This window comes from Miniopterus natalensis, chromosome 8 (assembly GCF_054644295.1).
Source record: "Miniopterus natalensis isolate mMinNat1 chromosome 8, mMinNat1.hap1, whole genome shotgun sequence".
Classification (NCBI taxonomy): Eukaryota; Metazoa; Chordata; class Mammalia; order Chiroptera; family Miniopteridae; genus Miniopterus; species Miniopterus natalensis.
The window spans coordinates 46056652-46200830 of NC_142088.1; the positions used below are offsets into that span (position 1 = coordinate 46056652).

General features: G+C 38.2%; 1 protein-coding gene across 1 annotated transcript; it reads left to right on the forward strand.

Moving 5' to 3' along the window:
- Positions 1–16548: 16548 nt before the first annotated feature.
- On the forward strand, positions 16549–69944 carry SLC38A11 (solute carrier family 38 member 11). Its single transcript, XM_087819425.1, has 12 exons — positions 16549–16625; positions 17100–17217; positions 18972–19046; positions 24611–24745; positions 25695–25760; positions 29933–30039; positions 36186–36265; positions 54852–54922; positions 55595–55756; positions 58693–58805; positions 61606–61737; positions 68847–69944. The coding sequence occupies exons 1-12, from the start codon at positions 16587–16589 to the stop codon at positions 69138–69140; spliced, it is 1392 nt and encodes a 463-aa protein (XP_087675551.1). The 5' UTR covers positions 16549–16586; the 3' UTR covers positions 69141–69944.
- Positions 69945–144179: the final 74235 nt, after the last annotated feature.

A 144179-nucleotide genomic window follows, 5' to 3' on the forward strand; every position in this document is an offset into this window, starting at 1 on the left:
GTGTACAAAATATTCATCCTCTCAGGCACCCCTACCTACACTGCATATATCCAGGTTCTTATTTTAAATAAAATCATTCCAGTGGTAGATAATACTTAATTCCAAGTGGTACAGATTGAAGTTTGATTTACCAAACCTTCAGATAATAAAAGACAAGCAACAGAGTCCTAAAAAGCATAGCTGGTGATCACTTGCCCACCTGGTGTTTATATTTACTCACCTCACTGACCAGCCATCTGCCTTTTGTCTAGTGAATCTCAGTCCCATTAATCCACCTAGCAGCAAATATGATCCCAGCCAGCAGTGATCAAAAGGTGCTCCAACGTTAACAAGGCGGTTTAAAATTGTGTAGAGCAGTCTAAGTCCAGACTGGTGCTTTTTATGCCACTACACTGTACTGACTCGATGAAACATAAAAACACTTTTGAAATATAATTTATATTATCAGCAATATATTAATATTAATTACAATTAGTATAGTAAAAAGATTTGAGAGTCACTAAACTTATGTAAGGAGAAAACTCTGAAATCATTAAGATTAGTTTCATAAGAGTGAAAATGAGTGTGTCGAATTTAGAAAGTCAGTAGTAACAATAAACATTAAATTGAATCCTTTATAAGGGGGGGGTGGAGTAACATAAAATAAATGTGAGAAATTCTTACAGAACTAAAAGAAAAAAAAACTGTAGTTGAAGATAATAAAGAAGTTGAGATTTGCTAAACAAACTGTGGTACATCCAAATTTTGGAATACCACTCAGCAATAAAAAGGAATCAACTATTGACACCTGCAACAGCTTACATGGATCTCAAGAGCATTATGATGAGCAAAATAAGCCAATTTCAAAGAATCACACACTATTTGATCCTACTTATATATCAGTCTCAAATGGCAAAATTATAACAGTTGAGAGCAGATAAGCATTTGCCAGGGGCTAGGGATGGTAAGGGAGGTGATGATAAGGGGGGAAGATCTTCATGTAGATGGAATCGTTTTAGATCCTATTGGTGGTGGTGATTGCACAAATCTATGCATGTGATAAAATGGCACAGAAACACACACACACACACACACACACACACTGTCAAATTCCCGGTTTACTACTGCAATACAATTATGTGAGATATAACCACTGAAAGAATATGAATGAAACATACAAAAGATTTTTCTGTACTATTTTAGCAATATACTATGAATCTACATTATTTCAAAGTAAAAGTTGTATGTTTTTTAAAAAAAAACATGCTCATTAAATCAAAGAGTTCCAATACACATACAGAGAGGGAAGAGGTTGAGGAAAGTAAAAATCAAGAAAACTATATTCAGCCAAAGAAATACTTGAGTTTCTATTTTCAAAGGGAGAATCAGGCAAAAGTCAATGTAATGTAACTCATAGCTACAAATATTTTTGAAATGTGTGGTTTTCAAAAGTAAGAAACAGTCTTATAGGCAGAACCTACAAATAACATACAAAAAAAAAAAAAAAATTCAGGTTGACGTTACACATTGTGGCCTCCAGAATTGTGAGGGAATAAACTCGTGTTGTTTTGAGCCACCAAGTGTGTGTTTTAAGCCACCTGCCACAGGAAACAAATACACTGATATTCTCAGCGGGTATCTACCCATTCCTCTCAGGAAATCTCATTATTTTCCTTGTCACCAATCACCAAGAATTTCCCCCTTTCTTACATCTATATCCAAACTGGGGAAGGTGGAGGGAACAGACTGCAAGTTTATCCCATCTCCCTTTTTAGTGAACAAATTAAATAAAAGAATGTATTCACAAGAGCGGTATACTATATCCCACTTTACAGTAAAATCGCCTCAGTCTGACTCTTGTCCTCTCCTGGTGAAACTGCTAGACATGAATTAAGTATCTTAGCAACCTAAAGGCAACAGAGGTAAAAGAAATGTAAGAAAAGCACCACTGCCTAAACCAAATCTTTAAAAAAAAAAAGCTTCCTGCATCTCTCTCTTTTACCAAAACTTCACATTTCTAATTCATTTATCACTATAATTTTATTTTAACTTAATACTGTTGGTGGAGAAGTGACACAGCTCAGAGATGGAGAGGCTATAATAAAGCTGTTTGTTCTAAGAGTCAAGAAGCACACAGGTCAACGCAATTCTTCCCTGAAGATTTCTCCCACCTTGATTTACATGGGCCTTAACTTTCAAGAGATTCAACTTGGCACCTTCGGTAAAAAAGTGCACCCTGTATTTCTTTCAATATTTGAAAAGAACATTAAACAAACACTCCTTTGGATGCCAATGCCCATTGTGAGAATTAGTTTGCACCAGCTCAGTGGATGCATCCATGCTTATGTTTTCCTTCCTCAGTTGTTCAAAGCACCTCTGTAGCTCCGCAGTACAGCGGAAGCAAGCACTGTGGGTTAGTCACATCCAACCAGCAAAACAGAACCCTCTCCAGTGTTCACAGTGGAAGGAAAGGAAAGCCCGGGGAGGGGGGGCCTGTGGAGAATGTAAAAACTGAGAGTTAAGCAAAAGGCTGTAAAATAATCCTGCACTTCGACAATAGCAGGAAATCTTTACCATCCTTAAGCTGGAGGGACAATGGGAAACGTGCAATGACTGGAACCAAGAGGCCAGGATGACCGTATGCAAACTGGAAACTGTGGTGGGTCTGGATGCAGTGGAGGCTGGAGTCCCAGAGGAGGTAAGAGAGAAGTCCTCCTAAAATGAAAGGAAAGGAGTGTCTTGACTTCACCTTCTTCCAAATCCACTCCTCACCCTGCCCTTCCATCTCCCACCATTGACTCGTTCCTGCCAGAAGTCAACTAACAAGGCAGCCTGGAAAAGCCAACTGCAAGGGATCATCTGCAGCTCCACAGTGCAGAGCAGAGCAGAGCAGAGCAGCGCAGCGGAGAGTGATCTGAGGGCAGCTGGGCCCAGGACTAGCACACCCTCTGATTAAATGATGTGATAGTGTTAGATAATGTAAAATATCGTTTAATTCAACCCTTCCACTTTACAGAGACGATTGAAACCATTAATGCACACACCCAGCAAGCTTTTAGGCTCCAGCACACAGCGTGCTTTTATTAAGATCTCCTATTTATTGTGCTCTGTTTAATTTAAGCCACATTATGAAATGCTTGGTAGCTGGGCCTATCTCATGTTCATCCCCAGTATCTGATTCAGCACCTGTTGCCTAGAAAACACTCAAGAAAATATTTACTGAGCTAATTGAAAGAGAAAACATAGCCCATCAACTGATTTAAGGTAGCTTTAAATAATTTCCAGTCGAATATGAGTTACTGAGCAACTTCAACAAAGGAGGCTGCCCAAATAAGTCCCTTCAGTGTTTTAAAAGGAAGCACATTGACCTGTGATGGTTTAAGGTCTCTGCCATTCCAAACATGGACAAACATATAATCCTCTTTTAACTATCAGACTGATCTTTCACTTGAAATAATAAACAAGAATGTTAGAAAGAAAAAGAACTGAATAGGTTGTATAGAATGGAGATATTCACATTAAAAACTCATAAATATTTATGTGGTCCTGTGTGGGAGGCGTTGCCTGGAGTGTTTCCTCCACAGTCATGACTATGGAGCAGAAAAGGAAACTTGGGAAAAACTATGTCCAAAGAGGGATATTTAAATAGCTTGGTGGGCAGCCGGGGGAGTGATGACTAATATTGCTGCTGGTAGTGGTTTAGAAACAAAAGAGACCTGTTAGAGATCTGTTTCCTTCCGTTGCCACTCTTCTTTAAAGCTGATGCTGGAGAGGAAGGGGGAGGGGAGGGGAGGGGAGGGGAGGGGAGGGGAGGGGAGGGGAGGGGAGGGGAGGGGAGGGGAGGGGAGGGGAGGGGAGGGGAGGGGAGGGGAGGGGAGGGGAGGGGAGGGGAGGGGAGGGGAGGGCAGAGACCAAGGAGGGGTAGACACTAGAGAGAATGCAAACTGAAAACCCGTTTCCCGCCTCTGATCAAAAACTACTACATGTGTTTAAAGACTCCTTTGTTGGCAAACCCAGCTGAAGTGGGATTAATGAAGCCCCACCATCATTTGGACATTATTAGATTCACTTTCTTTATCCATAAAAACTTAACATGCATTGAATTAATGTACTGACACCTGAGAGAACTCAAAAAACTGTAGTTCAAAATTTAGAGGAAAAGTATCATTTAAGTTGAAGTGAAGAGAATGTGAAAGACAAAGAGAAAATGGCTAAATAAATCGGGTTTCCTTCGAAATTACAATTATTGGGGGCATTTTTTTTTCCCAGGAAGCTTCTTAAGGATCAGGAGAGCAGCTCCGACCCTCTGACCCAACCACTGGCTGCTGCTGCTAATTCAGGGGGGAGTGGAAAAGAGATCACATGGGTAAGAAAGGAGAAGAAAGGGAGAGACAGGGAAAAGGAACGGGAGGAGGAGGAGCTCTTTTGTTTCAACAAGACTGTGCAAGGAAAAATTCCGTTAAAACTTTCCATGAGAAGTCACACTGCGGACGGATGTGAGCTATGACAGTAGGTACTAACCTTCTATGAAGAGTCTAAGAAGAACATTTTTTTCCCTTCAAAATTTAGAATTACTTTTCTAGGTGGCTGAAATAAAATGTTGAGTAGTTTATAGGTTAAATAAGTTTGTTTTCAATAATTTATGTGAGTGGACTTATGTCAGGACAATATACATAATGGAATTAGGCCAAAAAAAATTAATGTTAGGCCTCAAAGTAAATATAGTATAGGAGATGAGTAACTTGGGCAATTTCAGCTACATCAGGGTTTTCCTGCTCTTTTCTTATGAAGGATATAATTTTATTACCCATTATACAGGTAAACAAACCAGAAAAAAAAGTCAGGCAAGGAAATTAAAAACTTGCATAAAATAGGATAAATTCAATTGAAAAAGGCATTTCATATTTCATTTGAGTGCTGGCTAAAAGATAAATTCCATTTCTTAGAAGAAAGGCAGTATCAAAATTTAAAAATTTTTAAGTGTGAATTAGAAAGACACATCACCTATGTAGCATTCTTGCCAAAAATATTTTGTCTAAATATAACATGAAGAAATTACCAGAAAAGCCCAAATTAAGACCATCTGTGAAAGGAATCACCTGGACTCTTTGTTAATATAAAAACATAAAATAAAATAAATTAAAAAAGCAGAGAAACTCTTGCATCCAAATGTTAGAACTGCCCTTCCTGACCCTGTTGTGATGGGTGGTTTGGGGTGACTAGCCCTAGCCAATAAGCAATGAGTAGAAATGACAAGCCACCAACCCACTTCTACACTGGAGTATTTAAATGAGAAATCCACCACAGTTCTCTTTCTCTTTTTTATTTTTAACCCTCACCTGGGGATATTTTTTCCATTGCTTTTCAGAGAGAGTGGAAGAGGGAGAGAAAGAAAGAAAAAAAAAAATTCAATGTGAAAGAGACACTTATTGGTTGCCTCCCACATGACCACCAGGAGCAGAGGTCTCCTACCTACCCCTGACGGGTGGTGTGAGCAAGTGTGAACCATCTAATATGAGAAACAAAAAGACACTTGTTGTTTAAGCACTGAAATTTAGGAATGGTTTGCAGCCAGGGAAGAGCCTAGCCTATCCTGACTGATAAATTAATGAAATTTAGGAGCATACTTATGAAAGGCATGTGGCCCAACAGTCTGGCTCATCCATCGTACAGCAAGGGGATGGCTTCGGTATAGTAGTACTTACAGAGATGTACACTGAGTTGCATAATGAACACTGACTACAAAACAAACTGATTACCACATATCTTATGTGGTGTTTTCAGAGGCCATGTCTCGTTGTGCACTATAATTCAATGAAAAAATAGCATACACAAAACAAGTACTTAAGAATAAGAAAAATTTGGACTTTAAAGAGCTGTTGATGGGATGTGCCACATTAGAGATGAATAGAAATTAAAATGTGCCTCGAGGACTAAATATGGCTTCCCCCCCCCCTTTTTTTCTGTTAAAGAATAGTACAAAGGAGTAGGTGGTGTGCTTTTTTTTTTGTTAAAACAATTCAATTAAAATGGCGAAATCAATGATGCTTACAGGAGTTTCCTGTTCTGGATATCTGAGCCTTATTATAATGTTCTATTTCTTGTATTTCCTTGCCTAAATAGAACCTTGCTTCAGGCAACTTTTTATCTGAACTTGTGTGTGTAGAAACCAGGGACTCTTATTGAATTGTTTCTCACCGACCACTTGATCTTAACGAGGCACTGGAAATAGCACCGATGCCCGAGTTGTGCAATCGAGTGTCCCGGCCTATCAGTTAACTGTACACAGGACCTGTTCGGCTCATCTGAGTCAGGGCTAAATGCAATTACAGGACTCAGAGCTAATATACAGAGCATTTCTTTTTTAGCCAATCTACCTCTGAATGACTTATAAAATAGTTGCTTAAAAATAATAAGGTAGAAAACAAAGATAATACCCAATAAGTAAGTCTCCCAAAATAAATACTGATTTAAAGGTTCATTTTTTTAGGTAATCGGGAATTTGGAATACATTTTCATGAAGGAAATATATTTTGAGTGACAACAAGGTTTTTATTGTCAAGCTAAAGTTTGTGATGATGAACAGGAAGAAATTACTGCTGAAACGGTAATTGAATAGAAACATAAATTCGATAAAATGGTATAGAAAAATCAATATTTTAAATCTGTCCCGATTTAAATATAAAAAGAAGAATAAGAAAATGTGGTTTCTCAAAATAAATGAACAAACAAATCAGACTCATAGATATAGAGAACGAACTGATGGTTGCCATAGGGAAGGGGGGCAGGGGAGCTGGGTGGAAAGGGTGAAGGGATTAAGAAGTAGAAAGTGGTAATTACAAAATAGTCACGGGCATGTAAAATACAGCATAGAAATACAGTCAATAATATTGTAATAACTATGCATGGTGCCTGGTGGGTACTGGAAATATCTGGGGGGAATCACTTTGTAAAGTATATGATTGTCGAACCACTATACGGTACACCTGAAACTAATATAAAATAATATGGCCTTTAGGGGATGAGGGTTGAGTGGAAATGGACAAAGGGGGAAAATGGGGGACATCTCTAATAGTGTCAACAATAAATAATAATAATAATAATAATAATATGGAATTTCAACTGTAAGTGAAAAATAAAATTAAAAAAAAAGAAAATGTGGTTTCTAATCTTTTTTCTGCTGCTAACTACCTACGCGACCTTGGGCAAATGACCTGGAGACCATATTTGGAACATAGAAGGGAATGGACAATTTCTTTTAAATTCTTGAGAATTAGCTTTAGCTCTCTCCTTTGGTAACTTGCTCAGTAAGTCATAAACACCAAGGAATGATTTAAAACTTAACTCAAATCCATTGGCGAGATGTATTTTCTGTATTCAGTTTATATAAGTTCAACAAATACTTATTGAGGGTCTTTTGTATCCTGGGTACCATGTTTAGACAAAATATTTTAAAAGTTACTTCATAAAAGAAGACGTATGAAGCCCAAGTCATAAGTCAGCAGTAAAATGCAAATTAAAATTAAAATGCGATATCACTATGTATTGACTAGATGGTCCAATATTTTTAAGCTGCCAACATCACACGTAGAAAGGATGTGGAACTGGAACACTCGTACATTGCTGATGGAAGTGTAAAGTGGTGCCGCACTTTATGAAACTAAGCATCCATTTACCATATTACCCCAAAATACCGTTGAGCATTCACTAAGAGAAAACATTTGTCCATACAAAGACTTGTATGTGAATACTCACAGTAGCTTTATTCATAATAGCTGAAAACTGGAAACAACTCAAATATACAAGTAAACTGGTAAAAACAAATTGTGCTGTATCAGTTTCAATGGAATGCTGTTCAACAGCAAAAATGAATGAAATGACATGGGTGAATCTCAAAATTGTTACCCTAATTTAATGACCAGACACAAATGAAAACATATGATTTTATTTCACTGGCGTTTTATAGCAAGAAAATCTAATCAATAATGCCAGAAAGCAGACTGGTGGTGGCTTGGGCTCGGGGTGGGAGGACTGACTGTGAAGGGAACTTTATTGGGGAGCTGGGAGTATTCGATATCTTGCTTGGCAAGATCATTACAAGGATGTGTATCTTTTTCAAAACTTAGAGAGCATACACTTAAAATGTGGACCACCAGATTCCCGGGAGCTTTGAGGGCTTAAACAACTTTTGGGGTAAAATGACAGTAACTTGAACTGATACCATCGGTGATGTCCGAGTTTTCAGAACCCATGAAATCAACTCACAAGAGGAGAACAAAGCTTCATTTTTTTTTAAGCCCAGAAAGCAGAAGCTTGTTTACAATGACACCAGTCATGCATAGTGAAAAGTAAGTCTTCATAGAAGCCTTTCCCAGACTCTCAAATGCCAGAAATACCAAATTCTGAGTTTGACAAAATGAGGGAAAGGGGGTGAAGGAAGAGAGAAGCCAACCAGTCCTCCCACTGCCTCCCAAACCACAGGCGCCCACCTGCTTCCCTGGAAAACTCGAGTTACTAAATCGAGCCCCTCAGACTCTTTGAACTGTTACGGGAGCTGTTGGAAATACCATTCAGTAACAAAGGAACGCTTTCTCACTGATAAATTTTAAGAGAAGTGAGAAACAAAAGTAATGTTGGGTTTTAATTACAGTGTTTGCTGTGTCCATCAAGCCTGAGACAGCCCAAGTAGCACCACCAACCATCCCGGCCCCCCACCCCCACCGCCGGTCCCAGTCAGGGTGCCTAGAAAACCTTGAAGGTTCCACCACTTCGGTCGATGGATTTTGACTAGGAAGTCATTTTGTTAAAATGCAAATGCGGGCGCTCCTTTATTTGAAATGTGTGTAGGACTAGGGGTAGATATTAGTAATTAGAATGGTGAAGAGAGTCTTAGAGCAGATGGAAGCTGAGCGCGAGTTAGGCCGCAGGGAGCAGTTAACGTCCTGGGTGACATGAGCCTTTTCTCGTTCCACTCTGCACGGAAACAGAAGACTTACCGTCACTACATCCAGAATGGAATCTAGTCTCTGGGAAGGGCGAGAAAGGAAGAATAGACTGAGGAGACTGGGGAGGTAAAAAGTAAAAAATAAAAGAGAGAGAGAGAGAAGAGCAAAAACAAAAGGGTTTAGCAGGTCTGAGGTGGACTCTGTCTGGACTGGCTGGTGACATGGTGAGAGAAGTTTTTAATGTTCCACCATCCTCTAGGCCCAAATGCAACTCTCTAGACACTATGTAGCCAAACTGACTACAGGGAAGTCTAGATCTGAGCTCTCCGCAACACTGCTCCCAGGACCTGAATGCCAACTTCTTTGAGGGCTATAGCACTAGATCTTGCAAAATAAATTATGAATCATTTAACTACTAAAAACCATGTTTCTCTGACTGTGAATATTTTTATCATCACTGAAATCACTGAAAGAGTTAAGTTGCCTCCCTTGAGACACATCACACACACAAAAAACGTCAGTTAGTAGCTTACCTCAAAGTGACTGGAGATCATGTGGACTAACACAGTAACCATTACAAGTGGATTATGCGATAATAATTTCAGATTTTGTTGTGTTTTCCATTTCATTTTTCAACCTTACTTTTAATCCTATCTTTTCCCATAAATATTGGAGAATAGATAACAAAAGATACATAATACAAGTATGTATAGTCATATGATACTTAGATTATTGCAAAAGGAATTTCTAAAAGAGAAATATTTCTTCTAACTAGAGTAAATAAAAATGTATTTTAAAATGTAGTTGTTTTCCCTCTAACTAGAGTTACAGCGCCCTGATAGCAACTGGCTATTTATTTAAGTTAAAGGGAAAGACTGTGTATATGATTTATTTTCATTACCCCTTCCCCCCATTTAGTTTGGTGTGTGTGGAGGGGGTTGGGATAAGGTATACATTAAACTTATTAGGTTACTCTTATTTTTCCCCCAAGGGGAAATTTTACAGGGTTTTTAGTAGGCCATACTACACACTAAAGGTTCTCTGATTTTTACAATTAAACTTTAAAGCACACACACACACACACACACAGTCTTCTTATGGTTTACTTACTCTGGTAGTTGCTACTATTCTCTAAATCCAATCTCTAAATCCACGGTTCCTTCTCTTTAGATAATTTACATTTTACTTGCAGTATGTTTTATATTATTTAGTTACCATTTTTTCTGCCTTTGTAGTGGGGATATTTAAGGCCAGGCCAACATGAGGGCTTTGCTGTCCCGTGCTTCCCACCACTTAGGGTCAGGTCCCTATGAAGCAAGGTCGTGAGAACGCAGCTGCTCGCCTGCACTGCTCCAGCTCCAACCCTTAGGGAGGCCCTTTTGGACGTTACATTGAAGAAGGTATAAGTATTTAGAACAAACGGACATGAATTATTAGTCTTGCCCATACTCATTTAAAACTGCTTCTTATAAGTAAGCTGAGTTCTTTACTGCCTATTTGGCAAGAGGCCACTTTGTTTACACTGACAATTTCCTAGAAAACTTCTTAGATATAGAGTCTCATGTTGAGCAAATAGGTTGGAATAGCTGTGAGAAAGGAACACAGCTGAGAAAGGGGAAATTACAGCAAAAAGAACCGAAACTAAAACCAAATGGCTTTTTTTAAAAAAAAAAAGATTTTAAAAAAAGGTGCCTTGCTTCTTCATTCTTGCTTTTATTTTCCCTCATGGCTTTCTATATGGAGAAATCAGTCAATAATAAGAATAAAGCCACTTATGACAACATATTATTTTTAACTTCATGAAATTCTAATAATGTTTCATATTTTCAAATAAACATTTCACATCTTTGCAAATCAAGAACTTTTTTTTTTTTTTGGTCGAATATACCCATGATATCTCTCCAGCTCAGAGGAGGAAAGTATGTAGTAAAAGGCAATTACAAAATGAAAAAATAATGAGAAATAATAATAAAACTACCTAGAAGCTACCTTTATCAATTTTCAATACCCTTTTTCTTATTTTATTTACCCCAATAATACATGGTCTGCTTTATTTCCCAGGTTAGAAACTGCCATAACCTCTTATCTTACTTTCAACGATCAAAGTCCAACTCAGACCCTACCTAGCATCATTAGGGAATTACAAATTCCAGAGGAAACTTAAAACTACATAGTGTTCCCATTTATATGGGTCATGGTTCAAGTCACTGTCCAAGCCCACCCTGCATTCAAACTGTTTTCCTCAGTCCTATTCGCCAGTGCTTGGCAGGTAAACCACAGCAGCTGGTCCAATGGCCTGACCATTGACTGGATGAGGGACTGGAAGCTAACCCAAGGAAAGCTCATTCCTAGGCTGGCAGCCACCCAAGAGGAGATGTGGTTCAAAAGGCTGTGCTCAACAGAGGTGATGGTATTTCATTCCTAGGCTGGCAGCCACCCAAGAGGAGATGTGGTTCAAAAGGTTGTGCTCAACAGAGGTGATGGTATTTAGCTGAGCACGTCAAACTCACTTTCTCTGGAATTCACCTAGGAGAAATGAGTGGCTAGCTGGTCAGCTGAAAGAACTCACTGATCTACAGAGAGAAGCCAAAATTCTGCAAGGTAAAGATCAGCTGGCCGTGACAGACAGAGAGCGCAAACATCCAGGGCTATCAGGAGTCCTGCCAAGTTTTCTAGTCCTAGATCCAGTACATAAATACTTCTAACAACTCCTCCTCCTCATTTCTAAGGAGCTCAAGTAAGTTTCTCTTATTTGCAAGCAAAGTACACCCAGTCCCTTTCCTATCCTTCATCATCCCCAAGAAGACTAAATACAACGTCCCTGCCCAGTGGTCATGCCTATGTTTAAATATTTCCAGTACGAATTTACCACTCAAGTTACCCCAGTATAGCTCTAGGTAGATTACAAAGCTGTTTCTTATACTGAATAAACCCTTAACTGCCTGACTCTTATATCCTCCAGCTATTTAAAGATTCAGGAGACCTTTCATTATTCTGATCCCTCTCTTCTGAAAATGTCCCAGTTTATCTGCAAATTTTCAAAATTGTGGCTTCCATAGCTGAAAATAATAATCTATGCATGTGTGGTATAACCAACACAGATGGCCTGGATTACCACTTTCCTTGTTCGGTGTAATATATTTCAAGTACTGTTGCCTAAGGCTGTAGTAGACTTTTTTCAATGACTCTGTTGAATCATTTTAAACTCATTGTTAATTAAAAACACCAAATTGTTTTGAAATGAGTTTTAGATAACCCATATACTCCTATCTTGTACCTATATAGTTCGTGTTTTAGATTCAAGGTTAAGATGTTAAGTTTACAAATTAAATTTGTAAATTTGTAACTTACTCAAGTTATTCATCATTTAATAAAGGTTGGTTCCCAAGTACAGAGCTAATATATCTTGTTTTCAGAAACAATAGAGTGCTATACACAAAAACTTTATTTATAACTAGTAATGTTAAAAAAAAAAAAAGTGAGCATACCCAGTGGATCATACACTATTTTTCTAGTTAGCACCTATGAGCTTCCAGATATGTGACTGGTGTGGGGCTGTGCAATGGAGCCTAGGATATTTTTCCCCTTCCTTATAGAGGATGAGTGGATAATCCTCTTGAAACGTGAGTGGATAATCTTTACCTTCAATTGGTAGTATTTTGGGCATCTTTTAAAATATATGTCTACTAAACATTTGTAAGATAGGCAGTGCCTGTCACAGGTGGTTGAAATGGTCATTTGGCTTGAGACTTTAATGCTTAATGAGTCGCAGATTTAGACCTTAAGTCTAAATTAAGTTATACATACAGTTACAGACATATATTGAAAAGATTAAATTTTGTCCCCCATAATCAATTTTAAACATTAAAACACCATCCCACTGTTATGCATTATGATTAAATATATTTTAATATATCCTATAATTATCATGTGAATATTTTGGGAATTAAAAGCAGAGCATTAATTTGTTAAACAAAAACATTTAAAACTGCGTCACAACTGTTTGTCACTTTTCTATAATTTCCTTAGTTTTTTCAATATTCGGGTTGCATTAATAAATGGAGATGAGCCAGGCCTTTCTCAGTTTCTCAGATACCCAAGAGGGAAATGAGAGTCATAATCTCATTACTGAAATGTTCTCCTGATGGCCCTTATTTCTGGCCACATTAAACTCATTCTTTCTTAACAACAAGACTTTTTACTAACTGATTTCTCTTGAGATTGTTTCTTCTACTTGGTACATTTTTAATGAGCAGCAGTAATTATATGGGTCACTATGCTAAGTTCAGAGAAGAAATAAAATCATCATCACCAACAAGAACAATATAAGTATGATCGTTTTCATTCCCATAGACAGTCCACAATTATACAGAGCACAGAGTGAAGGGCTGGGTGTTATAGTTTAGAATCCTTTTGACTATTAGAACCACAGTCTTGGTACCCATAGGAGTTGTTAATAAGGGTTAGATTTGTCTGTAAATGACAGAAAATCCCAAATAACAGTAGTTTAAATGAGATGAAAGTTTATTTTCCTTCTCACATTACCTGAACAATCCAGATCTAGCATATCCATCAGGGACCCAGGCACCTTCTGTCTTGTTACTCAGCTATCTTCAATATGAAGTTCCCAACAGGTGGTTGGTTGATCCAGGATAAAGCTTCAGCTAGTAGTAAGAAGCAAAAGAGAAGTAAAGGTATTAACCTTCTCTTTAAGGATATACATTCTACCTACAGTCTCTTGGTCAGAACTTAACCACAACCAGCAGCAAGTGAAGATGTGAATTTCATTCATCCTTTTAGGTGGCTGTGGTCCAGATAAAAATCAGAGGCTCTATCATCGTGGAAGAAAGAAGAACAGCTATTTAGACCCAAATAGTAGACTGTAGCCAAAACTCCCTCTACATTATACAATTCTGGCCTAACAAAGTACTTTTCTGTTTGGATATAGCAGCGGCAAACATTTACTGAGAACTTACTATGTCCCAAGCAATTAGCTGAATTCTTTTTATTTTTTTAAATATATCTTTATTGATTTCAGAGAGAGGAAAGGAGAGGGAGAAAGACAGATAGAAGCATTAATGATGAGAGAGTCATTGATCGGCTGCCTCCTGCACACCCCCGACTGGGGATCAAGCCCGCAACCCAGGCATGTGCCCTGACCAGGAATTGAACCCCGGTTGCCTGGATCCTAGGTCGACGCTCAACAGTTGAGCCATGCCCGGCTGGGCTAGCTGAATTCTTTTTAAATAGTGTTACAGATTGAATCGTGTGCCTAAAATGAGATATGTGGACGTTCTAACCCCAGTACCTCAGCATGTGACTTTATTTAGAAATTGGGTCTTTGCAGATGTTGTCAACATGAGGTCATTAGAATGGGCCCAATTCCAATATAATTAGTGTCCTTATAAAAAGGGAAAGTTGGACACAAACACAGACATGCATAGAGGGAAGAGCATGTGAGAAAAAAAAAAACAGAGAAAATGGCATGTGGAGATGGAATATTCAAGTGATGGATCTACAAGCCAAGAAACATCAAAGATTGTTGGCAATCTACCAAGAAGCTAGGAAAAAGCAGGAAAAGTTTCTCCCTATAGATTTCAGGAAGAGCATGGCTCTGATGATACCTTGATTTCAGACTTCTGGCCTCCAGAACTGTGAGAGTAAATGTCTGCTGTTTTAAGTCACCAAGTTTATGGTAGTTTGTTACAGCAGCTATAGGAAACTAATACAAATAGGTTATCACCTTTAATTCCCACAGCTACTGCTATGAAAGAGGTACTGTTATTCTTTCCTTTCTACAAATAAAGAAATCAAGACTCAAAAAGTTAAACAATTTGCCAAGATCCCTTAAGCTTTGAATAAAACATAGGTGTTTGTGTGTGTGTTTTTAATTCCTAAGTTGAAACGTCTTACCTACTATATCAACTCAAAAATTAATAAAAAATCCATGTTTTTAGATCTTCCTCTTCTTCTCAGCTTGGACTCCACTAGAGAAAACTGTGAAGTGCTAGGCAGTTATCAGATGGCACTATTATCCCCCATGTGCCTTTGCTGCATAATATTGTAACTGATCATTCAAACTAGGACATTTTTGAGAATACAAAAGATGCTAGTCATAATTACACTGGGACAAAAAGCCTAAACCAGGACTGTCTTGGACAAACCAGGGCTTATAGTCACACTAATTTAAACTCATTCCTCAGTGCCCCATTCCCCCTGACTTCTAACCAGAAATGGTATTATAATGGCTTTACATAATGCTAATAATTGCAGTTAGAAAATAACAAAAATACCTAAACTATGAAATAATAACAACATGGTACCATATGAATAAGATATCCCTTGATAATGAGTAAGATATAGATCACAGAAGATAGTTACAAGAATGATTTTGTAAGATGATTAATGCAAAAAAAAGAAAGAATACATTTTGATTATTGAGCCCAAAGTATCTGAGCCCTTCCAGACCTCTAAAGACTGAAGACCTCTGCCTCTGGAAAGTTAAAAAAAGAGAGCGGCAGAAAGGTCTATCTTCTTTGAGACACTGCATACTAAGGCTCTACTTGTTACAGCAGCTAAACCAACAACCTAATATTATAGAGAATATCAAGCATCCATTTTATACCAAAAAAACAAAATTATACCCCTCTTCAGACGCCTTTCCAAGGCTGAGGAAAAAGTAATTTCCCTAGGGATGTGGACTGAAAGTTTTCCTCTCTCTACTCAGCCAAACTTGAATCTTAACAATGTCACAAAGGAGTCAGGTTGGCCATCGGGAAGAGCTTGATAAATTCAGACTCCTGCCAAGAGAGATCCCTCTCTGGTTATTTCTAAGAGAGCTAGATGCTCTTAGAGGTCAACGTAGCCTGGACTGTAACCAAATAATGAAGAAAAGTAACAATCCTCCATGAGCCTAATATGCTATCTACGTAATTGCACAACACGGTAAAAAGTTTCAGGCCCTCTGCGTTCCTGCAGGTCTGGCTCCATGACCTTTACCTGGGGCTAAGACAAACCCAATAAAACCGCTTATGTGCAGTTTTAATACGCATTTGTCCTCTGCCTCAAACACTGTAACATCTGAGTACACTCCAGGCTGCAGGTCGTTACCTGTGTTGACCTGCCCGGGTTCCGCGCGTCCCGCTGCCCGCCATGGAGGAGGTGCGGGGAGGACCCGACGCTCCGGGGAGGACCCGACGCTCCGGGGGGAGGGGCGGCCCCCCCAGGGAGCAGCTAACCTGGGGATGGGCTAAAGTGAGGCCACCCTACAGCCTGGGCGGGCACCGTGGGCACAACAAACTGTACTGCGCGGCGGGGGCGGGGGCGGGGAGGGGATGGGCGGGGGGGGAGGGGGGCTACAAGCATCCGTAGCATCTCCGCCTGGGAGGAAGGGGTATTTGCCTTGGCTGGTCCCGGAGGAAACCGCCCTGGGCCCCGGCAGCCCAGTGAGCTGCGAGGCGCGGCCCGCGGCGGAGGAGGCGGAGGCGGCGGCGGTGCGGGGGGTGCGGGGGTGGGGCCCGAGGCTGCGGAGGAACCGCCGGGCTGGCGGAGCTTTCCCGCCCCGCGGAGCCCGGATGCGAGAGGTCGCGGAGGACGCCGGGCGGGCGAGAGTGGGGTACCCCGGTCGCCGCCCTTCCACCTGCGACGGACCCAGGCGCTGCCATGGGCTACCAGGGGCAGCAGCCCGTCATCCCGCCGCAGGTAGAGCTGGAGGCGGGGGCGGCTCCCCAGGTCGGCTTACCTTCCCGCGGGGCCCGCTTTAGCACCCCCGAAAGTTCTCGGGCAGAAAAAGTTTTGCCTTGATCTGACTTTTTTTTTCTTCCCCCCCCCCTTGGCAGGCACTTTTAACGTAACCCCTTAACTTTCACAAAAATCACATCGTTGGCTCCCTAACAGACCCTTTGCTCCGGGATCCCGCGCAGCCCGGGAGCCCGGGGCGCCGGGAGCGGGCGCCCGGGGATGGAGCTGGTTGCAAAGCTCTGTTGAGCTGCCAGCTGTTATTGTTACTCTGTTACCTCGTCATTGTTTTCTTCTCGGGATTGACGTTGCTTAGTACCATTCCTGATTCCCTCTTAGGCGACTCCATTGCATATTTGTTTGACAGTTTTCTGGTTTTCGAGCTAGTAAGTATTTGTCTAATTTTATCTATCATTGTCCATTTTATATATTTAACAGAGCGATCTAGATGACAAAGAAATCCTCGTTTCTGAACACGAGCATAAAGGGAAAACTTGTCGTCAGTCTGCTGCTGTTTTCAATGTTGTCAACTCTATTATAGGATCTGGTGTCATAGGTGCGTGTTGCTTTGTTGTCGTCTTTTTAATTTTAAATGAAAAGGCCAAATTTAAGACTCTTTTTATGTTGTTAGTGTTTACTGTAAATTTTTTACAGGAAAGATCTTAAATGATAAGTTGGTAATTTTCTTCCATAAAAGCTTTCCATTTTCTCCAGTGTAACAGTGGGCATCATATCAGTCCCTTTTTTCTCCTGAAGATTGGGTTTGACCCACGCTCCTTCTACAGCTGAGAGCATCCTTCACATGTTAGGTTAGGTGTCGCTTCCTATGAGAGGTGCTGAAAGGGTTTTTATCATAGGCTGCCTGGTCAGTTGATAATGTTATCTAATTTATTTTTTGCCTCTTCCTGAAGTCACCATCATTACTTAAATCACTTTTTTATGACCTTCTAGAGGTGTAAAACCTCCAGATATTTGCAAGTATTAGAGGTACAAAAATTTAATGTGAAAACATAACAACCTTGTGAAAAATTAAATCCATATAATGTTTCCTACCTGTCTATATAGTGTTAAATTTAAAGTACAAACTTATTAATTTATATCAATTTTAAATATCATTTAATCAATAAATAAAAATTGGTTAAATAAAAGTGCATATGATTTTTTTTAACAAAGGAGCCAAATCATAATTGAAAGAAATGAGCAGCTCATATTTTCTCACTTTGAAGCAAGGGGAAAATTATGACAAAATTAAGTGCATTGCGTTATAGTAAGAAAGGTAGTTTTTTTTCCATCCTTACTATTCTTTTTGTTATTTGAAAACACCCAATTTAAGAAAAAGTAGGGACAAAACAGAATCCTCCTCTACTCATTGAGAATATTATTTTTTTTCTTGTGAGGTTTTGACATTTTAGTCACAGTCATCATTGAATATTTTTCTGGAGTGAGTTACTTTTCTTACCTTTAACAAGTTGATGTGTTTTTTATTTTACTTGTTTCCACATATAGATATTTTTCTTTTTAAATGGTACAGCAACTGGAGGAAGCTGAGGCAAAGTAACAGCAAAAAGGGTCCAAGACTTGTTTGAAATCTTGCCTCTGTGTATCACAGAGGTGTGGGCAGCTATAGTTGGCAGAATTCCAGAATTAATTCCTGATGTGAACACTTGAAGCTGATCCCTGTCAGCAGCATTTAAAGTACCTCTTAATCTGCTCAGAAGATTTTTTTAAAGGGAAACTTTCTCAGAGAGTAAAAATTCTGGGTGGAAATATTTTATTTAAAATATTTTATTGTCCATAATCTAAAATTGTTCATTTTCCAAAATATTCGTAAGAAAACATTTCATATTACTCCCTTCAGCTTAATAAAAATACTTTCCCCCTCCTTTTCTGACACGGTTGCCCATTTTGACTCCTCCTGTCCCATTACCCTCCTGTGCTCTTTTTACCCTCTCTGCTTTCCCAGTAGCATGTGAAGAAAGCTTAGGGTCCTTACTCTCCACATTCTAGGTCACATGGTCCCCTCACCCTGAGGGGAACATGTGTGAACTGGCATCTCTTTTTCACTGGCTTCTTTCTTATTCTTATGTATTGCCTCATAAACTTGCTCTCTTGGCATGTCCTTAACTTACAACATTTTATTCTAAAATACGTGTTAATATATTGACGTTTAAGTTTTGTAGTCATATGCACTGTTCACGATTATGTCATACAAACATGTCAATTTACTTAGCCTGCTCTATGTAGGGATTGGGAACCCCCTTCTGTATTTCTGTTTCATTAACGTGCCGGGGGGGCATTCATGTTTTTCAGGACTGCCGTATTCAATGAAGCAAGCTGGCTTTCCTCTGGGAATATTGCTTTTATTCTGGGTTTCATATGTTACAGGTAAAATACTACGTAACTGCCCATTCCTGTAACTTAAATTGCACAAGGACTATTTTACACACACACACACACACACACACACACACACACACCCTGTAATTGAATTTACTAATTTTACAGGATCAAAGAAGCCTAAAGAATTTATACTTACGTCTGAGGAGATTTACTTTTCTTGCCAATCCTCTGAACAGATTAGCAAAGCATTATGTATTACCAAGCCTAAATCCTTCTCATGTGCCTTTGACTTGATGCAGAAAGTGGTAGGTGGGAAAGTCAGCTTAAAGGCGGGTTCAAGCTCAGACAGCTGTGCTGGGGACGTCTTCCCCACAGCGACGGGGGCAGGCGCACATCAGCGAGCGGCCCTGTCCAGCTGGGGCCGCAGGTGCACTGAGAGCCCTGGCGCCGCCTGGCCTGCGCCTGCCCGGCTCCCGCCGGCCGCTGTCTTTCAGCCGGCGATAAGGACCTTCCGTACTGCTGCTTTCCCGCCTCCTCTTTTCGTGTCACATGCTCATTCACACCACGTTCTGCCGCTCCCTGTCGGAGTGCAGACTGTGCAACTCATAATCAGCTCTTCTTCCTGTTGTCCTTGTCATCCCACCAATTTCGAGTCACGACAAACACAAGGGCTTTCCTCTACCACAGGATCACTGTGAAAAGACGCCACCTCCCGCGGTTGCTGCTACGGTGGCTGCTGGGTGTAGTCACCTAGATGCCTTTTTACCAGGGAATGCAAAACACCTCCGCTGCCCCCTTCCCCATAGTGTTGACCTGGGCCTCAGTGCCACCCCTTCCTGCGAGGCTGTGACCCCCAGATGCCTCTTCCCCACGGCCTTCAGCCAATGACCGACTGAGGTAGGAACCTTGGCTCCAGGAGGGATCCCAGGGTGGTGCAGTTAGAGCTCCAGAGTGACACCCCCGCAGGGCTAGGCAGCAGCTGGCCTCCACCTGGGACCTCGCCCTTGCTGGGCTCTCCCCCCCATCCTCTCACTCCCCTTCTCCGGGGAGCGCTCCCCCAGATCCCTTGCCCGGGAATCTCTCTCAGCTGTTTCTGGAGACCAAGACGCTGTCTCTCATAAACCCTCAGGCTCCACGCCCAGCCTGGAACTGCTGTTTGCCTCAGACCGAGGAAGAGAGCGGAAAGCGTGCAGTAGACCCCAAAGTCAGAGCTCTGCAGGCACTGGGCTCCCTTCCTCCTGCCTTCTCACCACCCAAAACCTAAGCTGCTTTTAGCTTCCACAGCCCTTCATTTGTAGCTTAATTTGTAACGCAGTAATGTGGGATCCATAACTTGGTGCTCATTCATAGTTGCTGGTGTTTAAAAATTGCATTCTGTTTGTAAGAGCATTTATCACACTACAAAATCCCATTCAAGGATTTACCCCTGTAATTTCTAATTTCCTGCTTCCCAGTCAATCAGCACTGACAAATAATTAATTTCCACCCAGGCATAATAACCGTGCCTTATTTAAGTGCTTTGTAAATGTTTACGCACGTTAAATAAATCAAAATATATAGATCACCTAGAAGAATTCAAAACTTGAGGAGAATGAACAGTTTACTAAAGGTAGATCCTATTATAAACAAATAAGTTATACTGTGAATAACTTTTTCAACTAATACTATATATAAACCTACAGCAATCACTATGAGTAGTCTTTGCAAAGTCATACATTGCAAAGTTAACTGCTAGAAATTAGTTACCTCTTAATTTAGTTATATGATCAAAATCCTTAAATAATTTTGATGAATAAAGGATAACCACACAAAAGCAAAGAAATTGTAGAGACGATGATTCAGTTTGTTTTTTAATTAGGCTTTTAAGAGCAAAATTTACAAGTGGGATATAATATTAAATTTTTCTTTATTTGCAACAAATAATTTTATTTTAAATTGCTCTAAGATTTTGTTATTTGTCAATTAGAGTAAAATAGTTTTTATTGACCAAGCATACAAAATGATTTAAAATAAAATTTTTGTGTTGAATAACAGACTGATTCGTGGATTACCTAAAATTTATATATCATATATTTAAAATGAGATCAAAATGTTATAGTGATTGATATCTGAGATTCCCAGAACTTTTAAGATAATATATTTATAGCCTGTATTTTACAAGGAGATGAAATCATTTACATTTTTCATTGACTTAGTTCTTAGCAAGTTGTTAACTTCAAGCAATACGTTTTGAACTTTTATGAACCTTGGCATTCTCACTCCAAGCATGCAATTCTTCCCCAATAATTAACAACATCTGTGAAATTGGTTACTTCCTCTCTGTCACTCAGGTTATCATTGATTGTCTTCTTTGGCCAATAAGTTGCTGTTTTGCTGCCTTTAGCATCTGTCTGCTTTCTGATCAGTCCTCTGTATTGCTGCAAGAGTTATCGTTATAAAACCTTGACCTGATCACTGTTACCCACTCATCCCCAAAGCAAAGCGTTCCAAGACTCCATAATGACAGCAACAACAACAAAAATACTGCATTCAGATTCCTTCATAGTGTAGTCACAGCCCTTAATTACTCAAACCTCTCTTTCACCCCGTCACCAATACGCCAGGTGTGGACCTTAAATTTTAGCTCTTCTGGATTATTTCCTTCCTCACATACAGAATATGCTTTCATGGGTAGTCCCCCAGCTTGACATTCTTTTCTTTCTCTACTCGGTGAAATCCTATTCATCCTTGAAGGCACTACTCAACTCTTCTGTGAAGCTCTTCCTAGATTTTCTAGCCCATAATATTTACTGACACTGCTGCCGTTGTAGCAATGAAGAGCATTATCCCGGCGTGTATGAAGCTCACTGTGTAGTGTGTCAGGCAGACAAAAGTACATAGTTGCAATAATTCATCTAAAATACCGTAATAAAATATGTGCATGGTTATGGGGCCATTGGCATTTAACACAGCCTCAAAGGAGTGGGCGTGTTTGGGAGAGGACAAGATGCCTCCACTAAGTGTTTATGAAAATGTATGAGTGAGCAAAGAAAATGGAAGGTTACTCTAAGCAGATGGAAATGTGGAAATACAAAAGAGAACTGTGTAAATATGCAGTCTGGCTGAAGTGTAGGGTTGATGTTTGTAAGTGGAGGGAGACGCTGGTAGAGTTTGCAGTGCCATATGAAGGCTCTCATGAATGGCTTCAGCACCTGAGGACTGGCTAGATGCTGAGCATAAAGCTACCACTATACTTAATCCTTCTGACTCCGTGAAGCATGTATTCACATTCTAATTTTATGGAGGAGGGAATCAGAATTTTAACGGTTAAAATGACTTGCCCAAGATCTATAGTTGCATGCATCAGAGCTGAGATTTTGATTAAGTACATGGATTTGGGGGCCAGGCTGCCAGGACCTGAATCCCAGTTGCTCCATTGCTAGCTCTGTGAAGTTTGGCAATTTACCTAACCTTCTGTGCCTGACTTTTCTCATTTATTAAATGGAGCTAATAATGGCACCTACCTAGGATTGTTATAAAGATTAAACAAGTTAATATATGTAAAGCGTTTAGAAAAAGGCCTGGCACACAGGAAATATTGTGTAAGCATTTGCTAGCATTTTTGTGATTGTAATATAATAATAATTCAGAAAAGTCAAGTTATTCACCCAAGGTCACACAGCTAATAAACAACTTTTTCTGCCTTATGAAAAGAAGTTGATTTTTATTCAAAGGCATTAGAGGATCCCTTGGAGTATTTTCAGCAGAAGACATGATCAGATTTATGATATGGTCAGACTCATCTAAGGGAGAATGTTGAGAAGGTCTTAGCAGATGTCAAAAATGTTTTGGGCCCGGCCGGGCGTGGCTCAGCGGTTGAGCGTCAACCTGGGATCCAGGTGATCAGGGTTCGATTTCCAGTCAGGGCACATGCCCGGGTTGTGGGCTGCAGCCAATCAGTGACTCTCTCATCATTGATGTTTCTATCTCTCTCTCTCCCTCTCCTTTCCTCTCTCTGAAATCAATAAAGATATATTTAAAAAAAAAAAAAAATGTTTTGGTAGGGGGTGAGATTGGTGGATGAGAAAACTATTTGGAGGTTATTGCAGTAATCCAGATTACATATGATAAAGGCCTAAGCCCTAAAATAAAGCAGATTAAAGATTAGAAATGAAGAGATACAGTTCAATAATTTATGATGCAGTAATGGACTCGGTGACCAAAGGAACATAGAAGATGATGGATAATGAGAAGTCAGGGTGATTCTCAAGTTTTTCTTTATACTATTCACAGGTTGGAAAAATATGAATGAAAAAGCAGGTTCCGGAACAAAAGTATAAATTAGAACTTGGATATTTTAAAACTGAGATGTCTATGAGATCTCCAATGTAGAGTGTTTACTAGGCAGCTAGCTGTAGAAATCTGGAGTTTTGGAATCTGGGCTAGAGATACAAATTTGGGGGTTACTGACATCTGTGGGAAATTTGAAACCATGGACATGAATAAGATCATAGTACTACATCTTAAAGATTGAGAAAAATGTCCAAGAATTCAGAATAAAAGAAAACGGGTGAAAAACTGAATATAAGTGGCCAAAAAGGTAGAAGGAAATCCAAGAAAAAGTGATGCCATAAAGGCCAAGGAAGGATGGTTGAAAAAGAGGGGAATGGTAAACAGGAAAAAAAATGTTACTGAAAAAGCAAATAAGATTAAGATTTAGGGCATGTTAATTGGATTTATTAATTTGGAGCTTTTTGAAGAATTTGAAAGAAGTTTCAGTGATGTGGGAAGGAATTAGGGTGGAAGCCACACTATAATTATTTGTATTTTCATCTTTGTCTTTTAATGAATTTCCAAATTATTTAAAGGACTAAAAGAAATCACCTGTGGTGGAAACATGAGCAAGAGAAAAGAGCAAGAATCACACCCTGTGCATTGCTCTGTACCCAATACAACTGCATTGTTGTTCCCTAGGTTAAATGTCATTCACTAGGTTCACTGAGTTAAATAGGGGGAAAAGAGATATTAACTTTTAATTATATAATATCTATATATTTATGCCTTCAATTTCAACTCTAAAATTGAAACTTAAATCTCTAAATTGTAAATTTCAAACAAAAGTCTCAGAGTACTCTCTTAACTATAATAACCACAAAATAGAGTTACTAGTTTATAACTGTAGCTATAAAACAAATGATCTGAGTCTCATAAATCTATTTTTATGCATGATTACAGCATTTTTCATTCTCAGTCTTCAGATTTTGAATGTCTATGAAATAATTGATTACTTACATTCTGTTTCATGGCTGGTGGAGCCACATCCTATTATTAGCCTTTGCATTGGTTAGTTAGGAAGTAAAATGAAAATCTGATGCTCGATTCTAGTCTGTGGACCTTCTTCTGTCCAGTTCATTGCATGGATATATCAAGTATACTTGCATTTCAATGAAAAGTAATGTTTTATGGAAAGGAAGTAAGGCTTGCCATGCTAATTTACTATAGCTTTAAATCAAACTCTTTAAAAAAGAATACCCTTTTATTTTAGTCAAATAAAACTTTTTATTTAAGTCATGAAAAACCTTTGTATTAAATGTAATCTAACATTTGTTTAATTTTTATTTTTGCCACAGACTTTTCCCTTGTTCTGTTGATAAAAGGAGGGGCTCTCTCTGGAACAGACACTTACCAGTCTTTGGTCAATAAAACCTTTGGCTTTCCAGGGTATCTCCTCCTCTCTGTTCTACAGTTTTTGTATCCGTTTATAGGTAAGATGAATGTGAAGATGCATATTACAATTATTTGCATAAACATACTGCCACTTCTGAATAAAATAGTTTTAATAGTCATTGCATAATCGTTAAAGAGTACTAGTAGTGGAAATATATCCCAAATTAAGTGTTTACTTCTTTAGGCATTTCCCCCTTATTTCCTAGTCCTTTTGTTTGGTTTTCTGAGTATTTTATTGAAATAAAATGAGAGTGATTTGCAGTAGGTTAATGCTTGTGCTTCCATAGTTTGGTGAAAAGTGGAATGACCTGGGATTAAAAGTGAGTGAGAGAAACAATAGATTTCTTCTAGGGCTGAAATACTATTTTTGAAAACCTAAGGATTTGTGGAAGCCACATACAAAGGCCAACATACTACTTAAAGTTTGTACCGTAATAGTGAAAATGTCACTTAGCATTTCTTAAATAAATAAAATGTTAACATTCAACAATGGCCACATTGACTTCAGTTTTTAAACCAGTAATACAGAAGCTGTTTGCTTAAACCACTAGTTTCTTATGTCTCCACCAAAGACTAAGAATATATTTCCCCAAAATATTACTTTTTAAACAAGGAGATATTTTGGGGCCTTTACAATTTTCTGTTATTATTTCTCACTTTGAACAATCCATGCATTCCTGAAAAAAACATTTGGAAACTGAATTTTAATGACAAGTAAATCACATTTAAATGACTACCAAACTTCACTATTATTTAAAGATGCTTGGAAAAAATCAATTTGTAAAGTGAAAATCTTTTTTTAATGCAATTAATATTCTCCCATAAATTTGTTATCTAGTTACTTATAAAGTTGTACATATTGGCAATCAAAATATATATTTGAAAGTAGTAAGATTATGCCAGTATTTGGGAAGTAGTAACTGATTATTTTGAAGATATTCAAGATGAAAATTGTTAATGACTGTATTATTTTAATTATGTATTTAGCTATGATAAGTTACAACATAGTAACTGGAGACACTTTGAGCAAAGTTTTCCAAAGAATACAAGGAGGTAAGTAAATATATTTATTTTACATATTTTTTTATAGTTAATGTGGTTCATAGTAATTTATAAGTCAAATATTTGCAAGTTGAATCAAATATGAGCGTTTAGCCTGGCCAGGCGTGGCTCAGAGGTTGAGCATCGACCTAGGATCCAGGCGATCAAGGTTCGATTCCCGGTCAGGGCACATGCCCAGGTTGCGGGCTTGATCAATGACTCGTTCATCATTGATGTTTCTCTCTCTCTCTCTCTCTCCCTCTCCTTTCCTCTAAAAAAAAAAAAAAAAAAAAAAAGATCAAATATGAGCGTTTATTCCATTTTTGCCAGCAAATGGAAAAGCAATGGGATTTGTCCGCATAAAATCTGCCCTGCCCTTCCCTTATTACCTGGCTGGTTATATAGGGCTGCGTGCAAGAGAAAGAAGGTGGAGGGTGGGGGGTGGGAGAATGGCTGCAGGGTCTGTGGTCCCTGTGTCTCCTTCCAGGATCTTAAAGTCAGATAACAAGGTAGTTAATTTTCAATGGTGTTTAAACCCAGTTCCCAGGTCCTAGGACCTGTGAATGGTCAGCATTTCTGAGGTAAACTCCCCGAGGGGGTTCAGGCTCCAGGCACAGCAACCAAATCAAACTGTCCTTTGTCCGTTCTCCAATGCATTTTCTTTTCTGAGCAATAGACCCATCCAGGCCCCAAGGTGCTTCAACTTTTATAGCTCTGTTTATCTTCTTTCAGCACATCTTCCAGTTTCCTAGGGCCTGTAGGAAAACTCCTTATCTTTAGTTAGTAAGGCGAATAATCACTAAACAACTATGGTCCTATTCCCATTAGGTGCCCTCCCCCCTTTCACAGTCAACATCTCTGCCCCCAACAGGCTTACCCCGCATTGTTGGCTATTATTGTTGTAACCCTGAATTAGTTGCAGCTTCTGTCTTAGTCTTCAACCTCCAAATCATAATTTCATGAACTTGGATCATGTGAGTGGAGAAAATGCTAAGTAATAATAGGAAAATATAATACCATATATACAATATGATCTAAATAATATAAATTTTCCATTTGCATAAATAAATAAGGGAAACTTTTAAAAAAATACATTCAGTGTAAATTGTGGTTATCTTTCATTGTGGGGCCCATAAGATTTTTTTGTTTGTTTCCTTTGTTATTTTCCAACGGTCTTCAAAGGAACATGTATTAATTTTTTTTTATTATTACTTTATTTTCTCATTTAATAAGTAATACATATTTATTAGGAAAATATTAGAAAGTACAGATAAGCAAAATGGAAAAGGTAAAACATACTCATAATCACTTCCTCCTGGGAAAACCAAGTAGGGACGATCCTTCCAACATTCCTTCCCTTCTTCCCTCCCTCCTCCCTTCCTTTCCCTTTTTAATGCATACTTTCAGAGCTTTAAGAATGTATGTAATTTCAGATAGTCATATGAATAAGATAGCACTGTACAGCTTGTTCTATAATACGCTGCTTTCTTTTAGCAGTGTATTAGGGACACAGAGTCATATTCATTTAATTGGCAGTTTAGTATTCTCCTGTACCATATGTACTGTACAGTTGGATAGACCATAATTACTTTTAATTCTTCCTGATAGATACATTTTGATTATTAATTTTTATTGATTTTTTAATTTTACAAATAACATAAATATAGGGGTGGGCAAAAGTAGGTTTATAGTTGTGAGTATGCAAAACACAGAGTTTATTCTTGTATTATTATTTATTTATTGTTTCATTATTTTCCATACAAACAACTGTAAACCTACTTTTGCCCCACCCTGTATATGCTCTTCATAAAAAATAAAACATCATAGATAAGGCTAAATTCCCTTTGAAACCTCCTTCCTGGCTATTAATCTTATAATCATCAAAAACGACTTTTGCCTGCCAGGGCATGGCTCAGCGGTTGAGCATCAACCTAGGATCCAGGCGATCAGGGTTCGAGTCCTGGTCAGGGCACATGCCCGGGTTGTGGGCTCGATCCCAGTCGGAGGCCTGCAGGAGGTAGCCGATCAATGACTCTCATCATTGATGTTTCTATCTCTCTATCCCTCTCCCTTCCTATCTCTGAAATCAATAAAGATATGTTAAAAAAAAAAAAAAAAAAAAGACTTTTAAAATATAGGTCACATAGCAGAGAACACCCTTTTAGTCATCACAATTTCTTTACATTGTTGAATGTGATATTTTGTACTGTATGACTGTATGTCTTACAAAGATTAATATGATGCCAAAGTGTTTTTAGAAGTAGATAAAATCCTCATTAAACCTGATTTTTTTTTCTCCTGAAATATATCACCAATGTCTTGTGGGCAGTTGTGTATACTTTTTCCAAATAACCAAAGTCTTGATTCATGATACAAGTCAAACTAATAAGAAACATTGGTGTACGAAGTAATATGTTTAGATGATTTTGGTATTTTTGAAATATTACAATGTTCAATTTTCCCTACTATTGTTTAAAAATTTAGAATGCTTATTTGGGTGCATTTCTGTTAAAAAGTCAGTATAGGTAATAGACCTCATTATGGATCATTAGTGAGAAATGTCCTGTACACGAATGGAGACCCGCAGGTAGCGGCTCCTACATGCTATTCATAGCAGTCAGTTTTCATGTTTTTCCAGGCCTTAGAATTTCCCCAGTGAAGAAAACATATTTTCTATCAAGTATATCAGAGAGAGTGGTTTGAAGGGGTAAATGGATATAGAGATAATTTAATGCAAATTATATTCACCAGAAATACGCAAATAGTTGCATTTAGGATTTGGGGAGTTAAAACTTTTATTGTTTTAATTCACAACTTTATGATGATTGTTTAGTTATGGTTGAGTTAAATACTCATGATTAGTTATTCCATTCGTGTGTGTGTGTGTGTGTAAATTTTATGCCATTTTGAAATTCCTATCTTGGAACTTTCTTTTTAATTAGTTTGTTAGCCATGTAAGAAAATTAGTCTCACTTTTCAGATTAATAGCTTTTATTTAAAATCACACTCACTTATTTGACTTGGCCTCTACAGACTTTAAACTTCACAGAATTAAATACACAAAGGCTTGGTACCACTAAAGATATTTCAAAAATATAACTACATGATCTCTGAAGGAATTCAATGTGGGATAAAACATTTAAACAATGGTATCTTCACTGGAATAGATATAGAGCTCCTGATGCAAATACTGTGATTAGCACAGCTTTAAAATATATATAAATCCTTGTAAGTATATTTCAATTTATGTTTAAAATTTTTTTATTTAATGGTAGACACACACACACACACACATACACATTCTCTCTCCCTCCCTCCCTCTCTCTCTCTCTCATTTACTGGTTATGATAGCCAAGACTCTAAGACGCTGTATACCAGCTTCCTTCTGACTTCTCTATCCACAAGTTGCTTCTCTCTACATTTCCTTCAGGGAAAAAGACTTCATTCTCAACAAAAGGATAGAAATTTAGTGAATATTTGTATCTTAATCTTTATTTTTGAAATTTTGTTAAAGTTTTACTGTTCAAGTTTCTTTGAAATACAGAATTAAAAACAAAAAAGGTTCAGAAAAACCCTGGCTCAACTGGTTGGTGCATTGTCCTGGGTTCCATTCCCTTTCAGGGCACATACGAAGATTTTGAGTTCTATCCCTGGTCGGGGTGCATACCAGAGGCAACCGATCAATGGATCTTTCTCTCTCTTTCTCTCCAAAAGTCAGTAAATATATCCTTGGGTGAGGATTTAAAAAAAAAAAGCCTCAGAGAATGCCCTGTCCCTGTGTAACTTACTGAACGAACACTTTTGCCAGTAGAGGGTTTGGACAAGGAGTGACATAATATTTTTTTGCTTTTGGAAAGGATCTCTGTAGTTTCTAAGTTAAAAATTATTCTGTACTCTAAGGAGACAAAGAAAGGTAAAAATAAGGAAACTGATAAGGCGGCTATTCTAATCATTTAAATATAAAATATTTTAACATTATTTGAACTATAGGTTTATCCTTAAGTTACTTTGAATTTATATTTTTGTGTATTATTTCTAGTTTTACATGGTTTCACAGTGCATGTTTACTCTTAAAACATTGTCTTTTAGATTTTATTTAATATTAAAGTCATTTTGGTAATTCATTATTTGCTGTGTCACTGTGTCATACCTATAAACACTTTATAACATTTATTGTGTTTTAGCTGATCCTGAAAACTTGCTTATTGGTCGTCACTTCATTATTGTGCTTTCCACAGTAGTCTTTATTTTGCCTTTGTCCTTGTACCGAGACATATCGAAGCTTGGAAAGGTAATTTTTACATTTTAAGTAGGCGTAGAAATGTACTTCCTTATCTGCATTAATTTTGTCCAACTACTGTCTATATGACCAAGTTCTTAATCACAGCATTTATCTTTAGTTTCTTTTAGTTTAATTATAATTATGCTAGAGTAAACTGTGGTTGAATCTTTAGCTTATTTGGGGGAACAGATGGTTAAATAGTTGATGAGTATGAACTAAATGTGTCCTTTTTTAAAAAAATATGCTGTTATTGATTATCTTTTTTTATTTTTAGAGAAAGAGGAAGGGAGAAGGAGAGAGAGACAGAAACATTGATGAGAGAGAGACATCAAATAGCTGCCTCCTGCACAGCCCACACTGGGGATCGAGCCCCTGACCTGGGTGTGTGCCCTGACTTGCAATGGAACTGGCAACCTCTTGGTGCATGGGTCCACGCTCAACCACTGAGGAACAACAGCCGGGCTCTTTTTCTTTTTTGAGGTAGATACTATAACCAGTGTCAGACAGCCACTTTACATTTAGAAAATATAAATAACTATATTTAAACCAAGTTTAATGTACTAAAAAATGTTTTTATAGAGAGTAGGTTAAACAATATTGTTGTTATTGTTATTAATTCTCACCTGAGGATATTTTTTCATTGGTTTGGGGGTTTTTTTAGAGAGAGTGGAAGGGAGGGAGAGAGAGAGAAACATCGATGTGTGAGGGACACACATTAATTGGTTGCCGCCCACACGCACATATGCCCACATTGGGGAGCAAACCTGCAAGCCAGGCATGTGCCCTTGACCTAGAATTGAACCTGAAACCCTTTGGTGCTTGGGCCGATGCTCTAACCACTGAGCCAAACTGACCAGAGCTGAGTAGGTTAAACAATTTAAAAGTAAACCAGCTTTAGAAATAGAGATGAATCACTTTATTTGCTTAAAATTTTCTTTGTAAATTACAATGTCTGTTGTGCCTATTTTTCATCCATTGCATTCAAATGTCAATGTGTTAATTGATTAATTGTTGAGAATTTGGACAATATTTATGATTTGTATTGCTAAAAATACATGCTGATTTCTTTCTAATGAAAGCAACCAAATAATTATTCAACTCACTACATATGCTCATCAACATAGAGTAGCCTTTATCTGGTTATATTTTATTTCCTTACTATGAAGGAATATTTGTATTTTACCCAAAATGTTATTGGTGCTGTACCTACATGATGCCAAGCATTCTGATGAAAACATTTTAATAAGAATTATACATATTATATTTCTATATTCTGTTTTTAAAAATCTAACAGTTGATTGAACTTTAATTTTTACTGTGATGTTTGATGTGTGTCCACAGTTAAGAAGTCCCTCTTTTCAGGTAGAGTTGAGAATGGAGATGATATTCCAGAGTATTCTGACTATTCTGCCTTGCTTCCCTAACAGTCATCCAGAAATAAACAAGAGTGTATCAAAAGGGACTTTTTATGGTAAAATATCTGAAGTGGCTGAACTGTTTTCCATTCACATATTAAATGTAAACATAAATGTTACCTTCACAGAGCAGAAGGCAAGGAATTCATGAAATGAAAGCTGCTAATGTTCTACTATATTCTTACCTGACTACTCCCTAAATGTCCCTTTAAAGCATCATATTGAAATATCTAAAATATCGTAATGAGCAAAGTAGGATAGTTAGGAGTCCTTATCTGGAGTCAAGATACTTACATCTGTGTTCCTCCTTTCCCACTTTCTTGCTGGGTGACCTTGGAAATGTTACTTAATATTTCTGCTCCTCAGTAGATCAGAGGACTCGTAATAGAACTTTCTTTGTAGTTAAAAATGAACAACACAGAAAACAAGGTTAACAACCATTAAGTAAAATAAACTTTGTATTATATTTATTTTATCAGAGGAAAAAAGTCTAAAATGTTTATCCATTAAAAATTAAGAGATGAAACACAGATCTAATGTAATGAGTGCATAGAACACATACACACATAGACCAGTTTATATTTGAACCAGTTGAAATAATGAAGGGAGAGAGGGGAAGAAGCAAAGAAGACTTAAAAACACAGATCAAATGGCAAGATCACAAAGGGGGGGGGGGGAACTAAAGGAAAAGAGAGCTAGAGAACAAAAAGGAAAGATCAGAGGTGCTCCAAAAATGTGGGAGGAGGTTGTTGGGTTGGAAGGGTGGGGGTAAGACAAAGGCAAGATAAAGACAGAAGCAGAAGGAGCAATTACAGGTAGGAAAGGAACATACTAAATTAGGGCCTAAAGAAAAATAAACATAATTTTACCTTTAACTTCATAAAAGAAAATCACTGGGAAGCTACTAAAAACATGGAAAGCCGTGCTGCAAGATTACAATAGTCGCACATGATACTTGCTCTCCTATTTAGTGGAAAAAAAACTAAGACTATGATCGCTAAAAAGTTACATACTTGAGATTAACAACCCAATCTAGAAGAATAAAATACTAAATCATTGTATTTGGAACTGCACATATGTTTACTCAACTAAAAAGTAAAACACCTAACATTTGCAATAAAATAATATCTATACCAGCGATTTTCAACCTTAATCATTTCATGGCATGCATGAACTAATTACTAAAATTCTGCAGCACACCAAAAAATATATATCTTTATATACTTATATTTAAATATATACTTATATTCATATCTTTATATTTTATATATATTTATATATATAACTTCTAATAGACTCTTTAACCCTACAACTTAAAAACTTAGAGAACAACAAGAAAAGCCCAGAGTAAGTAGAGGGAAAGAAATAATAAAGATTAGAGCAGAAATAAATGATATAGAGACTAAAAAAAACAATACAAAAGATGAATGAAACCAAGAGCTGTTTCTTTGAAAGGATAAACAAGATTGATGAACCTTTAGCCAGACTCATCAAGAAACAAAGAGAGAGGACCCAAATAAACAAAATCAGAGATGAAAGAGGTGAAATAATAACTGACCCAACAGAAATACAAAGGATTGTAAGAGAATACTATGAACAGCTATATGCCACCAAGCTGGACAACCTGGATGAAATGAATGAATTCCTAGAAAAATACAACCTTTCAAAACTCAATCAGGAAGAGTCAGAAGGTCTAAATAGGCCGATAACTGCTGATGAAGTTGAAGCAGTAATCAAAGGGCTCCAAGTGTACAAAAGCCCTGAGCCAGATGGCTTCACAGGGGAGTTTTATCAAACATTCAAAGAATTAACACCTTTCCTTCTCAAACTATTTCAAAAAATCCAAGAGGAAGGAATACTTCTAAACTCTTTTTACAAGGCCAGCATTAGCCAAATTCCAAAACCAGATAAAGACACTATAAAGAAAGAGAATTACAGGCCAATATCCCTGATGAACATAGATGCTAAAATCCTCAACAAAATATTAGCAAATGGGATCCAGCAATATATTAAAAAGGTCATACACCATGACCAAGTGGGATTTATTCCAGGGATGCAAGGCTGGTACAGTATTCCCAAATCAGTAAACGTGATACATCACATAAACAAAAGACAAAAATCACATGATCCTATCAATACATACAGAAAAAGCATTCAATAAAATCCAACACCCATTTTTTATAAAAACTCTCAGCAAAGTGGGAATAGGATCATACCTCAACATAATAACATGTATGACAAACCTACTGCCAACATCATACTCAATGGGCAAAAACTAAAACCATTTCCCCTAAGAAAAGGAACAAGACAGGGGTGTCCACTTTCACCACTCTTATTCAACATAGTACTGGAAGTCCTAGCCACAGCCATCAAACAGAAAGAAAACATAAAAGGCATCCAAATTGGAAAGGAGGAAACAAAACTCTCATTATTTGCAGATGACATGATATTGTACATAGAGAATCCTAAAGACTCCACCAAAAACTACTGGATTTAATAAATGAATTCAGCAAGGTAGGATACAAAATTAACACCCAGAAATTGATGGCATTTTTATACACCAATAATGAACACTCAGAAACAGAAACTAAAAAACAATCCCATTTACCATTGCAGCTAAAAAAAAAGACACCTAGGAATAAACTTAACCAAAGATGTAAAAGACCTTTACTCAGAAAACTACAGGATACTGAAAAAGGAAATAGAGGAAGATATAAACAAATGGGAAAATATACCATGTTCATGGATTGGAAGAATTAACACCATTAAAATGTCTATATTACCCAAAGCAATCTATAAATTCAATGCAATCCCTATTAAAATACCAACAGCATATTTCACAGATCTAGAACAAACACTTCAAAAATTTATATGGAACCAAAAAACACCCTGAATAGCCATGGCAATCCTGAGAAAGAAAAAAAAGTTGGAGGGATCACAATACCAGATATCAAGTTATACTACAAAACCAGTGTAATCAAAACAGCCTGGTACTGGCACAAGAACAGACATATCGATCAGTGGAACAGAACAGAGGACCCAGAAATTGATCCATGCCATTATGGTCAATTAATATTTGATAAAGGAGGCAAGAACATACAATGGAGGAAAGACAGTCTTTTCAATAAATGGTATTGGAAAAGTTGGACAGATACATGCAAAAAAAATGAAACTAGACCACCAATTTACACCATACACAAAAGTAAATTCAAAATGGATAAAAGACTAAAATGTAAGACATGAAACCATAAAAATCCTAGAGGAAAACAGGCAGTAAAATCTCAGACATCTCTCATAGCAATATGTTTGCTGATACATCTCCTAGGGCAAGAGAAACTAAGGAGAAAATAACAAATAGGACTGCATCAAAATAAAAAGCTTCTGCACAGCAAAAGAAACCATTAACAAAATGAAAAGGGAGCCCACTGTATGGGAGAACATATTTGCCAACAACACATCTGATAAAGGGTTAATATCCAAAATATATGAGCAACTTATACAACTTAACAAAAGGAAGACAAACAATCCAATTAAAAAATGGGCGAAGGACCTAAATAGACACTTCTGCAAAGAGGACATACAAATGGCTAAGAGACATGTGAAAAAATGCTCAACATCGCTAATCATCAGAGAGATGCAAATTAAAACCACAGTGAGGTATCACTTCACACCTGTCAGAATGGCTGCCATCAAAAGTCAACGAACTACAAGTGCTGGCGAGGGTGTGGAGAAAGGGGAACCCTAGGACATTGCTGGTGGGAATGCAGACTGGTGCAGCCACTATGAAAGCAGTATGGAGTTTCCTCAAAAGATTAAAAATTGGCCTGCCATTTCACCCAGTGATCCCACTTCTAAGAATATATACTAAGGAACCCCAAACACCAATCACAAAGAACTTATGCACCCCTATGTTCATAGCAGCGCAATTCACAATAGTCAAGATCCGGAAACAGCCCAAGTGCCCATCAGTAGATGAGTGGATAAAAAAGCTGTGGCACATTTACACCATGGAATACTATGCAGCTGTGAAGAGGAAGGACCTTTTAGCCTTTGGCACAGCATAGAGGGAACTAGAAAGTGTTATGCTAAGTGAAATAAGCCAGTCAGAGAAAGACAGGTACCACATGATCTCACTTATATGTGGAATATAATAAACAAATTAAACTGATGAACAAAATGGATCCAGAGACATAGAAGCATTGAACAAACTGAGGGATCTCAGAGGGAAGGTGGGGAGGGGGTGCGGGTGGGGAGAGATTAATCAAAGAACTTATGTTTATAAGCATAACTCATGGACACAGACATTGGTGTGGAGAAGGCCTGTGGGTGGGATGGATGTGGGGTGGAGGGGATCAGTGAGGTTAAAAAGGGGACATCTGTAATAGTCTCAACAATAAAGATAAAGAAACATTAAAAATAATCATAATCTCTATATCAGTGATTTTCAACCTTAATCATCTCATGGCACACATGAACTAATTACTAAAATTCTGCAGCACACCAAAAAATATATCTTTGTCAATATAACAAAAAATAGGTATAATGTTGATTCATTCACACCAGGTGGCTATTGTTGCTTTGGCTGGTATCATTTTTTTATTTGACAATCTAAGGGAGAGGAGGTCAGTGCCCCCTAACTACATAGTCAGGTACTGCATGTTTTAAAAATGTTTGCAGCACACCAGTTGAAAATTGCTGCTTTATACTGAACTGACAGTGTCTTTACATTTTCTTTTGCAGGTCTCTTTTATTTCTACAGTGCTCACAACTGTGATTCTTGGAGTTGTAACAGCAAGGGTAATTTCACTGGGTCCACACATGTAAGTTTTGTTGCTATATTGGTTGATCTTTGATTTATAACCTTCACGTAGATATCTATTTGACATAAATTCTGAAATGTAAAGTAATTGTGGTACCAAAAGCATCGTTTTTCTTTAGAGAGAAAATAATTACATTTAATTAGACATGCATGTTTACCTTGAATTCTGCATGGCTGATGAGAAGGGTGAGAAATAGGATCCAGGTAGAGCACACAGGAGGAAAAGTGAGAGATGGCAGAAATTTCTATATCTACCTCAGAGATGGATTTGTTCTTAACACAGTTTCTCCAATCTAGGCTGAAATGAGAAGAATAAAGAATATTTTGGATGCTTTTTGCCATCAAACAAAATGTAGTCAACATTGAAAGCCACCCTTAATTCTCTACTAAGATTATATGCTTTAATTATTTTGTGTTAAAATGCTTTGTCATTTCTGAACTGATAGTGAGAGATGATAGTGGCATTATTTGTGTTTAATGTTAATAGTTGGCCAAATAAAGTGTTGGCAACTTGGTACTGGTTTCCCAAATTTTATTCACTCATCCATGATATTTAAAGTATGGATACTGCTGATCTAAACTGCACAGTTTTTATTATTTGATTACAGAATAGATTCACCGGGTAAGGATTGAGTAGTTTATACCCACAGTCCCAAGAGAATGCTGGAATGAAACTAAATTGGCTTTAAATGCAAAATCATATTCCCATAATGCACAATAAATATTTGTTGAATAAATAGATAAATAATACATTATGGAGTTTTCATGAGACCTTAAATATTTTTTCTATCCCAAATAAGACAAAATAAAATTAATTTAAGACATAATGTCTAGGACAGTGCAAGGGACAGGCTGGGACTTCAATGAGTGTTATCTCTGAGAGAGAAAAGGGAGCCTGGTGAACAGCTGTAAATAATGTGGTACTCAAGGTAGCTTACTTTTTCCTATTGATTAACTGTTGTTCTGCAAAAATCACTTCATTTTTGACTATATGCTTTGTCAGGTAAACACCAAAAATCATGCCTCAAATTTATTTGGAAGAAAATATGAAATAGCTAGTCTAACTGCATTTGATATGGCCTTTTCTTTGTAAAAACACTTAATTTCTATTTTTACTTTTTAAATTAAATTAAATTTTTTTAAATCCTCACCTGAGGATATTTTTTCCATTGCTTTACAGAGAGTGGAAGGGAGAGAGAGAGAGAAACATCAATGAGAGAGACACACATCAATTGTATTGGTTGTCTCCCGCATTGTGCCCAACCTGGGATTGAGCCTGAAACCGAGCCAGTGCCCTTGGCTGGAATCAAACCTGGGACCCTTCAGTACAGGGGCCAGTGCTTTAACCACTGAGCTTAGCCAGCTAGGGCCAAACACTTAATTTTTAAAGGACTTAAATAAAAGAGAGAGGTATAATTATCCATGATGTTTGTATTAATGTTGTCTTCAAACAACTTAATCCCAGCTCATAGTTGTATTAGCTTGGATTGCTGGAACAAAATACTATAGGCGGGTGGCTTAAACCGCAGAAATTTATTTTCTCCTAGTTCTGGAGGCTGGCAGTGTGGTCCGATTCCTGTAAGAAATCACTTCCTGGTCTCCCTGCGGCAGAAAGTGACAGAGAGTAAGGTGTCTGCTCTTGTAAGGGCACTGATCCCATCAAGAGTGCCCAGCCCCCATGACCTCATCTAAACCTAATCATCTCCCAAAGTCCCCATCTCAAGATACCATCTCACTGGGGTTAGCATTTCAACATTGCTGAGGGACACAGTTCAGTCCATCACAATAGCGTTTTTGAAATGCACGTGGTTGACTTCAGTGTGACCACTTACCCTTTCATATAGTAAACTCCGAATGCCTATTGTTTCTAGCTATTTTGGTGTGCCCTGAGACAGAAAGAGCAGAGAGGCATAAGTCAGCTCCTGCTGCAAGTTGTTCACAATCAGATATGGAGAAGGGACATATTTTAAAAACAGAAAAAGAAAATGAAATGACAGTACAGTATGAGGAGTGCAATATAGAAGCATGAACAAGGGGCAGTGTCAGCACCGAAGAAGAGAGTGCTTAATAGTCTGTCTGAATCAGAGAGGGCTTCCTGGAGGAAGAGAAACATGATGTGTGTGTTTTGAAGGATGAATCTGAACTTTTCCAGATAGATAAGGGTGTAAAAAGCATTACAGGTCCAGGAAAAGTAAGCATAAAAACCCAAAAAGCATATATTAAATTCTACTGACATTTACTTAGCATCTGTTATGTTGGTACTGTACTGAGTTCTGATTTTCAAAAGTTGAATTCACAGCAACAAAAAACTAGTAAATATACTGAACAGAATTCAATAAATAATAATTTTGGCTAAATTTTTAAATTGTATAAGACAGCTATTTTAATTGAAGTTTTATTATGAAAAGTGATTCTAGAGAATAAATCATAAGGTTATAATAAAAAGTTCTAGTGATTTGGTACAGCCTTATGATGCAATATTGAGAGAGAAAAAAACAAGCACTGAAAGGTTGGAGGTAAATAAATTATTCATTAATTGAGCTCCAGGAAAAGTTTAATGCAAAGATTTTTCAACTCTGCCTTCCCATTAGAATTACCTGAGTAGCTTTTCAAAATACTGATGCTAGGTCCCCACCTGCAGAGATTCTGAGGGACTCTGTCTAGGGATCAGCCAATTGGACTTATTATTTAAAAGTTTCGAGTCTGTGACAGGGTCTAGAGCCCCTGTTTTAGAGAGATTAAAATTATGAGTACACTTTTAACTGATACATCATTTCTAAAAATAGACCAGAGATTTTTGTGTTATTTTAGTTACTCTTTTGTTATTATTTTTCATGATTCATTCTCTACTTCCTTTTTTTTAGTATCTTTTATATACAAAATGTTATGTGAGATACTATTTTGAATACAAAGAAAAATAAAATATCTCACAAGCGATCATCATATAGGCAGTGTATCTTGATACAAAGGAAAGAGAAAGCAGAAGCCACTTCCTGGTTGGGGCTAAATGAATTGATTTTATAGCTAAAGAGCTATTTATTTCTGTGGTAAACAAAACGAGGCCCCCATCTTTCTAACCTTCCTCTAGTCGTTAGGAAGTGACATTTTACCTGAGCCTTAGAAATTTTTCTAATGACAAGGATTATTTACTTAACTCTTTCAATATTTAGATGTTAAAGAAGGCTGCTTTTTAATACTGTGCCGCCTTTTATTTCTGTTTGAATACTACAGCAAACAACTTCTGTTTGTCCAGATTTACAATCAGGCTAATCAAATCCCATGTTCAGGGGTTGGCACAGTAGCTGGTCAGGCAGGCTTGTTTCTGAAAATGTGACAGCCACAAATGCTCAGAATCCATAAAACATGAGAAATTTAATGCTCCGTGTGTGTTTTTTTTCATTCTAGGTTCAGATGAATGATCAGAAAAGCTATACTTTTTCGTAGGGCTTTTAAAGTGGTATTTGAAAAAGATCTTTAAATCCATTATCAGGGAGGAGGAAGGCCTGTAATGGCTACTGGTATTGACCTTGTTACTATGGAAACACCTTTTTAGTGGCTGTGTTTTAAAAATAAAACACAATTCAATTTCCTTTTTCATAACTCTTAGGGCCATAAATTCTGCTTTTTGATATGATTTCAAATATCTCCTGGTCCAATGACTCTCAGTTCTCTTTGGAAATAATGGTCGGTTTTATTGTATTTTCTAACCTTTTGCTTTCGAAGAACGGAGGTGGCAAAGCAATTTAATTGCTTTCCAGAAAGTGTACTAGTTTGGAAATGCAATCACACAGTCTTCCCATCCTTTTTCAAACTAGAATCAGAGACATCATTACCATGAAAACCTTCATTCTGTGGTTCTGTGATTCGTTAATATTCAATTCTTTACATGCAGAATAGAAATGATAGCATGCATTCCAAATTTACAACTATTTTCTCTTCATATGGTATCTCTTTTACAGCATTTTAAACAATAGTGTGTGTGGTTGGTGTTCCAAACATAATTCCAAAAATGCAACTACACTTCCCTCAGGTATTTATGCATGTGAAATGGGCCTTCCCCAAAGATTCCGATACATACTAGTTTCTTTTCCCCTTATTCATTCTAATTCTGAAATTCTACAATGTAACGCTATACATGAGAAAGAACTAGAGCAGCTTAAAGAAAGGATCAGGAAAGAAAATAGGTAAAGACAGAGGAATACTACTTATTTACTTATTTATTTATTTATTTATTTATTTATTTATTTATTTATTTATTTATTTATTTTAAATATATCTTTACTACATATTTAAAAGAAAGAATAATTAGTTTTGTCAAATACTAGCCACAACATTTTTGATAATGTATAAATTATTGCTCTTTTTGTTGCCAGTGACAACCACCACAGGACCCTAACTCAAAGAATCAAAGAGAATTTATTGACTAACATTACTGTAAAGTTCAAGGGTAGTTCCGTTACGAGATTTGGTTGGATTTAGAAGCTCAGTCAATGAAACCAGACATAATGTCTCTTTTTTTTAATTTCCTGGCTTCACTTCCTGTTATGTCGCTAGCTTCTGACAGGCTTTCCCTGTGTTGTGAAAGACGGCAGCAGCAGTCTCAGCCTACTTCCATTCAAGTCAAAGTCCATATTAAAAGAAAGAGTTTTGTCTTACAAATGATGCTAACTTTACTTCCAGCTTCAATTCTGATTAGCTCTAATGAGGACCCATGATAATCCCAAACCCCATCATCATGGCCTATTTGAGTTGCTTGTGTTTAGATTACGTGCCTACCCTCAACGCTAAAGATAAGGTCAACCAAACTAAATCACATGGACCGAGAGTGGGAGAAAGGATGAACCCAATGGAAATTAAGGCAAACGATCCCAAGGGCAGACACTGCATGATGCAGGCTCCAGATTTCCACTTCAGATGATAAGACGTTACTGGTAACCTTCCAGAAATTCAATCAAATAATATGGATAGAAGCTAGGTTAGAGAGAATTAAGGTGAAAGCAACCGATAGAAAAGTAAATTTTGCAAATCCTCTTCTTCCCCCTTCTCATTCATGTGTGAAGGGCATCAATAAATGCAAATTGCATGATAAAACAATGGCTTGAGGGAGTGAAAACACTAAAGAATACATTTTTCACCATAGAAGATACTGAAGATGTTACAGACCAAGCAAAAAGTTGGAGCCAAAAACCCCCCAGGAGATATCGAACAGTTGGAATTTACAATATAGAGTAATCCTTGTAGCAGAGTTGGGTACTTCTTTCTCTTGAAACAATAGGAGTATGGAGAGTAAAACATGGATTCATTGTGAAGACCAGTGAAGGGAATTTGAGTGTTAATCTCTGTGTTTTCAGAGATGATATTATTATCTGAGAGTGTGGTAGACAGGAATAGGTTCAGAACTTGAATACTTTGGTTGGTTAAATTTGGAATTTTACCATAGGAAGTGAGAAGGGACTTATGCATAGGAATAAAATAATCATGCTATTTGTTAAATTATCTCTATTTATCTTCATTTGTTTTATTGTATGTTTTATGTCCTTCTCACCATATTGTGGACTCCATGAGAAGAGGGATCACAGTTGTTTCATTTCACACTGAATCCCCCATTATACAGCACAGTGCCTAACACAGAATTAGAATTCAGCTAAGAACTGTTGAATGATCAGTTGAATAAATGAATGAATCCATGTGTTTTCTAATTTTAGTTGATTCAACTTGAGGATTAACTGACCAAAATTTTGAAGTGATGAGACAATAAAAATTATCTTGGGACAATATAAATTTCACGCAAAAACATTCCTTGTCAAAGAAAATTTTCCTAAGGCTATTTCCTTACTAGAAAAATTTGCAAACTCATTGCCAAGATACCATTTGACTCCAAGTTCTACAGCACTGTTAGAGCCACTGGTAAGTTTTACCAGACAGATTGTCTACATGAAGCAAAAATAGAAACATTGTTTGACTTGAGTCTACACAAAAATAAGAAAAACAGCTGCAAGACAACATATTCTGAGAGAAGATTAGCCCAGTCACTGTGGTATTAGTGGAGCTAGAGGAACAGCCTAGGCTGCTCAGTGTTAAAAACTCATTCTACCCATCATCAATATTTTTATAAATGGCTGTCTCAGTGAGGTTTGCAACCTATTTGTTATTTCTAGTTAGAACACAGACTGGTCTCTGGTATAGATTTATAATCAAAGGATTAAAAATAGAGTAGCCTGTTCTTTCAGCCAACAAGCACTTATTAAGTGTCCAGCTGATGGCAGTCACTCTTCTAGGTATTGGGGCCATGAAGATGAAGAAAGAATCCCTCACCTTAGATACCTATAGTGTGTGGATGGGGAGAACAGACATTGGAGAGAGAATCTCAATATATACTTAGAATTATGGGAAAGTGCCATGGAAACAGAGGAAGGGCCCTTAGCACAACCTGGGCAAGCAGGTAATAATTTAAGATAAGACAATATGTGACCTGCTGCTTAAAATGTACTGACATTAGCTGGGTGAGAAAGGAAAGCAGAGAGAGGTTGAAAGCTATTGTTGGCAGAAGTGTGTGAGGCCTAGAGGTGTGATGTATATAACAACAGAATCAGTTCAAGGTTCTAACATTAGGAGGGGGAGGTGGAGAAGACACTTTGCCATTGATTAGGGGACTATCAAATATATATAAAGGTGTCTCTCTTGAGCATGTTCTCACAAACCCCACCTTGCTCCTCAAATATGTTTTTATCATAGTTTTAACAACGGTCATGTCTTCATATTACCTCTTGAAAAACTGCTGAAGATGGTGCTTTCCTAATTCCCTGAATATATAGCTTCCATGTTTAGGAAGTAACTAGAATTTGGGTGATTCTGAGCTGAAAGTTTGGCTAGAGTGTGCAAAGGAACGATCATAGAGAGATTGGAAGAGGCCGACATGAAAGGAAAGCTTTATGTGTAGTGCTAACAAACTTGGATTTTTTCTTGATGGAGCATTGAAAGTTCTTAAGCAGGAGAGTGACCAGAGCTAGTTTCCATTTCAGTGGACTTCTCTTGCAGCAGAGGTGAGCACAGATTGGGAGTAGAGAGACATTGAAGGGGGCCATCTATAGCAAGCAAACAGGCCAGTGGAACAGTGTAAAGGCAAGGCTGGTTCAAGAAGAGGGGAAAAAGGGTGGAGTGATGCCAAGGTTTTCAGTCTGGATAATCAGGCTAGTAGGTGGTCCAGGACTCACCACCCAAATGGGAAAGTGGAAGAGCCTGTTCAGTCTATTAGCATTTACTAAATGTTTACTGTTTTAGTCACTTTTCTAGGTACTAGGGCTGGGAAGAGCAATAAAGCACAATCCCTTTCTGCAGGTCTCTTAAAACTTATTGGGGGTGAAGTGGGGTGGACGAGCCCATAGAAGATAACCTCAATTGACTATTTAATAGGATTATGAGCAGGTGTATGGAAACATGGAGGAAGGGACCCAGTTTCTTCTAAGTTATTATTAACCAGGATAGGAGAGAAAGCAGTCAGGGAAAAAGTAATGTTTTTAATATTTTAATATCTTGATTTTGAGTCACACCTGGTGTGGAGAGAGAGGGGAAGAAGGAGAAGTCACCCAGAGTTTTGGAAATGCAAGTCTGTAGCTTAGGGAGGAGTGTCTGCTATGGGCAGGATTGTACAGAGACAATGTTTAAGGTGAAGAGAGGTAAATCCAAGTAGAACCCTAATGGAAAATGATTATCTGGAGCTCATATCTGAAATTAGATTTATTTTAATGTAAAACATAAAATTTTAATGTAATTCTGTTTGGTGAAAAACAGTAGAAAACCAAAAAAAAAAAAAAACACACTCCTAATTCTGACAAGTTTTTATTATATTAAAAAAGTAAGGCCCTGGCCAGGTAGCTCAGTTGATTAGAGCTTCGTCCTGATGTGCCAAGCTTGTTTGTTCCATCCTCGGGACACATGCAAGGAGCAAGCAATGACTGCACAAATAAGTGGAACAACTAATGGATGTTTCTTCTCTCTCCTCCTCTCCCCTCCCCTCCCTTCCCCTCCCCTCCTCTCTCCTCTCCTCCCTCTTCTCTTCTCCTTTCTCTTCTCTCTCTCAAATCAATAAATAATTTTTTAAATAAAATGCGAAATCCTGCCCCCTCTGACCCACTCTCTGCTCTTCCCATCATGACAGAAACAGTTAACACCAGTTTTTAAAGAGTTGACAGAGGAATTAGAGCCAATTGGGGGGGGGGGGAAAAAATCATAGGTGACAGAATAAAAGTCAAGTGGTTAGTGTTTCAAATGAGAAAAAGGAAGTATATGTGATGTTTGTGGTGCCAAGCTGTGCAAGCTTTTTATATGAGTCATATAAAAAAAGATATTTTGGCCAAAAAAAAAAAATCAGCATAATGTCTTATGTAAATTTTAACTAAAGATTAGCTCTCTATAAAACGTGTGTGTGTGTGTGTGTGTGTGTGTGTGTGTGTGTGTGTGTGTGTTTTAAAAAGATCAGTTTTGATTTTTAGAGTGATCCCCAAGAATTTTCCTGAACAGCTTTGTATGTTCATGTAAATCGCAATTGTCTAGAGAACCAAATCAGAAGAAAAGTGAGCTGGGAGCCAGGAAGTGGCAGAGAGCTGTCACCGACCAACTGGGGAAGTGGGCAGATCTGCCTTTGTCATTAATAGCTTGTGGTGTGACAGGAAATGTGGAGCTTTTGTTTGCCTGCCAGCCAGAGCCCTTAACTCTCCGATGTGTCTGGCTGAAGAGGTTAATGTGCAAGGCTCTTAACAAAAGTGCCGGCTCTGCCGAGGCCTGCTGATTTGGGAGCTGCCTGTTTGGCAGGAAAGAATTTGGGCAGGTACCACAGGAGGTGTGAGGTTTGATCTTTCTGATCGAGCTCTTACGTTCTGGGGATCAGAAGCAGTACCCCTGAAGCTTGTTTTCATTAAGTCTGTGAAGACTGAAGGTATATTTGCTAGGTCTTGCTTCCTACTGCTTTGCCTTATTACTACTACTCAGCTGTTGTAAAGATAAGGTGGAATTTGTCTTTCAAAATAGGATGAAATGCCCAAATCCAAGAATGCAAGCCGAGATAATTTTGCAAAATGAATAGCTCCCAAAAACCTCCCCACTGCCACCCAAACCCCACACAAAAAGGTTTCTTTAAAACTGTAACTGTGTATATGACTGGATTTTTTAGAGGAAGGGAAGCAATTCTTCTGAAAGTGTTTGCCATACCAAGACTGCAAAGTGCTGTAAGCCAGCCTCTATTTTTGTTAGTATTAAAGTACATTACAACACTTGAAACATTACCCCTGAAATGATCTGAACCTTAGAGTAAGCCTCCATTATGTGGCCAGGATCTATTTGAAGCTTTGTAGGGCATTTTAAAGGATCCTGCTTCTCCCCAATATTGCTTTCATTTGGATTTCTTTTTTTCTCAAAAGAATACATTCACATATTTTTACAAAATCAAATATTACGGATGGCTTTTAATGAACTAGAACAGCTTCCTACCAAATCCTTTCCTATTTCAGATGTACCCTTTGGCATTTACATTTTTTATTTCTCCGTCATATGCTTGTAACTGCTATTTCTGGATTCTCATTGTTGTCATATAGTAAATGAAGATTTAGCTCTCTCAAATTATCTTTCCTCTCCTGTGTCATAATATGTGAGTATATAGCACAGCTTTCAAAATTAAATAGTTATATTTCTCTTCTCGCATACTTGTTTTTTCTAGAGTTAACACTTGCTTTTGGCTTTGCTTAGCTAGATGTCCAGTTCAGATTTTTTTAAGACTTAATTTTTTTAGTTTTAGTTTTTTTTTAGTTTTAGGTTCACAGCAAAGTTGAGAGGCAGGCGTAGAGGTTTTCTACACGTGCATAGGTTCCCCCATTATCAACATCCCCTACTAGAGTGGTATATTGGTTAAAACTGATGAACCTAGAGTAGTATATCATAATCACCCACGGCCTCTATTTCAATTCCAGTCACTTTTGGTAGTGTACGTTCTGTGGGTTTGGACGTCTGTATAATGACATGTACCCATAATTATATTACCACGCGGAGTATTTTCACTGCCCTAGAATTCCTCTGCGTTCTGCCTATTCATCCCATCCCCTCATTCCCAACCCCTGGCGACCACTGATCTTTTTACTGTCTTCATAGTTTTACCGTTTCCGGAATGAAATATAGTTGGAACGATATAGTATATAGCCTTTTCAAATTGGCTTTTTGTATTTTGTAATATGCATAGAAGTGTCCTTCATGTATTTCCACGGCTTGATAACTTATTTCTTTTTAGTACTGAATAATAACATTTTATTACCTGAATGTACCAGAGTTTATTTGTTCGTTTACCTACTGAAGGACATCTTGGTTGCTTCCAGGTTCTGGCAGTTATAAATAAAGCTGCTACAAACATCATGTGCAGGTTTTTGTGTGGACATAAATTTCAAATTTTGGGGGTCAATATCAAGGAGTGAAATTGCTGGGTCATATGGCAAGAGTATGTTTAGTTTTATAAGAAACCACTGAACTATCTCTAAAAGTGGCTTTACTGTTTGGCATTCCCACCAGCAATGTATGAGAAAGAGTTCCTGGTGCTTCACACCCTTGTTAACATTTGGTGTCACTGTGTTCTGGATTTTGGCCATTCCCATAGGTGTCCAGGGGAATCTCAGTGTGTTTTCACTTGCATTTCCCTGATGACACATGATGTGGAGCATCTTTTCATATACTTATTTGCCATCTGTATTTTCTTTGGTGAAGTGTTTCTTAAAGTCTGTGGCCCATTTTTAACTGATTTGAGAGAAAGAGAAAAACAAAACACCGGTTTGTTGTTCCACTTATTTATGCGTTCCTTGGCTGATTCTTGCATGTGCCCTGACCGAAGATAGAGCCCGCAACCTTGGCCTAGCGGGACAACACTCGAACCAACTGGCCTACCTGGCCAGGGCTGGCCCCTTTTTAATTGGGTTGTTTGTGTTCTTATTGTTGAGTTTTAAGTGTTCTTTGTATATTTTGGATAACAGCCCTTCATGAGATGTGTCTTTTGCAAATATTTTCTCCCAGCATAGCTTTCGATTTTGATCATTTCTTTCTGGAGACTAAACCCCCTCCCAGAGCTTTCTGTCCTCTTGCTCCTTTCCAGATGGACTGATTTTTTTTTTTTTTTTTTGCCCTCCACTGTCATTCTAGGACTTCATTTTTTGGGTTAGATACCCTGTACCCAGGATCTTCAGATCTTTCCTTTTTTCTTCTTTTTTCTGGAGTATCCTGAGTAGCTTTCAGGTGTCTCGGGATTTGCAAAGTAAATTAGCTCTTCCTCATCATTACCTCTCATAATGTGGTTGTCATTTCTTCTGTCTTCAGCAGTTACCATGTAAGTATCTGCTTTCCTTTCACAAAATGTCTTCTCCACTGTTGTCTCTTTTACACAGTTCTTCCCCCATGGATTAATGTCCAGCAAAATAAGATAAAATCTTATCTTAAATGTATGTCCAAACAATGATGTTTAATTGTATGTCCAAAGTTTAACTTTTGATTATTAATTTGCCTGAGGATTTAAGTATAAATTTAAACATTCTATTTAAAATATATTTTCTTCCTTAGGGAAGTTATTTCATTTTTTATGGGGCTTGCACTATACCACAAATGATAGCAGACTTAGTGTGCAGGAGGAGAACAGTTAGACATTTCTCTCTCAAAGTTTATCCAGTTACTGATCTAATGCCCTTCACTAGAGTTCACAGCTGCTATTACACTATTAATTGATGGAGAGATTAGGAAATAAAAGGAAGAACAAGTACCATCTGTAATATTACTTAATTGAAAGCTTTGGGAAGAGATATCTGTAAAAAAAATAAAAACTAAGATTTTATCTTATTTCACTGGATATTTCTCTATTTAGCCCCAAATTAGTAATTGATTGCTTCTGCCTATTATTTTTGCATTCAGTAAAAGCGACTATGTTTTCAATTTGGTAAAAATCATGAGAGATATATTTTCCATTGCTTCCAAAGACTATTAAATACACACACACATACCCCTCAAGATTTTATAATCTGTTTGAGGCCATTTCACTTTATGAAAACAAAATGCAGGACCTCCAAATTATTCCTGAAAGCGAAGCTCTTAAGTTTTCTGAACAAGTAGGTAGCCATTGTCTCTGTACTTATATTTTATCAATACCAGTGATAAAATATAAATATATTATCTCATAATCTTTTCTTGTGGTAGAGTACAAAAGGAAGAAATTTTGTCTGCAACACTGACAGAATAAACTGTTTCTATAATTGGAAGTTTATATAACAAAAAGAATAACCCTTAGTGTGTGTGTGTGTGTGTGTGTGTGTGTAGAGAGAGAGAGAAGCTTAAAAATGTAAGAGGTGAATTTTATATATTTTTTCTTTCAAGTGATTAGTCTAAGGTGTTATCCAGTGATTAAATAATCAGACAATTTTCTTCTCTATCCATTTTAGATGTCAAATATCTTAAGGTTTAATGAGTACCCTCTTTTACTCAAACATTTAATTATATAACCACAGAGCTACAGCTTAGCTGGGGAGATGGATGGCTGGGCTAAGACATAAACCCTGGAGTGAGGTGAGCAGCTCCAAATACCCCGAGATTGTCCGGAATGGCTTTTATGTATCTGGAAGTTGCACCAATTTGGCAGACTCAGTTGTGCAGAAAATTGGTGTATGGGGAAGAACGCTGAATATTTATTGTGAAGATCTAAAGCATAAATGAACCATTTCATCTTTTTCATCATTATCAACCAAATGGCTGCCCATTTGGCTACATGTATATCTATTATCAATAATAATCATTCATTTATTTTAAATTAAAAGGTTTGCTTTCCCCAAGGTTCCTTCATTCTCTAAAAGAATATAAATACCATGATGGTTACATTTCATGCACTTGAAGGTCCTGACACCCAGACTAAGACATGTATTGTTACTTTAATAATATCATAAGGCAAGGGACAAAGAGTGGAAGAAGCTCTCATCTAACATTGTCCATTACATACCACACACTGCCATTCATTTTCTCATTTAACCCTTATTTCATTTTTGTAAAATAGAATTATTAATATTGTCTCTGTTCTGCAGCAGAGAAACTGAGACCAGTGCCACTGAGTAATCTGCCCAAAGTCACCCTGCTAGTATATCATAAAGTTAAGATTTAAATCCAAGCCAGTCTGACCTCAAAGATTGCATTTTTTTTCCTTTATAGCTTGCCTTTTTCCATATGGTTTTTCTTAGTAGTGAGAAGGGTTGTCCTTCACAAAATAAATTAAGGTCATTACTGTTTTAGATGTACTTTATTGATAATATTAACCATAGTTTGGTCTGTAGTCAGTAAATAATCATATTAAATTAAAAAAGCAGGTAGGAGCCAACTGCAGGTGAAGAGCTGGTCCATTCATCAGAAGGTAACATTAACACTTGCTAAAGAGGTGATGCTGACTGCAGTGGACTCATTTCAAAACTACTTGTTTCCATTGCAACTCTAGACACACACCAGTAAATGCAGTTGGTTTCAGTTCCTCAGGGAAATGAACTTCCACAGTAGCAACAGAACAATCTAAACAAAGAGAAATTGAAGAGTTCTTATCTTGGGGGTTCTTCAGAAGAAGAAAACTCGCCTCACTTTGTACGAAAGAAATATTCCTGAAGAGTTGTATGTTAATTAATATGTTTGAATTTGAATAATTATTTAGAAGGCATTCCCTGTTTATAGGTAATCTATTGTGGATCATTCTTTTTAAAAAAATTTAAATAGCACTCATCCCATGATTTAATCATTTTTAGTAACAATTTGAGTTTTATTTAGTTAATTCATTTCAATATGACTACTACATACTATGCCCTTGGGTCTCTCTATTTATAAAAACAATTTCAATTTATTTCTCCCAGTTTGTTGTTTTTTGCTTTCTTGTTTGTTTTGAAAATCCTCTGATATCCATAGTTCTTTATAAGTTAACAAAGCATTCTTCTTGTTTATTGCTATACTCAACTCTTTCATTCTTCTGCGCACCTGTCAGAACGCCCAGGTGGTGAGCAGGAGCTGAAATTTACAGCATAAGCTACGCAGTAGGAAAAACTAAACCTCTCTAGGTAATTTCGTTAACTCTTTTAGACCTTTAGAAGGTGATAAGATTTTCTGAAACAAAAACTACCTACTTGAGTCTTCTAGATCTGTGTTCTCCAACACAGTAACAACTAACCACATATGGCTATTTAAATTTAAATTAGATAAAATTTAATAAGATTTACAATTAATCCCCCTGTCACACTAGCCATAATTTCAAATGCTAAAGCAAACAAGTGGAGAAAAATAAATAAATAAATAATAAATGCAAGCAACATGTGGTTAGTGGTAACCACATTGGGCAGTGCACAGACAGAACATCGTCACCGTCACACCAAGCATTATTGTATGGTGGTGGTCTAGATTATGACATAAAATATACACCATGATAGTTGACCTCCTTTTGTCATTTTTTTCTTCGGTGTCCCCAGTGATTATAACAAATATCTGTCGAAAAGTGAATGAATTGACTAAGTGACTGGAAAGCAGGAAAAAATGTAGTTTCAGACCCAGAGAGGTTTTATGTAGAATATCATATAATTTTATTAAGTTGAGGAAGCAGGAAATTGCCTAGATTTTTTTTTTTAATAATTATCTATACTTGCTTCTAATCTTTACCCACAATAGACTATCATATTTAAAAGGTGATTCATTTATTTTTGTCTAGAGGTAACTGTTATTCTTAAGTTGGATTCATTTTTGTTTGCTCCGAGGTAAATATCATGTTTAAGCTAGTTGGAATCATTCCTGTACATGCTTTTTACTTATACTGTGCCTTTATGTATGGACAGCAAGATAGAGTATTGATTAGTATGTTTGTAAATATACATAGTCACTGTGGTAAAAATGTACATAATCAGTATTTTCCCCTCAATATTGCATCCCATAGATTTCCATTTTGATACAGTAAGCACTGGGTGACTCTTTGTAATTGCTGTATAGCACACCAATTTATAATTATGTCACATTTTCTTATGAACTTATTTACCAATTCTTTTGCTGGACGTTGAGGTTGTTTCCAGAGTTTGGCTCATAAACAACGCAGCAGTGAGCATCCTTACCTGTGTCTCCTTGCACACCTGTGCACTTCCCCAGCCTAGGGTATATGCCTAAAAATGTAATTGTTTCCTAACAATGTCTAACTTTTCACTTCTAAATATGTCATATCCTTATCAAGTTAAGGAACTTCTATTTTATTTAATATTTTGCTTATCAAAATAAATACTGGATTGTATGCTATTCAGAATATTTTCAATGGGCATTAGCTTTTTCTCCATTAATCTGTTGATGTGATGAATTACGTTAATAGATTCTTCTGTTATGGAACTACTCTTGCATTTACTGGAAAACTCTTCGTAGTCATGATTTTTTCTTACACACTTTCTTGATTGCGTTTGATACTTCATTTTCTGTTTCAGCATCTAAGCCTAAAGTTAGAACAATCTGTGTGTTCACTTTCTCATCCACAATGAGTATCAAGTTTTCAGCAACCTCATAAAATATACCAACAGCCCTGGCCAGGTTGCTCAGTGGTTAGAGCGTCAGCCTGCGGACTGAAGGATCCCAGGTTTGATTCCAGCCAAGGGCGCGTACCTCTGTTGCAGGATAGATCCCTGGCCCCAGTCGGGGCAAGTGCAGGAGGCAACCAGTCGCTGTGTCTCTCTCACATCGATGTTGCTTTCTCTCCCTCTCCTTCCCTCTCTCTCTCCCCCTCCTCCCTCCCTCCTTCTCTCCCCCCCCCCCCACACTCTCTTTGAAAAGCAATGGAGCCCGGCCGGGTGTGGCTCAGCGGTTAAGCGTCGACCTAGGATCTAGGCGATCGGGGTTCGATTCCCGGTCAGGGCACATGCCCGGGTTGCGGGCTGCAGCCGATCAATGACTCTCTCATCATTGATGTTTCTAGCTCTCTCTCTCCCTCTCCTTTCCTCTCTCTGAAATCAATAAAGATATATTAAAAAAGAAAAAAAAAGAAAGAAAAGCAATGGAAAAATATCCTTGGGTGAGGATTACACACACACACGCACACGCACACACACACACACACACACACAAGAAACATTTTCATTTTTTCCCCTCTTTAAATGGTTGTTTCTGGAACTCAATCACAGGCTATTTCATAAAAGAATGCAAGCCATATTCAATATCTTTCTTCTCTTTATCTAGATTTGAACACACATTTTCCCCCCAACCTATAACATCTTTTTTTAGTACTTTACACCTTATAAAGTCAGCATCATTAAGCTGAACACAGAATATCCAAAATTACCTCTAGTTACTGTTTCATACTCCACCTTTGCTAGGAACATACTGAAGGAACCATAGGGACCAAGAACGTTTTTAAAAACTTAAAAGAAGAAGAAAAATGAAAATCAGACTCCTATCTTTTCATTACTGATATAGAAGTTAAAAAGACACCACTACAATCTGTACTGAAAGGAAAAATGAGTTTTATTCACATACAAATACTTTAACAGGGAAAGTAGATCACTTAAAGGATATTAGAAACTTAAAAATCTTCAAGTTTCTGCGACTGTTAGTACTGCCTTTAAAAAAATGTCTTTTTAAGGACCATGGACAAAATATGTATCTTTCCACATTGCCATTGACTTGGCGGGTACGTGGCTGGCCGTCCTCTGCAGCAGCAGCAGAGGCAGCAGGTGGCAGCAGCTCCCGCTCAGAAAACAAGGGGAGCGGAGCGATCCGAGCCAGGCGGCCCCGAGGCCAGCTCGCCCCTTTTGCCTGCATGCTCACCTCACAAGTGAAAAGACACGGCCTAGTGCGTAAATCCCACGCGCTTTGACAAAACACACGGCACTTCTTGTGTCTGTTTTACCTCTAGAATTAACAACAAACAAAATAGGTGGGTTTGTGCTTTCTAGGACTTGTCTGCCCTGTCCCCCTCTTCTAATCATGCGTTCTTTGGGTCTTGCTAAAGCCTTTTTTTTTTTTTTTTTCAGGTGAGCTGGCCATTTATTTATTTATGCATTTATTTTTAAATATATAGTTACAGATTTCAGAGAGAGGGAGAGAGAGAGAGAAACATCAATGATGAGACAGAGTCATTGATGGGCTGCCTCCTGCCTGCCCCCTGCAGGGGATCGAGCCCGCAGCCCGGGCCTGTGCCCTGACCGGGAATCGAACCTCGATCGCCTGGATCCTAGGTCGATGCCCAACCACTGAACCGTGCCAGCTGGGCAAGCTGGCCATACCTTTAGACTTTTGCTACCTTTTATTAAATGATAGTGGATAATAATAACATCATCAATAACAATCCGGTAATACAAGTGACCATTTGTTGAACACAGTATATGCTGGGCTCTCTGTCAGGAGTTTTACATCATTTAATTCACACAGTAACTCAATGAATTAGGTACTTTTGTTGTCCCCATTTTATAGATACCAAAACTGAAACACAGAAAGGTTAATTAACTTGCCTAAGATCACACAGCTAATAAATGAAATGGGCCAAAAGACCAAAACAGGCTGTCCTACCTGGAACCTATGCTTTTCACCATTACTCAGGGGTGTATTCATCAGGGAAACCAATCCCTGCCAATAGGTATGCTTGCAAATATTTTTATTTCACTAAGACACAGACTTTTTGAGCTATTTAAAGTGTATATGTTTCCAAAACCTTTTTGAGGAGTATGTCCACAGGTGGGAATTCAAGGTCACTGAGAGTTCAGTGTGGAAAAGATATTGGGATAGACAGACCAAGGAGAAATCTCAGCTTCTTCAGTTACTATCTGTGGAAGATTGACAAGTTATGTGACCACCTAGAGCTTAACTTTCCTAATGTATTAAGTAGTGATAATAATACTTGTGAAGATTAAGATAACATAGGATAGTTTCCAGAACATAACCAAGTACATCATTGATTAATATTATTAGCTTATGTCCACCTTCCTCAATAAAGTAGTGTCAATTATGAATTTTCCTTGGGTCGGATGAATCTGGAAAAATTAGTTGAAAGGGAATAAAAGGGCAATATTGATTAACTGAAGAGTGCTGCATCATTAACTTTTATATCTTCAAATGATGAGTGCATAAAAATGTTTGTTGTCAAATTAATGACTAAAGTCACAAAATTAAGTAGTCAGTGGATATTTTAAATATCTAAAAACAGTTTTTTCAAGTATTTGACATGCAGTTTTAGAGGACTCAGGTTAACAGAAAGCATTGGTATTCCTGAGAAATTTAGTTACAATTAAATAAGATTAATAGAGGCCCCTTACAATTTCTGACTTAAAGATATTCAGTTTAGCCCAGCCAGACGTGGCTTAGCAGTTGAGCATCGACCTAGATCCCGGTCAGGGGCGGGCAGGATGCAGCTAATCAATGACAACTCTCTCATCATTGATGTTTCTTTTTCTCTCTCTCCATCTCCCTTCCTCTCTCTGAAATCAATAAAGATATATATATAAAGATATTCAGTTTATATTGTGACAGCATTTTTGTTCTCAGATATGCTTATGCTTGTATTTGTTTAATTATTCATTAAATTAACTCTCTTTCAGACCAAAAACAGAAGATGCCTGGGTATTTGCAAAATCCAATGCCATTCAGGCTATTGGCGTCATGTCGTTTGGTGAGTATATGGTTTCAAAGGCCCTTTCACAATACGGAGTCTTCTGTACAGTGAAACAGTGCTATGTTTCCTACCTGTCTGGAGAACAGATGTCTTACGTTTTACACATCCTATTAGCACCATATGATCTAGTTGGTGCCAACATAAAATTAGGCTCAAAATTTCTCATTCATCACTAAAATTTGCTTCCATTTGGACAAGTCTCTTTCTCATGCAGAACATTCAAGTCGTCTTATTTCTTAACTTGAAAATCTAGCAAATGTTAATGGACTTCTTCAAAACCTTGCGCACAGAGTATTAGGAATTGGCCAGGTGGCTAAAGCTACTCTGTTACATCACAGATTGGAAAAGAAGCCACGGACTGAAAATGCAGTCTTGTTTATATTCCCCTTAAGATTGGAAAGGCCAGTAGGAAATGGAAAATGGGAAAGAAAATTGAATAGGCCTGGTTTCTATCAAGAGTGACATGAAGAGACTACACAAGCCTAATGTGAACGAAATTTCTCATTCCCAAAGCTGTTAGAAATATTATTTTTTGACATATCATAAATTAGTATATTTGAGCTTCAGTGCATTAGCATTCCAAAGGAGCATACATCTCTGAATTTTCAGATGTAAAAAGAGAATACTGGTGCTTGCTTCAATAATGCTTTTTTTGTTGTTGTTTTGCAGCATTTATTTGCCACCATAACTGCTTCTTAGTTTACGGTTCTTTGGAGGAACCCACAGTAGCCAAGTGGTCCCGCGTCATCCATGTGTCCACCTTGGTTTCTGTGCTTATCAGTATTCTCTTTGCTACATGTGGATACTTGACATTTACTGGCTTCACCCAAGGTAAAATGAGAGGCTCGGTCTTACCGTAATTTTGTAATCACATGGAGTGGTGCTCTCCCTTCTCATTTTGGGAGTAACCTATTTTTTCTTCTAGCCTCTTGCCTCTCTGCTGTTTCTGTTCCCTAATGTGCTCCTTTTTGAACTGTTGAGCTTCTGTGGTCCGTTCTCTCTCCTTCCATGCTTTCCCTTCAGAAAACATGAATTCTGGCTCCCTACTCTACTGCACCACTGCAACTTTATTTTCAAAAACAATCTCTTCCCGCTCTGCAAGGCTAATCATCTTCTTCTGGGTTCTGATCCTCATGGGCCTCTCTGAGTCGCTCAACAGTACTGAACAGTCTTTCTTTCCTCCAGTACGTCCTGAACATTGTTTCCTCCTGTAGAGAAAAGAGCACCACTATGCCATCATTCACGCTTAGTAATTATTTCTCTCTGAGCAATTTGTCTTTGCTTTCTCTTACCTCCTCTCTCCCCTCTACCCCTCAGCCTCCACTAACTGGCTCAGACAAGTTGCCTTTTCCCCCCCCTCTTAACAAATTCTCTGGAGACTTTTATTATTTTCACTAAACCTTTTATTATTTTAACTCGACCTTTTTTTCATCTCTAGCCTCTTGCCTGCGGGACATTTCTACTTAGTTGTCCCACTCTTGCCTGGAACACAAAACATCATTACTCCCACCGCACCAGCTTCTTCCCTCCCCCCACCTTACCCGCTGCCCCACACCAAACTGTCTTCTCTTCTATTCACCCAGGCCCAACAACTGGGCGGCCATCTCTCCTCTTCCTTTGACCCTCACATTCACTTATCTCTGTGGTATGATAGTCAGTGTATTCTGACAGCCTGCTAAATGCCGTGATTCATGCACCTCACAGCATTTGTCTGTTATCTCATTTGACCTTTGAACAACCCTATGAAGGTAAGTGGAATAACTAGCTTTACCTCCTGCTTAAAACACAACCAGAAGTAACTTGCCCAAGCTGGCTGGTGACAAAGTAGAACACAAGTCTCCAGACTTCCAGTCCAATTTTCTTATCATTTATTTCTTGCTGCCTACCCCATTTTGGTCAAGTATGATCCATTAAAAACTGTCTCTCAGACTCCTGCTCCTCTTAGGTGAGTTTTCTGATGATGCTGAAAACTGGGCGGATAGTGCATTGTTTCAAATAGAGGTTACAGGTGACTATGATTACAGGCAGATATTTATGAAATAGAAATAAAGATGGTTTCAAAAGAGAGCAATTAACATAATTCCGATGCAGTAAAAACATCATACATGTGTGCACCATTAGAGTGCAGTAATGAAGTACCTTGTAAGTCCTGATAAGAATTGTGTTTCAAAATATTGCCACGTATCACTATTTTTGCCAAGATAAATGGCCTATAGGCTCCAGTCTGTACAAACCCTTGGCTTTTAAATGCCTTTCTTGTGAAACATAAACCCTTTTTTTTAGTCACACCTTCCTGGTGTGTTTCTCGGTGGTAATTGCTCAGATATAATTAAATCTTTATGTAACAAAGCTGACAGGTTGGTTAGGGTTGTTTTTTCCCCCCAGTTATAATTCCCTAAAATACACTTAGACTCAGGCTAGAATAAGCTGACACTGTTTCCTCAGGCCATTTCACCTTAGGCAGATCTGGTCTTGTTTGTGCAAACTGTGTGCTGCTTTTCTTCTGCTTTTCAGTAGGTTAATCTCAGCCTGTGAGGAGGGAGCAAGAACCCTAGGTTATTCGTGACATTCCCAGTGACTTTCAGATCAGTGTCAGGCTCATTTTTTAGTGGAGGTTAGTGAAGGGGAGCTTCTGTCTTTTTTTCTTGGGAGGCTGGAGCCTTTTCAAGCAACCTTAAAACAGGCCTCTGCCACCACTGCTCTGTGGTCTAATCCCCTTCCGCCCCAAAGGAGTACTAGAAAGTCGTATATATTTGTTCTAGTTGATGGTGAGAGGAGAGAAGGGTCACTTAAAATAAGTCTGAGGAAGAGGCAGGTCATTTAGCTTTTTAATGAAAGAAAATAACAAAAGTATTGTTTTCTCTTTAAACAAGATAGTAGTGTGTGTCCTTGATCTAATTTCCTAGTGAGTCTAATGAAAACTGTGATGAAAATTTTAAAATGTAAGCATGTTATATTTAGGAAATAAACAGACCGAAGTATTTTTTGTTTCAGCGCTAGGAAACTTTTTTTGCTGACATGTCTTCTGTGCCCTCATTAGACCCTGTGTTTCTTCATAGGTATCTGAGAAAGCACAGTCTCTAAATAAGAATTGGTTGAAGGCATATATGGTCCGTCATTTAGAACTAATGACACATAATGCTCTTCCACATTTTCACAGTTTTGAATCAGCTCATTTACACTGGGGTTCATGGGATGCCATGAAAGATACTGTATGCTTGGAATTCCTTGCCGTGGCCCTGAGTCTGTGATTAAACCCTGGAGTGTGATACACAGGAAATTCAGCTCCCCAGATGCAACGGTCCACTCTTCCTTTCAGGATTGTCCTTAATCTATGAATAGCATTTAAAAAGGAAATTTGTTTATTTTAACAGACCCTTGGTTTTTTTAAAATAATGAAGTCACTTACTTACCAGAAACAAAGACCAGAAGCAAGTTTATAAAACCAATGCACAAGAATTTAGGGAGTTGGTTCTCGTGTAAGAAGACAATGGATACAAATTTAAGCAAATCTACCAAAGCAAACAATGAGAATAAGAGGTAAACTGTTAGTGATTAATTCATCTTCAGGTAGAACATGTACTAGTTATCAGTCAGCAATTATATAATTATTGAATTCAAAAACATTTAGATTTGACAATCTATTCTATTAATTAAAATGAAGTTTATGTAGCTTCATTGATATGAATATCTACTATCTCGTTTATTAGATATTTATATTGATATACAGTATCTATTAAATAAATCTATTTTATATCATCCCCTAGGAGACTTATTTGAAAACTATTGCAGAAATGATGACCTGATAACATTTGGAAGGTTTTGTTACGGAATCACTGTCATTCTGACGTACCCAATTGAATGTTTTGTGACTAGAGAGGTAAGCACAATTCCTTTCCAACACTTTGTCTAGGGAATCTCTCTACTACATTTAATTTAGGAAGATTTGTATATAATTCAAATCTGCAAATTCCCAAGTGCGTGACAAGTAATATAATTCATAAAATTTCCTTTCGACTAGTTTAAAGATAAATGTATATACAGTGTTTACAAGATATTTTTTCCTAAAGTTAGATTTGGTTTAGTTTACATTAGCATAAATATAAATATTTATACAACTGCATTCCAAAATGAATGCCAGCCTTTAATAGAGCCAAACTCAGTTTGTTTGTTTTTAAAATTCTTACAAAGAAATTAAGTACTAAGGCTTAAAACATGTTTTACAAAATTACCTTTTTGCTAAGATATTTTATAAGTTGACATGTATTAAAGGCACCATAGAACAGATTCTGATCAGTTTTGTTATATTTTTAAAATGAAAATATCTTATTTTCCATGGAAAACCAAAATTCCATTTAAACCATTCGTTTTCTAGATAGATTTTATTTATATGCTTATATAAATATATTTATTTCTTTGTATTATGTACCATATAAAATAATATAAACAGTTTTAAATATATATATTTCACTTTTAAGTCAACTCCAAGTTATGTTGTATCATCTACCTGGATTTGTGGAGGAAGATGAAGTGAAAGAGAATTAATCCCCTTTGTGTAAAATCAGAGAACATGGCTTATCTGGAGCCTCGTAGCTAAAAAAATCCACTGTACCAGCTTGCTTAGCAAAAAAACATGGTCCTGCTTCACAGTGGCTCTTTCAGGAATCACACTGAAAAGGGATTAGTCTTCGGGCCTATTCCTAGAGGCCGTTTACACAGTGACCATGTGAATGGCTCTTATGTGTGAAGTGAAACTCCTCCAGAGCTTTAAATACACCGACTGACTAATGGGCAGGCTCCCGTCCACAGATCCGCGCTTACCTTATGCCGGCCCGGGCTAAGGAGCTGCACAGGGCAGTGGACCAAGGCAAGTTCCTCACTGTGCACGTCCTTTACAGTTAGCCCTTGACCTCATTTGCAAACGTATAACTCACTGCTCAGTTCTCCACTTTGAATATAAGGGAGACGTAAACGGAACTTTATGTCGATTTTTTAAACCTAAGAGCCTTAAAATTTTGCTAACCAACGTTGGATGCAGGAAATGGTTTTATTGTAGCTTCTGCCCAGTACTTTAGGTTCCAATCTGATCTCTAGGTGAACAGTAACAGGTGGTGCATTCTCATAGGTTTCTGGTAAACCGTCTTCTGTGGACAGTCTGAGTCACTCCACCCGCAAAGCTAGGTCTTCAGGACTTGGAACCTGTATTTCCTTTCTAGCTGCCATGACAGGAAGACAGAACTAAATCAGGAGCTCTGCCTCACAGCAATGACTAGGCAGAGGAACCTTGTATGTACCTCACCCATTCACTTCCTTTCTCTTTTTCTTTTTCTACACACACAACGCACACACACAAATATACAGTTGGCATAAACATAATCAAAGCCATTTCTATTTATAGACAAAGTAGCCAGCCGCGTACAAGGACACCCAAAGGCCTGTCTCACTAGCTTGCCTCACTAGTGATTTTCCACTATTACAATTCTATCATGGAGGCCTCTATAAGAATAATTTTTAAATAACATAATATTTGGAGAGGCATTACCAATTGTAAAACCATAAATGAATAAAAGTTGTTAGTATCCCCATTAAATTATTAGGTACCACCATAGTGGTATCATCTATGCGGAATGTTATTTATTTAGTACCGTTACTTATCACAGCTTAGAGAGTTGGCTTTGTGAAGGTTCCCCAGCCTCTGGCCATCTCTGCCATTTCCAACTCTTGCTTCATGGTTTTTTTTGTATAGCCACCACCCTGTTCAGACTGGTTCCTTCTTGTCCTTCACAGGTATCATTCCTGTTCTTACCTCTTTTCTCGTTTTCACACTGTTGCCCCAGTTTATAATTCTGCTCTAAATCCTATCCATGTTTCAAACCTCACCTCAAGCCAAGGTAGGACAGCACATTTCAGGAATGCTGTATAGCCGATCACGTTAAGGGAGACAGAGCTAGATAAATGAAGCTCCTTCTAGTTCTAAATTCTATTTGATCTTTTTTATCCTGTCATAAATTGATTACTATTTGTTTCACTAGATTCGTTGGACTTCTCCAATTAGAATGTTAATTTCTGAGGATAGGAATCATCTAGACATTTTCTCTTTGCCAATCAGATCGCAGTGTAGGACATATTAAATAGGTAACTGTTGATTGGTTTCCTAATCTGAGTATCTGGAAAATGGTGATCAACTTTTCTCCATTTTTGTTGAGGAAAGGCAAGATAAAATAGGTTTAACTTGTATCAAACAGGATTTAGATTACATAAAACTAATTTCTTGTTAGTGAAGGATATTACACATCCATTATCATTAAAGAAAATTGTGGTAACTTCTTCCTTAGAGGTCATTCAAATAATCTGAAAGTATCTGTGATTTGTCTTAGTGGTAAACTTGTTGGACGCAAGGAAGAAGGACAGGCAACTTTTCTCTTACACACTTGAGAAATATATTTATTCACACATTAATATGCTATGTACTACCTGTCTAATAGTTCAACAAAGAATGTGTGTTAATGATGCGTATATGTCTATATGTAAGTAGTTTGGAAAATGTAGAACATTCATATGGTTTAAAATTTGATCAGTAGTATTTTATACAGTCCTAAGTGCCATAATATGAAATACTCTCTTAATAAATCCTGCCTGTGTCTGAGAATCCTTTTCTAAATAATGTGTTTATTTGGCAGGTAATTTCCAATGTGTTTTTTGGTGGGAATCTTTCATCAGTTTTCCACGTAATCATAACAGTGGTTATCATTACCATAGCCACGCTCGTGTCATTGCTGATTGATTGCCTTGGAATAGTTTTAGAACTCAATGTAAGTATATTTAAAGGTTTATTCCTTCCATTCTAAACATCCCTTTAAACATGATGTTACATTTAACATCAGATGTATTATACTTTAAAAAATATGTCACTTTCTGAAGTGGACTTAAAATGAATTTTTTATATAATAGTAACTATTTATAATGATGATCACACACTTTATGGGACTCTATATTTTAGAGCAGTGGCTCTCCAATGGAGGAAAGTTTTCCCCTCCTTCTCCATGGGACATTTCACAATGTCTAGCACATTTTTGATTGTCACGACTGGGTAGACAGATGCTACTGGCATCTAAGGGCTAGAGGCCAGGGATGTTGCTAAACATCCCACAATGCCCAGGACAGTCCCCACAACAAATAATTATCAAATCCAAAATGTCAAAAGTGCTAAGGTTGAGACAACCTGGTTTAGACAACTTTTCCATATTTTACTTTCTATAATACATAGATATGACTAAAACCAACTATAATGCATCTGGAATTTCCCTGCTAAGTAAAAATAAGTCTAGAGAGATTCATTAAAATATGCGAATGGAAAGAGTGATATCCATACCCCACATTCACTTGCAATGACTCATGTTCTTTTTCTTTCAAATATTTTTTTCTCTCTCTAGAACTTTCCTTTGTAATCTTTACTTCTAACTTCCAAATCTGGGTCCTCATTATATCACATCTGAATTAATACTGGCTTTTTGCTTCAACTAACACATATTTAAGTTTTCCTTCCAATTTATCACCATCCTGCTCAAAAATCTCCACTTTCCCATAATTTCTGTTGCCTCTGTAATCTGACTCCATGCCTTCTATGGCAAGTTGTTTACCATTTACTTAACATCTACCCTCATTTCTAGTCAGTCTTATTTTTGGCCTAGGAGTAAGTCATATTAGTTTTTTTATCCTTTGGCTTCTGTTTATTCTTTCCCATAATTATTATTTTCCTTTCCTTTCTGTCCAAATCTTACAAAGATTTAAGATCTAGTGCAACTTCTAGCTCATTTCTTCATTGAACAGATATATATTGAATAATCACTGTGTGCCACATAGTAAAGATACAATGATGGGAGGAAATCAGAAAGGATCCATGCTTTCATGGAGCTTATAATCTCACAGAGGAACATGAAAGTTCAGCTGCTATATAGGCAATAAAGAAGACAGACAGAAGTAGGTGAACTCCCAAAAGACTTTTTTTGAGGAAAGATTGACAAGATGTGGTGACAGATTCAATTGGGAGGACAGAGGGATAGAATGACTCCTTGGTTCTACTTTGTGGAACTAGGATAGTGATGACGTTTGGTGAGACATGAATAATGTCTCAGAATCACAGTGCATAGCATTTATTAGTCATGAGCCACGGAGGGCTGACTTACAGGCGGAATCCCAAGCCATTATTTACTCTCTCCGTTGAGAGTTGAGGGATAGATGAAAGCATTATTGTCAGTGTCTGGATGTCAGTGACACTGTTCCTTCCAGATGTCATTTGGATTTGAAGTTCCAGACAAAGATATATTGTACTTGTGTTGGAAACCAGTCACACGCTCTTATAGATTTCCTTGTAGCAGAATATGTGGAAAGTAGGGAGTAGGCAGTTTCCCAAACCGCATGGGACTGGGGAACCATTTATTCCACTAGCAGTGGAAAGAAAGCTCATGGGAGAAATGAACAAGGTCAAGGTAACTTGTACTTACTTCCCCAACTTGGCACAGGTTTTCAGACTCTATAGCCCACCTTTTTAATCATGCTAGTCCGAGGTTCCCTAAGTATAGGCTTTAAGTTATGTAAAATAAGTTTGCTCATAGACCAAAGCCTAGTAGGTTCACTCGAAATCATTTTATGTTCCAACCTTGATCTATATGGATGACTGCTACCTTAACGTACTAAATTAATTTATGTATTATCTTGTATCATGTGCTATTTAGATTGTCCATAAACTTTCCTTCCCTACCAAATTAGAAGCATTTGAAGATGGGAATGCATTTAGCTGCCTTCCCCATCCTCCATGGGATCCAGCGCGGTGCTAAGAGCCGAGCGCTCAGATTAGTGCAGGGTAATGGCCCCTGGCACCACGGTCAGGGACTGTTTCTACAAGTGCTCCTGGACATAAGGGACACCGTTTGGCGTAGCGCCAGTAAATTAAGTATTACAAAAAATTGTCGGCGCCCTGGCCAGGTAGCTCGGTCGGTTAGAGCATCGTCCTCATGCAACAGGCTTTTGGGTTTGATCCCCGGTCAGGGCACGTACAAGAATCAGCCAGTGAATGCATAAATAAGTGGAACAACAGATCGATGTTTCTTTCTCTCCCTTCCTGTCTCGATAAAATCAATCAATAAAGGAAAAAAAATTATTTTAATTGTTGATGTTGACTATGCAGAGGAGATTATCAATGTAATAATTGCCAGTTCTGTTCTTATTTCGTGAAATGTCTCATTTGAGCTCACATATTTCCTTTAATATTGTAAGATTTTGATATGAGAGAAAGTATGTTTATTAACTGCCTGACGACTCACCACATCTTGATAGTCTGATAGTTTTTATTCCCTTTAAATTCACTGTCATACACACATTGCTTATTCTTCAAGAATGATTAATTTCTGTAAATTCGACCATTACTTTCTGTTAAGTGCTAATCTCTCTGACACTTGTGCAACAAATTGTAAGCACATAATCCATTAAATATTTTGTATTGTACTTATGCTGAAAATTTTTTGTGGCTAAGACAGAATTCTGGTATTATAATCAGAGAAGAATATTTGGCAAGTATCTGTTACAAAGTCAAGATCTGAACTGGCTGTTGGGGACTATTTTTAAAAATTTAAAACATGGTTATAGATCCTTAGATTTTTTTAAAAACTTGATTATATAGACATTCATAGAAAAAAACAATTGAAGAAGAGTGCTAAATTGCCTCTTATGACCCAATAACCCAAGACATTATACTAGTTTTAAAGCACTTTGTAGGTTAATAAAATCTAGGATTTCCTTTCTCTTTCAGACCACCCGAGCATGTTTTCCCAATCAAAAGTCTTTTGGTACACACAATAACATATGCAGGTCTTCATTCAAATCCCCTTTGTGTGGGCATTTGTCACATTTAATAGAGCCACATCAAGCATCATTTCTGTCAGTAACTAATGCAGGCGGGATCATGAAGCACTTTTAAAATAATTAAAGCATGCTGTGTTCCACTTCTAACATGGATCGAGTTTTTACTCTGTGCCAAGTGTTTTGCACGCGTTATCTTTCTTCATCTGTATTAATTTTACATATGAAGAAACTGAGGCACAAAGTGATTAAATAGGCCACACTAGTTGTAAGTGGCAGAATCAAGATTTGAGCACAAGTTTTCAGACGCTATAGCCCACCTTTTTAATCATGCTAGTCTGAGGTTCCCTAAGTATAGGCTTTAAGTTATGTAAAATAAGTATGCTCATTTCTCTATTCATTTTTTAAGTTAAAAATCTATGCATTGAGTTTACCAGTAAGAGTAATCAATAATATATATGGATAGACTTTAATAATGGGTTAAAATAAATGCTGTGAGATGAAATAAAATGGAACTCAAAGTTTTTCATCTAAACAATTTTAACTAAGCTTTTTCCTTAGTTAATAATTGTAGTACTTTAGGAATTCTTTTCTATTGTGGCTTCTGAATCATCACCAAGTGTAATGATCTTCACAGATGAGATGTATAATAAACCTTCAATTTGCAAAGTTAAGGAAATGCTGTTACTTAGTATAATTAAAAAATAAGATAAATTTTTCAGGGTTGTATTAATTATTTAATAAAAAGCAACTCCCCATTTAGAACTTAGCTTCCCTTTTACTTCATAGTTTTCATGGCAGTAGACAACAATAACGTGTTTTTCCAAAGCAAACACACCCTCAAATAAATTTAAAGAATTTATTTTAGAAGCAAATAAATATAAGTCCCATTCTTGGTAGCATCTCGCATCAGTGTTGCTACTAGAGAAAAGAAGCCTCTGCGTTAATTGGGCCCTATGGGTTTCCACTTGCAGCTGTACAAAGAGAAAAGATGAAGCAGCTGGTGCCTGTGGCCAGAGTAACCAGCGCAACAAGCATTGTGTGCAGCTTACAGTGGAAGGAAGAAAGCAAGCCAGTTACCCAGTGAGAGCCCAGATGTAGAGATGCAGTCATCAGGGTGAGCGAGCCATAGTCCAAGCTGCCAAATTCCTCCCAAGCTAGGGTTTGTTTTTAAGGTATAGGGATACGTTTCATGAGTCCAGATCAATTACAAAGTAGAAATTTAAAAGACATATAAGCATTTGTTTATTTAGTTTTCAGCTTCCTTGCCTCACTCGAGAGGTTTCTGTTCAGGTAGGAGAATTCAGATACTTTTCCAATCTGTATTGCCAGTAAAAACCTTTAACACCTTCTGTTATTTCCCACCAGCAGACTGCAAAATGCCCTGGCACCAGTAGTGTTATTGTCAAAGGAGAGTGCTGTCCTGCCTTTATAAATAAGGATATATTTTATTGTCTCTTTAAGAAACAGTTATGGTAATTATGTCCTATCAGGCAATTTCAAAAATTATTCCAAAGCCAGTGATGTATTCTCAAGCAAGGCTGTATTAAATAGATCAAACAAGCTGGCGTTCTTTTTAAGGAGTACAGCAGATGGAACTGCTCTATCTTTTACACTTGATCTTGGGTCCTAACAACAACCTCTAGCAAGACTGAGCTTTCAAATATTAAGAAAGTAACTGCTATCTAGACAAGATACCCAGCTGGACTTCTTCCAGTACAAACATCAGCTATATAGTTTTCCCACTAATTGCTACTTTCTCAGCTCTTAAGAATTATAAACAGAACACCCATTGCTTTGTACAGCCCAGCAAGTTAGGTTTGGAGCAGCCCCAAAATGCTGACTGATGACAGCTTCTTAGCAGCAGCTAGTGGCAGTGTTCACCCTGACAGCACTTTCACACCCCACAGTCCCGGGTGAATTATGGTTTGTTCCTGTAAAGAGAAAAGACTTTCTCCATACACACATACAGTATGTGTGTGTGTGTGTGTGTGTGTGTGTATTTGTGTTTTAATTACCTTTTTATTGTTTTCAAAAATTATTTCCAAGACATTAAACGGTGTTAATTATTATAAACACAGACTGAGTCATCCAGGATTTCCCATAATTTAAAAAACACTGTCAGTTTCAGGTGTCACAATAGAGCTCAAAGAATCCATAATTCATTTAATTCTAACCATATGAAAACCTTTATACACTGCGTACCTTTGTAGGTATTCATTTGTATTCAGGTGCTTTGAATGGCAAAATTATATTGCCCATGTGTTTTAAATTAGGATACAATTTTGTACCTCTTAGTAGTTTCCCATTTGTATATCTCTGACTGTAGAAATATTTTCCATGAAATGTGGTGAGTCCTATTCTTCCCAGAGTTTTAAATGGTAGTCTAACTTTATAATGTGTCCCCCTTAATTGCCATTTCTCTGTACATTTGCTTTTTTTGTAAAAAAATAAATAAATAAATAAAGGTATTTTGGTAATTATAGTTATAATATTTCTGGTATGAAGATAGTACTTACTATAAAACTCAGCAATTTTGTAAATGGTGATATCAAGAAAGCATTTTCATTAAAATTATTCTTAAGGTATAGCATCTTATTTTATATCATCCAACTTCAAAATCAGTTTTCTATGATTTTACCAAATAACCAAAGTTGTATCAAAAAGCTTTCAAATCTTTTTGGGAAAAAATATTTAATTTAAAATTACCCAAGTAATGTGTCAAAAAGCTTTCAAACCATAGGTTATAAGTGTGTAAGTTTTGTTACACTCTTCTTTCTATGTTTCTGTATATTTACAAATTTCATAATAACTTTTTCAAATATAACAAAACATGTATTTTATGCAAAGCTTGCTTTTAATTTAAAACCAGTGTTACATTTGCTATTGAGTGTATGTTATAAAACAACAACAATATGTTTTATGGCTTAAGAGAATATTTTTTGTCATACAATTATATTTTACTAATATGTTATATTTTGTTTAATATATAATGTAATTAACATTTAATATAATTAGAAAAATTTGTTACCTAAAATGCCTTAAATTTTAATATTATTTAAATTTTTTATTGTATTTTATTTTTTTCATCTCCATTTATCCCCTCTATGCTCTCTTCCACACACCCCCCCCCAGCAATCCCCACACTGCTGTCCCTGAGTTCTTTTGTTCTTTTTTGCTCAGTCCCTCCACTTACCCCTCCCCCCCAAACCAACCAGAGCTGTCTGCCTGCTCTCTATGAATCTGTCTCTAGGTCAAGTGTTGCCACCTCAAGGGGAAAGTTCCTTTTTCTTTGAAGTCAAAAATTCTTGGTATTTTTATGATAGACAACTGCTACTCATAATTTTTCATGTGACATTTCCCCTCAGGTTGGACTTATCCATAAGCTAGTGTGGGGGAGGGCGAATGAGTCATACTCATTTAGTTCTGCCGTCAATTTTCTAGGGTAATTAATGTGTTTCGTTTTACTTGAAAGATGATTTTGAAATTCGATTTTGTTTTGAGTGCCCTTAGGGTTATAGTTGTTCTGTCTTGAACAGACAGGCACCTACTTTTATACAAACTCAAGAAGAAAGAAAAGACAATATGCCCTATATATCTCCCAATAGGTCCCCCTCCTACACAATGACAAATAAACCTCTTAAACAGCATGGTAGATACACAGTAATTTGTATAAGGTATTATATGATATAACTGAAAATATGGAAAATTTCAAGAGTTTGCCAGAAGTCAATCTTACAGTCACTTTTGTTTTCTGTACTATTTTCTGATTATTTTTCTAGTCTATTATATTATTTTATTTTACTGAATTATATTTTACTCATATATATTTTTTGCTCTTATTTCACTCTTCTCCTTTGTAAATATATATGCCATCAAAAAAGAAAAAAAACTATTTCTAAATTTTTCTTGGAATCTTTTTCTTTCCTTTGTTTGAGTTAACCAAACCTATCCAACTTTTAACATGGGCAATGACAAATACATTTTGTAAATGTTTTTAAAAACTCTCCAAGGAAATGTTTCATCTGATAACATTATCTTGTTTCTCATTTTCAATACGCAGGGTGTGCTCTGCGCAGCTCCCCTAATTTTTATCATCCCATCAGCCTGCTATCTGAAACTGTCTGAAGAACCATGGACACACGCCGATAAGATTATGTCCTGTGTCATGCTTCCCATTGGTGCTGTGGTGATGGTCATCGGGTTCGTCATGGCCGTGACAAATCCTCAAGACTGCACGCGTGGGGAGGAAATGTTCTACTGCTTTCCTGACAATTTCTCTCTCACAAACATCTCAGTTTCTCACTTTGAACTGACAACTCAACTTTCAATTTTAAATATCAGTAACTTTCAATGAGTTGACTGCTTTAAAAAATATGTACATCTTCATAGACCCCTAAACCAAATAATAGCATGCACACATGTTTTAGTGTCTATATTATAAAATAATTACTTTGGCATTTATTAGGACTTGGCTTTATTCTTTTGCTCAGTATAAACTATAAAGAGGAAAAGAAAATCGAATCCATTTTATCTTAAACGGGGGCAAAATAAATGTTTTGTTTTACCGACTACTGCACTAATCTTAATTGCAGAAGGAAAGTGAAGCCTTTGACATTTGCTGTCATCCTCTCAAAGCATTATTCTTTTATTTAGTATGTGAACCAACATACTGTTTTCAAATAAGTGGCTGATTGTGGGTTCAAATTTTGTGTATGTGCCCTTTATGAGATAAAACAAAAAACACAATTTTCGTCTTTTAAAGTCTATGGAAGAGAAGGGAAGAGAAGGGAAATTGTTAAAGAGAATAACTACTCTGAAAGCAGTAAAGCTCTCTATTATCATTTCAGCAGCAGTCGTGTTTAGAGGGAAGTGAGTCCCTGGAGAAATGAGTAGGGTCCTTGCCATGTTAAGAGCGTGAATACTAGACTGGATGTACAGAGCAAGGTGTGTGAGGAATCAATACACCTCCCAGCTTTTGAGCCTGTGAGAATACAATGGTAGTGCCAGTAAATAAATTATGAAACAGAAAGGAAAAAAACCTACAAGCTGTTCTGAGTTAGGAGCCCAATAGATCATTTTGCATCAGCTCTAAGCCTGTTGAATTAGAAGTGCTGGCAAGAATATACAGCTGGAAACTGAACTTTCAGGCAAAAAGCTTGCAAGCACAGTCAGGGCTGCAGAAGAGGCATTCTCACTCCCTCGGGGCGCGGGGGTGGGGCGGGGGAGTTCCTTAGAAAAATTCATGGGAGCTTTTGTTTCCTGGATTCTCCAGAAACAGACACTAAGATGGGGCTTGGTGTACAGGGTATTTATTAGGGATCATAGCTAATGGGAGAGAGGAGGAGAGCAGGATTGGGAGGGCAAAGGGGAACTTCAGTGCAGGCCAACAAAGCCTCAGCCAAGTCCATAGGGGGGTCTGGAGCATACCCGGCCCGTCAGAGATGTCCCTGTTCAGGAGAAATAGCCGGGTTTAAGCACCGCTGCCTGCATTAGTCCCTGAAGGTGAGCTCCAGTGGAAGGACGTGCCACACCGGTCAGGGAAGGATTTCTTATATCTCTTAATGAGGATTTCATATCTTTATGACTACCTTTAATTTTATTTATTTTTTAATATATCTTTATTGATTTCAGAGAGAGGGAGAGAGAGAGAGGAAGAGAGGAAGAGAGAGAGAGAAACATTAATGATGAGTCATTGATCAGCTGCCTCCCGCATGCCCCTGACTGGGGATCAAACCGGGATCTCCTGGATCCTAGGTCGATGCACAAATGCTGAGCCACACCCAGCCAGGCTCTTTTATTTAAAAAAAAAAAAAAAAAACAATTATAATTTACATTCAATATTATTTTGCATGAGTTTCAGGTGTATGTGTAGTGGTTAGACGCTCATATCCTTTACCTAGTGTTCCCTCCATATTTCCAGTACCCCCCTGGCACCATTCTATGACAATCTTTAAAAGTAACAAAATAATTTAGGATCATCTGGGTGGCGACCTTGTATCAACAATCACCCAAGATTTTATTTTTCACCTTTTCTTTTGTATTTCAGTCAAGTTGACAGTCCATAGTATTATATTAATTGTTGCCAAAAACTGAGACAGCATCCCAAGCAGAGTTAATACATATCTGGTGTAGCTGTACAAATCACAGGCCAAAAAGGCCTCCACAGGAAGGATATAAAGGACAGTTTCACAATAGTCTGAATAAAGAAGCAGTGAAAGCTGAGTCATTGTGCGTCTCATATAGTAAGAAATACCTACTGAAAGCAAAGGAAGTTGCTCCTTAGCAGGTAGAACCATGCTCAGGCTTAGAGTGGTGATTTTGCTTCAGTAAAACATCATGCATGTCTCTAAATTAATTTAAATCCTATTGGCGATGTAGATTTTCTGTATTATAGATTTGTTTTTATAGTTGTTCAAGAATCATAAGGTTAAGTGGTTTGTGACTATTTTTAGATTGATACATGTTTTGGTAAAATAATAATAAAAATCCTTTCATTCCACACTGAGGGAATGTAAGAAATTTTTTTCAGCAGCTGTCTCTCCATTACTCAAGACTGAGAAACACTGACCTACATAGTGATTAGATAAAATCATGAGAGATGAGATTTCCAAGAATGTACAAAGAGAAGAACGTCAAGGGTAACGTAATTTAGCACTTAACCATCTATTATCTGGGACTTTTGTTATTGCTTCAGATGCATTAACCTTGACTCTTCAAGTCAAAAGTTCCTGATAGGAACTGAGTGCTACATTCATGCCTAAAAGAGATTTGTTCTGTGTTTTTCTTGTTGTTGTTTTGTGCTTTGTTTTGGGGGTGTTTTTTTTCTTCCAAATCAACTGTAGAACAAGACTGCCTTGGACGCAGTTATTAGCTGCATGGATTACCAACATCTTTTAAAGTATGAGAGAATAAATCTTTGAAACTTCCACCTATTTTGCAAGAATATGTATCTGTTTATTTTGCCACCATTCAGAACTTCAAGAAATCCCCCAGTTTATTTTCTGCCTCAGTGAGATTTCCACTGAAACTCATTCCCTCTCTGCTCATTCCTGTCGTTAACAAAGCAACTTGAGATTTTTAAACCAATTTTTGAAGTTGTCACTATATTTGAACTTATAAAATGCTCAATTTTTAAAAGAGTGGAGGGAATAGTGTCTTTACACACTAATGCAAACATCTAACAATACATTTCCTTTAAGGATATAGATGGAATTGCACCTGGATAACATAAATTGGGTCCCCATCCATGTCACTGATAATAGGATCTTCAATCTCAGCCCTAACTTGAACCATCTTTAAATATCAGAACAGGTAGACTGCCTTGCCTCTGGTGTTTCCCCTGGTGTCAAACAATAATTGTTGCCTTTTGTCTTTCCTAAAAGACTCTGATATCCAGGTTATAAGAAAATTCCAATTACTGCTCTGCTGGAGTCATACTGCGTGCAGCTACTCAAAGATTAATTTATTAAGAACAAGGCCTCCTTCTCGTTTGTCTGCTGCACTTTTTTTTTTCTTTTAATCCTCACCTAAGGATATTATTTCCATTGCTTTTCAGAGAGAGAGGAAAGAGGAGAGAGAGAGAGAGAGAGAGAACATCTATGTGAGAGAGACACATCGATTGGTTGCCTCTCACACATGCCCCAATGGACAAGGGATGAGCCTGCAACTGAGGTACGTGCCCTTGGCTGGAATTGAACCTGGGACCCTTCAGTCCTCGGGCCAGTGCTCTAACCACTGAGCAAACCCAGCCAGGGCTATCTGCTGCACTCGTCTTAGGAAAGCAGTGCTGGTCTGTTGTTTTGTGGAGCTGGCCCCTGCCAGGACCTGGTGTTGTCTGGTGTGCCAAGAATGGCTCAAGCCTGGACCAGCCGGTGACCATATGGTAGGGCACCATAAATGCTTTACTGACTGTGGTGGGGTAATAATTACACCAATCAGATAGGCTCCTTTAAGAATTTATAATTATCCTAAAAAGTATATAAAGGATTTGCCTGGATACCAGAGCAAAGAGTGGATGAGAGACACCATGACCTAGAGAACGCATAGGCTAGAAGAGAAAGACAAGAGGACAGTCATGCTCTAAAGCAGCAGTTCTCAAACTTCCACATGTGGTGTCCGAATCACCTGGAGGGCTTGTTAAAACACACATTCCCTGGCCACACTGCCAGGGTTTCAGGTGCAGCACCCTGGGGTGGGGCCCGAGGATTTGCATTTCTGAAAAGTTCCCAGGTGATGGTGCTGCTGTTGCTTCAAAGATCACATTTGAATAAAGTAGGAAATTGGACATGAGAGATGCTAGCTGGGGCCCTCTGTTTAGAGGCTGGGCGAAATACAAGCGAGAGGTAGAAATGCCGTGTTGGGGCTCAGGGGAGAAGCAGGCGGGACACAGGTACAAATTAAATGTATTTATCCTTTGTCTCTGAAAAATCATTTGGTGCTGCTTACCGGGGGGACAAGAGGAACCAAGAAGGTAGGATTAGTGAAAAGTAAGAGGGGAAGAGAGTTAACAAAGGAGAAAGCAAAGATTATGGTCTAAAGTCAACACAGGTTGAGGTTAAACTGAAAGCCTGGTTCAGAACCTACATGGGTTCAGGGGAGATTGCCTGCGCGTCTTAGCTCTTATTATGAGAAAAAAGAAAATACACCAGTTCCCCAAAGTACACCAGGCTTTCGTAGGACTAAACTCAGAATGTCTTAATTGGAAAATTATACAGGAAACATAAGTAAACTGGGTTATATTCATAATAACATCATGCAGATAAAGAAGTCATGTATCTGTTTTTTATAGGACACCTTCATAGTCATTCCCTTAATGTTTGCTCTTCAACAATGAAGATTACCAGTAAATTTAGCTTTGGAATTTTTATTATATTACATATTTATAGCGACATGTTAAATGCTTTATTTTTTAAAAAAGGCACATACAGATTTAGTCTGTCCTGCATTCCTAACTCCCACCCGATTCTGGTCCTTACCAACTCACACCTAGGCTAATGCCATGGTCTCTTACCTGAGCGTTCTGCCTTCAGTCTCTTCTCCCTTCATGATGAGTTTGTGCATCACTCCAAGAATGATCTTATTAAACTCATGCTTTGTTAATACCACTTTCTTGTTTCAGAGCTTTCCATGAAACTGTTGCACTTACAGGATAAAGTAGAAACTTCATAACCTGTGTTCAAAGCTTCATGATAGGACCTCAACAATGTCATTCTGGCCATATCTCCTATGACTGCAGGAAGGAAACCCTTATTCTAACATAAATAAATCATTACTTTACACTAAAACTGCTCTGTGCCCCTTTGGCCTTTGCCCCTGAATTCTTGCCATTCTCTCATCTGAAATGTCCAATCCCCTTTGCCCCATCAAAATTCTATCAGTCCTTTAATCTTCTCCCTGTGCCATTCCTGAGGACTCCAGCTGCAAGTTGTTCTTTCTCCTTTGCAATTCTGTAATTTTAGTAGTTATGTTCTATGAAGTAACCTTTTCTGGACAATCAGGCTAAAAGTTCCTTGAGGACAGACAGTGTAAAAAGCCCCTTTTATTTTTCACAGCCCATGGCCTGGTGCCTTGAATGTCGTAAACACTTAAGTATTTGAAGTGAGATGGATGGTATAAAAGGGAAAATGGCTAATTGCTCCAAGATCCATACAAATTATTTTCTTGGATTTTTCCAACTATAATGATTATCGTTCAGTAAAGTAGCAATTTAACATGATTCATTTGTCCAACAAGCCGGTTTACATAATTAAGTTGGGTTTATTCTTTTGTCTTATTATGCATAGAACCTTCAGAGAAATATTTTGAATATTCTTAGAAAGACTCTTCTAAGAATAGAAGTACATAGCATTCAGTACATATTTTTTTCACTTGTTTTGACTGCTAAATAAACATTTACTCTATCTTAACTATAAGTTCCTTGAACCTGAGACTATATCATATTTAGTTTTGTTTTTTGCCAGTGTATTGCTCATCTTACTCATTAAGGATGATTGATAAACACTGAATAACTTGAATTTATCTAATTTAGATGTATTCAACTTAAATTTATAACTCACCAAGCCCTGCCGGTGGTTGAGCATAGACCCATGAACCATGTTCAGGACACATGCCTGGGTTTTGGGCTTGATCTCCCGTAGGGGGCATGCAGGAGGCAGCCGATCAATGAGGATTCTCTCCCATCGATCTTTCTATCCTTCCTCTCTCTTGCTCTCTAAAAATCAATAAAAACATATTAAAAAATTTTATAACTCACGAAGAAAACTTACAGTAACTCCTTCATTTACTATTGTGTATAAAGAAACAGAGTCAAACTTTAAACTGCAATGTGGTTATGGTTTTAGGTGTAGTTATCACCCTGCTTAATCTCAGCAGACAGCTCAGTAATTTGATCGAGCACTGAAAACAAGAGGTGGTTTAGGAACACAAAGACAACAATATAAAAAAAATCTCAGGCAACATATCAGTTTGCAGTTTAAAATTTAAAAGACTTTGGAAATTTTTATCTCCAAGGCACAGTGGCAGCTATGTAGTCATCATTTTTATGTTTTATCTTGCTGGACAACAGGCCAGTTCTGAAAAAATGAATCCAACCCAGGCTTCTTATAGTCAGGCCCCATCCCATAACAGCATTGTTCTTTAATTCTTTAGGTTCCCATAGAAAAAAATAGCAAAGCATCTTCTAAGGGAAACCCCAAAATGGCAGCCTTCGGGTGACTTCTGACTTTTCTTAAACAATTTTGCATTCTGGTAAGTCCTAAATTTTTTTTTTTCCTGTTGTACCTTTTAACTATTGTTCCTCCATCTGCGAGATATAAACAAAGTGGAAGTTGAGTAATACAACCTTGGGTTTTATGGGCTCTATGTCTCAAAGCATTTCAAAATGAACTTCCATTTGTTTAGAAAGCTGTAAGAATAGACAAGGGAAGGTAATTACCTTTAAACACTTGGAAAAATAGAGCTTAGAAAACAGTCAGGAGGTGCTCCCTATTCTAGAAGACAATCTGACCTTTCAAAGTAGACTTTTTAAACAAGAAAATAAGAAATTAAAAATATGAGCTTCAAGCAGAAAATTTCCTTAGAACAAATGATTCTATATGTGTAACTTAAATGTCAGCTCAGGACGTCTTGCCCTCATGTGATCTGGTTAAACTGGATCATAAACCCTGTTCCAGTCAGGAGCCTGCTCCATAACTTTGACAAGTTCTTCTGGCTTCTTTCTCCTGCTTATCTAGGCCATCGCAAACTAGTGTTCTTTTGTTCTGTATCTTAAAACTTCATGATACTCCTGATGCAAAACACAATCCCTTCATCAGGTTCCATAAAAGTCTGCTCACAGCATGCACTGTGTACATTTTTTGCTGTTGCATCTTTTGAAGATTTAGAGTGATCACAAGGAAGGGCCACCTTCTAGAACACAGCCTTCAACCAATCTTCAGGATTCGCCATCTAAGCTTCTCCTTTACCTCTCTCATTTTCCGTCTCCTCCAGAATAACAAGCAGATATTTCCCCCTGAATCCTCAGTGGCATCCCAGCCCCTCCAGGCCTTGAGAAGACCCTCTCCCGCTTTACCCCACACCTTGTCATTGTACTTTTCCAACACAAATGCTGTTCTCTTCCTCACAAAAATTCAGATGGAAGCTGTCAACACATTGCCATTTTTTTCCATTTTCTTACGTATATGTATTCTCTTACTTATATTCTGAATTGCATTACTGGTGACATTGCCTTCGTTAAAGAGAGAAGACTTCTGCCATGCATAAAATTAAAACTTGGGTTCATCGCTTTAAATAGGAGCTGTTCTACTTAAATGGGTCACAGGAGGTGGACCAACTTCTACCGCGGCCTCTCACCTAGCGAACCCACACGGCTTACTTAGATGCGCGCTTTCACAGGTCCCTCCTGCATATTGTCAGCCATGGTAATTTTTCACCTCAACATCTGTCCTATTCTTCAAACAGCTGTGTAACTGCCCACTTCCTTTGCACTCTGGATAAATCTGGCCTTTCAGACTCAGATTAGATCAGGTCCAGCTGTCGTGGGTGGGTAATCATCTGCTTTATAAGGGAGGGGAATCTAAAAAGTCTCTCTACTCATTTTTTCAGATATCCTCCGTGGAACGATACCATGGCACCTGACATTGCTGGTTGCTCTTCAGTATTTAAAAGAGATCCCTTAACACAGGGGCATAAATCAGAGGACCCAGATTCACGCCTAGGAAGCGTGTGACTCTAAGAGGACCAGCATGCTGCCTTTCCCGCTTCGCTCTACTTCCCTAGATCCCAGCAGAGCTTAAGATTTTGCTCAAATGTCTCCCCCTCTGAAAAGTCTCCTGAGCCTTCTCCAGTAGGCCATAAGTTTTCTTCTTCAAGGCTATGGTCTGACAATTAATAGGACAACCCAAGTGTAAATAAGAGCTTTCTAACACTTAGAACTGACCAATGTTGGCAGGGGCTACTCTGGGACTCAGTGAGCCTTCTGTGCCTAGAACAACTTAGAGGTTGGACAAATACAGTGTGGCAGGAGCAGTTCATACGCTGTATAAAAATTTAACTTGGTGATCTTTAAGGTCTCCCCTAATGCTGAGCTTCTAGGTACTGTCTTGGGTTCTCTGATGAAACAAAATACAGAGCTGCTATGGAACACCTTCATTATTTACTTCTGCATGTCTTTTTTATTTTTCTAAATAAATATTAAACACCATAAGAGCAGTGAGCATTCATTTCTTTCTTTCTCTTTAAATATATCTTTATTGATTTCAGAGAGAGGAAGGGGGAGGGAGAAAGAGAGACAGAAACATCAATGATGAGAGAGTCATTGATCAGCTGCAGCCCTCAACCTGGGCATGTGCCCTGACTGGGAATCGAACCCTGATCGCCTGGATCCTAGGTCGATGCTCAACTGCTGAGCCACGCCCGGCCGGACCTCATTTCTTTTCAATGCTTAGACCACCTTGCATAAAATAAGTGTTCAAAAAAAATTTATGGATTGAACTATGACAGCATGTTTTTCTTGTTTTGTTTTTAAATCCTCACCGAGGGTATTTTTTCCATTGATTTTCAGAGGGAGTGGGAGAGAGGGAGAGAGGGGAAGAGAGAGGGAAAGAGAGGGAGGGTTTCCTCGTGCATGCACCCCGACTGGGGATCAAACCTGCAACCCAGGTATGTGCCCTTGACCGAGAATAGAGTCCTCTTGGGTGCGCTGGCTGATGCTAACTACTGAGCCACACCAGCCAGGGATGACAGCGTGTTCTGAAGGGAGGCTAAGAAGGGGAAGAGAGGACAACTTGGAGACAAGAAAGCATGTATGGAGCAGCACACAGAGCATCAGATTTCGAGGGATTAGGTCACATAAAAAGACGGGAGCTCACAGGGACTGAGAGGGACCTTTTAACAGCTGCACTTACTCTACTGTGAAAAATAACACAAACAGAACCACTTCAAAATGGAGTCAGAACTGTCGTCCCAGAGGCGCTGCCTCACATGTCTTACTCTTCAGACCTTGGGAATGTTTAAACTGGGCAAAATAACCTCTGGACTGGGTCAACATTGTCTTCCAAACAGTTGTTTGCAAAGCTAACAGGAAAGCAGACATTCTGACTACCAGACTGAAAATTAGACATTCTTTAGGATGAGCCCCACCGTGTGCAGCTGACGAATAGCAGCTTATTTACACCTATAGGAATTCCTCCCTTGACTTAAAACCAACAGACATTTTCTTCCTTCTCTTCATGTAAATTTTCCCCTTCCCTTTCTCCTAAAAACCACTTGCCTTCACACCTCTAACCAGAACACTATTTGGGTTTCTGCCTGACTCAGTGCTTCCCAAACAGCTCTTCTTTTGTTATCTCACATAAAGGCCTGTTGCCTCTCACTTTGGCTTTTTATTTTAAGGTTTAACACTACCATTGGGCGTGGGCAGGAATTATTGCTGCCGCTGCTGACCAGCATGCAAGACCAATTCTCATTCTCTTCCTTCTTGTCATCATTTCTGGTTTTTCTACTTAAGGGAAATATATTTTCAGAAAACATAGGCAAACTGCTTAATAATTGCGGTAAATAGATCCACAATTCTTTACTTGTCCCCTTTGATTGGAGAAAATTCCCTAAAAGCAGAATAGAACCCTGTCACAGACAAGGTGAAGGCAAATGCATGAAACTCATATTTGAGTTCCCAGATGTGCAGCTTCTACTGGTGATTATGAGATGGGAGGTAGTTATATTGCCTTGACCCAAAAGGTATGATTTGTGGACCCTCAGCACTGATATTGGCTGGGAGCTCTTTAGACACGCACAATCTCAGATCCCAACCAAAGCCTACTGAAACAGAATCTGCATTATAACATGAGCCCCAGGTTTTTCCTGTTCGAGTCTGAGAAGCACAAATGTACAGGGGGCCTTGTCCATTGGGAGGAAGGCTTATCAGAATCAGATAGGAAATATTTAAATAAGAAGCCACCTCCTGGAGAATCTATTATGCCCATACCAGGGCTTCTGTACTAATACAAGTGTGTGATAACACATTTCTGGCGGATTTGGGAAGGAAAAGCTACTGTAAATCATTGATTCATGGCTATAACACTTAAGCCCATTTCTGTTTGTTGCGTTTTTCCCCCAGAACAATCATGCACTCAAAAAATGATTTTTTTCAATATTGTCTAAAATTGAAATACACTAGCCATACATTTTTTTAGATCATAATGGCAATTTCTTTTTAACTATGGCATAAACAATGCTACAAATGAAAAAAACTTTAAAGACATCTATTGACTTCTAGTTTGTATGTAAAAAGTCCTAACGAGTAAGTCAGAAAGTTTTTAGCAAGGGAATTTGCTTTGAATTTTTTATCATATCTGTCACCAAACAAATGGGGGGTGGAGGGTGGAGAGGAGTATCACTGAAATAAATGTTTAAAGTCTGAGCATGGCATTTATATTTGAATGCATCGAGAGGACAACTTAGGTAAATGTACAAAAATCATTAAATATATTCTTTATTTTGCTTCTACATTGGGTAAGTGGTTGATGAAACAAACTGTCCACTACCATAGACATGCTCTTCAATTAGACTGAAGAACAGCTTAAAATACATTTTAGTTTAATAAAGGGGAACATGTAATTTCATTGTTAACATTCGAAGGTTAATGAAAGAAGTATACTCTATTGAGAACCAAGCAATAACTGAGTCATAAAGTTTAATTTAAATTTTGTGAGGGCCTGGTATTCAAAGAAGGAAGAATATTCTTTATTCTGACTTCAGCAACTCTTAACCATGAGGATGAGCCACAAAAAGTCATGTCCAGGGGAAGGCCACTTGGGTTTCCCGAGTCATTCGTGGGATAGGGCGTGAGTCCAAAGTTAGAAGGATGAATCTCACCTTTGCCCTTGTTCATGTAAGCGAGTGACTTAACCTTTCTGATCTCACTTTCCTCCTCTGCAAAATGAATAAATCATTATGTGCTAGGTTACTGTGAGTGTTTTTCCTGTTTATTGATAATTTGAATTTATTATGTACTGTATTACATTTATTCATTTTCTTCCATTGGGGTTTTTGCTTTGTTCTTGATGCACTAATAATAAATATCATGCCTTTATGAATGATGTATGAACTAACTTAAAAAATAAATTTGAAATTTACCTTTTAATTTTGTTAGTGATTATTTTACCTAATGAAGGTTTTCATCTTGTATAGCCAAATGTATTGTTTTTAAGATTTTTCAATAGTTTTAATAAAAGTTGTCAACTCAAGAGTAGGTAATACTTTAAACAAATTATCTTCTAGTTTTGAATGAACTACAATTCACTCATGTCTTTTAAAGTACTTTTATTATAAAATTATAAAGTGCACATTGTAAATGAAAATGGAATGACATAGCATAAAGGAAAAATTAAAATTACCACACTGATAATGTTTTGGTTAATTACTTTCTGGTCATTTTCCTTTGGGGATAATGCTATTGTATGACATAATAAGAAATATATATTTGGTCTTTGCCTCTAGTTCCTGACACAGAGATCTTAAAACCCTTGGAATTTTCTAAGTGACAGGGGTGCTAGGATCATTGATTGTTCTAATATTTGGTCTCTGCCTGAAATTCCTGACATAAGAGCTTCTAAAACCCTTGGAATCTCTGGAGTGATTAAGAGTGCCTTTGTGTGCTAATCAGATGGCTGGTGACTAGAAAGTAGGGGGTGGACAGACAAAGGGAGGGAGAAAAGAAAGAAAAACGGAACTATTGATAAGAAGAAACTTAAGATAAGGTGCTGCACCTTATCTTTTATAAATGCACACTGAATTATTTATGGGTAAAATAATATCTGAGATTTGCTTCAAAATGATCTATCAGGTTAAAATGGAAGTGCATGAAGGTATAAGTGAAACAAGATTGTCCATAAGGTGATGATTTTTATATACCTGGGTGACAAGGATATGGGTGTTTATTATACTATTCTTTCCCTTTATATGCATTTAAAATTTTCCACAATAAAAATATTTTTAAAAGAACAAAACACTTTTGGAGTATCCCCATGAAGGGAAGAAGTGGGAGTGAGTCTAATCACAAATAACCTTCCAGGCCTACAGGGAAGAAACTGCATAGTCTGAACATTTTTTTTTTTTAGCATTGAAAAAAATGTGTGGCCTGGATGGCATGGCTCAGTGGTTGAGCACTGACCTATCTATGATCCAGGAGGTCTTGGTTAGATTTCTGGTCAGGGCACATGCCTGGGTTGTGGGCTCGATCCCCAATGGGGGGCGTGCAGGGGCCAGATGATCAATGACTGTCTCATCACTGATGTTTCTATCTTTCTCTCCCTCTTCCTTCCTTTCTCTGAAATCAATAACGACATACTTAAAAAAATAAATAAATGTGTGATAAAGGACAAAATAAACTGATGAACAAAATAGATCCAGAGACATAGAAGCACTGAACAGACTGACAAATGTCAGAGGGAAGGCGAGGGCGCGTGGCTGGGTGGGAAGAGATTGACCAAAGAACTTATATGCATACATCCATAACCCATGGATACAGAGAGTAGTGTGGTGGAGGTCTGGGTCAAGGAAGGGGGTAGTTTAGGGTAGAAGGGGTCAATGGGGCAAAAAAGAGGACATCTGTAATACCTTCAACAATAAAGATAAATTTTAAAAATATATAAAATTAAAAAATTTTTTTAAATATGTGAGCTCATAATTTTGTGATCCTTGTGAAAGAAATATTATCCTTTAACCAACATCTGTGTCCTACTTAAAGAACTGTGTAAGTTGATAGAGATAACTTTTGGAAGTAAATGATACTTGCTAATGATACTTATTTCCTTGGCTGCAAAAATAAAATGAAGCGAAAATACCACTGTCAAGTAGCCTCCTTTCTTAGCTTTCTATTATTTATTTTCTCTGACGTTAAATACATAGTTTGCTAGAATATAGGCAGAGCAAGTTTATCGTCTAACCATGTTGGAGGCATATAATTATTATTTGCTGTGAATTTATTAATAGTTTGACACTATACAAATGATACTAAAAGACACACAGTTTCCAAATGGGGCACTTAAATTTAGGGCAGGAATAAAAGACTCTCCTCGATGGCTTCCTTGCCCACGGTTGCTTTGGACAAGTTTCTGGGCATTCCCAACACAGGGTGGCTCCCCGCAAGACCACACAGGGAGGATCATTGTCTTTTCCCCCTTTCTCCCAGCAATACCAGACTGTTGTGCTGTCCATAGAAACGCACCTTCAGCATGCATTAACACACACAACTCATTTAGGATTACAGAATCATAGACTAAAACGTTTGAAAAGGCTCAGGATCTGTATTACAGTGTGAGATAACTTCAGAATTCAAATTATATAGCGTTGAGGTAATTTGCAAGGACACGGCCTCACATTCCTCAATAAACTTGGCACAGGTTTAAAGCCTTAAACAGCCTGTTCTTGGATGGCCTCACTCTTATTCCCGTTGGAGACAGCTGGCCCTTCCTTTGGTCTTGACCCAGGGTCACTGTCCTTTCTTGCTAGGCCGACCATCCTCCCAGGCCTCCTCTGAATTTTACATCTACAGATTTCCTAAGCCCCTGGAGAGCCAGGCTCCTTTCCAGCCTGGGGCCTGAGTCAAGTTCTCTGCACTCACGTGGAAGCTATGCCAAGTATGAGCTGAGAATTTTCTGACCACCTTCCTCTGGGGCCTGGGCAATGGCACAAGTTACCTGAGCTAACCATCTTCCTGTAATGAATCTGTTTTGGCTTTCTCTTAATTATTTTACCTTTCTCCTCTCTTCTTCCTATGCTTCAAATTTTTAAAGAACTTGTACTATTCTCTTCTTTTCAGGCCTGATCACGTACACCAAAGGATTCCCCACCACCACCCTCGATTCCAAATTCCAATCACAGTTTCTATGAATATGCCCAAATTCAAAATGCATCCTTGAACTTGTAAACTCTGCCTGACAATTGAACCCCTATCACAGATGCTTTGGCCCAACAAAACACGGGAATCACATTTCCCAACTTAAATCTGATTTGTGGCAGGTTTGTGACAGCCTTGTGTAACAAACATCCCCAGGGTTCTTCCTGGTCCCCTAGGATCCTTTCTTGGGAGGACTGACCCTGAGCTGCTGGAGCTCCTTTTGTGCCTGTCCTTTACGCAGACAACCAGAAATGCCCGAGGGGCACTACGTTCCTGGGAAACCCACAGCCAAGCACTGACTTGTGTGGGAGCTTGACAGCCCATTCTTGGCCTCAAAGTGAAACAAATGTGAGACGTGATTTATGTTCTAAAGTATCTTGTGAAGTTGGTCTCAGCCTGAAAAGTCACCTGAAATTTCTCTTGTGCTTATTTTCTCCATCTTTTCAACCCTACTTCCTCCATTCCTTTACCTGCTTCTCCCTAGAGCACGTCCTTAATAAATCTCAAATATTTATACATGAATCCTCATCTGAGGGTCATTTTCTGGAGAATTTAACTGAGGAGTTCATACCATAAAAATGCCAACGTTAAATTACAATCTGTCCCGTGAGTTCTGCAAAACTGATCATTCCAGATTTACCAAAATTTGGAAGTAGAAAGTTTGTGCCTCCATTCTAGCCCAAAAATCTAGAGATAAATTCTCCCTTGCTAATTTTTTAGATTGTATTATTTTCTTGGGTGACAGCTTCTTTTAAAACTGATGTCCAATTACGTATTTTTAAGAATCAAAATTTCCTTGTGTGAGTTTTATTTTTTAGCATCAATTGCCAAGAAAAAGGAAGGATATAACTTGTATATATAGTAACCTGAATACAATCTTTAGACCTAAATCTTTGCTCTCAAATATTCTGGGTTATTTTTCTTTATACCACATGCTTCTGAAATATGGTCAAATGGCTTTGGTTTAAGTCAAACTCTAATATGTTCCCAAGTTTATTATATAATATTTAAATATAACTGTTTATATAATCCATATTTTGAATTTTTTCACTTTTTTTTTTTATTACAAACATATTTTCAAATACATCAAAATCATATCAACTGACACACATTTGTAAGGTAAATTTTATTTTTTCCAGTTTTTCTGAACTATGACTATAAGCATTATAAATGTTTTTAAATCTGTGTATAAAAAAATCTGAAAGGAAATACACCAAAATATTATATGCATGTTGGAATGTGTTTTTTCTACTTGTCTACATTTTTGAGATTATTATTATAAGAATTTTTCTTTTCATAATGATAAATTTTAAACACAATATGGACAATAAAATCAAAGAGAAATATTTAAAAAGCAAAACTTTCTAAAATATAGAAGCTTGCATTATTTTTATAGATTTTTCAAGACACCTTCTACATAAAGAAAAAATTCTAGATTATATTTGTTTATATTTAAAATGACAAGCTATGTTTCCTCCATTTAGTAGGTTGCTTAATACTAGATCAGGCAATATATATATATATGTCTTTTATTTAGGTGTGTGTTCATTAACTGATTAAGCAAGATATTTATATATATCTTTTATATTTATATATATTTATATTATTTATATTTATATATTTATATATATCTTTTATTAACTGAGTAAGCAAGATATATATATATATATATATATATATATATATATCTTTTATTTAGGTGTGTGTTCATTAACTGATTAAGCAAGATATTTCACAATAAGCATCACTAGGGTATGAAGAAGGTCTTTTGGTATTTATATTAGAAGTAGAAATTCAAAATCCATATTCACATGTAAAAACCCAATAAAAAAAAGGACTATCTACTTAACACAAGCAGATTTAACATTAAACAGAAGGAAAATATAAGAATTTAATATTTGTCTTCCCTAAATGCAAACATCTATATAGGAATGATTTGTTGTTTCAGATTTATACTTACTATCATAATTTGGCTATCACATTACATATTTAGTCACTGTTTTTAATATCACAGTTCTAAGGAAAGTTTTTAGTCTAGAAAGGGCTTACATTCGGCTTACCCTTGACTTCAATTCCAGATTCCTCATACTTCAAATGCAAACATGTCTTAATCCATTGGAAAGAAAGGAGAGACTTGTGGAGCTAATTTAAAAATAGAGCACTTCTACTGAGGAAAGAGTTGTGTTCTCATATCAACACTAGGTAAATAATGACTTAGTGTTGATGTAAGAATTTTGGTCACTTGTACAAAAGGTTCCACAATTATTCTTCCCTTAAATGTGTTTCAAATAAATTAAACAAGTGACATCTCTATATTGACATTCATAAAAGCACTAAAATAGCAAAATATCACCAAATGTAGCTCTCACTCCATTTTCACTCAGTAATCACTGTCACGGCATTTCTTTTGTTTGGCTGTTCTGTCTTAAAAAGCAAAACTATAGCAAGAATGAGCGTAATTTTTAGTAACAAAGTAGACTACATTTGCCTAAAACCATAGCAAAACAGCAACAACAAAAGGATGATTTAACATGAGACTGGCTACCATAGAAAGATGTTCTTTATAGTCTGTCTCAGGGGGTCTGAACAACAGACTGACTGTCAACGTGCAGCGGACCCATCTGGATTCAGGCTGAACTGTGACGTTGTCTGAAGACCTTTCCAATTGCATGAGCTTGTGATTATTTATGGAGGCAAGTCTTTCATGTCATCTACAAAATTAAACATATACAACTTTAGCTTTAGGGAAAAAGTGAGACAAATTTACTTTCCAGGCAATGATTTAAGAAGGAAAAATATTTACGAGGTATTATATCGCGATGTCTTGCAATGCAAGGTACAACAATAAAACAAGTATTTTTTCTTCACCTAAGAGGTATTTTTCATGGACTCAGATTCTATATACGTGCACATGTACATTAATGAGGCATTTGAAGGGAGAGTTCACATTTGAATTGAAAAAAGGCAGGCTGAAATGTATTCAGTAATTTTTTGGCTGCATAAAGCCTAAGCAATGAAAGATGTTTTGAAGTTCTTTTACAGAACCCATAGGGCTCAATATAATTCTTAAGCAGTGAAGTGAAGTCTTGGGAAGAAGCATAGCAACTTATTTAGACTAGAAGATGACAACTAGTAATAACATTATTCTAGCTGTAGGCAGTATGCACATCCCACCTTAGCCAACTGCATGAAGCAATTAAAAACAAAGACAACTTTTCCTTGAGTAATTCTAGTCATTTTGATCAGCTATAACTAGTCTATGAAAATATAGATATTTCCCCTGCCATTTTTCCATGCTCTTTATTTGTGTGCCAGTAAACATTCCTTATATTTACATATTAATTAATCTTTGTTTTAATTTCTCAGAAATATGAATGCAATTAGATAGGCCAAAGACAGTGCCCAGCTTTTCACCCTGTCCATATTTATTAATCACATATATTGAACACCTAAGATATTTTGCTAGCTAAGAGGAGCTCTTAGGTTGAAATCCTGGCATGGGGCATTGCCATAAGGATGAAACGTTAAGCACCCTGGAGACCATGCATTTTCCCAGCATGTTAAGGCTGGTTGTAGCATTCTTTTAACTTTTGCTGATTGTTCATGTATAAGCTCATAAGTTGTGACTTTTAGCTCATATATGTCCTTTGCCAATTTCCTTTGCCCTACATCCCTCTCTACTACTTAGAGATTCACCCCCCTGCTCCCTCTCCCAACTCTCATCTGAGGAGTGTCCTTTACTGCCCTGGCTACCCACCAACTTTATCTAGGAAAAGCCAAAGCAAATAGCACCATTGACAGACATTACCAAATGGCTGTCCCTTGGCCAGAAGCTTCAGCAGGGAGTCTCGAGGTGTAAGTTGAGTCTAACATACAATGCTCTTCTCATAAGCAGGAGGTGAGAACAACATCAGGATGACTTTTTCTGACTCATCTATAGAGCTTGCCCATGGGCTCCGAGTATAAGAGAGGTAAAGACAATGTTTTTTGAAGAGGAGACTGGTAGGTAGATGAATGGCTGCCTAGTCATACCAGAGAAGCAACAGCACTCCAAACGCACTGGGTTATGCCTGTCCACTAAAAACCTACGGTACAATATTTTTCAGTAATGTAGGACTTTACTAACAATGGGAAACCAATGGAGGGCTTTGAGAAGTGATGCTGTGTTTTTAAAATGTTATCCTGACAGCTCTGCAGAATACAGACCGAAGAGGACAGGAATGTGAGTGAGGAAATGAGTCCAGGGTCCTTTGCAGTGGTGCAGGGAGGAGGAGACAGTGGCTTGGTTTAAGGTGCTGGCAAGTGGGCCATGGCTCTAAGAAAACAGTGTTCCATTTTAGAAGAGTTTATCTGAGGACCTTCTTTGTGGCGATAATCACTTAGCAGAGCTAATTACTAAGGCCACTTCTAATACCACAAAATACAACTGTTGCATCTAGTAGCTAACCTCCCTGTGCTTCAGCTTTGTCTTCCATAAAATGGGCTAACAGAGTACTTACCTCATGAGGTTGTTTTGCGAATTAAAAGCATTAACACATGTAAAGCTCTTAGAGTTTCACACATAGAAAGTGTAAGTACAGCTATTATTATTATTAGCTTTCTATTTTCTATGCTAGAGTGACAAATGGGAGGGCATAAATTAAAGTCTTTCAGAATCTGCATTAAATCATTACATTTTAAATTATAGTGCAAAATGAAGGTAAAAAGACACGCTTGCTTTGCTCCACTGGCAAATATTATCTCCTCCACAATGAGCCAGTCCTTCTACTTTCTGACCCTGATTTTGCAGCTCATGAATGTCTCTAGTTTAGCTCATGGCTGATTCCTGCCCTCAGAGTCAAAACACGGGAGTCTTTGAAAGACACAAGCAAGATTTTGTTATCCTAACAGAGTCCTCTTTACAGGGAGATGTTAACAAATTTCTTCTCTTCTTGAGTCCTAAGGAATCTCTGACAGTGCCTGGGTCTCCTCCATGGCGCCAGTTCTTGCTAGACAGCATCACCTCCCCCCAGTCCTTGCCTCCAGCAACCACTCGTCCACCTCTCATCATGGTGTTAGCTCCAACCTGTGTCCAGCTTCTGGTTTCTGGTCACCACACATTCATCTGTATGAGGGTGATGAGAGCTTCTTTGAGTAGCCTTCACCCACCCTTATTTAGCTTCTCTGTTTTCCATCAGCAGGTTGATCAATTCCCTGTATTAATTTCTTCCATTTATTATTATTTTTAAACATGTTTTTATTGATTTCAGAGAGAGGAAGGGAGAGGGATAGAGAGATAAAAGCATCAATGAGGTAAATATCAATCACTTGCACGCCCCTGCTGGAGACTGAGCCAGTAACCTGGCATGTGCCTTGACTGGGAAATGAACTGGTGATCTCTTGGTTCATGAGTCAATGCTCAATCACTGAGCCACATTGGCTGGGCTTAATTCCCTCTATTTGAAAGATTGAGGGTAGTTCCTGTTTTCCTGGCTAGATGCTGAATAATAGAATACTCATGGAGTAGATAAAATGGAACACTTTCACATTGGCAAAGATTGGAGTCCACTATTTAATAAATTACATAAACATTTGAAAGCAAAAAATGTTATCTACCATGAGCTTTCAAAATAATTTTAAATAATGCTTAAACTATTGTTATAAAGATAATGACTGCTTATTGTAGGAAAAAGAACAGAGAAGTGTCAAAAATAAAACCTTTTTTATTTTTAGTTACTATTGATATACCTCTCCTGCATTGTACTTGTGTATGCCACAGTAATACTTTTGGTGAGGGTCAGGATTTGAGCTATTTAAAATAGTGTAGATACCAATTTAACATTAATTATATGATAACAGAGCTTACGAGAGATGGGAAGAAAAGGAATTAGGATATGTTAATCAAGACTTGTTTGACCCCTCTTGTGCTAAAAATAAAAGGCCAACAGAAAGCAGTGACTGTTACTAAGGTGGAACAAGCAGACTTTGTCCGGGCCTTTCTGCTAGCACAAAACAAGAAGGCACAGAGGGAGGGAGACTAGATGGTTCTTTCCAGGGGCAGATGGGTGTATTCTTGTGATATACACTGAGGCATCCCACTTCCTGTTCCACCTTAATTCCCAAATAATTTCTCTTAAAGGACATATCTCTAGAGCTTCTTTTTTTATCCATGAACACAGAGCACAGTTTCTATACTGCATTTAAGAATACCAGGATGTGCTCACATGACTTTAATTCAATCTTATAAATCAATTATACTACTTATGGGTCTTTACATTCCAAAGACCTCAAAAATGTAAATAAGTCTTGGGTTCGATTCCAGCAGGTCAAGGGCACGTACCTCTGTTGCAGGCTCAGTCCCTGGCCCAGGTCAGGGCTCATGCAGGAAGCAACCAATTAATGTGTCTCTCACAGTGACGTTTCTCTCTCTCTCTCTCCCTTCCACTCTTCTCTGAAAAGCAATGGAAAAAATATCCTCAGGTGAGGATTAAAAAAAAAAAAGTAAATAAATATTTAAGGATCACTCAACTGGAAATAACTTACCTCTAAAAATATAAGATATTCTAGGATTTGAAAGAATGTGAAGTTTATTATATCTATTATATTTAGCCAACCAAGAAAGGCTACATGCAAACCAACAATCATTATGAGTTCATCTATAAAAACCCTCATTAAAATGTATTACTCAATTTCTCTTTATTACTTGCTTTCTTGTTAGTCAGTGTCTAGTCTATCATCTTAAGACTTCAGAAAGGGATCAAATATCAAACGACGACCTTGTTTTCAAAAGGAAGAACTACCTTAAGTTTTACAGAGGCTACAGACAGTCCTCCTTCTGCTCTGGAGGCCGGAGAAGAGTGAAGTAAACCACCCCCCTGTTGGTAAGGCAGAGTTGGCAGCTCCCTCTTGATGACTGAATCCCAAGGCCAAATAGCTCTGCAACTTCTTATTGCGTCAGCCTTAGTCCTGTGGAGCACATGTGAACTATACCATTTTTTAAAAGATTTAAAAAATGTTTTACAGCTTTCTACTACAGTGGTTTAGAATCAGAATGTTATTAAAGGCTATCTCAGCTTGATAATAAAACATCACAAAGCATTACAAAGTTATAAACAAACTGGCCAGCAGATTATTGACAAAATTTAGATATGGCATAGAGTATTGGCCATATTTAAAAGAACCCGGTTTAATTATATTGCTCTTGTTCCTGAAAGGATACTTGATTTTAAATGCTTTCAACCTTCATTCCTTTGAAGATAATTTCTCTTCAATGACACATCTTTTGCCCTAGCCAGTTTGCTCAGTGGTTAGAGCATAGGGCCAAGGACTGAAAAGTCTCGGGTTCGATTCCGGTCAAAGGCACGTACCTCGATTGCAGGCTCAATCCCCGGCCCCAGTCCGGTTGCGTGCGGGAGGCAAGCAACTAATGTGTCTCTCTCACATCGATGTTTCTCTCTCTCTCTCTCCCTCCCTCCCTTCCACTCTCTCTGAAAAGCAATGGAAAAAATATTCTCAGGTGAGGATTAAAAAAAAAAAAAGAGTATTATCTCTTGAACTCTCTCTTCTATCCATGAGCACAGAACACTGCATATGAAAACACCAGGATATCACACGCATGACTTTTATTAAAGCTTGCCAAGAAATGATTATAATAATAACATTTTCTATGGAAAGGTCTTTCTCTTTTGTTATTTTCTCCTTCCTTCTCTTTTTCTCTTTTTCATTCTCCCTTCATCCCACTTCTCTCCCTTTCCACCCTCCTCTTCTGTCTTCTTCGTGTTAATTTCTCTTAAGCCTGGCCCGGAACAGCCCCTCAGGTTCCGGCTCTGTCCTGATGCCCATTCCTTTCCTTCTCTACAAAATACATTTACAATTTATCTACACTGATTCTTAGCTCCTTAAACTACCTGAAATCAAGGCTTCATTGCCACATTTAAAATTTTCATTTCTTATATGTGGAAATAAGTGACAATAGCTCAGTGTCACCAGAAATTGACAAAGTTAGTAACAATGTCAGAGTATTATCAAGAAAATTCAACAGCTGTTGAAAACCAATTACGATGTACTATATCCAAAATGTAATGTATTCACTATGCCCTGACCCATAACTAAGTTTCTGCAGATGATCAAAACAACTCAAATCAAACCAAATGTGAGTTATTTTGCGATAGGCTAGTCAGAGCCACAAGCTCACTATGGGTAAGGTTTGGGTGTCCCTTAAAGGAGATTAATATTTCCACTATCAATCATGGGAAATGAGGAAATGAGGAAATGAAGGCGGCCTTATGCTGGGGTGAAGAAAAAAATGTTTGGTTTTTCTCTGAGGCTGTGGCTTATTTGAACTCTCAGCCTTAGAGAGCTATGGAAATTTTGGTGGGGTGGGGGGTGGGGGAACCGCCCTGGTCATGTAGAAGGCCAAGAAAGAAAAAGCTGAGTGCCAATGGGTCTGGGCCTAGAATAATTGTAAATAATCTGTGTTTTCCTTCCATTGCATCACTCTCTACTCTTCTGCTCTCTCCTTTAAAGTTGTAGCCTGGTCTCAGTTGTGCAATGAGTAATTAGAAAAAGATCTGTGCGTCAGCATGGGATAAAGGGGCAGCAAGAAGCCTTTCCGCCCCCAGGTCTGGAATGGGCAGAGTGGCAGTCTCAGCAGCATCAAAAGCAGCCTCCTGGGAGAATCAGGAAGCTGAGCAGAAAAACCAGCTGGAGGGGCCTGCTTTAAACAGCCCTGAAGCCATAACTGGGAAACTTTCAGAAAGGGCTGAGGGAGCTGGTTCCTGGCAGACTCAACGGGAGCTCAAACCAGTGAGGTTTGGGTTACATTTATGTCCATATCAAATCTAAAGAAGATTAAAAATAATTCATAGATGACTCAGATAATAGAAAACTACACAGTGAATTTTATGAAATTTAATTCAATGCTATATATAGTCGTTCAATTTTTTTATATATAGGGAAAGCAGAAATGTATAAAATGTCCTTGAGGAATTTACAATCTACAGTAAAAAGTCAAAATGTTAAGAGGAAGTCATAAGAACCTTAAAATATTCCAGAATTGTATGGGGGTACAGAAGAAAAAAATTATTTCTGAGGTGGAGATTCAGTAAGGTTTGATTTGCTCCTGGAAGTGGGCAGTGATGTCACAGTCTAAAGAAGAGTCCAGGTGGCACAGATCTAGGTATAAATCCCATTTCCATCATGCACCAGTTAAGATTTGTTTTCAGCTATGAGCAACAGGAAGCCTAGTGTGTAAATTAACCAAATTAAACTTTAGTCGCTTTACTCAACAAGAATTTCTGCATGAGCAGCAACGCAGCAGCTCCCAGTACCATCAGTAGCCCAGGTTCTTTTCATCTTTTTGTTCTGCCTTTCGTAGTGTTCACCTCTCAGCCTGATAGTCCCAAGACGGTTTCTGCCTCACCAGGCATCTCAGCCCTGCTTCCTACAGAATAAGAAGGAAGGAAGAAACATGCAAGTTGCATGCACACACACACACACACACACACGTCAGAATTCTCAGTAGACTGTCATATAAGTCTTTTTGGCTAGAACTATGTCAGAAGATTCACTTCTTGCCTAGAAGAGAGGTTAGGATGTGCAGTTTTTTGCTTTCTTTTTGTTTTAGCTAGTGACACTATTAACCCCCACCCCTACCCCCCAAAATCAAGGTGCTGTTAAAAAAAAAAAAAAAGAATATTAGGTTGTTTAACTACCAGAATGTGCCACGTACAACTTATTAACTGTGCAGCCAGGGTAAATATCACTAACATTCCAAAATGGCAGTTTCTTCACCTGTGATAGTTATAACAGTATCTTCCTGGTATGCGTTTTGGTTGCCATTAGAGATTATGATTTATATTGGGGATGTTCAGCATGGTCCTGACATGTCAGGGGAGCACTGTAAAGTGGAGCTGCTGTTACTGTTGGTTTGTTCGGCTGGTTGGTTAGTTGGATAATTTGATTAGGAATTGAAGGAGGAGTCAGATTTCAATAGGTAAATATTAGAAGAATAAAATTTTAGGTAAAGAAAACAAGATTGCAAAGAGAGGGAAATAGGAAAATAAAGGTAAGAAAAATTAGAATGTTTTCAGGAAATCCTGTATAGTTTAGGAAGATTGTCATCCATGTGAAAGAGAAGTAGATAATGAAGCCAAAAAGTTAGGTTGGAACTGGGTGATGGGTGTCGAGTGTCGGTGGTGGGGGTAGAGGGAGGCGTAGGAGCTGGGTGGGGGGGTTTCAGCGCCTTGGCAGATTGTGTGGAACCACTGAAATTTTCAATGCGGGATTAAGACCGAGCTGTGCTTTATGATAACCACTTTGGCAGCAGCGAATAAGAAATACTTGGGAGCTGGAGAGAAACCAAATCAAGGAGAAGAGTAGGGGGACTCATTTAGATCTAAGAAAACATAATAAAAAACAGAAATAAGAGAGTAGCAACAGGATAGAAAATGGAAATTGATTCCGGAGTCACTTTTTTAAAGCATTAATTACAGAATTTGGCATCCAATAGAGCATCAAAGATCAGCGGAAAGATGGTGCCAAGGTAGGGAGTTAAACTTTGAGTTTAGCCAGGGAGAAAGGCCTGCATGAAAAAGAGAAAGGAGAGAACAGAAGGGAAGCTGAAGATAGGGGGTGGGGGCAGGACATGGAAAAATACAGAGACTGGAAATGTTTATTCATGAAAAATAAGATGTGTAAAATGGTTATATTCTGTGGGGTTGTTTAATCTGTAAAAGGAATTTCCTCGGGCAAATCAATGAATCTCTGACAGCTACAGGCCTAATCCTAGTCATGCGCTGCTCCGGCCGGGGGGCGGACACCACCCTTGTGAACTAACTACGTTGGCATAGAAATAGTTCAAAAGCGGGCAGACGAGTTTCTGAAGGAAATTCCCACTCCTTAGCTTTTCACTCTCATTACAATGCAAAATGATTGCTCTGGAAATATTTGGGCACAGTTTGCCCTTCCTAGAGGCGGAGGGATGAGTTAACTTACCTGTTTGGTGTCTCCTGCAATGCCCAGATCCTGTGATCGTGGGCTCTGGGCCCAGTTTCAGCAGTCAACTGTCACAAAGGAAACCCAACGCCGAAGCAGACAAGAATCGCGGCTGGAATCGAGGCACTTTGTCACTTTGAGAAGAAGGGAATGAGGAACATAAGCAGTCTATTGACGGAATTGTTGCTTATCCTTTTTATCACCAGCCATTTAAAACTGGGCAGGAAACACCTTTGAAAAATGATAATCCCAAGCAGTTTAGAATTAATAGAATGCTTTCAACTCCATTTCTGGGGTTTTCCATCATTTAGATGTTAACATTGTGTATAGTCTCAAATAATCTAAATATATTCTTAAGGTGGCAGAAAGGATAGATTCTACATATTTTTGAAGAATTATTCTGAAAATAATTTTAGTGAAACCTTTTATACAATCACTATTCTTTTCAGTAATTATTAGTATTATTTCAAGTAAAATGTTAGTTCATTTTAAGCTTCAGGAAACCCCTTTTAAAATGCCACTTGTGTTTTCTTCCACTATTTTAGTTTACCTTGGAGATCATCATTTCTCCCTAAATGAAGCCACAGGAATATACTACACTATTTAATTTGGTACCTGCTCTGTCTCAGGCACTTAATTAGCACTGGTGGTAAAAAGGCACAATTTTATTATGCTAAATTATCTCACTTGATTAGGACTAAATGGTTTCAGGAGTAAAGTGGTTGTAAATAAATTCATATTAGAAGGCTGAATGGTTGGAAATCATGTTTTTCTCATCTTTTTTAGTTTTATTATATGCGAGGTTACAGATCCCAAGAGCTTATTGTACTTACCCCAGAAGTAGTACAAGTACTAAGCTGGGTATATAACAATATTCATAAATCACCTTATAATAGCAAAAGACTATTTGTGACATATTCTTAAGCTGGCAACTGTCTGGAAAAAAACTAAACAGTCCTCTTGCCCCTTCTAACATTCATGGACGTGCTCTGCTAGTCTTTGAACCTCACTCTGAGGTTCCTAGTTGCTAAAGTAATAGTCTTGAATGTATATAGGACCTTCCTTATAGAGTTTTTTGACATAAATACCAATAAGGAAATAGGAGATATCTTATAATCTCCTCTACATTCTCATAACCACATATTTTATAGACTTAAAAAATGAGGGTTAAGTCAAGGTCATCCAGTTAGAGATTAATTTTTTAACACAAAGTCTAGTGTTCCATTCATTAGATTATCTTTATTACCTTAAAATCACACTCAGCATGTAGCATAGGTTTAAACTTTGTAAAACACAGGCTAGTGCTAGTCTCTGACTCAAGGTATCATGCCTTAGAAGCAGCTTGCTTAAGAAACCCATTTGCTCAGCACACAGCACCAAGTTAAAAGAATTCAAAGAACTCGGATTAGGTTTCTTTTAATAATTCTAATTATGACCTACTAAATTAAATTACAAATTGAAATGCAGCTGAACTAACTCTGTAACTGGTGCTGTTATGGCTAATAAAAATGTTTCAATCTCTGACATTCACTTCTGGAACATTTATTTACATGAAAGTGAGTTCCATTTGCCATGGTCTAATGAGACATTTGTAGGACTAAAATTGTGTGTTTGAATTCTTAAGAAAATCACAGCAGCAAGCTCAGAGACATGGAGGATATGGATGGGATTTCAATTAGTGCTATTTCAATGAGCACCAGTTTCATTTAATGTTATTGATCTTCAACTACATGCCAGAGTCTGTGCAAAGCCCCTTCATGATCATTATGACATTTAATTCTCCCTCAAACATGGTGGGGTGGGCATGGCAATCCCCACTTCACAAATGATGAAATTTCAGGATTCGGAGACCTAGTTTGATGTTTTGTCCAGAAGCTTAAGAGTAGCAAAATAAGCTGATGTTGTCTGCACCTTGCATTGAAGCCCAAGGATAAGCTAGTATATGATGAGACTTTAATTTTGATCATAAATTGATTAATGCATTTATAAATCAGGTTGACATTATTAGCGTACAAATGAACTTATATATGAATAAAATAAAATCTTAGCTGGGTTGTGGTCATAGAACATATTGTAGGACTTTATATATTTCTATATCCTTTAAATGTCTATTAGAGTAAATATTATTTGTAACTAAAAACAGTTAAAATATAAGAAAATGGTGGGAAAATTTTGATTAGATTTCTTTAAAATCTGGCAATGTCCACTTATTTTAATTTGATGCTAGGTCTCCATAATATATGTGGTGGAAATCAATAGTAATAGTAATAGTAATAGTAATAGTAATAGTAATAGTAATAGTAATAGTAATAGTAATAGTAATAGTAATAGTAATAATAGCAGCAAACATGTATATTGTACTTACTACATGCCATCTATGTCCTACATATATTTTAGCTCGTTTAATCCTCATAACTTTTTGAGCTAGAGATTATTATTATCCCCATTTTAGAGATGAGGAAGTTGCAGCACAGGGAGGTTAAAGAACTTTCCAAATTTACACAGGTAGCAATTAATACACAACCCTAGCAGTATGCCTCCTGCATATAGGCCTTTAACCCCTCCTCTGTTTCCATACGTGTTTGAACTCCCTATGGTCTAGTTCAGTGACTCCTGGGGTATTATAACATTTTGATAATTGCACTTTGATACTGAAATACCAAATTCTAAACCTTACCTAATTTAGTAATTGGAAAACCAAATTATATTCAATTGAACTCAACACATATTTGTTGAAAGTTTGTCATATGCCAGATAATTTGCTGGACACTGAGGTTATATTAGCTACCTTTGGGCAGCTGAAGTGGGAGAAAACAGGAAAAAAAATTCTTCACTTGAATTCTCCTTAAAGCAGAGCCTACCTGTGATCAGGGCTTAATTAAGTATAAATTGTTAATTTAGAAGTATGATCTCAGTGGATAGGAGTTAAGGACGAGGGAATAAACGAAGAATGGTAGAAGAATTAATTAATGGATGCAGTAAGTTGGTCACCATTCTGGTTGGCCAGGTATATTACTCCATGGGATACTTTGTGAAAAGCATCCAGGAGTATCTGCCTGAGGGAAGGAAATGCCCATCTCCCATTGCCCAAGAGTAGCCCTGAAGGATTAACTCCCCCACCTTCAGGTTACACTAATGTTGTGTCCAGTGGGTTCCCAAAGGCAGTCTGCAATATCAGAGAAGTGCTAAGGCAGGGATTTAAGATGTGGGTCCAAGCTGAGGCTCTGTCCGTTTGCAACTGCATGAAGCTGGTCAAAGCTCTGAGGGAACCAATGACTGCTGCCAGAGCTCGAATCACAGGCAAGGCCAGCGGGATTGAAAGCTGTGCACAAGCTGTGCTCAATGCAGCAATGAACAAACGTAAGTAAGTCATGTACTTGAGAAAGTGATACATGTATTGGTAAACAAAAAATAAAATAAAGCAGTTTAAGGAGAGTTTGTGTAGGGGAGGCTGGAAGAAGAAGACTGGAGTTTCACCGCATTCGTCAGGGTGACCCTCATTAAGACAGAAATATTTGAGCAATGACTTGACGGAGGTGAAAGAACAAGCCATGCAGATAACTAAAACTTAAAAATAGCCTGAATGCTATCAATTATTAAGAACGATTGAATAATTTCTTTCTGTAATCTTCTTACTTCAATATCTGTGGTTGGGGAGGGATTTTAAGTGTTCGTTAAAATCTATAAACTAGATTTTAGGTTTGGTTTTCAGGCATTACATTGACTTCTTTTGGTTTATTCTGTTTTTGTTTCTTTCCTGTCATACGAGGCAGCTTTCAGTAGGCTTAGGTAAGAAATTAAGACTAATTGGGTAATGATGTAAAAACTGTATGTTTCCAACCCAAACCTCACCCTTAGACTCCAAACCTATAGATATAATTGCTGATTTGACATCTCCGGTAGGATGTGTAATAGCTTACTTACCATGCCCTGATATCCCTCCCACCCCAAAGGTGCTCATTTGACTTTTCAGTTCAGTACAACTCCATTTTTCAAGCATTCAGTGCCAAAATCTTGGTGCCTTCCTCGATTCTTTTCTTTCTCTTACTTTCCACTTCTAGTTTGGCTCTAACTTCCCGCATCCTGATGGCTCTAACTTCAAAATATATCTAGAATTTAGCCACTTTCTCCCAGCCAAAGGCTTGGTTTAAGCCACCATCATCTCTCATCTATATCACTATGATAGCTTTCAGTGTTCTTATTCCCCCCTTGCTCTGCTCCTACAGACTGTTAAGCTTATATGAGCTTATATGATTCCTCTCATAAAAGCCTCCATTGGCTTCCTGACCCACCCAGAGTAAAAACCAAAGTCCAACTCTCACCTGCAAGGCCCTGCCTGTTCTCACACCTTATTACCTGTCCGATCTCATCGCCTTCTCCTTTGCTGTTCCAAGCAAGCCCACTTTCTGCCTTTAAGCCTTCAACCTTTCTATCTTTTTCTGCCTAAAATGATCTTCTCACAGGTATTGAATGACCAGCTCTTTCATTCCTTCAGATTTTTCTCAAAAATCACCTTCTCAGTGAGGCCTTCCCCTGGCCCCAAGCGGAGAACAGCGCAACAGCTCCCACCCGAAACTTCTAATTCATTGTTCTTTTTCCTTTCTTAACTCTCTCACTTAATGTCTCCTTCTGCCACTAGTGCATAAGCACCTACAGCTGTGCCAAGAACATAATATATGCTCAATAAATTTTTACCGAATGAAGCAAACAAGTGGTTTCAGAGGCATCTGTTTGCCTCCCAGGTAGTTGTGATGATTACAATAAAAATCCGAAGGAAAAGAAAATGCTCAGCTTTGGGTGACCAAAATGTAACTTTTCAGCCAGTGAACAGGCTTGACTGTCAAAATTTGTTGGGAAACAAAATCTTTTCCAAATTTGCTTAGCTTCCATTAATGTACTAAGGATAAGGTTGAGTGAGTTGAGTGGCAGTGTTTTATTATAGATCATAGAGAGGCATCACCAAGTTTCTTCTGAAAAGGAAGAAAGAGAAGAAAGCCTTTCTTTTCCAGGAGGGGTGAAATTGGGAAGGAAAGGGAGGCAGAGAATAGCCCTTCAGATGTATATTTATGATTTGCCTACACTTTTCAGAGTTAAGACTATGGCAGATGGGATAGCAGTTAGGTTGAAAGGGGAGCCAAAAGCTGAAGATCTTCGGTTCTACCTCCCACTTGGTACCCTGGGTAGAGGTTACCCCGAGACCAGCTTCACACAGATACTAGGGCAAGAAGAGGCGAGTTGTAACAGAGAGAAGTGTTTAAACTGGTGGTTACAATGAGGAAACCAAACACTCCTATAGCAAAGAATTTTGAGGTGGGCACCCAGACCACAGAGCAAGTGGGAGACACAACAAGAACAAGTGGGTGATCTGTAGTGCTACCTAGGATCAACATAGAATATAGTTAAAGGAAAAACCATTAGGTCCCAACTTAGTCAAAATAAACAAACCCTAATTTCCTAGCCATAGATTTCATTTATAAATATCAGCAAGATATCCATGGACTGTACCAGGCTGGCCACAAATTTGAGGACATCAACTGCTGCAAATCCAAGAGCCAGACCAGCACAAAGGCCATCATGAGGCACACCACCCCGTCCAGTGAGGACCCTAAATTTTCCCCTCACCCAGATGTCTTCTCTAAGCAGGCACAGGACAAATAGTTCTTAGAAAGAGCTGATCTTTGAATTGACTAAATGTTTACCCAATCAAATTGTTTTAACTAATAAGAAACTAAACTGGAAGAAAAGACATACCTTGACTCGGCAAACTGAAGTTTTGATCCCTACCCCAAGTATCCCCACTGAGTGAATTGAGTGCTCAGGAAAATTTTATCAATCGTAGCTAAATAAAAAGCCACACCTTCTTTGCACATCTGTACAATAATGAATTCTCTACCCTACAAGCATAGTAGACACATCACCCTTTACTTCCCTAACAGTTCTGAGTTAAAATACTATGGCCCATCTAAAACCAACCCACTAAATTCTTCATCTGTTAGTTCACACTCATCATTACAGGAACAGGATAGCATTTCAGCCCTGTCTGGGGTCTTAGAGTCTACACTTCTGAGAAAAGATATGTTGACAGGAAAAGTGAGCTTTTATAATGATGAAAATGTTGGCTCCAACATAATCAGCAATGTATTAAATATAAAATATATATGTAGAAAAAGGTTATGCACATAATTTAGTCTACTTTCTTCTCCCATAGTGCCAAAGGAATTCAGGACATACTTCCCTCTACATTAACTATGCAGTCAATCAGTATGCAAAGCAGAAACTGACACCTGGAAGTATTTCCAAAAGGAATGCCAACCGAATATCTGGTTGTGTAAGTTCAGGTAAAAAAAAATGAATCAAAATATCTCTCAAAAAATGTAATACTTCTGCCTGGCCAGGCATGGCTCAGCAGTCGAGCATCGACCTAGGATTCAGGAGATCAGGGTTCGGTTCCCAGTCAGGGCACATGCCTGAGTTGTGGGCTCCATCCCCAGTTGGGGGCATGCAAGAGGCAGTCGATCAATAACTCTCTCATCATTGATGTTTCTCTCTCTCTCTCTCTCTCTCCCTCTCTCTCTCTCTCCCTTCCTCTCTCTCAAATCAATGAAGACACATTTTTAAAAATGAAATAAATGTAATACTTCTAAATGAAAATATTTTCTTTGAAAACAATGTAAAATATCTTTTTATTTAATGGCAGTTTCTTCCATTATCTCTATGCTTATTCAGGTAAGACTAGTTCAGTGTCGTTAATAACAGCATTTCCACTTTTACATTGATCATGTAATAAAGTATTTTAACCTGTAATTTGCTGAATTTAATTACTGTTTTTAAAATAAAAATAAGAAGTTATATCCTGTTGTTGTTTTTGTTTGTTAGTAACTGATTAAGAAGAGTTTCCTGGTTAAGTAATTAAGCTAACGCCATAGTAATTACTTAAATTACAGATTGGTGTCTAAGACTCACTGGAGAAAATTGATGGTCATGAAGACTCACTGGCTAACCAAAAAGAACTATTTTATCTATCTTAATAAAATCTTTCTACAGATTAACACAGACAAGAAAAATTGAAATATCATTTGACAAAATAAAATTTGATCTGGGCATTCAAGCCATTTAAAATACTATAACCAGACCTAGCCAGTTTGGCTGCGTGGTTAGAGCAATGGCCCTCGAGCTGAAGGGTCCCAGGTTCGATTCTTGCCAAGGGCATCTACCTCAGTTGCAGGCTCGATCCCTGGCCCTGGTTGGAGCTCATGAGGGAGACAATCAATCGACGTCTCTCTCTCTCTCTCTCCCCCTTCCGTGCTCTCTGAAAAGCAATGGAAAAAATATCCTCGGGTAAAAATTAAAAAAAAAGAAATTAAAATATTGTAACCAGTTTTAATGTATACATCAAAATTAAAGACATTTTATAAGAAATCCACAGGTGATATGTATATATTATTGTTTTTCCCATGTGCAATTTACTAAAAATAGTTAGTTCATTTGCCCCATAGAAAATAAGTTTTAAAAAAATTTGTTTTCACTGCTAATAGTACTAGCTATATATTGCTCCTACTGACCACATTCTATACTCAATCATTGATAATTTTCTGGAGTTTCTCTATACAAGCCCTCACTTACCCAATTACAGTTGCTCCTGAAGAGTAGCATGTCATACTCAAAAAACATACTCTCTGAGATTACTTTAATGTAAAAATGGTTGGAAGTAAATGCAGATATTAAAGTTAGCAATGAATTTACTTATTGGAAAACACTGTTGCAAATTTAAGACAAGTAAAGCAATGATAAATTACCAAGGAATAAATTTGGTGGTTTTATGTGCAAACTAATAATCTAAATTAATTAGTAGATTTAGAGAAATATAATATTTTACTCTCATTTAACATTACAAAAGTTTCCAAGACCAAGAGCAAGGTAATCATCAAATTAGAATGTTTCCTTTAAGATTTTAAAAGGTTGTGGTTTATAAAAAAAAGTTAACCAATCTTTATGTTGGAGTAAAATCCCAAAGTTAAAAATTATCAATTACAATAAAATTATAAAAAGTTAGTGAAGTCTAAAGTAGATTTAATTCTATTTTTGATAGTGTATCATTTTCAAAAAGTTGAAAACATAATTCTAATATGAATATAAAATAAACATGTGTCAACAATTTATTTTGTTCATTACTGAGGGACAGGTTACTAAATCTGACTCCAGGAGCAGAAATAACAAAAATTTGTAGTGTAGACCTCAAAAACATGTCTTTTTCAGTGGGAATAAACTATTTTCCAAGTCACTTAAACTCAGAAATATACAAATATACAAATATCAAAAAATAATCCCCAAAGATTATTCTTGGAAACAAAAAAAGACTGGTTTCATTTCATCTTGACATATAGCTGTAGCATATATGTTAATAACTAATATAAACCTCCTTGCTGAGGTCATTAATCTAGAACCAAATAGTCTTGAACAACTAGCCAGGCCAGAAAATTAACTTCTGTGAAAACTTTACCAAGAATCTCAGATTGCATTTTCAAGAGCCTCTGTTATTTCAGATATACAGTGTCCCAACAAAATGTATACACACTTTAACAGCTGATTTTTATTTTGAAGAGAAAGTGTATTTCAGTAAACACTACCTTTATAATTATTCAAAGTGTGTAAGCATTTTTTTATTTTTAATTGTGCTTACTGTTCTATTCTATAACTAAGAAACCAAGCCCCTAAAATTCATCTCAACAAAGTTCACCTGTAGGATAGATAATTTGGGGTAAATTCTTCTCTCCTCAAGACACCTAAAATACAATGAGCTATATGGCCTGCCAAGGAGTGACATTATTTACAGCCTGTAAGCTCTAGAACGCATATCAAACCAATTTTCTGGGACTGTTTTGGGGGATTTGGTTTTACCTATGATGTACAACCTTTGTTCCTTGAGTGGATTTGCCAGAACTAATGAAATGAGATTTATTCTCATTTAAGATGCTTCCAGGTATGATCTTGTCTGCACAATCAATTTATCCAATTATGTGCTGGTAAAAAGGACAGATTCTTATTGAACTGGTGCAATTAGCTATATTGCCATGAGAAAGCTAAAAGACTCAGGGGAGTGTCTGCTCGTGAATTCTGAAGCCTTGGTGAGAATAAGTTACCACTGAAAGAATGATTCATCTCAATTAGCAGAAGCATAGTATACTAAGCTGAGGGCTCGGGAGAGATCAGGAAAAGGGGGAAAGGATTTTTGCCATCCCCAATCAGAAAAAGAACACTAAAAAAGATAATATCAACAGTTAGATTTCCCTCCTATTTCAATCTTAGGTAGGGGTCAGCAGCCTCCTTTCAAGTGCTGGTCCCTCCTCAAAACTCAAAAAGTATTGAAAATCCTGAATTTGTCTTTTAGTACCATCTTACGACCATCTAAGTGGTCACATTTTAAGATCCATCTCCTACACCCTTAAGTCTACATGCTGACATATCAATAGTTAAGAGTACGTGGTTCAGTATTTGATTTCTATTGCTGCATAATAAATCACCACAAATTAAGCAGTTTAAAACACCATCCACTTATTTATCTTACCGTTCTGTAGGTCAGGAGCCCCGGGGGGCTCAGCTGGGTTCAATGCTCTCAGATTCAATGCTGAGACAGACCAAGGTTTTGGCTGGATAAGGCTCTCTGGAAACTCTGGGGGAGAGTACACTTCCAAGCTCATTTAAGTTGTTAGGCCTGAGTTCTGGGTGGCTGTCACCAGGGCCCACTCTGTGCCTAGAGGCTGCCCGAATTCCTGCTCCAAAGCAGCAACAGTGAATGCTTCTCACACTTCAATTGTCCCCTGCTTTGCCTTTGCTGCCAGCTAGATAAAATTATTTTATTTTATTTTAAATATGTTTTTATTGATTTTACAGAGAGGAAAGGAGAGAGAAACATCCGTGATGCCCCTTACTGGAGATCGAGCCCACAACCCTGGCATGTGCCCTGACCCAGAATCAAACCAGAGACCTCTCTGTGCAGAGGACTGCGCTCAACTAACTAAGCCACACCAGCCAGGGCAAAAACTTTCTGCTTTGATAGAGTGCTTGTGATTCAATTGGACCCAGCTAGATTAGCAACCTTAATTACCTCTGCAAAATCCCATTTGTCTTGTAACACCATGTAATCACAGACCTGATAGCTCATCACATTCACGTAGTCCTGAGGATGAAGAGGGAAATTTTGGGGGGTGGGGGAAGGTAACATTTTTGGATTACGTGTACCACATAACCCTTTTCACAAGGCCTCAGGTGTTCTTTCTTTCTTCCTAGCCTCTGAAAGCAGAGCCTGCAGAGAAGGAAGAAAGGAGAAGCCGCATGTTAATGAGATGACTGAATGTCTGGGGTTAGTTTATTATAATAACTAACAACAATCAAATGGAAAAAGTAAAATACTCCATTGGGGTGACATGCATAACTATTTCATATGGATTTGTTCCACGTTTCTCTTAAGAAAAACAATATATGGACAATGTGGGAACTGACCATTCTACCTAGAAATATTCTGAGTGTTACAAATAAATTACTATGTCATAATTTCACACTCAATATTTGTTATCTATAAATTACATTTTCAGAGCAGTTAGAGGCATCAAAAAATATTGGTGTGGGAGATTTTTACATCTTTCATACTATTCTTAAACCACTCTCAATCACATAGAAGATGATGGATTTGAACACCAACCTCTATCCCAATTCACAGCTTCCCTTCCCCAGCCTCTTTTCTGCCACCTCCACAAAAGATTTTAAAAGAAGAAAAGCATTTTCCTTTCCTTTGAGTTTTTCTATTACAGCCACATCAAATCACTTTTTTTTTTTTTTTTAACCATCCAGGTAATAACAATTTCTCTTGTGGAATAGCTTCTTTGTTAAAAGGAAAAAATGTTGCCCCACCTCCCCCAAACTCCTATTTTTCAGTCCTTTGTTCTCTTTTTGTCCGTGCCTCTCATTTTTAATTCACAATAGTATTATCCCTCCACACCACTGACAGAGCACGAAATGCCCTACATTAGAATAGAACAAATACTGTTGTGTTATTCTGAAGGCTTTTAAAAATGTTTGAAATGCTCATATTTATTGAGAGGCCACAGGTAAGAGATGCTTCAAAATATGTCATTTTTTTTCCCAAAGATGATGCTGTTAATTACTCTCAGTAGGACACCTAACAGTAAATTATTACTCAAACAGTGCTAATGAAATGACATAAATCTGCTTACAGTTTTGCACCCCATATTTTTATAACTGCTGTCCAGAATTCACTGCGACATTAGAGATTATAAAAACAAAGTGATTCACGTGAGGTAGAAACTGCAGCCCAGTAAAAAAATAAGTAGCACTGGACTTCTTCATTGTTTTTCCCCAGTAATGTAGATTCTAAACCATTGTGGAAAACAAATATAAATAAATAAATAAATAAATAAATAAATAAATAAATAAATAAATAAATAAATAAATAAGTAAGTAAGTAAATAAGTAAATAAGTAAATAAGTAAATAAGTAAATAAGTAAATAAGTAAATAAATAAATAAATAAATAAATAAAATAAAAATAAACCACTGTGCCTATGAGATTTTTATCAGATTTACACAATATAAACATTAGAAGAGAAAATTTGACATGGCATATTGACATGACCTAGTCACTACATCGGGAATGGCAAACTTTTCTGGAAAGGGCCAGAGAGTGAATATTTTAGGCGTTAGGAGTCATACTATTCTCATAGTAGCAGATGCTTGGCTCTGTTGTCCCGCAAACATAGCTGTAGGCCGTATGCAAATAAATGAGTATATTTGTTCTAAAAAACTCGTTATTGACACTAACATTTTAATTTTATATAATTTCCACATAATATTATTTTTCTTTTGCTATTTTCTAGCCATTAAAAAATGTAAAAACCTTTTTTAGCTTGCAGTGTGAGCCCTCTTCACCATACCATATATTAGGCAAAGGCTAAGGGTGCTTTCCAAGCTCGCATCTCCCAGTTGTGGGGGCAGGGGACGGCCTCGTGGGACACTGCAGCCACAAAAACCAACCTCTTTTTAGGCTGATAAGAATAAACACTAGGAAGTCTGTCGCCTTCGTTTCTTGAGTTCTTTTCTTATAGGAAAAAGTCAGTAATGTTAGTAAATTGCCATTATTATTTTTGTTTGTTCCCAAATGTTGTTAGCACTTACTATGCACAAGTCACTGATAGGTACTTTGAGTGCCTGGAATCAGGGGTTTATATATCAAAAGGGAATAAGGGAAATATAAATAGAGACAGTACAAAACATAATAAATTAAGTGATTACGCAGTTAACAGGAAGGCAAAGCTTGTCTCTTTGGGTGTAGGGAGTAGATTTTAAGAAAATTTACTGGAAGGAGGTACAATTTGACCTGAGCTTATAAGAGGGGTACAGTATCAATACCAAATATCGAAAAAGGACATTCTATATAATTTAGCTACCAAATATGCATAAAAAGCCCTGTGCATATGTTCAAATCCTCTCCTAACAAATGATGCATATCCACTAATGATCTGTGAATTCAAATATTAGGAAGCACAAAGAGAAATACTACAGACACCCTAAAAGCCCTAAAAAGTCTCTCCATACTCAGAAAAATTACCAGTTTTTACTAATTATTAAACCCAGAAAAATCCATCCACCTTTCCATTCAATTCAATTCAGTGTCTAAACCAGTGAACTTCATTTTGTGTCTATCTGCATAATATTCCCACTGTGCTCTGATTTGTGCTGTGAATTTAGTATATACATAGCACTAGCTATATGGGGATGTCTGTACCAAACAGTAACAACAAACTAGGTAGGCTCTGTGTAAACAGATACGTGTTTTCATCTGTTTATTGCGTATTCCATTTTGTCTTATGCATTAAATATATTCCATTAAATGCTCACAACCAAAAAAATTTGGATATGAGACTACGTTTTTGTTACCGACTTAGCAACATTTCAGAGATACTTAAACACTGACGATGTTCATCCCCAATATTGTGTACAACACATTTAATCTTATTTTATTTTATTTATTTATTTATTTAATCCTCACAGAAGGATATTTTTCCATTGCTTTTCAGATAGAGTGGAAGGGGGGTAGAGAGAGAGAAACATCGATGTGAGAGAGACACATCGATTGGTTGCCTCCTGCATGAGCCCCGGCCAGTGCCAGCGATCGAGCCTGTAACCGAGGTGCATGCCCCTGGCCTGAATCGAGCCCAGGGCCCTTCAGTCCGCAGGCCGACGCTCTAACCACTGAGCCAAGCCGGCTAGGGCTAATCCTAGTTATTTCAAAAGCCCCTCTTTACACCCATATTGTATAAGTTCTCAAGTTTTGCCTGCATTTCCACTGACATCTTTCTCTAAATTAGAGAAGGTAACTAATCTTTGAAAAATCTGATTCAAATCAGCCACCCTAAGATATGCAACAGTGAGAGCAACACTAATTTCCTGCAAGCACTATTTTAGTTGCATTCAACAAAGTTTCATAAGATGTATTTTAATACCATAAAGTTTGAAATATTTTCTAATTTCCCTTGTGATTTCTCTTTTCACCCACAAGCTATTTAGACATTTGCAAATTTCCAAATACTTAACATTTTCTCTAAACATCTTATTGCTACTAATTTCCAGTTTGATTCCATTGCAGTTACGGAATATACTTTGTGTGACTGACAATCTTTTAAATATGCTGAGGTTTATTTCATAGCTCAGCATATGGTTTATACTGGTGAACATACCATGTGCACTTGAAAATGTATATTCTGCAGTCTGGGGATATATTGGGCCATCAATGTCAATTAGGCCTTAATGGTTTATAGTGTTGTACAGATCATCTATTTCTTTTTTTTTTCTTCTCTAGGAAGACAAGAGAGCAGTACTAGCTTTAGAAAAAGTTGAGAATAAAAAGGAGAAACAAATGATTCATACTTTTGTTGAAAAATGGTATTTTGGTTTTGTGGTTTGCTTTTTGGTGAGAAGCAGGCAGCTGCTGGAGTGTTTCTTAACAACAACAGCAACAGAAAACGTCAACAGTGAAAGAGAGGAGGGGGAGCCAGCCTTGCACGCTCGGCCGGGCTCCTCTCCGTGTATGGCCCGCCAACCTTGTCACGTCCAAAGGGGACAGTTTCAGAAACGGACAGTGGGGATGGAAGCAGCTGCACAGCGTCGGAAGGCCGGGCACCGGCTTCCTCACTCTGTTTTCTCCGTCCGGACGGAAGCAGGCCGTGGTTGCTCAGCCCCTTCTCTGCCTTGTCAAGGGCAGTCACCTTCTGCTGGGCGCCTCGTGCGCTTCGTGGAAGGACGACCGAATCCTTCTACCCCTCCTGAAGTCCCCTGCGAATGACACGGGGGCGGGTGGGGTGGGCTGGAGGTGGTGAAGTAACCTGATTGCTTCTTGTATCGCTTGGAAATGATTCAGCCTTTTTCCAAAAAGTGTCGAGTTTTTATCTTTGCATCTCTACAATGTGGCCGCGGGCACAGGGGGTTGTGTGAACTCGCCGAGGGGCTGGATAATGGTGCAGAGGTGCCCCCGCACCGGCCTCTGGGTCCCGCTTGGCCGGGTGCCTGTACTTGTTGCCACTGTGAGGCAACAGGATGTTTATTGCATCCGAGGCCCCCTCGCATACTTGTGCTCTTTGCCCTGACTCCAGGCCAGCCTATGTTAGCCCCCGGGCTCTCTCAGTGCTTTGTAAGAGTTTCGGGCCAAGAAAGACTGCAAGAAGGAAGGAACACTGTGTCGAGCTCGCTTATCTCTCCAATCCCTTCCAACAAGGCCATGCCGTTGCAACACACTGGTATGTCACCAAGCTGGCTCTTTCCAGAGGTCTCGGGATGCAGGCCACATGCTTTAGTGTTCTCAGGCTATCTTATACTTATCTGAGTGTTTCTAATACATTTCCCTTTCTGGGATGTCCATCTTTGAAGAGGGGAGACAAGGACACTCAGATCTGATCATCTCCCTCTGCCTCTATCAGCTACCGTCTCCCCTAGGCTAGAAAAGCTAAGCTTTCCCCTTCCTCTTCCTGTGTGCAAAGCCATTCGACTTAGTCACAGCTGCTTTCTTCAAGGAACATCTAGTCTGTTAGCCTAGCCTCAGTGGTAGGTGTTGTGTTTCTCTACTCAGTGGAAGAAACCCTATGATCTAGGCATGTCAGGCATGTGCTCAAAACACAAGCTGCTGCATCACCAGGATCTGGAATGCCTAATCATGAAGATACATTGTGTATTATGCCAAATATAGTATTTCCATTACGGGTGTTTAAAAGTTTCCAGCATTTGGGAACACAGTTGCTTTTTAAAGCAGGGTGAAAATATTTGTGGGGGAGATCATACAATTGATTCTTTCTTTTCCTCTTAAAACATGAATGAGGTTATGGATTCTGTGAGAATGGGAACTATTTAGAAAATATGTATTCTATGTCACAAATAATTAAATTACATATAATAGAAAGTCATACTCATAATCACTCACTTATCAAATACTGAATTGCACCCATAGAAGAGGGAAGTATCGTTAGCAAAGATATTTTCATTCATGTAGCAGTAATTCTTTAACTGTCTGCCAAACAAGAGTGGAAGTGCTGATAATAAAATAGTATAAATTATTAATAACTTTATGCATATTTTTCTTACAAGAGCTCATCAGCAAAAAGAACATATATTTATTTTCACTTTCTCTCTTACAAAAAGTATTCCTAGGTTCCTCATGATCTTACTGAGGTAGGTGGGGGGGAGATGCTGTTACTTTGTTCTGGAAGGTTATGCCCATCAGAGATTTAAATAAAAGGGAAGAGCATGGACACTGAATTGAAGCAGGCGAGTAGCCTAAGCCCATTGGCACCTAAACTGAGAGAGGAGCAGAGATTTTTCAGGTGGCAGGAGCCTGGTTATTACTCACGAATATGATGAAATAACATGAAATAGTTTTCCAGAGGAAGCCTTTGGGAACAGATAGGCATCAGACTTGTCAACAATGGAAAGAACCCGTGGGTCTGTTCCCTGCCTCACACTGAGGAACCACTGTCCCCGTAACAGAAGGAGCCTGAGCAGAAAGAAGCTATAGGAACATCGCTGGATCCAGGGAAGCCAAGGATGGGCTCTTTTCTAATTTTCTTGGGTTGCTTAAATCCACGTGTTGTGCTTCAGCTAATGGGAGAAGGCACGGGGGTAACCCAAGGTTTGGCTGGTGATGGATTTCCCTCCAGGTGGGCTGGAGAAGGTTGGCAGAGATTCCATTCAGTTCATAAAATCTTTTTAAATGTAACTATTTCTTAAATTTATATAAGTGACACAAAGGGAATTCAGATGTAATCTCTGCTTTTAGACAAGTATGATGTAATAAATGTTATGCACAGGGTACAAAAGGGGGAGAATATTATTACTTAAGAAAAGCACAATGAAAAAATATCAAACACCAAACATGATGACTGTAAACATTTTTTTTAAATGTTTTTATTGATTTTTTTGAGAGAGAGAGAGAGAGAGAGAGAGAGGAAGGGAGAAGGAGAGAGATAGAAACATCAATCTGCTGCGTCCCGCACACCCCCTATCGAGGATCAAGGCCACAACCGGGGCTTGTGCCTGGACTGGGAATTAAACCAGTGACCTCTTGGTGCATGGGACAGTGCTCGACCACTGAGCCACACTGGCTGGGCAGATGACTGTTAATATTTTTATATATTTGAATTTTAAAGAGGAATCTCCTTTTTCTGGCCTACTCACCCTCTAGTCTTCTTGCGCATAATAGTAATGGGAGCGAAGGAGAAGGGATATTTTATTGTAACTGCACTTGTTCTTTGGAATTTGTAAATATGTGGTAACTCAAAGCACACACAGGAAGAGAACCCACCTGCTCTCAATCGCATCATGTTATTTAAGGAGATAAAAAGTTCACTTTTAAAACTAAGATTCTAAAGTTTGACCAGCATTTTATTTGTATCTTGCACACTGAAGAACCGTAAATCTTTTAGACCTCACTATGACTGCAAGCCCTAAGCAAGGGATAAATATAAGAAGAAAAGACAGGAAAGAAAACTCAACAAAGACTCTTGTGTAGTGCCATAAAAAGAAAATATGCAACTTTTATCTTTGCAATGAAAAATTTCATAAATTGCAGGCCCCCATAGCTGAAGGAGGCTGGAATGAAACTGATAGAGGAGATTAATGAGAGGAAAGTTGAGAAGGAGTGATTCTTAGGAATACAGAATTTATTTATCTCTTTTTATTCTAGAATATGAGTACTTCTACCCCATCAAGGGCCAGGGCTGGGTTCATAGAGAAGGGGCAGAAGACTGTGGGAGACATTACATTTATGAGAGATTAATTCCTACTGCTATCTGGTTTATTTTATATCTATTTTATATAAATGTGAGATAATTAACTTAAAAAACAAAACAAAACCCTGGGACACATGCTGAGCTTTAAGCCATCTGCTCTGAAAGACAATTCCCCAGTGCCACTGGCTGTTTTTGTTTGGTTGATTTGTTGACTATTTCATCTTTATATATAACTGCACAATTACAGCCAACCAGTCCTAAGAGACAGCAGTTATTGGAACTGTAAGTCACCTCCTCATGCTGTTTGTTGTTGTTCTTCTTGTTACAGATAGAATAAAAAATTGAGCTTAAACCAGGGTAAAGGATCTAAAAAGTTGCCGGTACACTTATATGTCATTTGTATTCTATGTGTAAATATATATGGGTATAAGCGAGGTACCTGGTCTTGGCTGAAAAGAATCTCTAGTCCTATTCCTGCAAGAAGTAAGTTAATAACTAAACTACATGGATAATTATTATGGGGGAGTCTTTGGCTGTATTAGAGTCATTTATGGAGTAAGCATTTTCATAACCAGTAGACAAACAAAAGACGGGTTGTCTGGGTTACCTATGACACATATCAGAATTGGCCTGTTTTCCTTGTGTGGCTTTTCACATTCTGAATCACAATTATTCATAATTATGTTAACTACCAGTAATCATAAATGGCAGGTACGAATCAGTAGTGGTATAACTGTGACTCATTTTCACATGTGCCTTGCATAAGCAAGAATCTTTAAAGAAACTTCAGAGTTAAAAAATCTACCTGAGTTCACCACTAACTTGACTTTATTTTTCATTTTATAATGAATCTTGGGAGTCAGGTTTGCTTATTTATTTGGCAAATAAGCAAACATAAAACAATATTTGCACAGCTTTGCTCTCTTGAGTAAATACTTCTTGTCCTGCAGTATACTATACCAAGAAAAGTTATCATATTCTCTCCCAGAAAAGGAAAACTCCTGTATATATGGTATATAAAATATTTGTATAAGTATAGTCATTTATGTACACTTTGTTAAATGAAGGTTCCTTTTTTAAATGGAAAGAATGATTAATATTACACACTTCCTCATTGAGAAAAGTAACAATTAGAAAGAAATCTCAATACTGGTGGATGGAATTTAGACTTCTTGGTAATAGAAATCCAGCAAACCCCTATTTTACAGGGTAATTGAAAAGAGCTAGGCCTCTCTCCAATAAAGATTAATAATTTTGGTAATAAATCAATGCAAATAGAGACACCTCTGAAATTTGTTTGAATAATCTTTAAACTTACTCCACAGTAAAAGTGGGGGCTATGTCCTGTAAAAAATGGACAGTTATAGAACTCATCTGAGGCACTAAGTTCAGAATTACACAATAAAAGTTCAATTACATATCTAATAGGAAGTTGGAGAAGAATAAATCTAATTTGTTTCCATTTTGCCTGACCAAAGCCTCCTTTATTTAAATATCTTAAGTACAGGCAATCATGGATATTTGATAAAAATACATTTGAACGAGAGTGAAACAGAAATGAAAAAGACTAGCGAAGGATCTGTTCTTTATTTGTGATGGGCCATGGCCTTTTTTCCTTAGATATGAAATGCTATGCATCAATATTACCACTTATTTAGAGAACAAATAGCATCTTCTAATAAGAGCCTATTATAGTGCTGTGCTACCCACCACCTTCCATTTGTAAAGGAAATGCCATTGGCTCATTTTTATTACCCTATAATATTCTGAAGTCCTCTTTACAACAGTGATTATGAGTTTTTTCATCATTCAAATTAAGGTATTATTTTATATTAACCATATTCTTTTTTTTTTTTTACTATTACTTAAGTGCTTTATACGGTGCCTGGAACCTACTCAATCTTAACCACATGGTATTTAGTTGCTACTGTGAAAATAAAGGAAACCTCATTTAAAATGGGATCAGGAAGCCCAGAAGGGGGAGCTCCGCTGCACTACAACTCGCGGAACCTTGCAGACTCCTACTGGTAAAAGCTTGCTTTACTAGGTAGCAGGATAAAGGAAGATTTTCTCCTTGCCTAGCAACAGACCCAGCCAATGAGAAGCCACGACTTAGCCCATGTGAAGCCACTATACTTTGAACTCCTAGTTTCCTCTGAAAGACGTTTTGTTTATAACTGCCTCTCCCCTTTTATGAATAAAAGAAAGCTCCTCTCCTTTGTTCTCTAGGCTTGCCTATGATTTTGCTACAGCTTGCTTGTCCTGAATTACAATTCTCTGCTGTTCCTGAATAAGCTCATTTTGCTGGTAAACAACTGGCTATTTCATTTTTTAAGGATGATGCTATTATTTTCTTGGCTTCTTTGCAGAAGATAGATGACTTAAAATTGTTTGAAGAAATCCAAAGAACTTCTTAAAAAGTCACTGCAAAGAAGCCAAGTTGGAAGATTTAAATAATCTTTTTAGAGTCTTATTTTCCCCGGCGCTGGACATTATCTATTACAATTCATTATGCATTTGTATTGTCCATGATTGCATCAGGGCTGTCTGTTTCTACATGCAGCTCTTTGAAGTGCCCAGTGTTTCTCTCCCGGCAGAGTTATCTGAGTGTAGCTATAATCTGTGATCAGAGAGCTGGCCAAAGAGGATAAGTCTAAGTTCTTTAACAGAGTCACAGCTTGAAAAATTAGTTGAACTTAAATGGAAATGTCATAAATAAAAATTCTCCATTATTTTTTTAAGGTTTTCAAATATGATAAGGTTTTGTGGAAGTGGGTTTACTCTTTTTCTCCAAAACTTCCCCCGTAGGAATCATAAATTTATAACTTGGGTCAGAAACAAATATATGCAGGCTACTGCCTGTCTTAGCCTCAAGTTCATTTCAATTTCAAAAGAGAAAATCTTTGCAGAGTCTACATGGCTAGATTTAATGTCCTGTGGTAGAGCAAATGTGAGTTTGTGCCTTCTGAGGGTCTTCTTACTGAGTCGTTTGCTTAGGTAGCAGTCAACAGTGATCCAGAGATGAAAGGTAAAATGATGGATGTTAAAACTGGAAGAGACATTGAGATGAGGAAAGACGCAGAGAATATGAGATGAAAAACATTACAGATCCCACATCAACTTCTATTTTAAGGCAATTTAAAGAGTACTTTCTTTTCATTGCAACAAAGACATACAAAGCAATGAAAATTCATTAGAAATGACATAATTCTGAACTTTGTAACACCACTTCTAGTCATTAGTTTATGGTGGGAGGGGGGAGGTAGGTGGAAAGAGGCAAAGAGGGGAAAATGGAGACATTTGTAACAATGTCAACAATAAAAAAAGATACAAATACCACCAGATTCTATATTGTAACAATTTTTGAAACTAAATAAATAAATAGTAATAAACATTTGTGTACACAGATAAAAAGGACAGAATTATTTCACTCTCTCCCCCAAAAGTGTACTTTGGGAAGCTAGCAATATCCCTTGTCCTCTCCTGGGTATACATGAAATTCTCAAGGTTTTTTCCTGAATATTTGCTCAGTTATACATTTTAAAATTATCACTTATAAAATGAATTTGGACTTTTATATGATACACACATTCCACCTTTACATTTTAAATTCCCCTTCAGCTTTGACATTTCATTCCTCAGTTTCCCAATGACAAATGCCCAATCCCTTTAGACTGGGTCCTCTCAAATCAGTAGCTCATTCTATCACTACTTATTAGGCTAAGCTGTTTCCACAGTGAGGCCTGCTTTTGCATCTGCATTTATCTATCCAAATTTACATCTATTGAGGCCTCTCTCCTTAACAAAGCTTCCACAGATTTCTTCCAACTCAGAACTTCCAGAACATTTGCTTTCTGAGCCACCTGTTGCACTTTAGGATCTATTTGTCAACTGCTGTAGTTTCATGTGTATGTCTCACCATGCTCAGGAAAGAAAGCAAGCTGCTAGAAGGCAGGAACCTTGTTTTATCTTTTTTTTTTTTTTTTTTTTTACCACTTTATCAACTCAATAAATGTATAATGAACCTTATGCACACTAAAATCTGAGCTAAGCACTAGGAATACTGACACCCTTAAGAAGTCCTCTCTACAGTTAGGAATCTCACAATCATTCTGTATGATCTCCCAATTTCTTTATCAGCAGAGACAAATGAGGGGCAATAAAAGATTGTATTTTTTTATTTTTATTATGGCTTATCTCTGAGGTTCTCATATTTTGAGTTGTACTTTATCTTTGGCTGGAGGGGGAGAGTGGGAGAGGATAGGAAGACTAGGAATCAATATTTTTGACATGAACACCAAGTCATTATGCTTCTCAGTCAGGTATGAAATCCTCTGTCATTGATAAAGACCAAATCCTAGAAATGTCACAGAATTATTAAATTCAGTATCGTCTACCTTATCTAGATACTTCTTTAAGCATTTTTATTTACATTTAAATATTCTCTCTGCCCCTATTTAGGCATGGTTTCTTACCTCTTGAGAGTAAGAATGGAGATTAGAATAGTGACCCTTCAGGACTTTTGTCCAGATGGTATCTGAGGAGGAGGGTCAAGATGGTAGCGTAAGCAAACGAGGTACTCGCATCCTCCCACAACCGCATCAAAATTACAACTAAACCACAGAACATCCATCATTCAGAACCACGTGAAATCCAGCTGAATGGAAGTCCTACAACTAGAGAATTAAAGAAGAAGCCACACTGAGACAGGTAGGAGGGGCGGAGGCACCGAATTGGCTGGTCTTACATCCATGTGTGGCAGTTTAAAACAGGGAGGGATATCTTGGCCATGGAGCCCCCCTCCTGACCCCCTCAGGACCAAGGGGTCCCAGCCCCATACCAGATCCCCCAGCCCAGGTTTCTAGTGTGGAGAAGAGAAATCCATATAACTTCAGGCTATAAAAACCAGTAGGGATCATGGCTGAGTGACAGGGAGGCTGCTGGAGCCCCAGGTAGTTACTCTTAAAAGGCCAGGGCACAGACTTACTTGGACTCACTGCCTCAGTGCTCTACTGCTGGGGCAGCAGCTTGAAGGGATCCAGGGAGATACGGAGAGGAATTAAGTTGTCTGGCATCGGTGCAAGAACTGGGGGGGCAGCTTTCTCCCAGACAAAAGTGCTGGCAGAGGTGACTGTTCCTTTGCTGAGACCCTCCCCCCAGAGAGCTGATTGGCAGACAACATATCTGAGTCTCCATCAACCTGGCCCCCACTTTTCTCTCTGCCCTGGTGACTACTCCCTAAGACCCCACCCCACCCAATTTGCAGCCCCACCCAAGCTGTTTGCAATGGCTTTTCCATTTGAATGCCCTGTCCTGGCTCAGGCTTCAGACTTTCTTAAAATCTCTTAAACAAGCAGTAGCTGGCCTCAGCATGCCCCATACCTCTTTGCTAAGTGGTCTCAGCCTGGTACTAGCAGCAGCCTGCCTTGGTTCACAGCTTGGCCTCTCCTGGGCACCTCCAAGCCCAATACAAGTAGTAGCCATCTGTAGATTGCTCTGTAGCTCATGCTGGGTGGCCCCAGGCAGGGCACAGGCACTAGCTGACTTTGCACCTCTCAGAAGGCCCCAGAGCCAGTGCACCCAGTGGTCAGCTTCAGACCGTGCCAGATTACTACCCTACCATATCCACAAATGACACACTCAAGGGGCAGGCTCGCTGAGTGCCAAAGCCCCACTGAAGCAAGTCCTGCTCCATAGGGGCATCTCCTGCACAGTAACTTTTCCACTGTAGTCGCAGCCAATTCTTGCAACTGACTGGCCTGGGGTTCAATCCCTCCCAGTGATGCCAACAGAAGTCAAGGCTCAACTACAACAGCGCACACAGCCCACACAGGAGCACACCTAGAGTCCCCAGCTCAGGTGATTGGAGAGGCTGAGCCACTGAGCCGTACAGGACACCTACTATGCAAAGCCACTCTACCAATTCCAGGAGACATAGCAGCTCTACCTAATACACAGAAACAAACACAGTGAAGCAGCCAAAATATGGAGACAAAGAAACATGTAGCAAATGAAAGAGCAGAAGAAATTTCCAGAAAAAGAACTAAATGAAATGGAAGCAAGCAAACTACCAGAGACAAAGGTCAAAATAGTGGTTACAAGGATACTCAAGAAACGTAGTGAGAACTTCAGGGAACTTAGTGAGGACATCAATGACATAATAAAGGACAAGTTAGAAATGCTGGATACGCTAACTGAAATGAAGAATAATTTACAGGGAATCAACAGCAGATTATAGGATGCTGAGACTCAGATCTGTGATTTGGAACATGAGGAAGCAAAAAACACCCAATCAGACCAGCAAAAAGAAAAAAGAATCCAGAAATATGAAGAGAGTGTGAGGAGCCTCTGAGACAACTTCAAGCATACCAATATTTGCATCATGGTAGTACCAGAAGAAGAAGAGGGAGAGCAAGAAATTGAAAATCTATTTGAAAAAAATAATGACAAAGAAATAGACTTACAAGTCCAAGAAGTGCAGAGAGTCCTAAACAAGATGAACCCAAAGAGGCCCACACCAAGACACATTATAATTAAAATGCTGAAGGTTAAAGACAAAGAGAGAATCTTAAAAGCAGCAAGAGAGAAGCAGTTAGTTTACTACAATGGAACACCCATACAACTGTCAGCTAATTTCTCAGCAGAAGCTTTGCAGGCCAGAAGGGAGTGGAAAGAAATATTCAAAGTGATGAGTAAATATAAGATATCAAACATATTATTACTATAACATTAGTAAGAGATTTTCTCTTTCTTTATGGCTTGCCAGAAGGCACCAGGTGTTCAGGTGTTATAATTTGCATTCTTTTTTTTTTTTTTTAATATATCTTTATTGATTTCAGAGAGAGGAAAGGAAAAGGAGAGAGAGATAGAAACATCAATGATGAGAGAGTCATTGATCAGCTGACTCCTGCACTCCCCCTACTGGGGATCGAGCCCGCAACCCGGGCATGTTTCCTAACCAGGAATCGAACCCCGATCGCCTGGATCCTAAGTCAATGCTCAACCACTGAGCCATGCCCAGCCGGGCAGTTTGCATTCTTAATAAAATCTCTTCTATAGAACTTTAAGATACTTTATTTTTGATTACCCCCCCCTCCATATTCCTAAGGAGTACTTTTATAGGAAAGCCACAATTTGGAGTTAGCTACAACTACTATTCTCGCTAAATAACACAGTTCTCAAAAAACAAAGATTGTTTGATTTGGAGGGTATCTAAAACATTGGTCCAACTTCCTCCTCAGAACAGGTACATCTCTATAACTTTCTTGATACATTAACTTCTAGCTCCAATTTGACCTTTTCCCTGAGACTACTTTCACAGAGCAAAGCATTTAAAAAATTTGGAAATAAATATGCAGTGGAGATCAACAAAGCCAAAAGATGGATATTAAAAAGGTCCTATAAAATTGATATACCTCTGGCAATATTAGTAAAAATAAAAGAGAGAAGACATAAATAAATGCATTTGTAATGAAAAATGCCATGCAATTACAACTTTCTTAGAGAGTAAACAAATGGGATATTGGTAGCAACTTTATGTCAATAATTTTGAAAACTTACATAAAATAATTAGAAACTTATGTGGAAAAAAATAAATTTACTCAAAGAGAAATGGAGAAGCCCAAAAGCTTTGATGACCTCACTAGTTAAGGCTAATGCAAGAGCTCCTGCCTCAGTTTCCAGGAAGCCCCCTAAGCGACACTTGTCTCCCTTTCCGCAACTGAGACTGGTTAATATACTAGCACTTCAGTGTTAAAGTGTTGGATTTGTTCCCATTACACACAAAAATGATTAAAGGTAGCTGTGTTGATAAAAATATAAATAAGTGACAACAATCTACAACAAGTTTAGATAAAAATTAAATTATAAGATGATTCTAAAGGATTCTAATTCTTATTTTTTCTTAGCTAAAATTTTAAACTGAATTTCAATATCAGCTGAAAGTACTGAGAAGACATGTCTTGACGAAGAGCTGCTATTCAGTTCTAACAATAGTGATGACCAATTGAGCTACTCATTTTAGCAAAATTAAAACAAAAGCTGATTTTTAAATGTGAGCACTTTTCAAATTCTGAGAAAATAAAGTAATTGAGAAATTGGTAACTAGAGTCCATAGATTCAAAGGTTTCCAATTTAAGTGTTTAGACTGTTTTCAGTTTCTTATTATTATTATGAAATAGGGCTATTTTTTTAAAAAAAATATATCTTTATTGATTTCAGAGAGGAAGGGAGAGGGAGAGAGAGATAGAAATATCAATGCTGAGAGTCATTGATCGGCTGTCTCCTGCACGTCCCCGACCGGGGATCAGACCTGCAACCCAGGCATGTGCCCTGACTGGGAACCCAACGGTGATCACTTGGATCCTAGGTCTATGCTCAAACGCTGAGCCACGCCCGGCCAGGCAGGGCTATTTTTTCTAAACCATCAGATTTGATTCCTGCACCAGCATATAGTTAGTTGCATGCCCTTTAAAAAGAATAATCCTCTGTGAGCAGGGTTGCCAGAAAAAATACAGGATTCCCAGTTAAATCTGAATTTCAGATAGACAACAAATACTTTTTAGTATAATTATTACATGGTACATACATATGCCAAAAAAGTATTCATTGTTTATCTGAAACTCAAATTTAACTGGGTATGCTGTATTTTTATTTACTAAATGTGATAATCCTATTTATACTTCCCAGTTTTCTAACAAGTGTAATGGATAGTATGAGCAAACAACCTCCAAAGTGTTTCTCAGAGTTAACATTGTATGATACGTATCTGTTACAGTTAGTTTTAATAGAGTACAATCATTTGTTATATTTATTCATAATTCAAACTTTGCAACTTACAATATCATACTAATTTATCACCATCTTACTGATAAAAAAACTAAAAATTAAAAAATATTTTCCAAATTTCCCTTCAAATATGGGGCATTATGAATTCCCACAAATAAAACTATGATAACTGTAAAATGGCTAACTTCATTGAATTGACCTGATTTTGAAGTTTAAAGACATGTTAATGCTGAAATAACTAGGCAATTTATTGTTTTCTTTCTAGACTTCTGTAGCTAACTTCAGTTGAAACACAGACTCAAAAATGGAAAAACTGTATTCCAAAACTACCATTGGTATGTTCAACTAACTTCTTAATTTCTTCAACTTTCTCTAACATTGTTTAAAAAAAAAAAAAAAAAAAGGTGAGATATTTCAGAAAGAATTGGAAAGAAACTCTTGGGTGTTGAAATAGTGTTAGCAATAGCTCAGCTTGTTTTATAGCATTGACAGATTGCAAAATTTATAACCTGCTTAAGAATCGTGCCTGGAGCTGTGAGGCAGCACTTAATCCAAATAAAAATATAGGGAGAAGAGAATAGCCTTACACTTGCCAGATGTAAAACCATGTTTTAGTAACATTACAAATAAAATGTCACTGATTGTCGTAAATAGTTCCTATGCAGTCAAGGAATTCAGAGGTTATAACCCACATGGTTGTGCTGTAGTCCCCCGTTTCCACAGGGGATATATTCCATGACCCCTAGTGAATGCCTGAAACCAAAGATAGAACCAAACTCTATACATACTGTTTTTTCCCTATGCATACATACCTCTTTACTTAAAGGAAGCACTTTACAGCTTCTCTTTGGCATATCCAAATTGCCAGCATCACTTTTATAGAATTTTAAGACATTTTACTCTTAAGCTTTGGGGCCATTATTAAGTAAAATAAAGGTTACTTGAACACAAGCACTGCCATACTGTGACAATTTGATGACCCAGATGGCTACTATGTGACTGATGAGTGGGGAGAGTATACAGCTTAAAGATGCTGGACAAAGGAGTGATTCACTTTGGGGTGGGATGGATTGGGATTCTGTAGATTTCCTCACACTACTCATTAACAGTAGTTAATTTAAAATTTATCAATTGTTTATTTCTGGAATTTTTCCATTTAACATTTTCTGGCTGCCATTGGCCATGGGTAACTAGAACTGCAGAAGTGAAACCTCGGATAAGGGGGGGACTACTGTGTACCTATGGTAGGCTAAGTAATGCTGGGCAACAGCTACTCTAATATTTCAGTGGCTTAACCCAACACAAGTTTATTTCTTGCTAATGCAGAGTCTGTTGTAGGTTCTGGGACTCTCCCGGCCAGCTGTGCAGTGTAATAATTTAGCATCCCAGGATCCTTCAGCCCAATGCCATTTCCTTAATATGTATTTCTGTGATTGCTGCGGCAAGGCAAGAGAGCAGAGAGTCAAGCATTGGCCCTGAAGTGATTCCACCAGGAAATGAAACATTTCACGTCCACTCACATTTATGTATAAAAACAAGTTACATCACTATACCTGATTTCCAAAATTAGTGTAATTCTCCCCTATGCATAAAAGCACAAAGAGGACAGGAAAAATTGATGAGCACTGAAAATGCCTTCAGTAGTTTGAAATGTTATGAAAGTGTATTATGTTTCAGATTAGACTAATGCAGTCAATAATATTACTAGCATGTCATATATTAAGGTTGAAACTAATTAAAGTTTAATCTTGATCTTGTGACTGAAAGTTACAGACTTTAAGTAGTTTCACTGTTACTCAATGTTTGCATTACTGTCTGTGCAAGCAACTAGTCATTTAGAGTCATAATTGATTCATGACATTGTTTAACCTGAGTTGTTTAAAGACTAAAAGCCATATGCACTTAAATGAATTGATTTAATATTAGGGAAAATATTAAAACACAAGACTTGCTTTTTCGTAGGGTTCCAATATCATAATCTAAATAAGCCACATTTACACTGAAAGGAATACATTATGCACAGGAAGGAATAATTACTAATGACTGCCCATTATAGACAAATGGCATATTACTAGGTATTTAACATGTTACTTAGTTTCAGCCATATATATATTTTTTTGGTTGCTACAATATTGAACAACTAACTAAAGGATCATTTATTCAAAAATTGCTTCTAAATATTAACTTAATTTTTACCACCTACCAGATGTTATCCTATCGGTGGGGTGAAGTGGTTGACACAGATTTGTTAGTTGATGCTAATACCACATTAGAGGCCACGGATAGGATACTCTTTCACCTAATCCCTCCACAGCAATTTGTTGAAATGTTTATTTTAAAAAGGTAGTTGAAAGTTAATTTCTTAATTAACTTCACGTAATTTTTTGAAAGCCAGCTTTTGGACCCATCAAAACCCATACAGCAATTGACACTGATGATAATATAAAGATATGCGAATATACCTGTTTGTCAGGTGTAAAGAATCATCTAAAGAGCATCCACGTGGGAACTAAAACTTACAAACAAGCACGCAGCTGATCCCTTTATTCCTCACTTCCAAGAGGTCAACAAGATCTACCCTTTGGTCCTTAGTTTATAAACTGTCCTCAGACATAATAGTGTCCAGTGCTCATGTCACAGCTGTTAACAGAGGGAAAGAAAGCAAGCGAGAAAGACGCCTCTGAAGTTAGGACAAGCTTCAGCCTGCCACCGATTAGGCGGCTCACGGTGCCACAGGTACGCTTCTAGCAGAGGAGCAATTTCAGAGGTCAGGTTGAAAAACAGCCACAAAGAGAACCGCCCGGGCCGCGGCGGATCAGCCGTCGGGGCGGGCAGGCCGCGGCCCAGTCCGGCGAGTTTACGCATTTCCGCAGCCGCCGGGATCCTCCCCTGGGGTCCTCGCGGGGCAGGTACGGTCCCTTCCCCCCGACCTGTCCGCCTGGGGCGCGCCTGGCCTTCCGAGGCGACGCCCTAGCGGTGGGAATGGGAACACTCCGCTGGGCGGCTTCCTTTCCATTCGCCCTCCCCAGCCGGACCCCAAAGCCCCGAAAGCCCCGGGAGAAGGAAGTCCCAGCTCTGTCCCCGTCCATCCCCGCCCCGTTTCTCGCTCCGGCTGGCTGCGTCCCTCGCTCCGATGCCACCGAGCCGAGCCTCGTCGCCACTGCTGGGTGGCCGTCCGGCGGAGGTGGCGGCGAGCGCCCAGGCTCCGGGCAGGGAAATGGGGCAGGGTGAGTGAGCCGGCCTGGGGAGAGGCTCGCGGCGCCCCCGCCTGCGGGGCTGGGGGCGGCGCTGCCCCGGCCGGGCCCGCGCTGGGCCGAGCCTCAGACGCTGCGCTCTCTCCCCCCTTCAAGTCCCGGCTTGAGAGCCGAGCCGCGAGCGCGCAGCCCCGGGGAGGGGAGAGTGGGGAAGGGAGCCGCGGGGGAGAACAGGCGAGCCACTGGCTCCTGAAAAAGTAGGGGCTCTGGGTGGGAAAAGAGAAAGGAGCCCTCCCAACTTTCCTTCTGAAAAGTTTTCCGCGGGCTTTTCGTCCGCCCGCCCGGGGGAGCGCTGCAGGCGTGGCGGCTGCGCCCGTGCGCCTCGCCCCTCGCCCGCTCCTCCTCCTCGCAGGCTGGGCTGCTCCTCGCCCTCCGCGAGAGGCGCCAATGGCTCCCTAGTCAGCCCCGCGGGGCGGGGGCTGCAGCGCCTCCTCCCGCCGCCGCCGCTCCCGGCGCCCGCGGGCAGGGACCCGGGGCCCGCAGGTGGAAGCGCACTCGGGAGGCGGACCGGCCCGGGGTTGGGGCGGCTCGGGCGGGCCCCCGACGCGCGGCCAGCCCCGCTCGGGCCTCGGGAAGGCGCGCGTCCCGCCCTGACCGGCTGGCCTCTCCCACTGCAGCAGTGACGCGCCGCCTGGGAGCGGGAGCCCGCGCCGCGGTCCGCAGGGTGATGGACGGCAGAGCCCCGAGCGCGCAGGACGCCCAGGCGGTGCCGACAGCGCCCGCCGCCGCCGGGTAAGCCGCGAGCGCCGCGCCGCCGCTCTCCGGGGAGGGCGAGGGCAGGGCGGGGGGCATCTGCGCGTTTACCTGGCGGGCGACTCGCTGCTCTGCCGGCCGCCTGACTTTGGCCAACCGACACGCGGCCGAGGAGGCTGCCTCCTCCGGCCTCGGAGGCCGCCCGGGGTGAGGGCTCGGGTCGTTTCTCCCTGCTTTCCTGCTGGGGCTGCGCCGAGTGGCTGGAGAGCAGCTGGGTGCCAAGAATCGGGTGAGGTCCCGGAGCAAGAACTGTAACAAAGGGCCCCTTGTTGGGGCTTCGGGAGCGCGGCGGGGGATACCTGTAAGCGAGCTCTTGGGAAGGGGGGAAAAAGTTCCCTTGGACGAGAGCTGAGGCCCAGGCAGGTGAGCAGTGTCGGGGTGACTAAGGAAGGGGCTTTCTGCCGGGCTTGGAGGGCGGCGGACGGTGCCGGCTGTCAGCCCGCTTGACAGTTCCGGGACCGCGCGGGGTGCGCGCCTCTGATCGGGGGTGTGTGTGCCGGGGACCAATTACTGGTGCCAAAGCCTAGCGCGAAGGCAGACGGCAAACAAGCAGACTTTTCTTTGTATCCTCACGTGTTTGAGGAGAGATTGGAGGCGAAGGGGCTGTCACATGGTGAGTTAATATTAAATGAAGCGTGCCTTCCTGCCAGATATGCTAATATCACCTTGCTAAGCGTTTGGGTAAACAGTAATGAGAACAGGTAGTTCTGCAAGAGATGGGGAGAACCTGAAAGTAACCTTCGTCTTGGTCAACAGTGAGGGCTTCACGCGGGTGCCCGCTGAGCTTCTGAAGTGGGAAACCCCTTGGATGCAGTGGAACCTTTTTTCTGCAAGTGTTCCCCCAAACTCTGTTTCTTTTCTGAAAATCTGAACGCAGAAATGCCCTTAAAAGAATAGAAACGTTCCAGAAAAGAAACATTAAGGAAATACTGTATCGACTTTGAAACCTATGAATGAGAGTTGTGCAGTTTTCCCGATTAAATAGTAGAGAAGTCAGTTTTTCCTTGGAACCTGACAGGCGTTTCCGAAGAAGCAAGTCACAGCATGTTGATTCATCAGAGACCATGCAAACACTGGCAGTTGTCTAGAGGAAACATGGGAAAGTCTCAGAGCAGCATGACTAATATAAAAGATATTTAGCATAATGCTTACGTGGTACATGAATTCTTTCATTTTGTTCCAAATAGTTATTTTCTCCCCTTTGCAAGTAACCGCACTACTTCCTTTCCTACTCTTTCCCCACTTTTCTCATTCAGATATTATCATAGATTCTTCCAGAGATTCTCACATTAGGATGCCTGAGTAAAGAAGTACATTGGTAGGAAGATAGTAATCATAACAGCATGGGCCTCTCGATGGAGTTGCAGAGTTATGTAAATTGAAGATGAGACATCTTTCAGTAGTACTGAGATGTAGTAAGGTACCATAAAATAGAATTAACTTGGTGGATTTGAAAATGGGTTAGCTTAAAGTACTTAAAAGAAGAAAAGAAAAAAAAAAGAACCCAGCCTATGCACGTACACAGAATATACTTATGGGCGTTGAGAAATAAATTAATACTTTTGAGTAAAATAGATGAGATCAGCTGGCTCTGAGATGAAGGAATGGTAAGAATTTTCTAGTGATAAGCATGACTATAATTAAGATACTTCAGATTTTACTTTTGAGAAGTTAAAGGTTTAACTAGTAAGTTCTTTGTTCAAAAGAATATACAAAACTTTTATCTAATTTCTCAAATATGAAGAAAATGCTTTTAAGGAATTTTGCCTTCTCCTCTCCAAATTTAAGGAAGGACATCTGGAATAATGCTTCAATATCATATCTAAAAGCACCCCACTGTATCATTTTACGTTATCTTCAGAAAAGTTATCAGTATCTGAAAAGTGTAAACAAAAAATTACTCTATTTTATCTGTCTTCTTTCACTTATCTATCTTGTCCCTTGGCATATCCCAAGTGCCTATTATGTGGTATTTATTGAATATTCGGTATTGATTTTGTTGTTTTTCTCAAAAACTGGAAACATTTAAAAGGTTTTAACTGCGAAAAATATTATCCTAGGTATAGTTATTTGGGAGGTGGTAGGGAGCAAGCTCAGTCAATATGTTATAATAAATCATTAGGTTTGAGAAGTAAATTCCTTGCTATAAAACTACTTAAATCATGACTCATTACTTTAATAGCTACAAGGCCTAGTTTAATCCTTAATCTTATATATTACTGCTCTATAGAATTTCTCTGTAATTTCCCATGTTTTACATTGTTGTAACAGGTCATGTTAAAGAAATTTAGTGCAACTCCATATTTTATAAGTGACAATTTGAAGCCCGGAGACACTGAGTGACTTTGCTGAATTCCCATAGCAAATTAGTGGCAAAACCAGAAGGAAAACCTAGGACTAGTTGCCTGGCTCATTGCATTAATTGTTTTAAATCTTTTTCTAACCATAATATGATACATTTAAATTTCAAAGACTCATCTTGGGTACCTTAGCTTTAGATCTACTAGTGCTTGTGTTTTTTAGTTGCCCATGTAAATATGATCAAAAATAACTAAGTAAACCTCTTTGAAATTTAAATGTCAACAGTGTAAGTTGATCTTATTGTGAGGAATCTTAATGTTTTGATTCTGAAACATTTTCAGGAATGGTCAGGGGGAAAAAAGCCTACTACTTTATAATTTTGCAGCTTTGGGCCTAGGGAGTTAATTGAAGGTGGTGTAAAAATGAAGGAATAATTTAGCAGCTGCTTTCTTAAGCTTTTATGTGGATATATTACTGGTTCTAAAATTCACTGATTATGTAAACTGAGTTGTTGGTAGCTAAAATCTATTGACTACTTAGAAGCTGAATGCCTTAGCTGAGGTTTCAACATGAGAATTACCTGGGTATCTTTAATACCAACAGCCCATGCTCTCACAATCCTACCTATTCTGATTTTACCTGACCTGGGACAAAGGCATGGAGAGTTTTTAAATGCTGGTCAGGTGATTCTAATATGCAACCACAGATGAGGACCTTTGATTAAGTAGGTATCAACAGGTGAGATGGAGATGAAGCCATAAAGGGAATGGAGGCTGCTATTAATCATTTTTTGGGAACTCAAGTTTGTAAATTTCAGCTTTATTTTGCCTTTTAAATTAAAGATCCATTTAGGTCCTTTATAGCTTTATTATTTTAAAAAATTGCTACTCCTTTTTGAGGAAGCATATTAACTCTATGTTACGATCGTAGAAACTGAGGCTCAAATTGTTTAGCATACTCAAGGCCACACAACTCTAAGGGATGAAAGTAATAGAAACAAGGCCTCATCTCCAAATTTATGCTCTTCATCACTAGGCCTGTTGTCACCCAGTGTGTTTGCTACCATGGATTTTACTGAATGGCTAAATAATATTTTTATTTAAAGTGGCTTTATAAATGCCTTGCCTTGATTTTTTTTTAAAAATCATGTTTATATTTTATTATTTTAAACTCCTAAAAATTCTAATGCATAAGAAACCCAATGCTTAGCATTTAAAAGGAACTTAAATGTTTGGTTTATGTCTTCAGAATCATGTTTAACATTTTTCTGTGTTTGGGATGATTTAATTTAACTCAGTAAACTGATGGTCTTTTGTCGTATGACAATCTATTTTTTGCTATTAGGCAACTGTTAGAGTTGTTTAATTTCAAAACTATGATTTTTGATTGCCAAATGAGAAACGTGAAATTGTTTATTAAGACAGTGATAGACTTTTTGTTCAAAGTCTAATTTCCTTTGAATGTGTTAGAGGGTAATTGAATAACATTATGACCTTTATTATTGAAATGCCAGGTTTATTTATATAATAATAAATAACAAGCTTCATGTTATTGAGACAACTGCTTTTATTTAATTCATTAGTCATAATTTGTGAGTCCTTATTTTGTGTAAAACATGTTTTTCTAGTTACTGGGAGATTGACTTCTGATGTTAAGGGCTTTACTAAAATCTGTAACTGTGCAGGAAAAAAAAGGAATATGATGTATGTGTAGAAATGGTACTTTGATGCCAACTTTAAATCACTATGTTTAGAATGTAATAGCCTAAACCACTGGTCAGCAAACTATGGCCCAGCAAATTGTGTCAAAATGGGTCCTCTATATGTATTTCTTTTTTCTTTTCTCCAACTTTTTTTATTGTGGTAAAATACACATGACATAAAATTTACTGTCTTACCCGGCCGGGCGTGGTTCAGCGGTTGAGCGTGGTGGACCCAGGATCCAGGCGATCAGGGTTCGATTCCCGGTCAGGGCACATGCCCGGGTTGCGGGTTTGATCAATGACTCTCTCATCATTGATGTTTCTATCTTTCTATTCCTCTCCTTTCCTCTCTCTGAAATCAATAAAGATATATTTCGAAAAGAAAATTACTATCTTAACCATTTTTAATATACAGCACAGTGGTATGAAGTACATTCATATTATTGTAAAACCATCACCGCCATCTACCTCAGAACTCTTCATCTTGCAAAACTGAAACTCTATATCCATTAAACAAAACTCCCCTTCTCTCCACTCAGCCCTGGAAATCGCCATTCTACTTTCTGTCTCTATGATTTTCACCATTCCAGGTATCTCAAATAAATGGAATCAAACAGTCTTTGGCTTTTTGTGACCGACTTATTTCACATAGCTTAATGTCCTCAAGATTCATCCATGTTGTATCATATATCAAAATTTCCTTCTTTTTTAAGGCCGACCAGTAATATTCCATTGTATGTATATATCACATTTTTGCGTCTCCATTCATCTATCATTGGGCACTTGGGTTGCCCCATTTTGGGGCTATTGTGTATAACGCGGCTAGGAACAAGGGTGTACAAATATCTCTTTGACAACTGGCTTTTAATTCTCCTGTGTACATAGCCAGAATTGCTGGATCATATGGTCATTCCATTTTCAATTTTTTGAGGCCCACATACTGTTTTCCATGGAGCTGTACCATTTTTTCAGTCCCACAACCATGCACAAGGGTTTCAGTTTTTCTACATCCTTGCCAACCCTCATCATTTTCTGTGTTTTTTTTATAGTGGCCATCCTAATGAGTGTGAGGTGTTACCTCAGTATGGTTTTCACTTGCATTTCCTAAACAATTAGTGATGTCAGGTATCATTTCATGCTTTTGTCTATTCACATATCTTCTTTTCAGTAATGTTGACTTAAGTCCCTTGCCTATTTTTTAATCATTTTTTTGCTTTTGTGGTTGTTGAGTTTCAGAAGTTCTTATATATTCTGGATATTAATCTCTAATCCTCTACCTGTTTTTGTAGAGTTTTATGGACACTCAGCCATACCTATTCATTTGCATATTGTGTATGATAGCTTTCACATTATAATTGAGTAGTCCAGACAGAGAATATATGGCCTGCAAAGCTAAAAATATTTGCCCTCTGCCCATATGCAGAAAAAGTTTGTTGACCCCCAGGACTAACTAATGAAATTGGCAAATGAAATGGTCATTATTTAATTTTAAATTTATTTACTGGGGAGACTTCTAAGTATTGAACTTAAAAATAAATTGGAACAAAATGATTTATATTCTGTTTGTATAAAGCAATATTTATCTTATGGTTAGAGATTTTGCCGAATTTTGGTTAGTAATTGATGCATTTTTTTCCCAGTGAAAACTTAGGCTTGGCCCCTTGGTGGGCATTTTGGAATTTTAACATTTATAAGATACTTGAATATATTAAATTAAATTAAATGAATTAATTTATTTAAACATATCTTTATTGATTCAGAGAGAGGAAAGGAGGGGAAGAGAGAGAGATAGAAACATCAATGATGAGAGAGTCATTGATCGGCTGCCTAGCCCACAACCCGGGCATGTGCCCTGACCCGGAATCGAACCCCGATCTCCTGGATCCTAGGCGGACGCTCAGCCGCTGAGCCACACCCGGCCAGGCGCTGGAATATATTTTACAGAGTAGGTCTAAACTTCTGTGCTGGAGAAACTTTCACTAGAAATGACTGATATGTGGTTCAGATGTTTAGAAACAGATGTGCTTAAGAGCTGGACCAAAGGTAGAAGGAGTTCCTGTCTAGTTTTTTAAGTCCATACTTATTTTCTGAGTTAAGTCAAATAGTCTTTATAATTTTCAGCAAGCATTTTTGTTGTTATTAAAGATATTTCATATCTTTATCTTAAAGCTTTTAGTGTTCTAACATTAGTATGTTAGTTGTAAGACTTTTTTTTATGACTTTGCTTTGCTAAATTTTTTTCCCATCTGTTATAGTAAAAACAAACTCAAAGTATGGGAGAACGAAGTTTCCCATGACTATTTATAAAGGGCCAAATGTCCTCAGCTTTGCATACAAACTTCACAGTTGAGGAATGAATTCCTTGGAAAAGACCCTCAAAGACTCACTAGTTTTTAGAAAATGCTAGAGTGAACTTGGGTCATTTTTAAAATATAGTTTAAGTTTGCAATACTGTTATAAATTTAAATTAGTTAAAACTATTTATTGACTTTAGATATAGAATTGAATTGTAGAGTAGTTTGACAAAGAAAATGCTTAAATTGGGATGGTCATAGTTCAATATTAAGACAGCATAGAGTGCAAAGGCGAGAAAAATAGTTCAACTCATAGAAATCTGAAAACATTACTATTTGTAACTTTTAACACATTTAAAATAGTTATGAATATTTACAAAGATTAGAATTTTCAAGTTTCACAGGCAATAAATGAAGGTATTTGAGTTTCCAACACGTGTGATGGGCAGTATCCTGACTACATCTGTGTCTTTTCATGCTATACAGCTCAGGGATATAACTCAGAGGCAGGCCTTCAGGAATTTATTGTGAAGAAAGCATAACATGCCACAGAATTGGGTCAGTTTCTTAACTGCCTACTCTCTAGAGAAAAACACACACGTAGTTCCCTTAAGGCTTTCAGGTTTTTGGTTGTGAGATGACTAACGAATAGGCTAGGTGAGCAGGGAGAAGAATTATCTCTGAATCCCTCATTTGAATTTTCTTTAATTATTCTTGTTCCCACCCTAGTGGGACCCCCTGCTCCACTGAAATCGGAGCTTTAGAAATAATATAAACAATTAGTTAAAAAAGTATGGGAAATTTGTGTTAATAGGACAGAGGTTTGCCTTTGTAATTGCCTCAGACTTGTAGAAAATTACTTTAGGCAGAATTAAGAGTGAAAATACCCAAATTTGTGGGATTGGATTTTTGAAAATAATCAAAGAGGTTTGGAGGCAAGCCTCTGAAATGAGGTTGGAAAAGAACCTGGTTATGGTAGTTTGGGCCCAAAATATGGTTGTGCCTATAAACTAATGATTCTGATTTTCTTGTATGTATTTGTTAAAATTAAATATACTGTTTCAAACTAACATCTATCCTTCTCAAACTATTCCAAAAAATTCAAGAGGAGGGAAGACTTCCAAGCTCTTTTTACAAGGCCAGCAATATCGTAATTCCAAAACCAGATAAAGACACTGCAAAGAAAGAAAATTATAGGCCAGTATCCCTGATGAATATAGATGCAAAATATTAGCAAGCTGGATCCAGTAGTATATTAAAGTGATTATACACCATCATCAAGTGGAGTTTATTCCGGGGATGCAAGGTTGGTACAATATCTGCAAATCAATAAATGTGATTCACCACACAAACAAAATGAAGGATAAAAATCACATGATTATATCAGTAGATGTAGAAAAAGCATTTCATAAAATCCAGCACCCATTTTTTATAAAAACTCTCAGTAAAGTGGGAATAGAGGGATTATACCTGAATATAATAAAGGCCATATATGACAAACCCACAGCCAACATCATACTCAGTGGGCAAAAACTAAAAGCATTTACCTTAAGAACAGCAACAAGACAGGGATGTCCACTTCCCCCACTCTTATTCAACTTAGTACTGGAAATAGTTGCCACAGCAATCAGACAAGAAAAGGAAATAAATGCATCCCGATTGGAAAGGAAGAAGTAAAACTGTCATCATTTGTAGGTGACATGATACTGTATATAGAGAACCCTAAAGATTCCACCAAAAAATGAGAACTGATAAATGAATTCAGTAAAGCAGCAGGATATAAAATAAATATTCAGAAATCAGTAGCATTTATATACACCAAAAATGAACTATCAGAAAGGGAAACTAAGAAAACATTCCCATTTACAATTGCATTAAAAAAAAACCAAAAAGCCTAGGAATAAGTTTAACCAAGAATGTAAAAGATCTATACTTGGAAAATTATGAGACACTGAAGAAAAAAATTGAAGAAGATATAAATAAGGGGAAGCATGTGCCATATTCATGGATAGGAATAATTAATTCATTGAAAAGTCCATATTACCCAAAGCAATCTATAGGGTTAACACAATTCCTATCAAGATACCAACAGTGTATTTCACAGAACTAGGGCAAATATCCCCAAAATTTATATGGAACCACAGAGACCCCAAATAGTCACAGTAATCCTGAGGAAGGAAAACAAAGTTGAAGGAATTATGCTTACCTATTATCAAACTGTATTACAAGCCATAGTAATCAAAACATGATACTGGCATTAAAACAGACACATAGATTAATGGAACAGAACAGAGCCCAGAAATAAACCCACGGCTTTATGTTCAATTAATATTTGACAAAGGAGGCAAGTACATACAATGGGGTAAAGATAGTCTATTCAATAAATGGTGTTGGGAAAATTGGATAGATATGTGGGAGAAAAAAAAGAAACTAAACCACCAACTTACGTGATACACAAGAATAAACTCAAAATGGATTAAAGACTTAAATGTTGGACTTGATACCATAAAAATCCAAGAAGAAAACATAGTAAAATCTCAGACATTTCTTGTAGCAATATTTTTTCTGATATCTCTCTTCGGGCAAGGGAAGCAAAAGAAAAAAATAAATAAATGGGAATACACCAAACTAAAAAGTTTTACATAGCAAAGGAAACCATCAACAAAATGAAAAGGCCACCCGCTGAATGGGAGAACGTATTTGTCAATGATACATCTGAAAAGGGGTTAATATCCAAAATGTATAACAAACTTACAAAACTCAACACTAAAAAACAATCCAATTACAAAATGGGCAAAGGACCTAAATAGACACTTCTCCAAAGAGGACATACGAAAGGCAAATAGACATGAAAAGATACTAAAGTTCACTTATCATCAGAGAAGTTAAAATTAAGACCACAATAAGATATCACCTGACATCTTTCAGAATGGCTATTATCAATAAATTAACAAACACCAAGTGTTGGTAAGTATGTGGAGAAAAGGGAACCCTCCTGCATTATTGGTGAAAATGCAGACTGGTGCAGCCACTGTGGAAAGCAGTATGGAGTTACCTCAAAAAGTTAAAAATGGAACTACCTTATGAACCAGCGATTCCACTTCTGGTAATATGTCCGAAGAAACCTGAAACACTGATTTGGAATAGTACATGCACCCCTATGTTCATTTCAGCGCCATTTACAATGGCCAAGATTTGGAAGCAGCTCAAGTGTCCAAGAGTAGATGAGTGGATAAAAAAGCTGTGGTGCATTTACACAATGGAGTACTAGTTTTCCGTAAAAAAGAAGGAAATATTACCTTTTGCAACAGCATGGATGAACCTGGAGAGTTAAATGAAATAAACCAATCAGAGAAAGACAAGTATAGTACCATATGAGTTCAGTTTTATGTGGAATCTAATAAAATCACTAACAAACAAAATAGGAACAGACTCAAAGATACAGAGAACAGACTGACAGCTGTCAGAGGTGAGGGAGGTTCAGGGACTAGGTGAAAAAGGTGCAGGGATTGAGCAAGAAAACAATGTGATTCCTAGAAGGAAAGGGATGGTGGGGGGAGGTAGGAGGGATAAAGGGAGTATAGATGGTGATGGAAGGAGACTTGACTTGGGGTGAATGCACAATACAATATATGGATGATGTATTATAGAGCTGTGCCCCTGAAACCTATGTAATTTTATTAAGCAATGTCACCCCAATAAATTCAATAAAAATCTATTAATAAACAAATAAATATGCCATTTCACTTTATAGTCTAACATTACAGCTTCTGTACTTAAACTGTACCAAGATACATTTGTGTGTTTTTTTGTTTTTGTTTTTTTAAAAATATATATCTGTATTGATTTCAGAGAGAGGAAGGGAGAGGGAGAGAGAGAAACAGAAACATCCATAATGAGAGTCACTGATCGGCCGCCTCCTGCACGCCCCTGATGGGGCATTGAGCCTGCAACCCGGACATGTGCCCTGACCGGGAATCGAACCCCAATCACCTGGATCCTAGGCCAATGCTCAACTGCTGAGCCACGCCCGGCCGGGCCCAAGATACATTTGTAATGGAGTAGAGTTAAGATGGTCAAACGTAGGTGGCCCATTTATCAGTAGTCCTTGAGAATTTCCATCCTACTTTTCATCACACATGCTATTATTTCTGGAGAAGTGGAAGTAAGGAAGTATTAGTTGAGCCCAAGGGGAATTGTGTGACAGGAACCACAGTTTTAACAGCTGCTACAATCATGTATCAGTTCAGATGTGCAGGAAAAACAGGAAATTGCGTTGCTCAATCTGAAAATGACTACCACCCTAGCATTTGCAGGTCTGATGGATGTGCTTTAGTTTCTTGACCAATTAAGTCCACAGTAGTCAAGAGCCAGCCACTGAATATATTTTCTCCTTGGTGCTAAAGTGGGTGCAGGTTTTGCACAAAGTGGAAGTGTCAGAGAGAGGAGCAATCCTTCGTTTCTCTTTTCTTTCGTGCCCGATGGTCAAGTAGCACTGCTTTAATAGAAGGAGGAAAGAGGGTCCCTGTCTTAAAGGATCTGTGTTTTGTGGTCTGAAGCAGTTCCCATTACTCTCAGGTTTTCATGCTTTAGTTGCTAGTTGGCTGCAAAACTCCTACACAAAGTGTCCAAGGGCTGTTTAATTTTCACGAAAGTTTCTTATCAGATTATGGGAGTGGTTTCTTCCCATCTTTTGTTCCTGTCAAGTATACCTGTTTGCAGAGAGCAGCTGGATGCTATAACTCACAAAGCTGGGTATAGGATACAATTTATATTGTACACATACAATTTGATTTTTTGTTTTGTATCTCAATACATTAAGTGTATATCAATTGGGTATGTAATCCTCATTTACTCCCTTTCATTGAATCTTTTGTGATTTGTTTATGTTTTTACACTACTGCTTCATGGGGGGAAAATTAATTTCAATAAGTTGTGAAGGGGAGAGATTTCCAGGTATTTTTCTTTCTTTGGTTAGCCAAGTACTATGCTGTGCTAAATGGAAATGTAGTAGAAATAATTAAATTTTTACTTGGGACTGTGGATGAAGAAAGGAACAAGAAAATAGGCAAAATATATTCAATGAATGGAAAATGGAAAACAGAACCATCTCTGATGGGGGAAAAAGGCTGCAATACTGAATGTAGACTGCTGGCACTTAACTGGCAGTTTAAGGTTTGAAGGCTTTAATCTCTTCGGTTCAGTTGGTAACTCTGTTAACTAGTTTGTGAAATACTTCTGTGATCTTAGGTTATTAGAAATAATTTTCTGCCCAAGAACATGTATAACCTCTTCAAAAGTACCATATTGCTTTTGGCGGGAAGGATTCCATCGAAAATTAAGTTGATAATTATGCTAAAAACAATTCTTTACAGTGGTGTTTATAGGTCACATCATTGATTCATTATGTTTAAATAGGCAGTATATTCAAATGACACACAATTCAAAAGAGAAATCTGACAAAATAGAGAGAGGTCTCCCCCAGCCCCTTGGTCGCTGTTTTCCCCTCAGAGGCAATCGGTGTTACCAGTTCTTACAGATTCTGGTAGGTTACTTTATACCCGTTTTATACCTGTGCTGTCCAGTGGTAATATAACGTGAACCGCAAATCCAATTTAAAATTTTCTAGGTTCTACATTTAAAAATTTAATCTGAATGATGCAGTGGTTAACATGATTCAAGTTCTACAAAACAAGGAAGCTGTCTTTAACAAAATAATTTACACTGAGTCATATTTGAAATTTAGATGAATTACATAAAATTTAAATTTAAATTCTTAGTCACACTAGCCATATCTCTGTGATAAAGAGCCTTCAGATGGCTATTGGCTAGCATATTGGACAGTACCTCTCCTTAAACTCAGGAGCAAATGACTGTATATGTGTATTTCTCCCACTTTTATACACAGTTCTGCTTTGTACTTTGCGTTTTTACTTAATATAACTTGATAATTATTCCATTTCATTACATAAAGGGCCCCATTTTCCCCCCTAGCTGTGTATTATCTTTGTAGGGATGAACCATGATTTATATAACCAATACCCAATTGATGGATACTTGTATTTCTTTTTCTCCTCTCCCTACCCCTTTGCTATTATTAAGTGGTCATGTCAGCATCCTTCATGCAGATCGTAATCTACTGTGCTTACAGTCTTTCCTCCTATGTTTGATTAAATTAACTGGATGGTGAAACCCTAAAAAGCAGAGGCTATATTCTTGATTACTCTTGTGTATACAGATGGGTTTAATTTAATTTACTGCACATACCTCGACATATAATGATCAGTTATTGGATAGGTATTATTTGAATTTGTGTGAACTTAAACAAGAGGTCAGTGTTGGAGACGGAGACCAGCAAAATAGTTGTCCACTGGAGTAGTCGAAGCTCAGTTATGCATAGTATTGAACTGAATACTTGACATTCATCTTTGTAGCCATTACCCAATGAATTGTTAAGCCACCCTCAAATGCACCATTAAAAGGGTTGTAGTAAATCTCTCAGCACTCTATTATAAAATTTCATTCTTGGATTGAGATTCTCTTTTAGCATTATTCCCGGCAGTGGTGTTTATAAAAGAAATATGCATTTCATTAGTAGTGCAAGTGAAAATTCTGAGTAATGTCATTTCCATTTAAAACTTAGAGAAAATAAAATATTTGGCCATCATGGGCAGGATTGTTTAACAGGACATAAATGCTATATCATGACTTACAGCCTAAATATTCCTATTTGAATGATGATAGCAGAGTAACATATAATTTATAGAATAAGTTATAGGCTTTGAGAATGAAGCAATTATTAACTTGTGCATAAGAATTTTCATTTGTGTCAACACCCTCAGGTCAAAATTGTAGAGTCTTTCATTTTGTTTCTTCTTTTGGAGTAAGAAATTAGACTTTTGGTGTGAACATAATGACTGAAGTGTAAGACCAATTGATAAAGGATATTTTCTCCCAGCTCATGAACTAAGAGATTGAGAGTTTAGAGGTAACATTAATGAAAGAGATTGAACTGTCTGAGAAGCACCTAAAAAATAATCAGCATGTGTGCTCCTCCCTGATTTTTGGGGGGAGTTACACTTCAAAATCAGTACAAAATTGCAAATATGATAGTAGAAAACAAGTTTGCCCATTCCCCCCCCCCCAAGAATGTTTTTGGCAACAAGTTAGATTTTATATTGTCCTAAAATAAGATGAAATTCTAAGCTAGATTTCATCAGAAAAACAAGCAAACCCAAAAGGCCATTTAATGTGTGGTCGGGATGCAGCGCTCCAGAAAGCGTTCCGGGCGAGCCCCACGCGGAGGCTCCGTTCAGCTCTGCTGTCTACCTTAGGTGAACCAGCGCCCTTGGCTCCCAGGCGTTCAGCAGCATTGGCTTTGGTTTCAAACAGAACTGGTCCAGCCAGAAGTCAGAACAGCACTCAACAGGCAGCTGGGACAGAAGGGACACGGAGACAGCCTGGAATTGAATCTCTGCTTTGCCATTCGTGGCTCAGGCACTTTCTTTCCCTCGTTGGGCCTAAGTCTCCTTGGTAGTGGAAGAAGCTGGTTATACAGGATGAAAGTGTGAAGTAATACCAGCACGTACGTTTATGTTTGTTAAATTTTCAGTTTATGTTTGTTAAATTTTAAATACTATCTGCTTTGTTAGAAAACAGCCTTTTGTCATGCTGGCACTGTTAGTATCCCGAGTGGCAAGCAAGGAGCGAGGGGACACGCCCTGTTCTCACTTCTCTCCTAGGAAGTGGCAGATGGGGTTGGTTTTCTTCATTAGTCCCTTGTGAAAGTCCCGGTGCCAGATGCAGAGAAGTTGTTCTTGGAACGCTGAGTACAAAATGGGTGCTAATCTTCATGAAAATCACCTTTCTTTTTAGAGGGGAAAAATGCCCCCTCTGAGATTAGGAACAGGCCACCAAGGTGATTGTGATTCTGACTGTTTCCTCTCTTCACCATTGTGGGAATTGCCGTATCTTTTAACATTTCCCTTTTCTTCTGTGTACAATGAGGGTAACTCTAACTGTACGTCTTTGATTTTGTTAGGACCGATATTCATTGACTGAAAATTTTCAAGTGTAATGTCATACACAAGAACAGCCTTATTCAAAAGGGGGAGTGGGAATTCGAGACTCTATTCTTATCATAGGCTATTATATATTGAAGAGAACTCTTTTTAAACATGTGGATTAAAATCATACCTTCCACCGTGGCTGGGTGGCTCGTACACCAAAAGATTGCAGGTTCGATTCCCGGTCAGGGCACATACCTAGGTTGTGGGTTCAATTCCCGGTCAGGGGCGCAAACGGAAGGCAACCGATCAATCCTTCCTTCCTTCCTTCCTTCCTTCCTTCCTTCCTTCCTTCCTTCCTTCCTTCCTTCCTTCCTTCCTTCCTTCCTTCCTTCCTTCCTTCCTTCCTTCCTTCCTTCCTTCCTTCCTTCCTTCCTTCCTTCCCTTCCTTCCTCTTTCCTTCCCTTCCTTCCCTTCCTTTCGTCCTGTCCTTTCTTTTTCTTTCTCTCCCTCTCTCTCTCTTTCTCTCAAATCAGTAAAAAGCATATGCTTGGGTGAAAATTTAAAAAAAAATTAGATCTTCCTCCCTGGCCAGTTTGGCTCAGTGGTTAGAGCATTGGCCCAAGCACTGAAGTGTCTCGGGTTCAATTCCTGGTCAAGGGCACGTACCTAGGTTGCAGGTTCGACCAGGCCCTAGCCGGGGAGTGTGCGGGAGGCAGCCCATCGATGTGTCTCCCTCACATCGATGGTTCTCTCTCTCCCCCTCCCTCTCTGCCTCCCACTCTCTCTAAAGAGCAATGGAAAACATATCCTCGACTGAGCATTAACAACAACAAAACAAATCCAATCTTCCACCTCCCGTAAATAAGAGGTTGAGGTATCATATTTTATCATAATGCTGTAGAATTAAGTGGCAATCTAGAGACTAATTTTTGTTGTTGATAAAAGGGGGAGGAATCTGGAACTCCTGACTCCTTCATCCTGAAGTAGAGGGGAGGTGAGTGGGCAGCATTTGTCCCAGGTTGTGTAAAGCTGTAGCTCTTTGGTGGCAGCATGATGGCATCATCTGAAAATGAAACTTATACACCGGTAACTTTTATTAGTTACACCGGTAACTAATAAAAGCCTTTATTAGAGCAAATACAGTTAAATAGTTTTATTTATTTATGCTTTCCTGGATTCAATTTTTTGTAATGTAGGAATATTTTCCATATTCTTACAGATATGTGGTTTTTAAAAAATATTATATTTATTGTTGAAAGTATTATAAATGTCCCCCTTTCCCCCCCCCATTGGCCCCCTCCACCCTTCACCACCACCACCAGGCCTTCACCGCACTATCGTCTGTGTTCATGGGTTATATGTACATGCATATAAGTTCTTTGGTTAATCTCTTCCCACCCACCCACCCCACCTTCCCTCTGAGATACAACATCTTATGGGTATGTTTTGATGTCAAAACAGAAAGAGTGATTCAGAGTGTCTTAACATAATTAAGGTCTACTTTTCCTTAGTAGTGTAATGGAAAATGTCTAACAAAATGAAACACCTGAGCACAGACACTGCACTTGGAATTCTTTTTGAACTTGAAGGTGTTCTCAGTAAATTTACTTTTAAATACTGCGTTTTATTAGATAGTATGTAAAATGATATGGAGCCTTAATTGTTTCAGAGGTTGAATGAATATTTGTAAATTTATTCAAATTTCCACTAATGAAAAGGATCTGGGCCACAGTTAAGAACGAGTGATGGCTTGTATGACTGGTCATGCAAGCAGTGAGCATGTATTGAATACTGACTATTCAACGGGTACTGTGTTAAATGTGTGACACATGCTGCTGCATTTAATAGTCAACAGCAACCCTGTAAAGTAGACGTAGTTATCCAGATTGTTCAGAAGAAGAAACTGAGGCTTAGAGTGTAACTTGTCCAGGGTCACATGGCCAGGCAGTGACAATCTGAGAATGGAACTCAGATGTCATTTGAAATCCACTTGCTTTGACCACTTTGTATCCTGCTCACCTTTCCCTCCACTCTCCCAGAACTGCCTGGTATGGCAAAGCCAATATAATAATGAATAGTATGAGTGACATTAAATAAAGCTAAACTTTTTTTTTGCTGTTTTTATTTTTTTCTGATTACAAAATTGATGTGCTTATCACAAAATATTTGAAAGTAATAGGAATTATAAAGAGAAGTAATCATTGTCTAGGCTACCTGGAGATAACAACTGTTGACATGATTTGCCTTTTAACGTTTACTAATGTGCATTCTGAATGAGCTACAAATTAACGTATTTTTCTGTAAAAAATACTTTCCATGGCCAAATAATTTTGGCGGAAGTCTGGGTTAAACAAAATTAAATTCTTTTCTTCTTTTAAGGTCTTCTCAGGGATTTTAATATACTAATATGTATAATGGACTTCCAAAATGGACATATGGAAAGTAACATTTTCCAAATTTACTAGTCAGAACACTGAGTTGTGTCTAAAACCAATATCCTGTCCGATATAGTTTAGGTGATGCCCTGGATAGAATGTATCTCTTCAGATGTTTAAATAAGCATTTAGATTTTTAACTACATACACTATTTTTATATTCCTTTTCACCAGGATTATATTATAGGTTATTTCAGTTATTTTAAAACACATTTAAAAATACTTTTTGAAATAGGTGTATAACAAACCATATGTGTATTCGCATTTTTTTTAAAAACTTTTCACCTGGTTGTTAAACATTTGAACTGTCTCCAGTAATATCATTAATCATGATAGAGTGTGAGTTTTCGGTGTAGCTGGACATGATTCCAGAACAGAAAGACTGCAAAGTCTGCAGCAGTGAGGAGGCCAGCCCCAGGGTTTGTGACAGCTAGGAACTGTGAAAGCCATTGCACATTTCAGAGAAATCTGTGTGGGATGGCTCTGTGACTTGCCATCAGTGAGAGACATGCCAAAGAAAAGGACTTTCTTAGGGGAAATAGCAGTCAGCTATTAGAATGAGCTGAGAAGTTAGGTGTTCGTGTGTGTGATAACCTACTGGTTTGGAAGCATATGTTTCCTCAAATGCAGCCTCTGTGGTCCCCAGGCCAGGTTGGTCCCCTCCTAGGAGCAATGGGAAAGCCTGGACCCATGGGGAGTTCTGGTTATCAATCTTCACTGTGGTCAAGGAGAGTAAGAGCACTGGGAATCTCAGCTCTGCTGAGGGGTAAAGAAACTGGGCTTGTGGACAGGTATGGATCTGAGAAGCAGGAATTTTAAACCTGGATTAGTTGGGGAGGATTGGATTTGAAGTTCCTTAATAGATAACCCATTGTAACAAGAACAAGAAATCTTCCTGAAAGAATCAACGGTTCATTGATTATTTCTTCATTCAACAGATACTAATGGAAAGCTAACTGTGTGTCAGGTACTGGGCTGGACACTGGCAACTAATTATATTGAAAATATTACTGTACAGTACACGGAAACTATATTCATGGAAAAAAATCACTTTGGCCGGAATGAAAACATGATTCATTCTTATTAAAAATACATATCTTTGAACAGCATCCAAGGCAGTGTAGACAATACTCTCTCTGTTTTAAAATAAGGACAGTCCAAATCTCTGAAATGCCAATTACTATGCAGTTTCAAATACTTTTTTTTTGGTCTTGGTTAACATTATGTCTGGTTCCTCAGATGTCTTCCTGTGCCTTTTCAGAATGTTTATCCTAATATAGAATGTGTAGATGTGTCTGTGCCCTTTCCCTACCCCCATCGAACCGTTCCCTGGAATTGGTTCTTCTCATTGGACTATGGGAAGTTGTTAGCACTGGCTTTTCTCAGCCAGAGCCGAGTATCAAAACTGTCTTTCTCAGCCTGGGATTATTTATGGCAAGGCTGGAGAATGCTGCGCTCACTGGGGCAGTGGATTGCAAGGCCTGGTGAGTTGCCAAAGGGAAAATTCCTAAAGGGAATATCCAATAGCCCAGGAGGCTTGAGAGTCATTGCTATGGCAGCAAGAGGTGGTTGGCCCTGATTTCTTCCTCCAACGCCCAGGCTCTCAGGGCCCCGGCTCAGCAGGCACAGGGGCTGAGCTGCCAGTTTGACACCAGGCAACAGTGGAGGTTATTCTTCATCTGACCAGGCTTCAGCAGTCACCTTTAGTGCCTTAAACTTGTGACTGATCTATGGGAAGTGACAGTCAAGCACTGGGAGCAGTCTCAGGGACATAGGCTTGGCATTTCAGGGAGACCTAGTGTTGAATTTGGCTCAGCCATAGAAAATTTTGAACAAATTATTTCACTTGTTTGCATTTGTTTTCTTTATTTTTTTTTCCTGAAAATAAAGATACCTGTCTCAGGCTCATGGATGGTATTAATTGGAAGTATTTATATGTAAAACTGTGGCATAGTGATAAAGTAATAAAACTCATTGACTGATTTTAATTTCACTATTAAATGTCTGTAGCTAAATTATTAAAGTTTTTGAACATGAGCCCTATGAAGAGTTCACAAGATTGGTTTACGCTGCCCCCTCTCTGTTTCTGTTTAGTAAATTAGTAGTTGACATTTGGTTAAGGTTCATTGTTTTCCAAACCTAAATGCTATTTTGTGACTCATTAGTTCGTAGAATGTCGTTTACTGTAAGCAGTATTCCTGGCCTTTTACAGTCGTTAGAAAGGCTCTACCTGGTAAGATGTGGAGATAGTGAGCACACAATGTGTATATTGTCAACCTTCCTTTTCCTTGACCAAAGAAAATAACCGACTAACCAAACATGTCCTTTCACTAACTATTGTTGGCAGTGGTTCCTGATGAAAAGACCATGTCTTTGAAACTACAAGACGGTCTCCTCATCTATAAGAAGACTGGATTTTTATTCCGTACCTTCCTTATGCACGGCTTGGGTACATCCCATTTTCAGGAAACTGCAGCAGCAGAGTACAGACGGGGAACCTCCTACTACGTGGTCTCATACTTGCCACACCTGTAAACTTTAAAGAGCCCCTTTCCATTAAAAAGCGTATGTCAGATGAGAGCCACTTGCAAGTCGCGGTTGATAACACATGTCTTGAAAGCGATTTGGTTGAGCAGGCTGTGCGTTTCCTTTCTAAACCCTTGATGAGGTCATTTCTGACAGCACACGTTCTCTTGGGGATGGAGCCTGCGGTGACACCTGCACGAAGGTGTCCTTTCTCACAGAGCTTGCTGGTGCCATCTTCATGCCAGGTCGGATTCATTTCCACATGCATACTGATCCAGTTAAAAACTGTTAGTGCCACTTCTGAAAGGAAGACAAATTACTACTTTGGTTGTAAAGCAGGCAGCTGCATTTTTATTTTTCTCCCTCGTTTTTATTTTCCCTAACTAAGTTACCACTGGTCATAAACTTTTGAAAATTGGTGAGAAGCCTCAAGGTCATGGATGGAGAAGGTGTGGTCGTGAAGAAGGTAGCCCACTATAGTGTGTTCACATTTTAAACTGGTGTGTTTTCTAATAAATGCACGTGTTGTCATTGAAACCAGCTGTTATGTGAATGGTATGAACACATCACAAATTACTATTTTGTGATTTCAGAGAAGTAGGCAATTTCAAAGATTTGTCAAGCATCACTGAGTTTCCTGACAGTATTTCTATATTTTCTAAAAATAACATCAT

Bases quoted from the DNA above. Each gene is read 5' to 3' on its own strand.
- SLC38A11 (XM_087819425.1), top strand. From the start codon at position 16,587: ATGGGCTACCAGGGGCAGCAGCCCGTCATCCCGCCGCAG. The intron at 19,047-24,610 runs GTAAAATACTAC...TTTTTGCCACAG, and splicing joins CTGGGTTTCATATGTTACAG to ACTTTTCCCTTGTTCTGTTG. The intron at 36,266-54,851 runs GTAAGTTTTGTT...ACTCTCTTTCAG, and splicing joins ATTTCACTGGGTCCACACAT to ACCAAAAACAGAAGATGCCT.